Raw genomic sequence first — 143,722 nt, 5'->3', positions numbered from 1 at the left:
GCAAAGCTCTTTGCATGACTAGAAAAGTGAAAAAATTACAAGTATTTAATGCACATAAAACAAGTGTAGCATAGCAAATTCCAGTTTAATATGAAGTTGTTGACCAGTGAGCAAAGAATAAGGTGTGAAAGTACTGTATAAAACATGTATATGGGGGGGCAGGGGGAACAAAAGAGATTAGGAAAGAGAAATCAAAATCAACATGCCAAAGGAATTTAAATGCTGATGATTTATTCCCTCTGTTCTCCTCCAGCTAAGTAGAAATCATCTACCTTGGGACCCAGAGGAGCAACAGAAAGCAAGTGTAACACCAGGGAAAAGAATAGAAAGTAAGAAAAATATGTTCAACATTTTAAACTGCGTTATTATGGAGAAATTTCTCATTGTTGTATTTTTATTTTTCTTTTTCATGGTAATAATTAGACATGGATTGATAATAATTTTTAATTAGCTTATTAAGATTTCATTTATACTATTGATAAATCCTTATCTTTGTGTATAAGGTGTATTTACTTTTTTCATGTAAGATTTTGAGTGTGGCATGGTTTAGGCATGGCTCCTTAACAGAATTTCACACACTGTGTCTGCAGTTACCTCTTGATAACCTCAACTTTGTGGCAAGGAATAGCTATGTTGAGACTCCCTGTGCACTCCTGGGACTCCAGAATAAACTCCTTAGATATAGGAAGAAGATCTTTAATCTCTCGTTGGCTGACAAATGCAACTTTAAATTGCTGGCTGTGACAATAAAGGAGGTAATTTTACATATGCTCAATATTATAACAATAACCTCTTACATGACTTTTCCTGATTTCCACTATAGCTTTTTTTCCTATAAAGCATTATGAAGGAAGACTTCTTGGAACACAGAAGGTACAAATCACAGAATCATAGAATCACTAGACTGGAAGAGATCTTTCAGATCATCAAGTCCCACCCATGCCCTAACACCACAACTAAACCATGGCACCAAGTGCCATATCCAATCTTTTTTTAAACACACCCAGGGATGGTGACTCCACCACCTCCCTGGGTAGACAATTCCAGTTCTTTATCACTCTTTCAGTAAAAAGCTTCTTCCCAGCATCTAACCTAAATTTCGCTTGGTCCAGCTTGAGACTGTGTCCTCTCATTCTGTCAGTTGCTGTCTGGAGAAAAAGACCAACCCCCACCTGACTACAGCCACCTTTTAGAAAGTTGTAGAGATTGATAAGGTACCTGTATACTTCTCTTTGGTACTGGCTCTATCTCTCAGAGTTTCCTCAGTTCTCCATTTATTTGCAGTAAATTCTGAATTCTCTTTTCCAGTCCTATTTTGTGCATGCATTTTTGAAGCTCTGTGCAGGGATTTAATACTTTGATTTTCATTAATCAGTTTTGTGGCTAAAACACTAAATGAGAAATAACCCCAAAAATGAAAATGTCTTTGTCCTAAACATTCCATCTATTAATTTTTCATAAGATGTTATAAACAACTAGAAAAAGACTGAGTACCACTATTTTTTTTATATTTTAGGGTTACTAGTAATACAGAGAGGCTTTTAATTCTTATCTAGCTTAATGGAATCTGTTTCTGTGGAACATCTAGATGAAGTTTGTCTCTCTAGTATTTTCTGTCTGACACAGATCAAAAACAATAATAAAACTATTCCTACAGAACTTGTAAATAAATGTCAGTACTATTACATATATTCTCTGCATATAGGCACAATAAAGATGGCCTGTAGAGAGAACCCCATTAAATAAAACCCTCATGATGCTAGCTGCTGTATGGAATAATAAGACAGGGCCAGTCCTGTTAGACGAGATGGGTTGGATAGCAAACACATGTGTGAAGAAAGATAAGGCACTGAAGTGATATCCACAGAGCCTTTGGGTTCTTGAGACATGCGGTTTTGTGCTCTATATTTTGACTTACATGAGAGCCCCCACATTCCTAAATCTTTTCTCCTGAAACACCTGAAGTGAATGAATAAGAACTGCAGAAATGTACCTTCATGGTCCTAATTTTTGACCCATTCACATCGTTTTTTGCAACACTTCCCAGAAACAGTCTCATATTTAGATTTTCATGGTGTAAGTACTTGAAAAATCTAATATTTATTTCTCACAATAGAAAACTAAAAGCTGGATGATACAAGTAGTCTAAACTGTTCTCACAGAATATTAGTAGGCCTGCTTACTCCTGATAGACAAGGATGAACTTACTTTAATGCCCTATATATGTATAAAATCAGGACTCTGTTGTAATATCTGTTATAATGAGCAAAAATCTGTGCTAGCCAAAAATCAGGTTTTCAAGTTGTTTAAGATCTGACACATGTTTTCTTGTTGCTTAAATGCAGAAGTTCTCCAATAGAACATGTGACTCCAACAAATATGCAAATATAAATTATTTGTAAAACTAGTCAGTGTCATTCATGCCACCTGCTCCCTCACCCTCACACCCCTCCACACGGCCCCCAAGTATTGTGGAGACACTGAATAAAACTTTGAAAGATGGCAATTACCTCTGAGGGTTAAGGATGGAAAACATGCAGAAACTGAGCTCACTAGCCTATTATTTTTCACTGTTGGACTGCAAAAAACATCACCAGTTGTTCTCTAGTGCTCCCTCTGGCTGATGCTGTGAAATGTGACTTCAGGGAAGGCACATTTGTAACAGGAAGAGATGACTGAAACTTAAATGAAGTGAAGGGCAAAATGTGAAAGATAATGAAACTTCCTGAAAAGCCTAAGGTGTTACTTTCCTCTGGAAATAAATGATCCCAACGGGAGGTGACATTCAAACCTGCTGAAGTAGAATCTGGTCCAGGACTAAACTTGACTGCACCCATATGTCTTTAATGTATGATTAACCAGCCATGATAGACATACATCAGGTCAATGAGGCTGACACTAATAGATGGAACTTTTTTTAACAAAACTCCCTGAATAATTATGTGCACATGGTAAGGGCTGTAGATATTATATTTAGATAAATGCAACCAGACATGAATAGTGATAGGAATTTGCTTTAGGGGACTGACTCATTTATTCAGGAGAAGGAAATTATTATAATCTCTTCTTTTTATTTAGTATTAATGGACATTCAAAGAATTATATCTGTGTTTTGGGCAAACCTATTTATATGCTTGGGACTTGTGAAATAAGCCAAGCGTATGGTGGGACAGAAGAAAGCAAAAGCACAAATCCATGGGAATTTGTTGCTCAAAGCAGCTCTGGAATTTATGGTTAAGTGGCTCTTTTTCTGCCTACCTTGATATGTAGCTAGAGGTCCTGGCCCTGTTTTGGCATGTTTCTATGCTGGCAGCTGTAAAGGGTTATGTTGGAGAAAGGAAGGTTTCAGTGCATGCTGTAATCCCATAATGCATATACATGAAATAGAAGAGTATCAAGGGACTGTAGCAAGGGCCAAACTTCCCTTATCTTTGCTAGCAGTTACTTTGGTTTTGAATAAATTTGCTTTGTTTAGAATAAAGAGACTAACTACTCCTCTTCAGCTGTGACAGTGTAAGAGATGATTGCACTGTTCTCCCTGTTCCAACCTTCTGATTCTCGACCAGTGATTCAAATGCTTATTTAATTATAAAACCTAGCAGCAATGGCCAGATATACCCATGCAGCTCAGACTGAAGGGTATAGGGGAGTCCTTCATAGCCAAGTTGCAACAGCATGCCTTCAACCCTTGGTTGACAGGCAAAGCTTTAGGCTCTTTACACCATTCACCAGTGCGTAAAGGCACTCAGGGGAATGCTCAGATGTTTGGACTACTCTATATTGTCCTTGCACCATTTAAAGCAAGGGGGTTTGGAACTTGAAGGAGAGTGTTTGGCTGAGGTGAGAATATAGGTCAAATGACTGTGGGATGGCACATATAAATCTAGCAGGTAAAACCAGTCTCGTCCTCTTCTGGAGACAGTGTGCCACGGTTGTTTGAATTCCACTTCTCACACTGTGAGTTCAGAGTCTTTGAACTAAAGTTTAGCCTCAGTCTCAAAATAATTAAGACAATGCCTGTGACTATTGCACTCTTGAACTTCTTGAAGAAAACAGCTTCTCATTCCTAAACAAGAATCATGCAGCTGGCTGCAGGGTGCCTTCAGTCTGTGGAATCACTCTGCCCAGCAAAGCAACTGAGCTTTCTCTAAACAGTTCTCTCCACAAATCTTGTTTAGTTTTCAAAAGGCTATCCTTCTAGTTTGTTTGCAAAATCACACACTGAGAAAAAAACTCCAAAGGAAACAGCTGTTTCTTTGATTTGGTAGGTCTCTGCCTTCATCAAGATTGCTACTAGAAAATGCAGTCAGTAAATTTAGGGCTAAAATTCTGTCTGAGGTGACATAACGTGAATATTCATATTTAAAAGCCCTTCTGTTCCTACCTGGTTTGTTGCTATTGCAAAGGAGGCAGTTCAAAAGCCTTTGGCTCCTAAACCAGTTTGGGGTTTCATTATAGAGGAGAACCTTTAAGACACTCACAGCCTTTATAGGCAAATGAAAACCTACAAGCTGTTGTATCAGTAAAGTCCTGTTGGTCCTCACTCACTGCAAAACTCTTGTCAAAATTTGCTGAAAGCACTCTTAAGATGAGCATCATGACATGATACAGCTAGTACACTAGGGAGAACTACGGGAACACATCTGCCAGAGTATCTTCATATCCAGGCTGGAGAAACATATGTGCCTCTGAGGGGAAGCACAGAGTGCTTAGGAGTCTGAAGAGGCTGATAAGCTCTCTGGGAGATTTTCCATAACACTGAAATAGCTTTTAAAATTTGGCTCTTCCATCCTGGAAAATTCCTTACATTTGCATCTAACAACTAGATCATTAGTTCCAAAATGAAGCCAGTGTGTTTCAGAACCCAGCTGTCCCTTGCCCCCTCTAGCATGTATTACCTTGCAAATCAGATCCTTTTTTTGGCTGTTTAATGCTGAAAACAGGATTTTGTATTTCCCTTTTGTTTTTTTGTGACTCAGGGCGGGAAGATCTGGTTCTGCTGTGTGGTCTATTCCAGCACTCACAATAATGAAAGAGTTCTCCATAGGGGTTACTTCAGTTCAGAGATATTACACAAATGCAGCATGCTGCTTTATCGCCCAGCAGAATGAAGCCACTTCTAGGCTGAAATTGAGGAAGTTCTTTAACAGCAGAACAGCAGAAGATATGTAAGAACAGAAGATAGCTGAATTAAGAAAGAGAAATATCCTAAGTGTGCATGAGAGCTGTGTGTGCCTTGTGCAACAACAGCCTGCCAACAGTGGCTATTGCTAGAACCAGTAGAAGTTCAATGTCAATCTATTTAAAAGCAGCTAGTACCTGGGGGTTTTGCTAAGGAAAGGTGAGGAAAAGGCTAAGTCCATTCAGTAAAAGCAAGTGCTCTCAGTGCAAATGGGATTTCAGTCTTTGGGGAAGAACTTGGAAAGATCAGACGCGTAAAATGTGAGGAGTGGTTGCAGCAGAGTAGATACTTGCATGCTAGATCAATGAGAAGTGGAGCAGGTATGTGAAGGTCAAGGAACAGCAGAATTCTCAGAGTGCAGTGATCCTTTATAGAAGACATTTTGTGACTGTCTGACAGGACCTTCTGGTATAAACTGAAGATAATCTAAGAGAGCAGCTGCAGTTATGGTACAAATACTTCAGGGAAAAGGTAGAGACATGCTTCCTTGCCTTGTTTCCTGAGTAATGCTAAAGTGAGCAGGCATCTGGAAGAAGCAAAGCCAAGGCAATAGAGGCATTTTACTTAACACTGTCATCTCCTTTAGTTTGGTCACTTGCATTCCAGTCTCTTCCCTATCTAAAGCATTGTAGTATACGCCCATGTAGCTACAGTACTAGGAGCACAGTACATAAAAAAAATTAATAATAAAAGAAAAAGCAGATGCCTCCAAGAGATATTTAGTCAGTGGGTATCATAATCCCCTTCTACACTGAACTGACTTGAGATGAGATGATGTCTCAGCAAGCACAGACTGGGGATAGACTGAGGAATATGAAGTGCATGTGCTCACCAGACTCCACCTATTTGTATCAGTCAGATTTTATCTATTCATAACAAACAACAAGATGACAGTTTTACATCTCTCCAGAATGGAACTACCTTTACCTATCTTCCTTCATCAGCAGTTCACTAGGGATATGGGTTAAATCTGTCACTTAATAATGGTGAATCTGCTCCCTTGAGCTGACTAGGATGTGGTTTTGGAATCTGGTTCTCCTTCTTTAGAATTATTAAAGATAAGGAATCCATGTAAGTTCTGGATATGACAGATGACCATTAAAGAAAAGTGTTGGCCTGCTGAGCTACTGCAAACTTGTCATGATTTTGGAGATTCAGCTCTCTAAGCAAAAGGGAGCTAGGGTGAGAAAGCAGCAGTAGATGGGAAAGTTATAGCTCCCATAAGGTAAGAGGGATGTTCAATTTCATCTGCTAGTTCAATGGGGAGAAATGTTTGAAGGTTTTGCTACACTCGTATTATTACACTAGTATTGTTATACACAAGCCTGATGTGAAAGCTTAGCACCTTTCCTCATGTTTTTATATGTACAAGAGATACAGATCTGCAAGAATTTAACCAAAGCACGTGTAGCAGATGCATGACTCACCCCTCTTTTGCTACAGAATTAGTTCTGTGCCTGTCATGTGTCTGCCTGTTCTATGAAACCACTTCCTTAATTTACTTTGTCTCCATGTCACAGCTTAATCACTTGGTGTTGAAACCAATCTGGGGTTACAATAAGTCATTCACCTTATGTTTGAAAGCAGGCAGTATACTCAGAGCAAATTAGAGGCAAATTTTAGCCTAGTATCCATATGACTTCATCAAGAATAATGTGCTGTGTTGCTGAATACATTTACATTATGTAGGACAGATTTTTTAACAACTCAGCATTAAAAAGCTCCAGAGAAATGAAATTGCCAGATTTCCCATGCAGCTCAGTCCCCACTGAGCACTAGGTATCTGCATGGTTGGGGGGATATGCACCCTCTCTTCCCATAATGCAGTGAGCAGACCTCAACAGGGCGTGAGGATCTAGGCCTAAAATCACTTTTAAGTTGCCAGATGTGAAGTGAGGCCTGTACTTCATTTCCATTCTGTGACTCTTCTTTCATGCTTACCTTCCTTTCTCATGCTTTTCCAAATATTCTTCTGTGACTGCCTGACTCAGTTATCAACATAAAAGACAGGCATGTGAGTAGATCGTCCTTATGTTCCAGTGGCCTTCCAGAAGTCAAAACAGTGGGAAAAGCCACAGCAGGAAAGTTTGACAGAAGGGAAAACCAGCAGCATGACACCTGAGTAGCTGCAGTGAGGCAGGATCCATCTTAAGGTCATGAAAACAAAGCTGTGCTTTAACTAAACATACTTAATGGAGGGTCTAATTTTAATGGGAGAGGTCAGGCCAAGCTTTTGCTGTGTAACAGGGATAACAGGTCCTAACAGTAAAATTAGATTGCAACTTTACTGGTATCCAGCTTCCTAATAACTGAGATTTTCAGGAGTAAATTGGGCGAGATCAACTCCTCTCTTACTGGTTTTGGTAAAAATTTAACGACATATTCAGAGAGCAAATCAAGGTGAACACTTGGAGAAGTTTTTTGTAAATTGAATTCTGAACCAGCATTCTGAAATGAAATGCTAAAATGTCTGCCATTTATCACTTTGGAATGAATTTAACATCCCCTGCTCAAGTTTAGGGAAAATGGATTGTAAACACTTCAAGCCAGAACTTACTTTCAGATTGTTCTATGAGGTATCTAGCACTTCTGGGGGTGCTGTAAGACAGAAATGGTATGCTTTTATGAATGCCATTGTCCAAATGCCTGCACAAACAAGAAGGGTTTTGAAATAATATTCTTTCTTGAGCAATTTGAAGGTTCATACCGCCTTTATTTTTCCCCCTTTACTGAAATATACTTGCAGCTCCCTGTGCTGTCCTCTGCAGCAGCAATGTTTTGTTTCAGCATGTTCAGGGTGCAGGAGAGTACTTTGTTCTGTGAGGTTAAACACATTTATCTTCCCTAGGACTGGTATAGTACCTGGAACAATTGTTTCTGAGGCATCTGCAAAGAAGACTAGTAGACCCAGGGATGAAAAAAGCTAAGTATGCAGTGAATTTTCATTATAGAAGAAACACGGTCATGTCAGCATTTGAAACAAGTAGATGATCTCTCTACACTGAAAGCAGAAGATGGAAGGAATTTACACAGGTGTAATTGATACATAGGTTTAGAAACCTTCCCTATTGAGTAATGGCATGATGTTTTCTACATATTGTTACTGTCACCACACCTACTTAATTTAAGTCAGATAGTTAAATCAGGCAAAGGCCTAATATGCAGTCAAATGCATGTTTTGAGAAGAAATCTGCCCTGAAATCTCTTATATGTTGTGTTACAAAGGGCAGAAGTGGTGATGTAGAATGAATCTACCAAGATTTTCACTCATATAGCTTTATGTGCAGCTGTAAAGCACCTGCAGAATTCCTAGCACTGTATTTTTGTTTGGGTGTAATAATGACTATCTCCTGTCTCTTGATATATCCAAAGCTCAAAAAATATTAAACACCAGTGCCCTTTGTGGTCTGTAAACTGTAGTACCATTTGAAGCTTGAAATAGCTCAGTAAGTTATTCACACTTAGTAGGAATTAAATTCCAGAGGAGGGAGAGGAGATGAAGACAGACAGTGCGATGCTGCAAGCCTGTCTCTATTACAGCACCTGTGCTGTGCCACTATTGACATTTGCCACTCTCCTTCTAATATTTTACAAAACAAATGCCTCCTACAGCTCCGTGTGAAGAAAGAGAGCAAAAAAGCTGGAGATTTATTAGCGTCCCTGTGGGATTTTAAGTTCCTTGTGTAGCTGTTTACAGAACAGGCAGCTGCCAGCTGGAGAGCTCCGGTCCTGCCCCGGGCAAAATGCTGCATCGCTCCAGTCGCACCTCGACTGGCTGGCCCTGCCACAGCACAGCAGCTGGCCCAGGGCACTCCTCTCCCCAGAATGGTTTTTGGTCCCTAACCACACTCTACCGGGAAGATGCTTAGGACTAAGGAGTCTAGCACTTAAGATGCTGATTACACACATAATTATACCTATGCACAGTATTATATGTATACGAAAGCTGATGATTCCTTTTCACATGCTGGAAACTAACATGGAGGTCAGAGCCTGTTTGGGTTAGCAGCAGCATGAATTACCCAAAGCTCCTTAAGGGAGATCATAAACAACTAAAAAGTGAGTCTAAAGAGACGCCATTTGTCTTGTCTCTGTCACCTCAGAAATGAAAATCCGTTCAAATACCAATAATTTACTCAAGTTAGTAAATACAGTCTTACTGCTAGTAATAAAGTTCTGCAGAGAGTGGTTCATAAAGGAAAAGTAGCCGCAGCTGGTGCCAGGCTCGGCGCAGCGCGCTGCCGCCCGGAGGCTGGAGCTGGGTTTGGGTTTGAGCGGCAGCAGCACATGTGACCGAAGCACATGTGTCCGACAGGGACGTGGCAGCACCCGACTCTTCGGCAGCCCGGACTAGCGGCCGGTCTCCCGAGAGGGGGCCGCTGGTGGGAGGTCGGTGGAAGCAGAGCAGTGCTTCCTTTTGTCCCGGGGGGCTCCCTTTGCACTCCTCGCCCCCAACCGAGCAGTTAGGAGACGGCCGAGGGCAGGAAAGGACAGGCACGGGGCTCCGGCCCGCCCATCTCCTTCTCCCCGGCTAAGGCACGCACGAAACACTTTTTTTGCTATGGGCGAGGCGTTTCGGGAGGGGAGAAGGAGCAGCACAAGTCGGGGGCGCTGGCTCCTTTGTGCTACGATACCAGCAACCCCTGTTCCGTAGTCGCCCCATCCCCCGTCCCTCGCTCTGTTCTGCCCCCCCGCATTTCCTGCCCCCACCCCGGGCAGCCCCCCCGCCCCGTCCCCGCGGGCCAGGCGGGGCGGGGGAAGCGCTTCCCGCGGGCGATGACTCCGAGTTACTTTTCACCTACTTGGCGGCGGCGCTGGCGGCGGGGTTACTGCCGGTCAGGCTGCCCGGGTCCTAGGCACTCCTGCCGCCTGCTCCTCCGGCCACACATCCCGAGCCCATCTGCTGCCCCAGCGCCCCCAGGCCCTCAGCCTTTCCCCCGGGACGCCACGCAGGTGGCAGTGTCACTTCAGTAGGGGCGCCGACTCCCCCGTGCAGCAGGAGCCGGTGCGTGTTACATTCGTCAGTGCGGCTCCCGCGATCACCACCTATTTTGCAGCCGAGAGGTTATGTGTTCGCAGGACTCGCAGTGTGGATACCCCGGAGCTTGTTCATCCCAAACGCTGGCAAGGAGAGCGAGTGTTTTCGCTGCTCGCCGAGGGCGGCTGAGAGCGGGGTTACTGCCGGTCACTGCCGCAGGGCGTGCGCCGCCTGCGCCGCTCGCTTTCCACTCCTGCAGAGCGCCTCCGATCCTGTAAACCATACTTCTGCATTTCCTTCAAACGCTGCAAGCAAAATCGTAACGCAAGCCCGTCCTGCACCACAATTACCTTGCAAAGTAATTTTCAGTAGTCCCAGTGGTAACGCTGCCTGAATGTGTCTTCTGTTGGGCACAAAGCTTACAGCAATACTGGATGGATTTTAGCATGAAAGGATTACTTCTACTGAGAATTTTGATCTTGGATCAACCAAAAGTGTTCAAAAGAGACTTACAAAACCTCCAGACCAACATCAAACCATTATTTTCTGAGCTTGCATTATAAGATGGAGAAAACAGTAAAAAGAATACTTTTCTGAGGTCTTTTCTAGGAGCAAACCAAAATGTTTGCTCGCTCAGTAAGAGCTGGATATCTCTACATTGTTAAAACCACGGTGATGAGGCATGCACAAAAATTTTTAAAAGAACTAAAATAGGTACACTGTAATGTGTTTACTGAGACCAGACATGAATCCTGCAGCTGGGTTGAATTTTGTGCTTGAGGAGTTTTAAATATATGCTTCCTCTAGGTAAAATCTACCCAGTCTCAATTTGGCTTTATGTATTATTTCCATGAATTTACCCTGTAGTCATTAGCCAGGAAAATCAGGTGAGGAGTTTGTTCTATTGTATTGTACATAATTACAACACACGACCTATGTTCCTACCTATATGTCAAGGACAATGGTATAAAGAATGGTAAAGATGATAATAAGTGGCCTGTGAACTGAAGATACAAATTATCCATGGGGAGTTCTAGCTCAGTTTCAGAAGTGTTTGTAGATATTTCTGACACTGTAACCACTTTTTTTCTTTTTAACTGTCTTAACAGAAGGATAGGCTCTCAAAGCACAACACAACAATCCTCTTTGGTCTAGAAGAGATGAAATTGAAGGAAATTTAATGCAAACATTTTAAACATAATACACAAGCATGGTTTTTGTATACCACTCCATAAAGGAAATGTAAGTACAGTTTGTCATTAGACTCTTACAAAAGAAATGAAGGAACATTTTTATTCTTTCATGAGGTACAGATTGCTCCTATTTAGCTATTTAACCTAAAGTGGCATGCACTTTCAGAAACCATGATATTTGGACAGCAATGTAAAATGAAGCAGTAAAGAGGAAGAATGTCTCCTCAATCTTAGAAGCAGCTTTGTGATTTGCTATAAATGCTTTTGAAGTTTTCCCTCACTCTTGTGTTTTGTTTTGTTTTGTTTGGGTTTTTTTGGTGTGTTTTTCACTAGAATCCCACCCCTTGTCCCCTTACAGACTTTCTTCTCCCCACTTCTAGCACTGACTGGTTTCTCTCTGCCTTTCTCTCTTTCTCAGTACTCTGTTGTTATCAGGATGTTTACTGGTCATCCCTATGCTGCAAAAAGGCACAAATACAACGAGGAGAAATATTTTGATTTGCTATAGGAAGTGAAGGGAGGTGGTAGGAATGTAACCATTATATCAGCTTTACAGTCTTTGATGTTGTTTTCCCCTCCCCCTTCCCTTTCATTGCCCATGGCTGTTGATGTAGATTTTCCACCTGCATTTGTTTTCTTTCACTTCAGGGATATTTAAGGGAAACTGCACAATTGTTGTTTACTAAGTACTGAGCCGTCTGGGGGACCATTAAACACAAAAGTGAATCTTCTGACTTCCTCGTGAATAAAAAGTTTACCAAAGCTGTAATTTTTGCATCCCTAGTGGGATAATGAGAATATATGCTTTACAATTATTCATATTATTTTATTGTCTCCTGATTTTTGTGGTAGCTGTGGACTTGCATGCATACCAGTGAAGAAACAGTTTTCATACTTTAAAAGAAGTGTCAGAATGCTTGGGAGGACAGAATTACAAGCTAAAATTACGGTAGATAAAACAATCGTTTGAAGAGGACTATGCCAGAGATAGTATTGCAGTCTCTTTCAAAATACCCTGCCTGTCATGTTTTTTCTTTTGGGTCTGTGCTTATGAGTGTTTGTAATTTTTGTGCTTCCTTTTCATCTGCCCTTACTCCTTCTCCCTCCAGGTCTTTGTCCCTCCTTGTGTCACTTCAGTGGTAACTCAGACTTGTAGCTAGAAATCCCAGAATGCAGCAGTGGAAAATGTTGTGCTTCAGGCAAGTGCATTTCCTAATCTGCCTCAAAGTGTTGTGCTGAAAACCAGGTAGACACACAGCATTTTCAAACATCATTCCTCTCCTTCTGTATTTTAAGATAGTTTTACATTTCTAATTTGGACAGCTTAAAATGTAAGAGGGCTATTCTTGAGAAGGGTATCTTATACTGGGTGGTAGAAAGCTCATGCCCCTATGATTCTGACAAGACTGGACATGTCTCAACAGCTTGGAAACTAAGCCAGTTGAGCTGGAATTTTATTGTAAACGGCATTGTCTTTAAAAATAGCACAGATTTCCAATTCAGTTTCCTTGCAAGGGTAATTGGAGCCCTGTTTAATGGAATATTCATTATCTGGCTTACAAAGGCAAGAACTCCAATTATACCTCATGTAGAAGTCCTGTGCAGTAAACACAGCAGTTAGGATCTTAAGGTCTTAATTTTCAGCTTCCCTTTGAGAATTAGGAGTTAAGCATTAGGAACTAGAATGACATATTCTTATCTCAAGGTTGGGATTTTTTTGGTCAGATTTTTTTCCCCATTAGCAGGAATATTCCCATTAGCCTCTCCAGGCTGAAATTAAGACTTCAGTCATGTAAGTGGGATCTTATAAATAGATTTCTAAAATGATTTAGTGAAATATATGAGGCTGGGTATGGAGCTAAAGCAATTTAATTTTTTATAAAAGTTCACAGTCTGCAAACACAGATGTGTTTGCTTCAGGTTTGTGAAAAATTCTTATATGCTGCAATAACTGTCTTTATATTTTGGTGCTTACACAGAACATGACTACTAACTGGAAGTCTTATGCATTACTATGGTACAAGCATTAAAATGTGTTGTGGCAATTATCACATGTAATAAATGAAACGATAATAATAAATGCTTTTGCATTGGTATGGAGGTAAAATAATAAAACAAAATATCATGAAGAATGTGAAGTCAAAAAGAAGTAGAAGTTAATTGTTGTAACATAAGTTTCCTTTCAGAAAAATTGAGTTGTCTTCTTTCTTTGTTTTCAAATGGATGTCCAGCATATGATTCAACCAAGTGGTGAACATTTCTCTATACATGCAAGAAATCTGGGTACTTTTCTCAACTGAGCTCCATTTAAATGCTCAGACTGTCTGTCATGCAGTCTGCACACAGATGCTACAGATTGAGAGCCTGCAAGCACCCGGGTGTGCACTTTCATTTGATTTCAAGAGCAGAGCATTCAAAGAATGTCTTTTGGTCAAGCCCAACTCCTGTTTGGGGTTTGTTGGCACGATCATTGGCCCTGTCTGAAATAACAGGGAACTGCAGAAGCTTGGCTATGGATATGTCTTACCTCTTAAATAATTCTTCTATTAATACTATGCAGCTTTTCTTTTTTCATACACTGATGAGCACAAAGAACAAGCTAATTTCTCTGGCATTAACTGTTCCTTACAGCTTACAGATCTACACTGTATAAACAGCCTTGTGGTCTCAACAAAAGCCCTCCTATTGGAGAAGTAACTCTTTTTGACTTCAAGAACTGTGCTGAGCTCAATAATCTCTTCCTGCTCTGTGGCTGAGGAATTGAGAGGTTTAATACTGAAAGAAAAAAAAAAAAACCAAAAAAACCACCAAAACAAACTTCTCCAGCATAGGAATTTAAAAACACATGGCCGCTTCAGTAGCAAAATGAATGTGGAGACCAGCCCTGTACCTAGGGAAGCAAACACATTCATTTTTATTATTGTAAGAGAAGGATTATTGCTTTACATCATATGTTCGTTATTTAACTTTCCCTTCAGAGCCTGTAGCATGCTCTGGGCACTATGTAAATAACAATTCTTTCTGTGTAAGAAATTCTGTTCTCTTATTTTTTTGTATGGCTACCAGTTAGCAGTAACTGAAAGCTGCTGCCTGGGTTTGAGACCTAGCCTTACAACCACAGCTGGCTGAGAATTCTGGGTAGTAAACAGGCAATAAATGCATCTATCTAGGAGTTGGAAATGTGTGGGTAATTTTCCTTTTTCTGATTGCCATTAAAAAATATAAATTAGACATTTTAGTGTTGACCTGAATAAAATTCTGAATCATGTGGCTGAACCTCTGCTCTTTTAATTTATCCCACAGCCTACAATGCAATGCAGACCTTACCAAGCAGTCTCAAGCCTTCTCTTTGTTCCCCTAATTTCAGTCATCTGAAATAATTCACATCATTTCGGTGTGAAATCATCACAGCTCATCACACTTTACCAGGAATTGTATTACTTGGGCAATTCCTAAAGGAAATATTGCATAGATGAAATGAAGGTAGCATGGCCATGCCACAGAAACACCATGTAGGTTTAATGTATGCTCTTCCTTTTTCTGTTCAGTGGCCATTCAGGGGGGATACACATTATTCCTGCCTTTACATTACCTCATTATATGAATCTTAAATGTGGTGCTTGACATAGTTCAGATGCAGGACATGGGTCTTGGCTAGAATTGTCCTATGTGCTGATGTTAGTGGCATTAAAAGACAGGTGAAGTATATACATTTTTATGGACCTGATATTAATAACAAATATATGAATGCAAATAGATGCAAGAAGTCTGGGTTTTGCTGCTGAATTGCATACTGTGATCCTGTTGAATAAACAATGTAGAGGTTCTCTATTCATAAGTGATTTTTAATATTCTTCGCTTGCTACCAAAGTAGCTCTCTGAATTGGCCTCTAACATGCTAAGAAGAGTTACAGTAAAGTGCACAAGCAGCCTTTACAGCTGTGTCCCCCTTGGAGTCATCTGGAACTTTGTGGAATGTAGGGCACAATCCTCTTCCTGAAAAGAAGAGAATGGAAGGGTTTTGCAGAGATGTGCCTGCTACTTGCTTCACCTGAACATGCCTGATGGAAGAAACTGGTAAGACTTCCTTCTGAGGTGAAGAGGAGGGGCAGACACTGATCTTGTGTCTCTGGTGCCCAGCGACAGGACCTGGGGGAATGGCCTGAAATTGAGTCAGGGGAGGTTTAAGCTGGATATTGGAAAATGGTTCTTCACCCCATGGGTGGTTGGGCACTAGAACAGGCTCTCCACGGAAGTGATCACAGCACCAAGCCTGATAGAGTTCCAGCAGTGTTAGGACAATGCTCTCAGTCACAGGGTGGGACTCTAGGGGATGGTCCTGTCCAGGGCCAGGAATTGCAATGATCCTTGAGGGTCTCTTCCAACTCTACTTATTCTGTTATTTTGTGTAGATTTTTTCTCTGATTCCTGTATATAGTAAAGGATATTGACTTCTGGCTGGGAATTTTAGTAATATTGATTACAAAGGTTATCTGTCAGGATGATTCTTCACTGACAAAGGGCTATGTTTTAGTTTCAGTATTAGCCATACACTTTGTAAAGTTCTGTCTAGTTCTAGGTCATAGGGCCATGTTGAATTAAGTGATACCCAAACCTTTGATGACAGTAATGTTTTGCATTTAACAGCATTTTTTGTTCCAAACATACACCAAAAAGAAAAAAATAATTTGCTTTGCTTTGTGTGTCTTCACCCATTCTAGAAAGCATTCCACAGGCTTCCGCTCAGTCGCTGTGAGAATAACAACAAAAAAACCTGTTAAAAATAATAAAAAAGTCCCACCCAAGAACAGCAGCATTTGCAGCTTTGTCTGCTGCAGTGGAGCCTTTGTTGCCCTCTGAGTTCGGTAGTGCATCAGTACATGAATTCGGTGAGAAGGGAAGAAAGACCTACAGTTCCATACTACACCTGCACCACCTCTGCCTTCAAAAACTGCCTTGCCCAAGTGCATGTGCAGAAGCGACAAACATCCTTTCCTTTCTTCCTGTAAGTTATTTGGAACTTTCTCTTCACATTATTTTTAAATTTCCCTTTTTTAACCTGGGCAAAGTGGTGGTTTTGTTTTTTTTTTTATCTGCACTATGGCTATATGGCTAGGGCTCACCTGTACTATGGCTTTCCTGGCAGAAGAAATCAGATTATGTTAATTGTAATTTATATCGGACAGTTTCTTCTGTCTTTTTTACATCTGAATGTTTATGTAAATCCCAGAATCACAGGGGCTCAGTGTGGGTCTCTCCAAGAATTTGTAGTAGCCACAGTTTAGTGTTGGCAAGAGAGCTCAAGCTTTATCTTTTATTACTTACAGATCACTCAGAAAGGCAGCCCCATGTGCAAAGAGTTTATGAAATCTGAGTCTACATACTTTGAAGCTGTCAGATCATTGTCCTCATGATTCCAAACCTGTAACTGATACAACTGGAAGATATTCTCAGACCATGCTGCCATGTCTTGAAATTATCCACTTCCCACTGAATATATATCTTATTCTGTAATGTTTCAGGAAGGTTTAGCTGCCTGCCTTAGTCAGCGTTAAGTCAGAAAGGATGGGACATCATATTGGATAGAAAAGAGAAGAGCTCATGGGTAGAACAGTTAAGCTGAAAATAGAAGAGTTAGACCAGTCAGAAGAGTTTAGCTCACAAAGAAATCCTAATGTTAGGAAAGGAACGATAGAAGGCCAACGGATTTTGCAGCACAGCATGGAAAAGGAAATGAAGCACCAGGAAGGCTACGTTTTCCTTTTGAAAATGTAATGGTTCTGTTAACAGCTGCCTGACTAACAGCAGAATGCACTTCCTGTGTGCCTGTGTGTCTTTGATATAGGACGAGCCTTTGCCTAGGCTGCTTAGAAGCTAACTTCCAAGCAGCTAACCTGCCAGCTGTTTGGCAAACTGCAAATTACTATGGATTACTACGGATTACTATGGACTACTATAAACATAAATTTGAAGGAATCCTATGGTTTTCTTCTAGCTTTTTCCATCATTTTTGAAAAACTGGGTATTTCAGAGCGTTCAGCTGATTAGTCTTCACTCTTACAAGTCTGATCTACATTGAACTGAATAGTCTTCAGGAGTTGAATCCTGAGCAATTATTCATTTAAAGCTTGAATGTACAGTACTTTATTCCATGCACACTGCATGCGCCACAGAAGAACAGTACTCAGCAGTAAATTAACATTCTTCCTTACTAATGTTCTAAATGACCAACGAAAAAGACAGATTAATAAATGAGAAAGATTTAATTTTTGCGACCGAAAATACGGTCCTCGGAAGCTACAGCCAAAGAGACAGCGTCGAGCTCGGGACCGGCGGTGGGTGAACCTGGATCCGACCTCTATCACATCGGATCTCCCTCTGTTCACAAATGCCGTCTCCTGTGTGGCTGTTTTAGAAAGATTTTTCTGCCTGAGGCAGAGGTGCTCCTCTTTCTTTTGTTACCCTGCATATGTATGAAGTTTCTTTTTGCCCGGTAAGGTTGGACAGACGCCGTTTCTTGGTGTGGCAGGTGCTGATCAGGTCAGGAGAAGTCGTGTATTCAGATGTATGTTTTTAACGACTTCGGTTATCTTGATTGATGATACTTATTAAGCGCTGATCGTTCTTGGGTGTTCCTGGATGGTTCCGGGGGAAGTCCATCTCCGCACCAGCCACGTTCTTTTATTAGTTAACGAGGCATTCTTTCTTGCTGCCACTAGGAGTTTCGCAACTTCAGTGTGGTAATCTGTCTCTAGGTTGTCCGTGGTCAGAGGCTCGCTGGATGTTTAATGCATTTTACAATTTTTATTTTATACATTTTTTCTTAAGCATTAATTATTTTACATTACATATTACACTAAGAACTAGCTTCCTTGTGTTGACAAGCTCTAAGTCAGTGTGTGTTTAAACCAGCAGTATAACGGTCTATGGAAATGGAGGGATGTCTTGCAGTAAGTAATTAAGACATATTTGCAGCCTGTCCCAGCAATTCAGTGATTTACTGACTTAAAAAAGCAAACTCCCCAAGTACATAAGCCAGGCTTTCACACTGGTCTGGAATGATGTGATGTAGCTAAGAGCACCCTGGTTTGTCCTTTTGCAGACTCCACCTTTGTGTATTGCTATTAACTGGTGAGGGATGTTTATACAGGCTGGGCATAGGCAGAAATTGAGTTCATTTTGTAGGGAAAAAAGTAGGAGGAAAGTGCAAGGGAGGGTGAGGGCTGAGCTGGCCAAAACAATGAATCTCATTAGTTATTCTCTCTCTGTTCACATGGAAGCTTGTTGATATTTCCTTTGGTACTACATTTTTCCTCAAGATAAATATTGATTTGATGGTTTAGAAACCAGTGTTGTCAAAGAAAGAGGAGATAAAACAGGGTGCTCCAGGTAATTAGAATAGTTGCAATAACACCAACCAAAGATGAGGAGTCATCCATTTAAGGCTCATTAAACACGTGAATAATTAATTAAGCTTGTGAAAGCACAAACTTTGCTATGAGAGATTAATTTTTAATCATAGCTAATATTGTCCTGCAGCCATGGAATGCAGGATTTGGATGCCATTTTTATGTGGCAGAAGGAGCTTTTCACTTAGATTGGTTTGACAGAAAGCTTGAAAAGGTTTTTCTTTTCATACATGTATGAGAGGCCCAGGTTCTCTAATGCAGACCCATATAGTAGTGTTGGAGCTGATGAAACTGTTACTTCCTGTTAGAAGAAAATACTGTCATTTTGATGCATGAATGTATAAAAGGCTTATATGAAGTTTACCAGTGGTTTAGCAACTGAACTTGAACTTCCTTTTGTAGGAAAGATAAGGGCTGACTTTTGTCCTGTCATTTGTTTGTGTTTATACAGGGCTGAGCAAAAGTTGACTTTGCCTGTAGCTAGTCTCCACCGAAATCACAGAATCACTTCTCTTATCCAGAGCAGCAGGGAGGAACTTGACTCAGAGGTGAGCGACAGTGATTTGTGAAGTGTCAGAACTTGGGTCACTTTTGTATTGCTTTGCAGCCCCCCTCTCCTATACTGGTTGCACTCACCCTCTGTTTCATGGCCATCCACAGGTCCAAGCCGGTCAGTGCATCTTAAAGAAAGGAGAAAAGCCTGCCATTTGCTCTGTACTACTGCTGCCAAAACTCCACAGAATACAAACAGCAAGTCACAGAGCTTAACTGCCGGCAGCTTCCATCCACTTAGGGGGTACCAGGGACTGTAAGTGAAAAGATGCAAATACAAAAACTGGGTGTCTGCAAATCAGTCCTAGGAATAAAAAGCTGGAATAACCAGGGTTTTGAGATTCTCAGTAAAGTATAGGTAAAATATGTGTATGCAGGATTTTCATGCAATTGTGATAACTCAGAATGTGTAAGGGAATATGTAGTTTAGTGCAATGTATGTTACTATTGATATTTGAAGGCACAGGTTAAAAACTAGAGTTTGCTTCACAGAAAATTCTGAGCTAGAAGAGAAGGGACCCACAAAGATCATCAAGTCCAACTCTTCTAAGTAAATGGCCCATATGGGGATTGGACCCATAAATCTTTTTGTTATTACCACTGCACTAACAAAGTGAACTCATCTTAGGGTCAGTTGCTTTTTTTCATAAAAGCAGTCTTTTTCTTCACCAGCTTTCCTCAGTGAACAATTTAGGCATCCAAGATCACATGTTCTCAAATCTTAGACACATGCCAGCAAACTGGTCAGTGAGAATATTCTCTAGAATTGTAAGTGGCCAAGAACTGTGGAATTGAATTGACAAAGAGGTATGTTTAACTTCTATTACTTGCTAATACCAAATAGATTAATTCCATACATCATATTGTTTTTTTGTGCATGGCAAGACAACTATCAAAACAGGGAGAGCATCCTATGTACAGCACTGGATCATTCAAGTCTCCAGAATAAGTTCTACTTGGTGGGGGAGCCAGTAAATCCTGTACTGCTGGAAAATTTTAACCTGAAACACAGTGGCTTGCATAAAGCTTTGATAACAGTGACAGTAAGCAGTAGATTTACTCTGACATTCCCAAGGTTGTAGATACTGTGCAAAAGGAGGAGCTGACACAAAACTCCTGACTGCTGGTCCCCCTCCAAGCAGTTACAGCATAGTCAATTTTACTGTATATTTTCCTGTGAGAACAGGGCATCCAACTATGATGCCATACTTGGTTTGACACCTCCTCCAGCTCCCTTGTGGCAGTGTACACAGCTGAGTGTGATTGTGATATAGCAGTGAGCAGGTGTACTTTATAGTTATGCTCTCTTCCTTTGCAGGAATTGTAACATGGAAAGACAGGGTGGGAAGATCCTTTAAAAAGTCATTTTTTCCACCTTGTTTTTACAATGTAGGATCAACTAAACATAAACTTTTTCTAATAGAATAGTTAGCCAAATTTCCTCAGAGCACAATGGTGAAAAATTGCCATGGGTTGACTGAGGGAATTAAAGGTACACCAAAATAAAGGTAATAGTGTAAGTTAAGATGGATTTCTGCATCTTACTGTCATTCTGTGGTAGGTTGCAGTCCATTTCTCACAGTGGCAGTCTATAAGAAGGGCTATAATTCATCTGTAACCTTCAGGGACACACCTGCTCTGGGGCCAAAGTAGCTAAGCTGCTGAACGCATAGAGGATGCTCAGTTCTCTTTGAAAAATGATCCAAAGAAACCCTTGGAAAAAAAAAATCTTTTTTTTTCCTCTAGAACGAGTTTTTTCTTGGGTAGGTAGGGTCACACTGCATCCACCAATCACTACTGTTTCTGTGTCCACATGCAACAAGCTAATGAAGAACAAGCTAATTAGACAGAACTGATAAAAAACATCGGCAATTATTCTCTGAAAGCTCTGATCTGCAGCTGATAAAAAATGGAGAGTTTTGCTTCTTAATGTGTTTCCCATTTGCTGTCTCATGTTCTTTCTAGCTCTTCCTAGATTTTCTTGTTTGTTTTAAATTCCATTGAAACCATGGCAGCAAGGGCAGTGGAAGGAAAGAACAAAGAAGGTGGAGAAGATGGAGTGCTTTTATACCTGAGTTTAGGGTAAGAACTTTTTTTTTATTATTCTCTAGACAGACGATTTTTATTCTTCATTTTTTCTCACTCTTACTTTGCTGGAACACTCATCTTCCATCTTTAGATGCTAGTTTGGGGGGCAGCAAAACCTGTCCTCAGTTATTTCTGCAACTTTTGTTCTATCCATGCCTCCTGAAATTTCCCAGCTGTAATATCCCACAAATCACATGGTATATAAGGCAATAATATTTGATCTTATATACAGGAATCTATTCAGGGCACAGTATTATTATGCAGTGTTATGAGCTTTTATGTCTAAACTGTAATTGTACAGGGAAGAATATTTCATAAGCTTTCTGCTGTCAGAGAGTTATTCATAATATATACTGAAACACATATAAATATGTGTTCATTAATATGGATCATTAATATTACCTTTGAACAGAACCCTAATCATTGAGTACAGTGTGTAGAAGGCAAAAGAAGGTGAGACATTGTGGCTTCATAGCTGTAACTATAGAGTGTCTCAAAGAAATTCTAGTGATTGTTGGTACCTTCAAAGGTACTCATCTGTGAGAGGCTCATAAAATCTTTAACTGGAACTGAAAACAACACAGGGAAATGAAACTTGAATGTCCAGACTCAAACATTTCCAAAGCGGTCTTGGAGATCAAGAGTGAAATTCTGACCCTGTAACTCTGAATGGATTTTTTGAAGTGGCAAAAATTTGGACACGCACTTAATTGAGGACTAAAATCACTTGGCAGCATTTAAAATCCAGCCTTAATTTACTTTTCAGAGTTAGTGAACTGCTTTACCTTTATGTGCTAAAGGGACTGCAAAACATGCAGGCGAACAGCATAGAATCTTTCTATCCTCAGAGAAACACATTTAGCCCAATGAGTAGCAGGTTGAATCTGAAGAAGAGTCTAAACTTCTGTAGGAGAAATTTGTGGATAATAAACATTTATTGCAAATGAGAACCCCTCTGTATTGTAACAGGAATCCATATAGCTTCATGGTTTTTTATGACCAAAAAGGGGTAATGGAATGGGGAAAAGAAAATTAATAATAACCACTTGGGCCTGATTCAACATGAAAGATACTCTATGAAAAACATCTGTATCTGAAGTTAAACTACTGAAGTAACAACCATTTAATCAGAAGAGTATATGCGCTCTGTAGGGAAAAGAATCCTGCAGGAATGGAAGAGGCATTAAGTCAAGTTAATGAATTTCTAAAAGTGATTGCAACCATGTCTTAAATATGGTTAATATTTAAGTTATATTTAAAGCTATACAGAGCTATATTAACTCCATATCTCTCTAAGATTAGCACAACATATGACATAAAGTTTTAAGGGCACTAATAAAAAAGATGGTTTTACAGAAATTAGATTGTATAGGTTTCATGTATAGTTTTCTTGATCATAGCTTCTTATGAGGTAACAGTGTTAGTGGCACTTGGATTCCAAAAATTTGTCCTGGTAATATTTAATTGATTTTAATAAAGTAAATATGCCAAAAGTAAAATATGCCAAAATCTAGAATGCATGTTTATCTTATAACTAATCTTGGGAGAGCTTTATATGATACCATACAAATAAAACCTGTATTGCATCTTTCTGTACAGTGTGCATGCCCTGCTTTTAAGATTATATACCCAGTTTTCTCATTCCTTCTATTCCTTTATGTATCTCTTTTGAATACTAATAGTTTTGGGCTGATTGCTAGGAATCATTTTCACTGCAGATTTCTTCCTGGCAGGCTACACTGATTCAGTAGATTACCCCCCACTAAAGAGAAGTCCTGGAAATCTTAGACAAAAAAGTTGTCCCTGATCATAAACACTTTTAGAAAGATATAAATGTCAATACTGCTGAGCAGCTCAGGAAGCAGCCTGGACAGACATCACAGAATACAGCAATTGTAATAAAATTGTTCCCTGAATGCGCAATAAGAAAGAACAAATTTTTACAGCTATCAAGAAAAACAGACAGAAATCTCATTGCTCTGTAATTCTGATGAGGATAATGCTGAAGACATTGCTTTTCTCAAGAAAAAGAAATATTTTAATGGCTCCCTAGGAGAGCCCTGATCTAGTAGATCCTGACCTGGGGGGAAAAAAAGGATAAGATTGGGTTTTTTTCCTTTTAAGGTAGTAGAGTCAGTAAAGATAGCTAAATCTTGTACAATTATGAGTGGTATTCTGATGCTTAAGGAATGGAGGAAACAGCTGACAGGAGAAATAAGAAACCCCAGAATTATTATTCTTTGTGGAAGGTCCATCTAGTATGCCCAGGAGCATGTGCAGCAGGAGAGAATGTCTGCATAAAGACATGAGGACAGGGAAATGGAGGTTGATTGCTTTGTCCTTCTCCAAACAGGGGCAGGTGAGAATATGCTGAAGAAGAAGCACCAAAGTGAGAAGGAGGTCTTCTAAGATGGAGAGAAACAGAAAGAAGTCTTTCTTCCAAAGGAGAGGCAGGATCTGGATATTTAAGTCAGTGAGTTGGGATGCTGGACAATCACAAGGTAGTATTTAACTTCGGCACATCATGGTATAAAGAGGGAAATTGACCAAGAATATAAAGGATATAGCTTAGGCACTGGAGCCTTTGTGGAAATCCATGATAGACGGTGAGTCCATTGAATCCCCTGGAAGTTTGTTGATAACTTGACTAGTGGCTGCATAGACTCTGGCAACAACACTGGGGGCAGGTTAAGGGCAGCAAGAGCATTAGTCTCTCCAACTACCTCATGAGATGCCACACTTTTGGAGGGGGGGGTGAGAGTGCATTAGGGAAGATTAAATTCGACTTTGTACTTTTGCTGAAGATGCTAGAGCGATAGTTAACAGACACAGAAAGAGATACTTGTTCTTCATATAATGACAAAATGAGCAGAAGTAGGAACTGGCTCATTCTGAAGCCAAGAACAGGACTGTGTCTCCAGAGCAAGTTATCTACACCCAAGATCCAGCACCAGATGCCTGCAAACAACTAAAAAATGTAGAGGTCAAAAGTGCTGGAAATATTCAGAAAGTGCAGATATTTCAATGGGCCAAAATGTAACAGCTGGCAGAACTGAAAAGCTGCCTGATTTTTTATGTAGGACAACAGTGCCAAGCAAACCCCAATCTGGGCAATCAAGTTGGAAAGGCATTAAAGAGGAAAAGAAATTAGGCTCTACAGAGCAGACTGAAGGCCTCTAAGTGTGGAATTTGACTGGCAGTTCTAAGTAGCTCTGGAAAAATTTGGGTTTGAATAGAGATCCTTCATTCTGCATTATGGGTTATTCTTGATGTTTGAGGAAACTCAAGATTTGAAGTAACATTGCTAAGGTTCACTTTCTGACCACGTTTCTCCAGGTGTATAAAGAGAACAGAGGTAAAACCTCAGTCCTTTCTCTGTTAAAAGGAAGTATAAAGGAGGTGTTTCTTGCCTCCTGGAAAGCAAATCCTTGCTTGTAAGAATGGACTCAGAAAAGCTCAGTAATGCAGAGTACTCATGAGCTCAGTAGAGGCAAGGAGATGAGAGGAGGATATGGTTTTGCCAACAGCAAAAAAGGGTTATTTCTTCTTCAAAGGCACTGTAGTTTATGCTAGACAAGAGGCTTTTATCCTCCCTTCTTTTAAACACAGGCACAGGTTGTACAGAGAAGGTGCAGAGTCCTTTAGTCGAGGTATTCAGAAGTCACCGGCAGACATTTCTGAACGACAGGCTCGAGGGGACCCTGCTGGGGCAAGGGAGGTAAGACTAGATGACATCCAGTGGGGCCTTCCAACCCGACTCATTCTGCAATTGTGTGAGATGCTGTCAGAATCTCGGAAGAGTGCTGAGGCACTCTTCCAGCCCCAAGAGGGATACAGTGTGAGCTGGGGAAGCTGCTGAAGAGCCTAAAAGCACAGCTTTCCTTTTGTAGAGGCCATGAGGCTCATTGGCCTGTGTATTGCAGCAAGACTAGGTAAAAATCTTCCAGGGCCTGAGAATGGCTTGAGCTGAGTGTAACTTTTAAGACCAGAGGTGAGGCACAGCACACTTTTTCTCATGGCCTCTGGTCATGCTGGCGCTGAAGCAAGCAGTATGCTTACAGACTAGTTTCATCCTGTCTTTCATTCTGGTTCACAGGTTGGTTTTGAACACATGACGGTGCATTTTCTTCCCTACTGGAAAGTCATTATCTAGTGAAGGAGAACATCACTTCCTAAAACTTATCCCCTTGCTACTAAGATTTGCATTGAATGTTGTTGCCTGCAGCTCAAAAGCTGCGGGTAAAATAAGTTTTGTTAATCAGGGACTAATTTTATCTCCATTTAAGTCTACAGCCAGCACATGCAGTCAAAATCCCAGATGCATATCTCCACTGACTTAATTGGGCTACTCAAATCTATGCTGTTTATATAATAGGCTGAAACTTTTGTAGTAACAGACTCAGTGTGGGAGTCATTATCAGGAAAAAGTTGCATTGAGTTCCATAACAACTGATGAAGGATATTAAGCAGGCAATTTTTGAGATTTTTATAAAATGGTTTAGGTTTAAGAAACTCAAGTAATGCAGCTAATGTGGCATTACATTTGGCTGACCTCAAGGAAGTTTTGGTAATTGACCATTTAAACTTACATCTTAGGGGCTTAATTTGATGAAGTTTATATCCTGGATGACCCATGAAGATTCACCCATCAGTACCTGAACTGAGGTTGGATGAAAACATATTGCATCCTTTTATTTGGCTTTCTTTGCATTTGATCATGTTCTATATCTACTAGGCTTCATTTCTGTTTTGTGATTAATTTTTTCTTCCTTGTTCCATGCACTGGTGATTTTATTAGCATATAAATTTATAATGGGAGATAAAGTGCAGAATGTTTGAAGCATTTCACATGGAATTTTAACATTCTGCATAGCTATCCATTCAGTCCCATGGCTGGCATAGAAACCCTGCCTCACACAGGCCAGCATATCCCCATATCCCTGTCTGGCAATGCATATGTAATGCACACTGAAATATTTCCACAGGTGTCCTATTTTGGGCTAAGTTTTAGAAGATAGACAATTGCACAGAGGAAGGGTGAAACATTAAAAATACTTTCATGCTTGCATGCCATTATGACTATACACCTGGAGAATCTGAGAAGATCAGAAACTTCATATCGAATTAAAATTGCTACCTAATATAAACTTCGAGTATTTTAATTGGCAACTCTACGTATTTTCCTTGCTCCTCAAATCATCGGTTAGGTCTATGGGTGAGGAAATCAGTTTATTTCTGTCAAAGTCAAGGAATTTTTATCGTCTAAGTATTTAGCTGTATGTATATTTTACATCTAAAAAGCAGTAATTTTGTTAACAGTGAGCTTCACGGCACCCTACTTCATATAGCTAACTGCAGATATAATTTTACTCCTATTAATGTTAAGTTTTTGTGATAAATTACAAAGCAATGCTTGTAATGATGGTCTCTCTTCTTAAAGCAACATCAGTCATCTGGAAACTAACTCACATGAGAAATTGCTTTTAAATCACATTTTTAAACACAAGATAACATTAAGAAATGTTTCCAGTAACTGCTTAAACTGTGGCTTGCTCATATCTGAGCTACAATATATTTATATTTTATTTAAAGGACTTAGAACCATCTTATTAATGAATGCTGTCAGTTTGAAGCCTATGTTTATCTTGAAAGATGGAGAGGATGAACACAAGCTCTTTTGTCCCTGTCAGGCACTGGGACAGGCCTGCACTATTCTTTGATTGGGAGGCAGCAACTTCACAGATTCACTTCTTCGCATGGCACAGATAAGCACTTCAAAGCTTCCCCACTGCAGGAACAGCAAAGGATGTACTTAAACCTTCTGTTTCTTTGCAGGTGCAATAACTAAACAGCAGCTCTCTTACCTACTTTCTTCTGTAAATAGGAAGGGAAGAAAAAGTGTACGTGGAAACCAGTAAACAGCATGTTGTAGCTGCTTGTACTCACTGGGCTGTAAACCAGGCTGGAGTGACTAACACTAAATTGAAGCTAGGATGTTCAGGCATAGCCTAGGTTGCTATAAAATAATAACAATGTAATTCTTTCTAAAAGTAAGGAAGCTCTTCCCAAGAAGACCTTACAAAAGCTGTCACCATCCTGTGACTCAGACATTTCAAATCAAGGGCAAGTAAAGTAAAACAGAACAGACACTTAAAATACAGAATAATCTTCAGTGTGTGTCCCAAGATAAGAATGGGGAATCTTGAAGTTATGTTTCTGCAACAAGAATGCCAAGTTAAAAAAAGAGATGAGCAAAGTTCTTTGAAAAGTAATTGTTTAAAATGAAAGTATTGCTGATCTGCTGTCTTTTCTGCTTCTTTAATTTAGTCCAAACTAGCCCATCCAGGGCTAAAATGAACTTGGTTTTCCAGATGAAATATCTTAGGAGCTGACAACTATTAAACTGTGGCTTTCTTTATTGCTGAAACCTATCATAGAAACCTTTGGTTCATACCAAGACATTTCTTGGTGTGCTTGTCTAAGCCCACAGTCTTCTGTAGTATCTTGACATTAGGAAACATCAATCTTTCAGAGTTAACAATGTTGTGTTTTGCCTTGTAGAAGTTACAAGAACAAAGAAACAACTTCCTCCTCACTTCCTCCTGTGAGAACACAGCGTGTTTTCCTATTTTCAGTTCCACCCCTTCATTCCACTACATAATGTCTTTTCCATGAACAGCAATTTTCATGTCCTCTGACCTCTCAGTAACTGGTGCAGCTAACTTTGCCAGTTTGCAGCCCTCCCTTCCACCCAACCTTGGACCCTGCTGGGGGCTGCTTGTTCAAAGCCAATGTAATCAGAGAATGGGCTGAAGGAGAGAACTAGCTTTTGGGGAAAGACAAAGGATCAGGTCTTATCTGAAAGTGCGTGTCATGTGAACTGCATATTGGGCATAACTGGCAGGCCTTTAGTATTGGAAGCTGCAAGGGAAGAGACCATGAACTCCTCTGTGCCAGTTACAGCAGCTGTCAGCTGTTTTGGAAGGGATGAAAAAAACCCACAGCAAGCCAAAACCTCAGCTAGGTGACAGCAGCACATGGTACTCCTGCTCAAACATATTTAAAAAAAGAGCAGCCCCTAGGACAGGAGACACTGGAGAAAATATGATATCTGTGAGATGGACAAAGTGGAGGAGACACATGAAAGGAAGAGACACAGTCTTGGACAGAGCCACACCATGCCAAAGAAGGGACACCCTGTAGGGAACTGTGGCACACTGTGAAACAGTGGGATAGTAAGGCAAGAAGCAGTGGAGGAAAATGAGTAAGAAGCAAACACAGGCAGAAAGAACCATTACACATTGACCCCAACTGTCCAGCTTGCCCACTGCCTCACAGAAAGAATTGGGGCAAAGGGACTGATTGAAACACCTATTGAAAGCAAGGGATGTCAAGACCAGAAAGGGGTAGGAGAGGTGCTTAACTTGAGCTTGTGAAGGAAGGAGAAATGTCTTTCCCTAAGTCCTTATTTATGTCTGCCTTTTTCCTCTCTGTATCTGAATCAGTAGTTGAAATTTTGTGTTAGCCATCAATAAATTAAATTAAGCAGGAAGTCCCACATAAGACTGCTTTATCTGCAAAGGCCTATTATACCTTCCACAGGAGACAGAAGCCAGCATATTTGCAGTGCGTGAAAGAGTTGGGAGGTACAAGTGTCTTCAAGAAACCTATAGGAGTCACATGTGCTCATCTGCCCTGAGAGCTCAAACTACTCAAACGTAAGAATAGTTATTCTTAGAAACTATTTGCAGTGTGGCTATTGACTTTGTACAGCCTACTTATTGGATCTAACAGTGGCCCTTCCCCTGTCATCCTTCTTGTACCATTTGCCAATGCTTGTCCCCCACTGACCTCACATCACTGCCGTGCCACAAGGAGAAGCAAAACTGGGGAAATTATATCCAGTGGTGCACAAGGATTTCCCACCATCCTACAGGTATTTTAACAGAACAAAACAAATCAAATGCTCTGTTCACTTCTCATAAACAGCTGTATATTAGCTGTCTTATTGGAAAATGTTGTTCAAGTGTTTTATCTGTTGGCACCAACTCCCAGAATTTTGGGAATTCACACTTTCCTTAGAGGAACCTAGGTTTAAATAGACACCAGTAGCAGAACAATTGTCAGCTCTTCAGTATTGACAGACCTGTTTCCACTGAAGTTAAATCACTAATTCTTTAAAAAATTCCATCCAATATAACCTCTCTTTTAAACTCCTTTTTATGTGGGATGAGGCATAACACTTTGTTGATTGTAAACTAAATATGCTCTTTCTCCCTGTGTTCTGACTAACCATACAGAAATTCTTTGTTTTAGAATTTAAAATTACAATCCAGCAATGTTTGGAAATGTGTAAAATGCAAAGCTCTAGCATATGGTGAAAAACACACAGCTGCATTTATACACTAAATAAAGTCCTTGTTTTTATTTCAGTTTTAGCACCAGATGAAGGTACAAACAGAATGGATCTGTTGAAGTCAGTGACATTATGTAGCAGTTACACTGGGGAAACCATGGTCAGAATCAGGAACTTTTTTATTTTGTCCTGCCCTTAGCCAAATTGTGAGATGTTGACACACAGGTACTGAGGGAAGGAGCTAGGGTCACAGTGAAAATGAATGTGTCATTTTTATTCAGTGTAGAAGGGTCTGCATTATTAATTTGAATATTCACTGCTATCTATGATACTCCAGTGCATTATGTCAGACTACAATCTGCCTGAGCTCTCTGGAATTTGCTTTCAGGTATTTGTATTTCTGTGCCACCTAAAAAAATACCATGCTGGTACTCTGAGCATGGAAATAATAGCCAGAAAACCTGAAGATACGGTTCCCTCAGTAACCACGTGTCATCCAGATTGATCACAATAAGGCAAAGCATTAACAGCGTGAACGAAAACATCAACCACTTCACTGCAGAAAATAAATGGCAGTGCATTATGTCTGTAGAGGGAATCATAATTTAGAGTTGCCTGCATTTTGTGCATTACTTGTTTTCATTCACAGATCATTTTATGCCTTGAAAATGCACTGCTATACTTTCACAATTTGCACTGCATGATTTTACAGGGTTCCTGGTATGTAACAAGCAAAAAATTTGGAAGGGCTTGCATGATGGGTGGTTTCTACGGGAGGACTTCATGTCGGAGGACACCTTCAGCAACCAGACAATATTGCTAAGACCAGGCCATTTTTCTGGTAAACAAAACACACTATCACTATTCACAGATTTTGTATTCGGAGCAGGTCAGCTTGCCCACTGCGAACTGTTAAAAATAATTTGAGACCTGTTTTTATAAAGTTCGTGAATAGTTGTAAATTTCTCCATAAATTGACACAACTGGATTCACCCTCGTTTGTGCCTATCTATCCAAGTGTTCCCTTTCACAGTTTCTCACCTTTTTATTGCCATAAGTCACATGGAGTACAGGGCGTCTGGTCCTGTTGAAGCTGTTTATCACCGATTGATTCCTTTCAGGCCAACACTCTTGGTACACTGAGTACCTCCACAGCTGTACAGCTGAGGACGGATCTGTGTCCAGTTTGTACTGGTTTAGCTCAGGAGATGCGGGAAGCGGTGCAGGCCTGGAGACGTGGGCGGCTGGAGCACACTCACTTCACAGGTAACTTCGTGCTCGGGTTTCTGCTCTTTCTTCCCACAGACCCCGGGAAAAGACGCTCGGAGGGCCGGTGCGGGAGGCAAGGCGAGGGGCTGGGATGCTTCTCGACGCACCTGGGTGAGCGGAGTTTCACAAAAAGCAGCGAGTGCGGGCAGCCCACGGAGCCGTCCCGCTGCACGGCGCCGGGGTGGACATAGCCATGCTCGCAGTTTGTTTTTGGCCGCACTGTGCACGCCCACATGCAAATCGCCGCGCAGTCCCCCACCCTCCCAACAGCAGCCGCTGTCGAAGGAAAAGAAAAAAAAAGGGGAGAGGCCCAGAGGAAAGGAGAGAAGAAAAAGAAGAAAGAAAAGAGCAAACAGAAAAGAGAAAAGACGACGGCAAAAAGACCCCGGAGGGAGGGGAAAAGCAGTGTGCTGGGCGGCCCCGGCCGTGGAAGGGGCGGGCTGGCCCACCGGGGCAGCTCCGCGCCGCCCTATAAAAGGTCCTGCGGGGTGGGGGCGCCCGGTAGCGGCAGCGGGGCCGGCGTCGGGGCCGAGAGCGGAGCCGGAGGGGATCGCGGCGCGGAGCAGGCGGCGGCTCCCCTCGGGACCGACGGCGGCTGCCGGCCGGGGAGGTAGGCGGCGGCGGCGGCGGCGGCGGGGAGGGGGGGACGACGTATCCCGGGCAGCTGTCGGGGAGGCTTCCCACTTGTACCCGCTCCGCCTGGAACGGGCGGCACAAAGCTAGAGAGTGAAAGCGCAAATGTGTGTGTGTGTGTGCTTTGTTATTGTTTTGGGGAGTTGTCTGTTTATTTTCTTACTGCTTTGGGGTCTTTGTCTTCCGACGTGGTGCCACTCTTTGCGCCGAGCCTGTCGGCAGCGCGGCTCGGAGGATGGTTTACGGCGTAGCGGTGCATCGGAGAGGGGCTGATAGTGTGTGTGTGTGTGTGTGTGTGTGTGTGTGAGGGGCGTGGTTGTGTGTGCTTATTTTTTAAAAACCAGTTAATTTATTTTAGCTTATCCTGAGCGGGGCGACTCTGACTTGGCAGCGCTCACGGAGGGTGGCTCACCTTACCGCTGCCTCTCCTGGCCCCGGTGGGTGCTAGATGATAACGGGAGGGTTTTCATCCCCTTCACTCCTACGTGAATCCTGTAAAGTCGCGGGGGTGGGATAAGGGGAGGGCCTTGGGATGGGGGGGAGTGTAAAAATAAAAAATCGATGTGGCTGCCTTTGTGATGGGCAGGAGGCTGAGTTGTATGCAACAAATCGTGCTGCTGCGTGCCAGACTGTTGTGAAGTCTGGAGTGCAACACTGCAACCTATCATCAGGCTGTTGTTACAAAACACGAGCTGCACAGCAGCCCAGATGCTTAAAACATGTCTGGAAAGCTACTCGGATTCTAAATTAAAAGTCATTATTAAACCCTACTTTTTCCTAGTTTTAGCCAGAAGTGTCCCCTTTCCCCCAGGCTGTTGGCCTGGGAGATTTTAAAGGCTGTACAAAAACATACTTAAAGGATCAAAGTTGATTTCAAGTGTGTTGGAATAGACCTCGGAGAAGCCAGAGGGGTGTAAACATATTGAAGCCTAAAATGAGTTGAACGTTTTTGAAAATTACTGCCATGGATTAATGCATTAAAAATTATTTTCACCTTGGTAAATGAGTTGGTCCTTGTATTGCAGAGAAGAGCTGTGTCTTGGGGATGTTCCATTAACAACAGATGGTCAAGCCTGCTGTCGAAGGGCTATTGTAATGGAGCAGTCTTGCTCAGTTTTGAAAGGGGGTCATGGTAGTAAACATTCAGTGCAAATGCTTTTTGTGCTTGGTGCTTGTGGCACAGCTTGACTCCCTTACAAGTGAGAATAGCAACATATGCTGACTACTTTCCTGTCACTCAAATCAGTGCACCATTCTTTGATGACGCAGTAGGATTTTAAGCTAAATGGGTAGTACCTGGGACTCTGCAGTGTTTTACTGATGTAACAGGTAAAAAATATGTTGCTGGGTCTTCATTGTGCACATTTGAATTTTAATTTATGTAAGAGTGAGTAGTGTGACATAGTCTATATATCTGGTATGGGCAGGAGCTTAATGCCTTTACTCATGATATATGAAGCACATTGTTTCTCATAATCATAATTTAGTAGGGCTGATTATGGTAAAAACTAGAAGTTAACCCTTAACAAAAAAGATGGGGCTATAAGTTCGGCAGCATGGAACACTAGTGTTGCCTAGTAGAATTTAAGTTGACCCTCTTGAGAATATTTGGCATTAAATAAAAAAATATGTTTTTTAGCTTATTGTAGGTATTCTGAAGGGGTTACTAGCTGGTCTCTGGGCTACAAGAAATCACAATTTGCTATAATTTGTCATTAGAATGTAATAATCCAGCAGCTAGCCCAAAACTATTTACCGTAACTTTCCCCCAGTAAGTTGCTGCTGAAGGACGTGTTGCCATGTGAAAGTTACATGACATAAACACCTTGGGTGCAGCTATATGTAAGATTTTAGTGTTTCTAGGAGTCATGGTAATTTTTTGGATATTAGTTCCAAATTTCCTCTGAATAGAGCTGCAAGCAAGTATGTTGGAAGTTTTGTAATGGTCTCTTCAAGCACAGAGGCTGAGGCACATTTATAAATCAGTGTGCCACAGGCAGCTGTTAGCAAACATTTCTTGTAATGCTAAATTTTTTTCAAACTCAAACATCACTCAGTGATGGTGTGGTGGTATTGGTGTGAGCAGAGACTTCTTGATATGGTACCAGATATATCATTCAGGAATAAGCCTCAGTGACTTAAAGTGACAGCAGATCTTCTATGCAGATTCTGTGTTGAAGCATTCCCACCTGTTAATCAAGTGTAATACACACATTTCAGGAAGGAATTCTTCCCTTGCCTGCATTTCTGCAAGGCTGTTTCTCACCATTGAGTTAATCTGGCAGAGTCAGACTCACAAAGACAGAGCAGAAGGAGGATTGGTACTGAACTCATCCATCTGTAGCCAAATACAATCGCCTCTGCTAGTGTTTATTATGTGCATTGCACCATGCTGGCACAGTATTTCTTAGGGTGTGGTTTCTCCAGAACTTTAATCCAGAGTAATTGAAGGTTGCTAGTGAGCTAGTAATGGACCTGCTTCATTTCCCCTGGTCTACCTATTCTTTTCTCTCTGTCTGTTTCATCCTTTGTGCAGGCACTAGAGTTCACCTGCCCAGGGTGAGTAATTGAAAAAAACTCTCCTCTTTTTGCATGGTGGTTTTTTTTGTTTTGTTTTGTTTTTTTTACCCCAGCATCCTGTGTTCAGAGTCTTCTCATGGCTTTGTGAGCACTTGTGCCAGCGCAAAGATGATGACAGAAGGGAGCAGAGAGGGACCCAAACTACCACTTTGTTTGAGTAACCTTGAAGCAGGCATCCTCAGTGTTTATATAGGTCTTCTAGGCTGGGCAACACACCAAATCCTGAAATAAGTCCAGAGGCCATGGCTGATCAAACATCATCATGCTTCTCTTCTGCTGGTTATTCTTGATGACTCCTGTGAGAGGAGCTAGAGTCAGGGTTTACTATGTTTAGTAAAACACATTTTATGTATAAGATGGATTTTCCTTGATCATCTGAGACTGCTAGGGACTCTGCCTGCTTTCTTCAGGTCTGGCTTGGAAGAAATTCACTCTCTCTAAGATTGTTTAATATTTATGCCAGCTAAGGATTTGAATTCTGAATGCTAGAAACTTTTTTTGGTGTAGTTGATGAGCATGCACATCTGCAGTTGCTGATACTGAGAGTATAGATAAAAAATACCATGGTAAGACTCTCCTTCTAGTGTTTAAAAGATGATCACCACAGAAAAACCCAAAAGTTAAAATGTCTCATTCTGTAGCTGCATGTCTTGCTTGAGTTGATTACACAAAAGTAATACAGATAATTCAGAAGAAATACTATGACTAAAACTACCTAATGGAGTACCAAAAGTACCCTGTTCCCTTTCTTTAAAATACTTGGCAGCAAAGCTAGTCATGTCTTTTTAGCATTTTTGATGAGGAGAAAAAGTGTTTTTGCTTGCTTCAATGACCAAGAGGGAGACAGAGTAGGATGGAAAACTGTTGATGCAGCTTTTCTGACACAACAGTCTAACACTGTAGGGAAAATGGGAGCATTCAGATCTTTATTTGTGGGTTATTAGCAAAAAAGCTTGATCATAGGTAATAAAAATGCATGTCAGTTTGAATGCCATAAGTATCCACACACAAGCTGACCTTTTTCCTCTGCTGTTATTTTTCTGGAGGAGTGTTGCTTAGCAGAGCTCTGCCTCATGCAATGGGATTGGTTTGCGTGGTACTGACTTTGTTAGAGAACAATTGGAGTTGGAGAAAAAGGAGAGCAAAGAGCCCCTTTCTAAGATTATTCTGGCTTGAGCTAGATAGCAAGGCTGTTCTCTGTGAAAGAACAAACTTTGAGCCTTTTACCACACAGTTCAGAGATCATTCTGGGGATCTGGTTTCCTTTTTAGCTAATAGCAGGCAGGATTGTGTGGAGGTGGCCAAAACCTGTAAGCACTCTACTCACTTGACTCTGAAACAACTTGCAGTTTACTGGTCTGTTTCCAAATGGGTGGTTGCTCCTGGGAGCAAGCAAGCCATGCAGCTAATATTCATTAGCACTTGTTAAATTGATAAAGCTCAAAATTAAGCCACGTGGACGGTCTCAGAGCAGCAGTTTTGGTGATGGAAGTGACAAGAGCAAGGTTAGGGACCAGGAAAACTTGGATCCCAGCGCCTCTGCCCTTCTTGTGATGGCTTGACTGTTTCCTCTTATCTACTTTCACTTATGTTCTAGTAATAGCATTACCAAAGTTTATACTCTTTATGGTAGAAGTCAAAGAGTGTTTTTTCTCACATTCAGCAGGTAACACATCTTTTTTTGAAGATGTCAGGCTCTGTTGCTAGTTCCAGGATGCTGGGTTTAAGTCCAGTGTTTTTAGAGATATGCCTGTTTTTACAGTTGAATTTTTGTGCCTTAAAAAGAAACAAGCATAAATGTTCTTCAAGAGCTGTATTAATGAGGATTATTTTGATATTCTGGGGATATATTGGTGGGGTTTTTTTCTGTTCCTGTTATTTTAGTTATGTTCCTGCAACAGGAGTTTGGCTATGACTACCAATAAAAACAGTTAGGACCAAACTTGAATGGTTTAAAAAACCCCAGAACTCTCCTTATCCAAACAACAAAGCAGCACTGAGCTTTTCTGAATGCAGATCCATGGATATTTATTTGTGGCACTAGTACAGGAGACAAAGTTCAAAATCTATTCTTCCTCTGAATGTGATGTTCTTATTTAAGAAACCTAATTGAATGGATCTTGCATTTGTATTTTTATTCTGCCAATAGGAAAAATGCTTTTTATTAAATGTATTTGTTTTAAAGTAATTTAGATATTTTAATTATTCTTTCCCCTATTAAATCAGAGTAGCAGTTCTTACTGCTTTGCTTCCCATCTCTCTCAAACCTATGTTTAAATATTCATGCTAAAGTAAGCAATAAGAGATTTTCTACTGTGTTTGGAGAGATATGGACTCAGTCCTTTCTTTTAGCAAACTAATACAATCACCTGTCCGCCATCAGTTTCGTATTTCTACAGATTTTATTTTTCCCAGATAATTTTTGTCATTCTTCTGATTGCCAGCCATGTCTCCCAGAGCTGCATTCCATGTTCTTGTGACATACTGTTAATATTTGTCTCTACATCTATCCTCCCAATTATATTCATATATATAAAACCCGATATAATTGCAAAATGGGGCTGTCTGTTGCAGTGTGCTTTGGCTCCAGTGGAACTTTCTCAACACCGTTAAGGATATTCTGAACTTAATGTAAAAAATGTATGTTTTGAATCCTATATCCATAAAAAACCTGCAAAATTTATTTTTGCTCACCTTCCTCTCTTGTAAGCTTATTGATTTTTCCATTTCATTCTACTTCTGCACTTACCTGCTGTTTGGAGTAATTTGGTTGAAATTTAGTTGACGACAGGTCTTCAGCTGTGTTTAGTCCCTTGAAGCTTTAGGACCAAACTAATGGAGCTCCATCCTGAAAATATTTCTGAATTGTGAAGTGGAGCTTAGGACTTGCACAGATTCTGCCATCCTTCCTTCCTGGATATGTCTGTGCATGATGTTGAATCAGGTGTATATTAGCCTGCTTTGCATGGCTTTTACTGCCGTGCTCACCCTAAGGATTGAAACTTCAGTGGTGGGGAGTGCAGCTGGAGCTGAAGAATAAAGTGTGAGTAACGACTCTTTGCTCTGTGGATCAGGCAAAATGGGAAGTTTGTCACACGCTTTCTGGCAGTGCTCCGAGCTAACTGCCCTGTGCCACACCTGACTCAGCAAGTGTGTGGGCTGCCCTATCATGTGTGCCAGCTATTTTCTTATTCTTCTATGAATAACTTTAGAGATAAGTGGTTATTGAAGTCTGTATGGGTTGCCAAGGTTGATCATAAATTCATTGCTCTTCATAGATTCTTCTGACACTCACTGATTTCAGAAGTACTTAGGCATCTCTTTATCACTTTAGTGGATTACAATCTCCCATATCAGCACAGCTGGATGGTAGCTATGTGGGAGCTGAGGTCTTCTTGTAGGCTTTACAGACTCCAACTCTGCTCAAGCTGACAATGGCTGCTAAATACTGACTTTGCCAGTTTATTGTTTTCTTTCATCAATGTCATTTCCTTTCATTGTGCTAGAGACTTTTTCTTGGCTGATGTTTTTTGCGTATTTCAGGGATATTTTTGTTTTGTTTGCTGTTACTTATAGCTGTGCCACAGATATTGCAATTGTGTAGATATCAAATTTAACTGACATCTTATTATTTTTGCCTCTGAATCTCAGAGGCACCACTGTGATGTTCTCTACACTATAAGCCATGTTGTGTTCTGCTCTGTTACTGAGAACATGCACTGGTTTATGGCATGATGTTCCCAAGTGGCAAAGATGGAGAGGAAAATAACACTACAGTTTCTTTTGATGTTACGGGGTAGGCATATGCTCAAACGACAGTTTAATCTTGTGCTGAACACTGTTGGTGTCCTTGTCTTGTTCCAAAAGCAAGATGTAGGAGAAGTCATTCCTTTCCAAAAAAGTCTTTATGAATGTGATGAAAAAGGCCACAAAGCTTCATAACTTTGCTTAGCAGAAGATAGAAATATGCCAGATGTTTCAGTGACTCTGCAGTAGGATCATGGAGTGCCTGTCAGTGTTGTACTTTTTAAAACCAGGTATCTGTCTGATTAGTGTAAGTGATTCAGTGACCAGAATGTTCTGTGGGAGGGGTGGTGGTTGAAAACATTTCTGTCCAAACATTGTTTTAGCATGTTTGGACAGAAAAGCTGCTTTCTTGGGGAGGTTGTGTCTTCCTTCTCCCCTTTGTGATTGCTGCCAAGTAGAAAGGTACCTTTTGCAGTGTGGAATTCTTTACCCCTTTTTCCTAGTTGCAGTTATATTGTCCTTCAACAGGATATGTCAAAAGCTGAGAAAAGGGACTGGGGCTGTGTAGTACAGCTTTTTGCAAACTGTATGCTGATGATACTATACTCACTCAGAGATCAAAGCTTAATGACATGAATTGAGCTCAAATGTTGCAATTATTATTTTAGCAGGATGTTCTATTATTTCTACATTCCACTAGAAAAGAGCCATTCTATGAGAGCCAAAAAAAAAATCATCTGCTAATATGGACTATGGAGTTTTGGACATTGGCCGTGATAAAGCAAATCACATTTTGTGTTTGTTTTTGCCAAAGAATGGACTAGGTTCTTGCCTTTTTTTTCTTCCACAGGCAAAGTAGGGGACACTCAGTGTAATGTTGGAAGTTGAAATGCTTCACGTATTTCACAACCTTCTAGTGGAAGCTGGTTTTTTTTTTTGTAAAATAGATGACTGCATTTCATCTTGCGTATTATACTTGACACTTAAGCAATCCTCTTGCCTAAGTGCATACCACAGTTCCTTGCGTGTGCATTCCTTAGGGTAAGTCCAGCTATGGTGCATGCAAATTTGATACCTTCCATTGCATTGGAGTTGTGCTTGTTTTCATCAATGAGCCCTCTATAAGCATGCTAGAAGTAATGAGAACCAGTTGTTGTGGTCATTATGGTAGGCAGATATTGCTGACCTGTGACAGGTTTTTCAAAATTACTTGGCATGTTGTGTCACAAGGGAAGCGTTGTAAAGCAGCAGTCATTTTTGAAAATGTGCATGTGCATAAATGTTTTAAGGATGCACTGAGGACTCTGAAAAATGTAGTCCAGTCTTTATTATGGAGCAGTTTGTAAGCTAGTGTTTTCCTCTGTGATGAAGTGTCCCATTTGATTTTTTTTCAGATTGGTAAGGATAGGCTCACCAGTGTCTCAGAAATATATCCTAGGAGTTTAGCTTTGATGGGAGAGGCAAGTTAGATACTCTGAACAGTTTAGGACCACGAATGTCAGTGCTCATTGTATTAATTTTGGGCCAGGTATTTCAAAATTATCATCTGCTCATCTGTTCATAGTGGAGCATTCAGAACTCAGCACATAATATACTGACTTATGAAATATCTATTTGCTCAGTTCTCACGCCAAGGCTAAATAACTTTAGAAGCCCATTGCCATTTTGTCTAAAGAGTTGGGAAGTCAGATTTCTGCTCCTGACATGACATTGTGTTGACCTTGAGTCATTTCAGAGCAGGATCCAAGCTTGCTTCTCTGTGTAGTACCTAGTGCAGCAAGTAGAACCTAATACTGGGCTTGGGTTCTGTCTAATTGTTTTCATAGCAGCAGTTCAAGCAGGTTGTGAATAAGTATTTTATTGTTGGCCTATGCTGAAAGGAGTCCTTTTCCACTGATTGTCATCAATATTCTGTAAGGTTGGAGCCCTCTTAAGTAACAATGTGAAATTATTTATTTGGTGTTTTGTGGTGGTGTGCATGCTTCCGTAAGGGTTCTGTAGATAAGTGGGGGGCTCTGTGTTTTCAAACCAGAGGTGGCAGGTTGCTAGAGGTAATCCATGAGCCTGCTTCATCAGCTTTCTGATATTTTGGCATTAGCCTTTAGAAGTTGGTTTTACCAAATTTTACGTGCTCCTCAAGGAGGGGAAACGAATTCAACTGGATGGCCATGTTGAAAGTCATTTACCAGTTGCCTTCAGTATTAGTAAGCACTGGAGAACAAGACTGTTTACTACCTAACTCAAGGCCAGGTAGTCAGTGTGGGAAGTAAACCAGTAGAGGATCTTGCCAAGAACTGCCACTAAAATACTGTTGTTCGTCACCCTAATCAAATTCTTTTCAGCTGACCCAGGAGCTCTCCAATCACATTGCTAGGAACGAGGAGTTGGTGTAAACTCTGTGACATGACCTGGGTGATTTTGAAGAGGAAAGCACTCCTCACTGAAGAGCTCTTTAGATGGAATAGAAAACTTTGTGTCTCTTATGCATTTGGCAAAAGGGAAAGAAATGTCCTCTGTGGGGAGATTATGAAAGACCAGCTTTTAGTGTCTGTGTGCCTCCAGTGATAACGATCCTGTGTCCCAGGCAAGAGCCGGTCGGTCCAAAGCTCACACCTCCACTGCTGATCCTGCACTGGTTGTGTCTGCTACAGACTCCAACAGTGCTTAAGCCAGGAGACAGACGTGTGGGATCTGATGGTTTCATTCTAATCTCTGCTTTTGCTTGCTTGTGGCCTTAGGTGAGTTGATTGAACTCTGTGCTGCTAATGCTTTTTATGGCACCTTTTTGCAATCTATTTCAGGTTCTTTGGGTTAAAAGATTACTTTAAAAGACTGGCACTGTTATTTGTATAAAATTGTCATTGTTCAGGTGGCAGTTTCACCTCTTTCCTAGAGCTCCAGTAGATGTCATAAGTTTTTTGACTGCTTGGAAGTTTTAGCGATGGGAATGCCAGCTTTGTTCCTTTGTGTTTTGCAAGCTTAGTGTGACTTTAGGTCACAGAACGGACATTACTTTTGGTTCTTTATTCACTGTTTCCACTGCCTGCTGGGGATTTTATGTCCAATTAGATCTCTAGCAGCAGGACAAAAATTGCTCACACTTGTCCACAGCTACTCTTTATCTAGCCTAATCTTAACATAATTGATATCAATACTGTTTTTCTCCTACTAGTTACAGCTACTGTGCTGGAAGAAGGGAAATCCTGGTGTTTGGCAGAGAAGTGGCCAAGGCGCTAGATCTTGATTTGGGAGATTTGGGGACTTAGTTCTGGACTCTAGACTTAATTGCTCCTCTGCTACACTAGTGCCCATCCAGGCCACTAGTCCTCTGGTGGTTTGTCTTGTGTAGATCAGTGCAGTGGTTTTGGTTCACCAATTTAAGATTTCCTGGCCAATGCACCAGTTAATGTGGTGAGTTCAGTGCTGGCCAAATGTTAGTGCACTCACTAGAATATACTTAATAATTTCTTGCTGTGAGATAGGATTAGGAGGAAGGCAAAACAGGCTCAAAACTTTAAAAGGGTATAAAGAAAACTTTGTTAACAGTAACTAAAAGAAAGAATAATAGGAATCAGAATAAAACCTTTAGAACACTTCTTCCCCCCCCCCCCTCCTTTGTCACTTACAGTGTAAAGAGACAAAACTTGGGACTTTTAAGTCAGTTCTGTTCTAGAACTACTTCTAGAATAGTCTTTCTCCAGTTCACTTAGGGAGAGGAGTTTCTTTTGCCATGCCATGGAAACTTCTCTACAAAAACAGTTCTCTTGTAGCTTTTAATTTCCACAAATAGCAGCTGCCCAGGAATCTACAATCATGAAATCCCTCCCATCTTCACAGCTTTCCCACAGCTGCATTTATAGGCCAACTTACGGGGTACTATTTTAAAGATGAGCTGTTCAAGAACAAAGGTTCTCTTTATTTGTCTCTGAGATCATCATCATCTCTGGGAACAGAGGTCTTCTTCTTTTTCCCTGGGGGCAGAGGGTCTTCATCACTCTTCTCTCTCTCTGTTTAAACTTCTCATGGGATCACAGCTACTTTACAATCTGCTTGCTTTAGCATAGATGCCTTTGCTTATATATTCAAACGTTTCATCTCCCCATACTTTTCAATGAGTTATAGGGAAAGAGTCTGATGTATCAATTACATTCTTCTCCATAGCTTTACAAGAGGATTTCAGCCTGAACTTAAGGCATCTCATCATTCTCCTTCCATCTGGGACTTGACTCTTTCTTCATTGATCTTGGTGTCTTCATGTTGTTCCTCTACGTGTCTTGACTCTGTCCTTTTCTCTCACTCGAGGGAGGATTGATGGTCTGCAAGTCTCATTTATGCATTAAAAGAGTTAGTATCTCGCTCAGGGCCTGCTGATGGTCACACGATCCCTGCGGGGCCGTGGATGAAGCAGTCGTGGTGATGGATTTTCAGGCCACACTGGGGCTATGTCAGGGTCGTGCGCATAGCTGGTGTCCAGCCCCTGCTGCGCTCAATTCCAGCCACAGGGCTGCCTCAGGCACATGCTGTCCCCACTGCAGGGACAGGGGACAAGATGTTATTAGTGTGGCATGGCCCTGCCCTGGCCGGCCCCACAGCCTCCCCTCCCCTGCCTGGCCAGTGGGCTGCGAGGGGGCAAGATCTCTCTCCAGAAGACAGAAGAGAGCTTTTTCCTGGGCTTTGTTCGTCTTTAATGTGTGTGCTCACAGAGGCAGAGGCGTGTTTAGCTTTCTAGTGGTTTAACGAAGTGTCTGTAGTCAAAACTAGCTACTGATTGGTTTTGTCGGGCACAGAGGAAACGATTAGCAGCTTCTCTTACAAAATTACTCCCATGACTGGCTTCTTCCCTCCTCCCCAAATATCAATTAATGCAAAACCAGCACAATCAGAATTTCAGTTCATGAGTGAGACCCTTCTGACCTGCCTTCATATCCACGATCCTGAGAGGGATCGGCTCTCTAGTGATGGCATACAGATCAGTGGGGGACTCTAGATCTGGGATTTGCAGAATTTACATGGCTCATGATATTGTTTCCTTCACAAAATGCAGCTTTATACTACCTAAAAGAAATGAATGTCAGGGGATTTCGATGTTCAAAAAGAGCACTGTATTTCTGCAGAAATCCAATGTTTATCTTTTAGTTGCTTCTTTTCTTCCAAAATTAGTCTCATTTGACTTTATACTTGTATAGACAAAATCTGTTGGAGTTAAGCAGATGTACAAATTTTTTGTCTGGGCCAGGAAGCAGAAGTGCTAGATCATATCTGCTTGTGAGAAAGTGCTGGCTCCTGTAGCTCACTAGGGCATCATGTGTAGCTGTTAGATTTGTACTCTCCATGGCCACTTGTTCTGTGGAAAGTTGCCAGTGGTGGTAACTTCTGTGATAAGGAAAATGTGACTTAAAGGATGAGGGCTGCTAGCTTATTTCATGAAGTCCACTGAGCCTTCCATCAACTGGTGAAAGCTTTTTAGAGCTGCTGACAAGGACTTAGTAATAGTTTAAATTGTCTGTAGTGTCTTGCCAGAGCCCTGAAATGTTCCAGTCTTGTAAGGTTTTGTAAGTTCAGTTTGTTCCCTCTTGAAATAGTGATTTAATTTTTTTTTTCTCTAGGGGAAAGGTTTTTTTTGCCTCCCCAAAGAAAGCAAACAGCTGCATTGTTTGCAGAAAGCTGCTTTTGAAGGCTATTTTATGTTTACTTAGTACAGACACCAGGCAAGGGGGTGGAGAACTGATTTTCTGCCACTTGAGCTTTTTACTTCCTAAATCTACAGCTGTAAAAATACATTTATTTAAGAGGGATGAGGTTTGGAGACTGTTGGTATACCAGCTAATGGATTTTTCAACAACCATTCTACTTCAAAATAGCGGCTAGCACCCTTTCTAGAAAGAAAGGGCTGGCCAAAGGATGTATTTCATTGCCATCAATTTCAGAGGTTGCCCTGTAGTCTAACTTTCTCTTGAGTAATTTTCTGAATTGCAGAAAATGAGATGAAATTGCAGCTGTGTAGGTCTGGAGGCTGTTCAGGGTTTCTGCAGCGGGGCAAAATGTCATGTGGAGGGAGTCTTCTGCAAAGGTGGACCATGGAACAAGTGCATGTAATCTCTGCTTTTAATTGTGTGGGTGGGTATTGGGCTGTGGTACTTCATATCACAGGAAAACTAATGCTATGGGGATAGATTCCTGCACCTTTTCGTACTCTAGACAGAAAGCAGTATTTCTGCTTCAGGGAGTTCTGGGTGAGTGTGAGGAGTGATCACTGATAGCTGCTGTTGGCTCAAAATTTTACACAGATGAGACATAAAAGCAATCACTGGAAACTAACAGAGTTTTGGCACTGCAGCATTAAATGGCAAGTTGTATTTCCCAGCTGTGGTCAACTTACCAGACTGATCTGAAGTGGAGATAAAGTAGGACTTCACTTTTAGCCAAGTTGGAAGTATTGGGTTGATGAGTTCTCTGCATCTCTGGCTTACACAGTTCTTGCCTATTGTGAGCTGGAAGAACATCCGAAAGGATGCTCAGCCATTTTTCTCTGGTATTAGTTTGCTGAGTGCTTTCTGATGGGTTAGTTATTCAAGTGAACCTTTTGTCAGCAGTATACCATGTCAGCCTCTGGATGAAAATCAGTGGTGACTACTAACAAACCTGTTCCTTGGTGTGTAACAGATACTGACTGGGGCATACAGTGTCACTGCAGCTGTCACCTGGCATGGCTGGAAGAACTGGATATGCTTCAGGCTCAGGTGTTGTGCTCTTGGTGATTAATCTACTGTTAGGCTCCATGCCCTACTTTAATGCAGGGATTTAGCTGGTATGCCTGCATCTGGATGGTCCTTAAAAGTCAGTATTTTTATGTCATTTAAAACTTTTGTCCAGGCAGAACAGGCCAGAGCATTTGCTTTATAAAGTTCTGCTTAACCCCAGAGAGCTGAAGTTCAAGCAGGTTGCACAGCTGAGACTTCCTGGCTGTGCATGCTTCTGGCTGGTCAGCTGTGATGAGTTAGATGATAAAATATGTGCCCTTAGCTCACTACAGTTTGCTAATGTGAAGGTGAATGTTACAGCCTCTATAAAGCAGTATTTCCATGTTCTGGATCCTGTGGACTGCAGTTGCAAGGGATGAGTATCTGAATTTTCACTGATGCACATTAAACCAGCTACCCTTTGATTTGCTCATTCCACAGACTGGTTGAACTTCTTTTTTGCCTCTGTGCAGAGTATTAAGGTGCAGGAGTAGGGTCTAATTCCATTGATGAGAACAGCAAAAGTCCCTTTGACTCTCCATGGGATACCTTTTGTACTCTTCCTGCGGCACTTTATTCTTATGGGTTTTGGTGTTTAGCTTTAATTTCTGGAAAACATTGGAAATTAGGGGTTTTTTCAGAGATATAATGGTATTGGGGGGCCTGAGAATGAAGAATTGAGTGAGTACTCGGAACACCCTTCTGAAGATAAAAAAAAGCTGTTGCATAGCTACCCGTAACTACCCATTAGAAGGCTGTGTAGTCCCTCCCATACTTCTGTATGCCAAACTTGTGCAGTGGCTGGAGGATTAGGCTCAAGCAGCAAAGACTGTTTTGTGGCTTGGTGGAGAGTGCAAAAAACCAAATGGAGGTCTGTGACCCACAGACCAGCACTGGTATCCTTGTGGAAAAATGCATGAAAAGAGCAATTATCTTAGTAGAAATATTCTTATGACATGTTCTTAAAAATATTTTGGTACCACATTATTGCTCAGGAAGTACCTGTGTACTATGTGAGAAGTAATCTAGGTTTCTCTTTAGAGTGAGTAAAAGTGTTGCCAAATCCCATAAATACTATTCATGAACTTAAGAGTGGAGGTAGCACAAAGGAGAGGTAATAATATTCCCTACTTAGTTGTGTTGCTAGGTTGATTGCAGCTTTAGATATGTAATATTGGCATCAAGAGGAGGTGCTTCAAAGACCTCCCCCCCATATCCAAGGCTGTGAGCAGAGGGGTGCTTTGGGTCCATGAGTATGGGCGCAGTCATCAGCCAGGATTTGTCCTCTGAGATTTTCCTCAAAGGGCAGGCTTTTTCCCTGCTGTGGATGTGCCAGTAGCCTGACAAGTGCCTTTCTCCAAGTATGCCTGGGAATTCATGGGCTACCAGCCAGATGTGCATGCATCTGCAATGTGTTAGTGTCGGGGTGATCCAGCCAGCAGGATGCACTGGGTAGGGAAGGATGGCTGTCCTGCTTGAGTTGTTGGGCATCCCTCTGTGAAGGAGTGTCTGTGGAGGTCCTGTCAGTGAGTTAGAGCAGCACCTGGCAGAGGTTAACGAGCCCTTGCTGACTGTATGCTCCATTGCTGGTGTGCTGGTATGAGGTTCAGTTTGTAAGGTTTTGTAGGCATCTATTATTGCGCCATGGTTCTCTGTACTGGTGTGAAGAAGCACTGTTGACCTGTTGTGATGCTACAGTGTAAACATCTACGGAACTCAATGTGACAGGTTTATTTTTATTAGTCATGTTAGAGAATTTTTTTTGTAACACAGACCTACATTATTAAGAGACAAGTTTTTAATCTGCAAGTCATTGTAGTAATGGAATTTACTTTTGGATAAGACTTAAAGATGACAATTGTTCATCATCTCAAAGCTCACATCCTTAATTTTTCATCTAATCTTACTCCAGTGTAGGACTGGCCAGAGAATTTCCGGAGGAGGTCTTGTGTTCCTAACACATTTACGTTTGATGTTATGTTCCTAACACATTTAGTTTTCAATGCTGTTTGCAATCAGCCATGCAACTCTGAATCTTAGGGCTAGGATACTGTTATGTGGGACACCAGAATCAAAAGCATGTGTGTTCCCAATTTAACAGGTGTTGGAAAGAGTGGTTTTCGTGGTGTGTGTTTGAATCAATTGCTAGTTGTCCTCTTAATGCTGATTCTGTCAACTGAGTGTATTCAGGTACATAAATCAGAATTAATTTAATGTGGATTAACTAAGCTCCTGTGCAGACACTTGCTCAGGATTCAACTGCTCTTAATTTGAAGTGGCCTTAAAATTCAGAAGTAAATTAAGATATGCTGAATTAATTCTGGAAAAAAGGTGTAATGACATTTAACTAATATAGTGAAAGCTCACCTTAGAGCTTTAAGATTGAGCCTTGCTGGAAAGGTATGTGTACCAAGCTCTATACTATGCTTTTATTTATTGCCACCAAAGAGAATAATTTTTAAAAATAATAAATTTTTTTTAATCCCATATGCTCTTGTACTGTAGCAAGACAGGCACTTAATGCACAACAATTTTCCATTTACTTAATCTAAATGTTAACAACCCTAGCATCTTTCTTAGTCATTTACCTTCAAGGGAATGGGCATTTCTCCCTTGCCTGTTAAATGCACAACAGTTTTGCCTACAGGCAGTTTTGACTGGACTTCAAAACAAAGATTTTCCTAATTTGGCAGACAGCTTTTCACCATTATAAAAGTGTATATGGAAAGAGGCTTTAAGGAAAAGTATTGAATTGTATGGTTCAGTGTTATTTGGAGGAATCTTTAAATCATTTTTCAAAGCCTCTTACTTATTCTCATTCCGGGCTCTCTTTGCTCTTGGAATTTCTGGGGCAGAAAATAAGAGAATTGTATCGCAAACCTCTTTTTGTGCTTTGGAGTTCTGAGATAAGAAACAGTGAGTCTAAATCTGAGCTTACTGAGACCCATGAGACTTGGCTGGAGAGCATGGGGTAAGAAAGAAGGCAGTGGGGTGTTCCCTGAAGGGGCTGCAAGGTCACAGAGTGCAGCCTCTTGTCTTTCCCAATCTTGTTGCTTTTTCTGTTTTGAATGACAAAACTTTCGCCTTCCAACTTTTTTCCTGTTTTTCTTTTTTTTCACTAGTTAATGCCTGGCCGCAACATCTGTGCTGTGTACTGCTGCTGCTACACAAAGGGAGCTTCTAGGCTTTGCTGAAGGAAGATGGCTTTCTGGACGCAGCTGGGATTGCTGCTATGGAAGAACTTTACCTACAGAAGAAGACAGACTGTAAGTATTAGCCCAAGGGTGTTTTGAGATCTTAAGTTACAGTCTTGCAGCTTGCATGACTATACAGCTTTTCAAGAAAAATAGGGAAACATCCTGTGTCTTTCTTAATGTTCATCCTGTAGTGATCCCTGGTTGAACAGCTGGTCTGGCTTTGGAAAGACCGTATTCAAACTGGAGAGAGTGGTGGGTGGACAGAAACCAGAGGGCTTGAAGGTGCTCAAGACTTCTGTCCTGAATTCCAGTGTTGAGAGAGTGTTGGAATACTGAAACACTGGTGTCAGATCAGGCAAAGAGGGTGCATGATTGCTGTGTGCAGCAAAATAGATGTGAAATGGAAACCCATGCTGAAACCTGCTCCACTCTGTGGATGAGGCATTGCCAAGCTGCAGTGATGTGCCTGTGAGTCTAAAACCTTTTGAATGCTGCAAGCTGCAACAATGGCAACAAAGTACTGCCACTTCCTAATGGTAGAAGTGGCAGAGGCAATAACAGACATCTCCAGTCACTTTAATAATTGGGAGTATCCCAAACCTGCAATGTAACTTTACAACAGAAGTTATAGATTAGGTGGATGGCATGAAGCATGCTCTTGCATTGGCATGAGGGTAAACCCAGGTAACTGATGTTCTTCTGCCAAGGTGTGTTCTGAGTGGCTGAAATGCTGTCCTCACCATCTGTTAACAGTGTGGAAATTTACCTGTTAAGAATAGACAATATATAAGAATAATTACTCCTTGGGATAAAAAGGGCACAGGAGTGTGGATCCAGTATGGTGTTCTTAAAATTCTTTTGCCTTAAGATGGAGACCTCATAGGATGCTATACCTCTTGCAAGCAGCTAAAAGTCTGAGAAAGCATGGGGGTTTAGGAAATAGGAAATACCTTTGTTGGACAAGGGCATGATTTGTGCAACGGGTATGTTCAGAGGATCTGCCTGTTAGATCTGACCTTGAGGAGGTGTCAGTAGGGAATGTGAAAGGAACACGAGTTACTGAAGTGGTGAGTGGAAAGTGGTCTCTGATAAGCTTGTGGTCTCTGAACCCTTCAAATGTCAGTCTGCTTGCCAGCAGGTTAGGTTGGGTTGTTTTAGAAACTCAGTGTCACAAGGGTGGAAAGGCTATCATATTTACCACTGGCAATGGTGACAGTCCCAGAAGTCTTCACTCAGGTGTCTGAGGCTTGTTTTTACAGGACTTGGGTTCAGTGAATTCAGAGCTGGAATTAGTCCGTTGTTAAATAAAACAGACAAAAGGGGCTCACTACCTCTTTATCTTTTCTTGTATATAAACAGAGCTGCCAGTGATGACAAAGTTTTTGTTTTGTGTGTTTTTGCCTTTCATGGGGCTTGATCTCCCAGGATAGGACTGCCCACCAGAGAGGTCATGGACTGTGTCAACTGCAAGGAGTGAACCTGTCAGCTCTCTGAATGTGGGTCACATCCTGGTCTTGTGAACAGTCTCATAGTTTAGTTACAAATGAAGCTGGGGGAGTAGTCTCAAAACTGGCTGTGCTCCTTAAGGTTGGATCTTCTCAGCAATTGCCCATGTAACCTAGGTCCTAAGAGCTAAAAATACTCTTTCTATCTTGCTACTGGAGGTCTAAATTTTGCCTGTTACCAGACTGCCTTTTGAAAGTATAGGAATTCTAGAATGTTGTGGGATTTTCTGGAGTGATGTTTAAATTAGGTAAGCCAGGAGGCTATTTTAGAAGAGCTGAATTTTACAGTGGGAATGATGGCTTGGTATATTTTTGCCAAGATCTTCTGAAAATAATAGAATCATAGAGACATTAAGTTTGGAAATGACCTCCAAGATCATCAAATCCAGCCTTTGTCTGAGGAAAAGCCCACTTAACAGGAAATGGCAGAGAAGGAGCAGAACATCTCTTAACCATGCTGTTATCACAGCTGCACAGCTCTTTCTCTTTACTTTCCTGTTAGGAGACCATTGTCCTTGAGTTGTGTTGTGTTAATGAAGGCGCTCTCCCATTTGTACTTACGGGAGGTGTAGCTTAGAAATAGTTTGATCCTTACCCTTCTCATGAAAAATGTGGGCTAGCCTTGGTTTCCCACTCACCCCCACCGTTGGCTGCTGTGAGTTTGGGCTGCATTGCGAAACCTGGGTTCAAAGCTCACCCTAATGTGTGCAGTTCAAGTGTTACTTTGTACTGGATAGCTTCCAACAACACTGAAGTGAGAGGAATGAGCTCACATAGGGAGAGAGGAAAGAAAAATCATGTTCAGGGGTCACTGTGTAAAAACCTTTCTCTCCCTGCTTTCTTGCAAATGAGGAGACACCTCAAACTTGCATGGGGAGACTGGTCAGCTTCTGGTAGCCCCTTGCATTGAAATGGGACCATAAAGGTGAGAAGGGGAGTTGACAGTGGGATGGGGTGATAGTGTACTTAGTTCTTGCTCAACAGATTTCCTGTTGACACAATGTGGAGTTCAGTGTTTAATGGCATCCTGAATCAGGCAACTTGTATAAATTTGGCATGCTTTAGGGATTAACCTTGGTAAAATTAGGACAAATTTGTTCCTAGCTGAATTCACCTGCTGTGTGCAAATGGGATGTTCCTTCTTCAACTCCAGATGGAGCTGGGATAGATGAGGTGTTGGGTTCTTGAAGATTCATTTCATTATTTATGAGGCTGGTCATTGCAGCACAAAAGTGGCAGAAGAGACTTGATTTTTCAGTATCTACTTAGAATGAATCTCAGTGAGACATGTTCCCTTTTGGTATCTTTGTGTCCTTGTCTGGAAATGCCAGACTGGTTGAAAAGTGCTGTCGCAGCAGGGTCAGGAAGCAGTAGGGGAGGGAACCTACTGACCTTTAAGAGCAAAGAAAGATAACTCAGTTTTTTGTTGAGCAGGACAAGAGACTTGCTGAGGAATCTCTACTGACGTGCTCCTGACACACTGATCTTGTCCCTGTGCAAACCTCTGGTGCAGCAGTTGCCAGCTGTCTCTCGCAGTGTAGCATTTTGGGGGCTGCTGTGATGCCTTCCTTCAGCTATAAAGGTGCAACTTGGTCAGTTTGAGCTGCTCCTTTCTCTATCCTCCCCGGGCCTGTTGATGTGCCAAGTGAGGTGTGTTGTGCATGCAACCCACATATGGTTACCTTTGTGACTGTGTAACCAGGTGTGCAGGAGAGGAACTGTATGTGTGGATGGCCTGTTCCCCCTGCAGCAACAGGGCTTCTTGGGCACTGCTGTCCACCCCAGTGTGATGTGACTGGGGCTGATATTCTCTGAACAAGCCAGGGCTTGAGCTCAAGGGCAGCATTTCTCATTGGCTCTGTAGCAGTTGCAGGGCTGTGAGAGACTACCTGTCCACACTGGTCACTGCAGGAGGCCCCCACCAGCCCAGCTGACACTGTTCTTCCCCAAACAGTGTAGCAGTAGTTGCTTGGGGTGCATGCTGCTTGCCTACAGCCAGGGTAGCAGAGGGCTGTGACATGTGCTAAAGCATGACCTTTGATGCTGGAAGACAGAATGGAGTTGTCCTGGTTTCATAGTCACTTTTCTGTTAAGTGCAGGAAAAGTCCTGCTATGCCATCCTGGCAGCTGCTATAAGAGCATCTTGAAAACAGGAGTAGACAAGTTGTCAGTGTCCTAGGTCTAAACATTGATCTCTGGAAGCCAGAGCACTGTTTAATGCAGATGGAAGCAGGCTGTCAATGTTAATGGCTGAGTGTGTATTGCCACTGCATCATTTATTGTAATAAGAGATTAGAGATACTGAGGCATCTTCCTGGTACCTCTGTTAGTGTGATCTCAGTGGGGCTTCTTACCCAGCAGTTGTACAGCGTGTGCATGACAATAACAGATGACAGAATATTCTGAGGTGGAAGGCACCCACAAACATCATCAAGCCCAGCTCCTAAGTGAATGGCCCATGTGGGGATTATGTCGGCAACCTTGGAGTTATATGCACCATGCTCTAACCAGCTGAGCTACTATCAGGATCCAATGGGTAACAGTATCCCAGAATTATCTTGCAGAGACTGGCACTGTTACTGGGAAGACTGATGCTCAATTTTTATACCTTTTAGATAGGGGTGCTGTTTGCTGTTTGATGTCAGCTATGAAGGGTATCTATGAAAAGCCATCCTACATAATTTCCTCTGCTGGATCAAGTGACCTTTGTTTTAATGCCCTGTTTATTAGAGTGTGTGCTTATTTTGTGGTACAGTAGTTACCTAGAAGTCTCTCACCTCAAAGTTTGCATGGAGTGCCTTGTGCTGAGTGTTGAGTCCAGTTTTAGCTGTTAATGAGGGAACATGTTAAAACATGTTAGTGGGTGGGATACTGCCTCCCACGAGGTTGCAGGTCTTACACTCTGGCTTTTAAGGAGGATGATGTCAACCTCTTATTAGAAAAGACTGAGTTTTTCAGGAAAAAAGTGGAAAATATTTTTCTTCATTTGACAAGAAAACCCTGTTCTGCTGCTAGTAATAGATGAGAAATGTACAGAATATCAGCATAAAAAGCTTTCAGATTTTCTTTGTTTCATAGCTTACTGAAAATACAAGTTTATGCAGTCTTTCTTGAGTGGGAAGGTAGGGATGTGGCTTCTGAAACTCAGGTCTGGGAAACTTCAGCTTGAGTCTCAGAAGCTCTGGGCTGGAGGCTTGCTTTTGTCCACATGCTTTTGTGGGATGTGACACATCTCTGAATTTTTCTGCACTTCAATTCAATTTGTCTAAGAAATGTTGTATATTTAATAGCAGGCTTTTTCTTCTTGTTGTCTTGTTCCTCTAAATAACTGAGTTCTTTATTTATTTACCTGATATTCACTGCCTTTCTGTAGATTACTTGCACCAGTGGGTGCTGCCTACCTTCATGAAAAAAAACATAAATTAGAGCAAAACAGACTAGATATGAGCCTAATCTTAGTAGCTCTGCTTTCTAGATACCAATACATGTCTGCAGTACTGAAAGACTTGGTGTAGCATGCATCAGCAGAGTTTCCATGCCTGATGTGTTAGGCTAGAAGCTTAATGGTCTGCTGTGAGAATGGGATACAAGTACCCCAGTGCCTCAAAATATGGGGTAAAAAAATTCAGCTCATTTCTAGAAAGATTAGTTGGGAGGTTTCTTTCAGGTAGGGGACAGAAAAATATAAAAATAAGGCAAAAATAGCCCTTAAGTACATCCATTTTAGTTGAATAAGTGGCACATATCAATGAGAAAAAAATTGTAATTCTTTGCAGATTATCTTCTGTAGCTGGAGGAACAGACTTCTTGATCCTGGCATGTGTAGGCAGAGCAAAGTGAGACAGTGCTTACAAAACTGTTTTGGCTTACAAGTGGATTGTCCTAGAACTTCTGTTCTGACCTTTATTTTCAGTATGATGTCTTAATACTTTGCCTTTATTGTTTCCAGTTCCAGCTGCTGATCGAAGTTGCCTGGCCTCTGTTTATCTTCTTCATCCTGATCTCTGTAAGACTTTCATATCCGCCCTATGAGCAGCATGAATGTAAGTAGCAAACACAGCAGCTGCGCCCAGAATGCTTGTTGTTTCATGTTTAGAATGCAATAATGCAGCTGGCAAGATGGAAAGAGCAGTGGTTCCCCACTTCAGTCAGAAATATGCAAGAGGGCTTAATAACTTCTTTGCTTCCACCTTGGAAACTGCAGTTAACTGATAATGTTGCTCCAGGACTGTAGGTTGCTGCTCTTTTTCTTGCTGTTTCTCATTTTGTATTACCTGAGAATTTGCTGTACAACTCTGCAATATCTGTAAAACCTGCACAGAACCTCAGTCTTATTTTTCTTTTTTGATCTGTGTGTGACTTGGCATAAAAGAATGCAGTGTTCTGATCTCTAAGACAGCAATATTGTTTCCAGGTAGTAAAGTGCATTAATGTATCACATTAAAGCGTGCAAGAGCGATTCCATTCCTTCGAACTATTACAGTATCAGCTCTGCATTTAGTAGATTCAGCAGTCATACATTGCTGACAAAAAAACAATTCTACTTTTCTTTTTGCACCCTAAATGGGCACATTACTGCTTTTCTTTCAAAGGAAGCTTGTTTTTCATAAATGACTATGTATAGGCCTCTTTGGTTGTCATTTGATTTAGGAAGCATGACTTGTTTATTAGGAACATGGTGTTGTTTTACTGTGTTTGGTGACAGCTTCATACTGCAATTAAGTGATTGTGGAATAGCTCTTTGTTTATCTTTCCTTAGCCTGATTACTTCAAGGTAAGGTTTAAGGGTCAGCAAAACATGTTTCTGAAGGGCCTTCTGAAATGTTTCTTTCTTGAAATAAGGAAAGAACTCTCTTTTACAACACTTATCCTGTCTTTGCAGTGTCTGGGGCATTTTGTGCTGTTTGCTAGGTGTTCAAAATGGTATCTTTTTAAATCAGAGGTGTTAGTGTTTGCAGTTTCCTCATTACACTTTGGACTCTGCTGATCCCATGTACTGCCTAACTCACTTTTTTCAGCACTCAACAGCATAGTTAAAACTTCCCTAAGTTAAATCTCATACTTTACATGGAATTTGAACTGCCTCTTCTGACTGAATGTTACAGTGACATTAGGAGAGATACCTGTGATATAGACATGAAGCTGAAGAGAAGCAATTAGCACTCTACTCAGCTTTTATAAATAACTAGCAACCTCATTGGTAATTAATTTCAGGTATGGCAGGGCTGTATATAAATTGAAACCTAGTAAGAACTGTGATTTTGTAGAACTACTTGGCTTGGTCTTGCTAGTCAATAGCCTTCATGTAAAACATTTGCTCTGGCATCATGGTGTCATGAGCGTAGTTTTGAGTCTTTCACCTGCAATCCTTTTCCCTTCCCAATTATATTGACTATTATTGCTTTGTCTGCCTTCTTACATTGTTCTGAGCAGTTATAGAGTAAAGGGCATCTGGTAACTTTTAATTCACTTCTGTGGCTAATTTCTCTTCATTTTTTGAAGACTTTCTTTGAATAGGTTTCTAAATTGTGTTTTCTGGATTGGTTTCACTGAACGTTCACTTATGCTGACAAACGTGGATGTGTTGTGAAGTGAAGCAGCTTTGGCTGGACTGTGAGCAGACATAGAAAGAAGGCTTTTGGGTTGATGGTGAACTCTTTGGCAACCCTGTGGATGCCTTAAGGGGAAGTAGGATTGTTATCTGTAGTGGCAGTATTGGATGCTGTTATGAAATCACTTGTAGGTGATAGCAGTAATGCCTGGTGATAGCAGTAACAGAGCTGTGTGCAAGTGCTTTGTAGCCTCCACATAACCTCAGTATTTTAATAGTAGTCATATTCAACAAACCAGTAAAATTTTCAGTTTTCTCTCCCTGATTGAGAAGAACCGAGGATTGAACTGTTGTCAGGATTTCTTGTTTCTAACAGGCTGGCTTAGTGTGAGGAAGTTTTCTCTTAAAATGGGAAGGAACAATTAACTTTGAAGTGATAGCTATGTGACTTTCACCAGACCAGTGAGAAGACAGATTGCTATTGGGCCAGAGTGCTTGTGCTGTCTTGTGTCGTGTAGAACTTTCTTTTCTGTTCCTGTGATCCTTCAAAGTATTCAAAATGCACTTTTTTGGCAGTGGGAGGGAGAGAAGCTGACAAGACATGCCTAATCTCTTCTGAAAAGCTAGATGTTTGCGGCAATGTAATTGAAAATTATGTGCTGTTGCACTGTTTTCTGTGTATCTTATCTGATTTAAAACCAAGAGATTCCTGCTATACTCTTGGAGAAACTGGTGTTAAATACATCACTGTGTCTAAATGGTTACCATAAACTCTTGTGTGCCATGCCTCTTTTGACATTGCTCTGAACATTTTCTTGGAGTTACTAACAGTGTAAAGTGAAAGGGATGGAGAACAGAGAAGATGATTCTCTGGGAAGTTTTACAAGGTGAATCTGAAAGTCTTAGCATTTTTCCTCTTTCTCCCTCCCCCTCCTTCACTGCAAGCCCCTCAGCCAAGAACAAAAACGGCAAAATGAAACAAAATTCAAGTCAGGTAAATAGCTCTTCTATTTTAAACAGAGAACTAGGAGCAAGAGTTCCCTGGGTACTGGAATCAATAAGCTTAGTTTCCTTAACCCTTCTCCTGCACAGAGTCCTTGCCTTTCTCCAGGGAGGGCTGATATGATTCCCATCTTCCTTCAGCCACCAACAATAATCAGCCTTGCTGTAATTTAACAGCTTTGATACTACTTCTTTCTTGGGCTTTGATACTTCTGCTGGGGTTGTGGAGGTAGGGGGCCAGCCCCCTGAGTGAATGCAGGCATGCTGGGAGGATGAGGTGGGCATCAGAGGGGAGGGGGTGGGCATCTGATCCTCAGAGTCTTGAGCTTTGAGATACTGAGGAAGGGTCATAATCTTCCTCCCAAGATCCTGTCCGTAGTGTGAAGGTGAGGAAGCAAGCTTGTTGCAAAAATCAACCTGACAGTTTATGTAAGGTCCAGGATTATACAAGGGAGGCCTTTCTTCCCTGGTCATTGTGGGGGTATGGGATTCACAAGTATACAAGTGGCATACTGGTGGAGATCTGCCATGAGTAATTTGTTACTGCTTTGTTCTTATACAGGATGTAAACTCTGGTCTATGACTTCACTAGTTCTTTAGTGGAAAGGTTTAGACTTCAGCAAGATGATTTGAAAGAGCAGTGTGGAGAGTCTAGTGCAAGCTCAGTCCTTCTTAGGACTGGCTAGTCTGCTCTTTCATAGGCATTTTGGAGCAATAACCAGTGCAGGGTTAGCACTGTTCTTCAAATACAATGCTGTATAGTAGAGGATTGTATCATGTGTTTGTCTCCTAACTCCCATCTTTCTATTCTAGGTCACTTTCCAAATAAAGCTATGCCTTCGGCAGGAACCTTGCCATGGATACAGGGGATCATCTGCAATGCCAACAACCCATGTTTCCGCTACCCAACTCCTGGGGAATCCCCTGGTATTGTTGGAAACTTCAATGCCTCCATGTGAGTCTGTCTCCTTTTGCATCATCTCTGTTCTTGGAGAAACATGGGGGAAAGGGGTATTTGGAAGTCGCCTATCAGTTGTGAGCTCTTACACTGGGTGAGGGTACTGCAGTTTCTACCACCTCTGAAGTACCAGATTCATCAGTTACCAAGTTCATAGGGGCTAGCAGACAGCTGGTAGGCATGCAGAATTCCCAAGTTCAAGTACCTGAAGCTCTTGGTGAATGAAAAGCTTTGCATGGATAAGGACTGAGCCCATTCTCTTACCTGGGGTCAGAATTTCACCTCAAAAAAGTAAGGCTTTTTAAGATGCTCCTTTTTTCAGAGCATCTTTTTTCCTGCTTAATGAACCTCTGAACAGTGTAGAGTGAGAGGCAGTTGAACAGGTTTAGGGAATACTTCCTGATGTTTATTACTTATTGCTGGCTGACATGATGCAGGAAGTACAATTTTTGGCCAGCTTTCTTATACCTTGCTGTACTTGCTACATTCATGGTCTCAGAAAGGACAGGCTTAATGTAGAGCATAATGCATCTGGAGAAGCATTTGAAAGGAGAAAGGATATTGTTAAATTATTGTGCTTCTGAGAAGCAGCAGTTTATAGGCAGCAGGAACCCCTCTCCATCTCTGTCATAAAACTGCTTTCAAATGCGTGATGTTCAGTGTAACTTATTGATTGATCTTGCATTAGCAGACATCTTTTATTAGGCTCCTTGGGTTGTCAAAGGGTAGTCATTGAGGAAAGTTTTTTGTGCTGGCATGACATAATTAGAGGGGATTAAAGTTTGGGATTGGTATGTAAAACTATATCTGTGGATGGTGGCTCATGGAGCTGATGACTGCTGGTTATTTTTCTATTTTCCTGCAGTATTTCCCGCCTGTTCTCGGATGCCAGGAGGTTACTGTTGTACAGCCAACAGGACACGAGTATAAAGGATGTCCAGAAGGTCCTGGGAAAACTACGCAAGCTGGGAAATTCCTCTGGCTTAGGTAACAGCCTGATAGAGTCAATATCTGATATTTCTGACCTGGTTAATTCTGTGTGCGGGTAAATTTCAGGAATATGCCATAATGTGAATGTGCACTATTATAACTTACAGCTTATCGAACCTTTTCCAATCCTGCTGAAGTACCTTAAACCTTTCCTGTGTCAGAGCTTTGTATGCTCTTTAATTTATTTGGTGGAAGAAGAAAGGCATGGTGTGTAATGCCAAGAACAGCAGCTGTTTTGGATGTGAATCCTGAGCACACTGAAGTTAGTTAAAGTGCTTGTTTTCTCAAAGGAGCTGAAGTAGTGTGTCTTTTTGGAAAAACACTAGTTATTTTGATATTTTGTGAAGCAGTGAACACAATGTAGCTACAATTTAGTGTTCTACCCTCTGAGCTCCAGAGGGAAGTGTGCTGGAAGAACACAGATGGGGAAAAACTGATGTTGGCCTCCCAGTTTACAAACCCAAAGCTAGATATTATCTGACAATGAAATATGCATTTCCCTTTTGTGTTTTGTTTTGGAGGGGGGTTTTTTTGTCCCTATATGACTTTGGTGTTGTATACTCTCTGATATTGTCTGGCAGGATTTTGAACAGCAGGGTACAAAAGAAAACTGTCTAGTTTCACTGCCCTATTTCCTGTGAAAATTAGAATCCTCCCATTTTTAGCTTGTGTGAGGAGATGGTGTGCCTTCCTGTCCTGTGCAGATGAATGAGTGACTAGTGCGAGATCACATGGGAAGCTTGCAGCGGAGCTGGGATGTGAAAGAGCTCTGTCCAGTCTCAGGAAATGTGGCAGATCCTTGCTATTGCTGCATCTCTCTGATGTGGCACCTGAAAGTTTTTTGGCATATTCTTCCCTGAAAGATTATCTGCCTTGGCTGCTGTGTTAGTGTGGTGTGTGGCTAGTGGAAGTGATGGAAGTCTTCACCTATAGCCTTTATGCAGCATGTAGAGCTCTTTGAACATAGGTAGTAGTTTGGTGTTTTGTGAAAATTGCCCTTGGTTTCACAGCAATAGTTCTTCTTAGCTCTCATCATTTGAGCCTCAAGCAGGCTGCAGGGAGAAAAATATCTGACCTGGTATGATGTGAATAGTGTCACATAGTCTGATGTGTACTCAGTATACCTAAAGCAGAGATGGTGTTTTTACATTCTTTTGTCTTGCTCAGTACATTGCAGGTCACCTTGGAATAACCTGTACTGTTAGTGACAGGTTGGCAGGTATGTGCTGAATGTATGTACAGACATGGACAGTGCAAGGTATTTGTGTTGGGTATTTAACCCGCCTCTCTCCCCTTCAGAGTTGTGCAGAATTCTGATGTGATCACATCTGCATATAATACCCTAGTCTACTGACTCTGATCATTAGTTCATAGTTGTGTATAAAGGACATGCCTGCTTGCTAAGGAGCTCAGTATCCGTACCACTTTTTACTCACAGAACTGGTGAGTGGGATCCTCACTTTTATGTAAATCTGGAGCAGCTTCAGAAGGGAGAGGATACAGAGCGAACCCTTTGTGCAGAGATGGACACATAATGAACACAGCCAAAATGAGTTAAGATGACTACTTCCCAAAGAAGTTTGGTGTTGTTTTCATAGATGTCTTCAATTGTTTGGTTTGGTTTGCTGGGAACAAGCTTTCCCCATCAGAATGACAGATATTGTTGTCACTGGTTTTACACTTCTAGCAGTAGTATTTTACTCTTTAGTGTTACTTCTTTTACACTTGCATTGACAAGTTAACTGTTCCAAAGAGAGTAGATCCTGGTGTGGTGTTTTGTATTGAGATGTGCAGTGAATGTCAGACATGGACATTTACAAGAACACTATTAAAGCCATAAACTGAAGGTCTTGCTGCTGGGAAGGTCTGAGGGGGAGGAGTGATTCCAAGAAGAGGTTTTTTTTGCAAATGGAGTACTTTACAAGTCGAAAGTCAGAAGCTCATGTTTCTTTCTGCTGTAAAGACTAGTGGACTGACTGTAAAAACAAGCCTCAGACCCAGTCATCACAGACTATATTTCTATAATAAAATATTTCAAATATGTAATCAAAAAATCAAGCCTCTGTGTCATTAGAATGACAGAATGTCCATTGTTGGTAAGACCTTTGGAGAACAAAGCCTGTTTGTCTTTCTCATGCTAATTTACAAAGCCATCCAGCTTGGTGGATCCTGCTGTCCACTTGCTGGTTGTGTGATTCATTCTTTGACAGCATGCATGAAACAGCATCCTCTAATCTTAGAAGCACTCATGTATTTATACTTAGCAGTGCTTAGATTCCTGTTCAAGGGAGGTCAACTCTCAGTTGCTGTTGATGATGAGGTGTGAGAGGTGCAAATCCTCTTCACTCTGGGCCATTTCTTCCAGTGACTCTGGGAGCCTAAAGAGACAGTAGGAGTGGGTGTCAGGTGTAAGTGCACCACCCAGCCTGAAAGCGCTGTCTCTATACATGTGTTTCCTCCAGTAGCAGGAGGGCTCATTATCGATAAGCTAATAATTGAAAATGTAATATCCTGTGTGTTTTAACTCTGGCCTGGACCTGAAGCCATTTGAATTGGTGGTGAAGACAGGTGGAACTTTCCAACTTCCCCAGTGGGTTGGACTGTGTGCTCCTTGGTGTGTGACATAGACTCTGTTGGAGTTTCTGCAGCTCCTTTCTCCCCTCAAACACTCTTCCCACTACTGCCAGATGATTTTGAAACCGGCTTCCAGGAGCTGATCTCTGCTAGCATGCAAATTGGAGCTAATGCTAGTCATGCAGAGCATTCATGTCTATATATCTGGCTTCTGATATCTGAATCTGTTCAGAGGGCATTTACCAGAGTCCTTTCTCTTGAACCTTCTTTAAAACAACCCTCACAAACTAAAGTTGAAGGTGTGATTCTTAGTCATCTGATCTGAAGTTAGGCATGAGCTGAACCTTGGGAATGAGAGACCTACTTAAGATGGCTCATGTTGCTTGCACAGGTATGAGCATGTCCGTGTCTTCGTTAAAAACAAAGTAGGATATAAAGGTTTTGTTCAGGACATGCTATCCGCTCATTCCAACAGGTTTTGTATCTTAGGCACTTCTTGATAAGGTGGGAGATAATTCCTCATAACGGGGCTGTTTGTGCAGGAGTTGGAGGAGGGACAGCAGAGAAGATCTCTCTGTTGGAGAGGAAGATGTTATTAGTAGGGAACAGTTCAGTGTGGCTTCATGTAGCACATTTTTTGGCCAGGATGCCAGGATAAAGTGCTAAGTGGTGGTGTGAAGGAGTTCAGCACATGCAGCTGTTGTGCTCTATGGCCACTGCTGTTGTGTGGCTGCTTCCAGCAAACCCCGAGCAGTGAAATCTACGTGCAGGCACACACATACCATAACATAATCAATTTTGCAGGCAGGTGCCAGGTGCCCTCTCTGTTCCACTTGTTACATGTCTGTTCAGCAATGTCACCAAGGTCTTTAACACTCATGATAAGGCAGAGTGCAAATGAGTACAGAGAGTCAAAGACCTTGGTGACGGCACTTTCAAGAGCATGACAAGGCTGCTGGGATTGCCAGCTGCAGTAGGTTTGGATCGCCGGTTGCAAGCACTGAATTTGCAGCTGGCCTCAGTGCCATTTTGTCTGGTTAACTGTTTGCAAGAAATAAGCTTTTCTTCTGTTTTGAAAGGTGGAGATACAGCTTGCTCTTGACTCTGAGGCACACTTTCTTTATGTGTTCCTTCTGTCTACAAGACTCTAAAATACTTTGTTCTGCAATGCCACAGGATAATAAATTAGCAGGTATAGTTAAAGCCATCTTCTTTGGTTGCTGCTAAAAGTTGCAGATATAAGCCAGCCTGGCTAGTATTTACTGTGTTGCTTTTAATTTTCAGTGATCCCAAAGGGCATGTTTCTATTTTTCTTGAAGCCAACCCAACTAAACAAAAATGGAGCAATGAAATAGGCAGAGGGAAACAAACATCGCCTAAGAAATTGCGTCAGATCTTGGGCTATTATTCCACATGTGCCCTGCCTGTCCCAGTTGTTTGCTGGATTAATATTGCTTGTGGCAGAAGAGATGAACATCAGCTGGGTGGCATTCTTTGCTGGTGTTGCACTCTGCTGCGCACAGAGATGTTGACACTGAAGGAGTTTGCAGCCTGTCTGGTCAATGTTATTAGTGCTTTTTTTATTTAACAGGTAAAGGATGGTAGAGGGCTTGGGCTAAAGAGCCTTTGGAGAGGTTTTCTGGTGGCTTGTGTGTTACTGTATGATTACAGGGTGCTCAGGGAAACAGGATGTCATACATTATCTGCTAGGTGACATTAAGGTGGTGGCTAACTCCCTCCTCAGTGTCTTGTCCCTACACAAAATTGAACCCACGCCCTCAAGCTAAACACTCAGATTGGTTCTTATACCTGCCTATGCCTGCCTAATTAGACTGGTTTCCCCCCTGACTTCCTTTGGGAAGAATCCTAGCAAAAACCAGCCGGGCTAGAATGAAGACTAGCAAACCATATGTCCAGGTGGTCTTCATGCCCAGAAACACCTCCAAACACCAACCGTGGCAGGGTGGCATTCCTGTTGCAGCACATAAATACGCACCTGGGTTCTCTGATAGTGTGCTCCACAGTGACATTCAGATCCTTGCCTTTCCTTTAGGCCAGGGGAAAAGTGCTCCCCAAAAATGCTGCCATGTGGTATCAGTAGAGAGATCTTGATTTATTGGGGTAGGTAGGAAGGCTACTTTACCTTTGTGTATTCAGAAGCAGTTACCTTGCACTAGCCTTCAGCTGAACTCCCTTGGGCATTCCTGGCTGCTACTTTGTTCCCAGTCCAAAGCATCCCTCCAGGAAGGGGAGTCTGGGACTGCGTGGGAACCACTGTGATTTCTGCTGTGGTCAGATGCAGCCTGTCACAATGAGCAAGTGGAAGAAGCAGTCAATACTGGGTACTTGGGTTGCACAAAAATTGTAGTTGTTGATTGGGTAGGAGATTCAGGTACACATGGCAGTTTCCTCACATTTGCTTAATTAATTTTTTCTTCAAATCTCTGTGCTACTAAGCAGGCATATACATGAATGTTCTTCGAGTTTATTTTTTTAAGTAAATGGAAATTGTTTAGGCAACTGCAGATCTTCTGGAAAAACATTTCCAAAACATTATTGGAAGGGCACTTTAAGTCCCTTACTACAGGCTGTGGGCAAAGTCTCTCTGTGAATCCAATTGGTGTGTTATTTTTTCTGTCCTCAGCTGAAACTGGGAGGCTGACAGTCAAGAGATAAGCAAAAGTGGAAAAGACTTCTTACGGCAGCACTAGTCCCAGGTTTTTTAATTGGGCAATTAGGTATATAGCTTTAATTAGTTAGGTGACATGATATTTGCGTAATTCAGAAAATAGCATCCTGTAACTACAATATAACGAGATATGGAATTATCATTTTCAATAGAGCCTGCTTTCCTTATTATTTGGAAGCTAAGGATGTGATTAAACTAATAAAATTATCTTGATAGAGGTCAAAGTACAAAGGTCTGCTGTACTTTAAAATCTGTTTCCAAGAGAATCATACTTGTTATCCATGGGACTGTTCATTAACAGTTGTTACTATGTGACTTTGCTTAGAGGTTGAGATGGGTAAACACATCTTAGCATAATGTGCTGTATTCTGATTCTGTAGAACTGGGCTCTAATGCTTTTTTTTTGTTCTGAACTTCCTTCATACAGACATACTTCTGAAGATAGTGGTTTAGAATTATGCCAGCTTGGATTCTAGGTAGATATGTATGGATGTGATAGAGCAAGGATGAAATCTCTTTGAATGGGGAATTGAAAAAACATATTCAGTGCTACTCTAAATCTGGCCTTGCTGTATGTCTGAACTATACTAGGTGACAGGAGCTTGAGAAAAATGTTTCTGAGAATCCTGTTGCAGGAGATTGTGTGAAACCTGTTAAAAAAAACATAAGGAAAACTGCAAGCTTCTTGACATAAGGCTGCACTGGCAGTATGGTTACTTTAGACCCAGCTAACCTGGTGCCAGTTAATGGCACTGCGTGGAGGGGAGTTAACAGCACCCATAACTACAATTAGCAACAGAGCTATTCCAGTAGATGCCAAATTGCAATTTCTTAATTTCATTCACCTTTATCTTAACTTGTCTAGATAAAGACACAATGATAAAGAAAGCAAGAATTGCTTACTGTTCTTATCAGTAATTAGTATTGGTATGTGCTGCAGAGGTAGTACCATCTTTAAAAGTTCTGCGTGTTCTCTTTAGTCTTTAGCCTTGTCTGTCAATGCTGACTTTTATTTTAAACCAGCAAATAAAGTAGGAAGTGTTAAGTGAACAGTTAAACTTCTCACACTTGCCAGTTCATCTTGTTAATGTCAGGACTATGTTGACCAAACTTATGTTGTTTTAGCCTCAATTTGTATTTATTTTCTGTTTTCCACTCTGGCAAATTCTGCATTTCTTTTCACTGACTTCTAATCTCAGAATCTTAAGAAATGCCTGATTTGTGGAAGATTGCATTGCGTTTATTTAAGCTGCATTCTGAGGTTGGTTGAGACAGCAGGATAGAGCCTTTCCACATTGAGCTTAGTGTTAGTACTCCCCTAGGAAATATGTAACACTGTTATCTGATGAAAAGTTCAGCTTTCTCAGGGGATTTCCATGGGCCTAAGCTCTCATGAGAGTGGAGATTATGAAATTGCCCCATTTGGAAAAAGCCCTCTACACTTCTGTGTTTGGTTGGTACTGAGGCCAGAGTGCCTAATTTAGGACTGACCTCCCATATCTCTCAAGTTAATATTCAGCTTTGGAGCCATCTCTAGTAATAATACATTTTATCTTCAGCGTGTATTACAAACACTTATTACCTAATTTTTACAGCATTCCTGTGAGCTAAATAAATAAACAGCTGCCCTCATTCTCAAACACAGTAGGATGTGGCAGTTTTCAATGCAGTCAGGATGCAATAAAAGCTGATGGCTTTTAGAAAATGTTGATGGTAAATCAAGTTCTTTTTTGCACAGGCAAGAGGACAGGGCACTGTGTGCCTGATTTTTTTGAAAATCCATGACAATTCAATTTTTGGGCAATCTTGCTTGTTCCATTTAATATTTTTGGTCATCAAATAAGTGATTTTTAATAGCAGGATCCTGACTAAATGAAGCAAAATATTCTGCCACCTGTGACTGAATTTCTTTGCAGCTTTATTAAAATGCGACACTCTCCACTTTCAACCCTAGATATTTTTGCTGATGCTGTGTTTTATTGAGTAGTAGTTGTGAATTCGTTGAAATAAATTTTAAATTCATTTTATGGGTTTTATGTTTATACTTTCATATGTTTTGTTTTCAAATGCAACAGCTGCAGAATTAAAAAAACAGGCATATGCTTATGTATTTACTGTGTGTCAATAATCAATAGCGTTTGTTAAAACCTTGTATTGCTTAGGCCTGTGTATCAGGGATTTTCAGCTGATAAAAAATTGGTGTACCTTTGAAAATTCAGTGGAATGTCGCTCATCTATTAGCTGAAGATCTTGCTCAAGCTTTTTTTTTTGCTGACCTGGCAGCACTCTGTGTGCTATATGTGGGGGAGATTCGTGCTGTTCTGTGACACACATCCTCAGTAAACAGTCAGTTTCCTTCCCTTTCTAATTTAGCTTTAGTTTTAAGAACGGTGCAATAAAAGGCCCTTTAAAATAAAGACCATTTCCTGTGAGTTTTGGTGTTTTGTGGTGGTTTTTTTCTCTTTGAACGTACCTGTTCATGTAAACGTATTTTTAGAGGAACATACTACCTGAGGTAGCTAGATGTGTTTTTCTTGACTTTTGTCAGAAGGTTTACGTAACCACAGACAGTCAGAACTTCATAAGCATTAACTATTATATCTTTGGAGGTCTTTTCCTTATAGTTCTCTATCTATTCTGAAAAGTGCAGCTGAAACATAGTTGGAGCATATCTGAAGCTGACTGAGCATAGATATGTGCCAGAAGGAGATTTACTGGTGGGGCAAAGACAGCTTACTGCAAAGATAGCAATATCTGAAGTCTGAATGCCTGTTCTGGACTGTGCCAACCATCTCCTTAGGAAAGCAGCACTGCTGCCTACCCAGCAAAAAGCTGCTTCAGAACAGTAGGGAGAAAAATAAAAAAGTGGATTTGACACTTAAGACCCGATGTGGACGTGGAAGTCCATGGTCCCGACAATTTTCATTGTAGCAAAGGTGCAACCATGTGACAACATGGTCAGCAGCCATCACCTATGGTTTTACGCTGCTCTGTTCACATGCTTCCTGCTTAGCAGGTGAGGAACAGTGTGCTGTAAAGCCAGAGAACACAAAGACAATGAAGTAGCCCTTTAAGACCCCAAGTGTCTTCACCTACCTGGTCTTTTTCCTTCTGTTTCATGTTATCTCTACTGCTACCTTAAAGTGCAAGGAATTTTACTAGTGTATCCGTAGAAATAAGGTGTAAGACCTCTCTGGCAGTACATACTCCATTTTCTTCAGATAATTGCAGTGCTTTCTGACACTGGTACACAGAAGCAGGTTCCTAAAGTAACAGGAGGCACCGCTCTTCTCTGTACCTAGAAGTAATCCAGTCCTCTGTGTAAAGCAGAGTGACACAAATGTTCCAGGGTGTATTTTCAGCCAGCAAGTTATGCCAGTACCAAAGGGAAGGACTGGTTAGTATATTGACAGGTCAGTAGAAAACCAGCTGGAAGGATGAGCTCCTGAAACTACCAAGGCAGGGTCTGTTTGGGACCATCCTGATGTAATGTAGTGTAGTGTCACACTTGAAATGTGAGAGACATGATTTCCAGCTAAAGCTTTGAGTGAATTTGGGCAGTCTTTATTTTTACAGATGCTATTTACTAAGCATCTGTTTTTCAGTCTTTCCTTAAGATTGAGAAAGTTGTTCAATTATTTTGAAGTGCTGTTGTTCAACAGTCTGATTTCTAGTAGTGAAGGGCTTGAATAGTTGCAAAGGTTGCCCTAAGCTAGGCACAGAAAACATAATCTTTTCTTTGGTGCTGAAGTTTGAGGGTTTTATTCCCTTCTGTTGGACTTGAGACTCAAAAGCAAACCCAAACAACTATCCGTAACGGTAACTTTGCAGTGACCAACCAAATTGAAATGTAGGAATCAATCATGGGAGGTTGAAATAATTTGGATGTAGATGTATTTTCAGTGGAAGTAGACAATGTTTCTGGTTAAACTAAGTGCAGTGTAATGATTGGCCTATTGTTGTTAATCTTCAGCATTTTTTGATTTGTTTTACTCTTTGTTCTGAAGGTGGCTTATGCTGCAGTGTGCTGGAATAAGGAGCATTAGGACTTGGCACTACATTCAGAAGTGTAGATCTTCCTTAACATAGGAAAAGTAAGAGCTACTATGATCTGCTGACTGCAGACTTGGTATCTTGCTAAACTTCAGAATCAGTCAGATGTCAGTCAGGTTCCCTGAATTTGTGACAAGTTAGAGGAACAGATAACTGGCAGGATGAGCCTTCACACCCAAGGGAGGGGTAGTTTTTTCTCTTCTCATCAGCCTTTCTGTGTAAGGAGGAACAAATACAAGTGCAGGACAGTCAGGGTGCTTTGATCCTGGAAAGCTCTGCCTGCTGTTTTGCTTAAGGTTCATCATTAGCCATGCCAGTTTAATGGGAGAAGCTCTTCAAAGTGGATAGGTGGTGCTGTGATAATTTTCAAGTAGGAAAATACTGCTGGATACGTTCTGCCTGCTTGTTTTGGCGAGAGAATGATTCTCATATAAATATCTTCTGGTTGCATTTGAACTAGCAGTCTCACTGATACATGCTTACATAGCCAGCTTATGAAACGACTTCTGCTATTAGTAATGCTCATTTGATGTCCAGCCCTGCCTTTTCCAGTGATTTGAATTTCTACTAAATTTACAGTGACTTTCTCAAGTAGAAGGAATTCTAGACAGAGTCCTCCTTGGTCACAGCTTACTCTTTCAACTTCTGCTTGGGTCCATGCATTTTTAATAGCATATTGCCATTGCCATTCCTTGTGTGCTTAGGTTTGCCATTAGAATTGTGGTGGCATGTGGTATGTGACTGGATGTGACCTAGGCATTTGGTTTTGTCTCTCTACTGCTTGGGGTTTTTAAATAGATTTTACTTGATGAGTTCATGTTTTGAAACATCTAAAACCTGCATATTATCCAGGGCATAATATTCCCAGTGCTGTGAAAATCCAGTCTTAACATCAAAGAATTACTTCCTGACCCTGTAGGAGAACCCACCCATCTTGCCCTGAGCTGGGTTTGACCTTCGGAGGGCCTTCTCTGTAGTTTATACCATCCCTGAATTTATTTGGTTTACCACTCCTGAAAATAATTTTGTTGTAATAATGAAGTATTTTTATATCGTCACATCTGTGCTCCATCATCTCTGTAACTGACAAGCCACTTCAGAGCCTTAGAAATTTGTCCTTATTTTGTGAACATTAGCAGTTATAATGCCATGCAATTTGAAGTTCGGCTCAGAATTTACTTCTTAAAGTAATACAATGACTATTCTTAGGGTGTTTCCTTTAAGTCTATTTAATTTTTTTGCACTGTTGGAAGTCTGCATAATTTCTTTCTCCTTTTTTTGTTGGCAAACTCTATTTCATGGTTGTCTGTGCAGATAACAGAATTTGCCTTGCAACAGGGAAAGTCTCGAGAATATCTGTTCTGAGGCACAATGTGGGGCTTAGGGAGGTGGTTGGGTGTGCCCCTCCTTAGGCAGGAGCTCTGCAGGCTGTGTTTGCTGGCAGGGCTGTGGCGACCAGCCTGAGGATTTTTCCTCTGTGCCTTGTGTCTTGGCTTTCTGGTGCAGAGTCTTTCTCTTGTCAAATGTGTCATACAGGAAGAGGGCCTGATGGCCTTTGTACAAAACAATTGCACGAAGGGATGTATTAGCCTTGTGTTTGATGCTGGCTCCCCACACAGGGTAGAGGTGGGATCTTGGCTTAATGGGCTCTGCATGCCTGAAGTAAGTGTACTCCCAGTGAAGACTAGCTGAGGACTGGTTTGTGTATGTGTGTTAGTACATGCTGAGAGCTGTGCTTTCTGCCAGAGTAATTGTTCTGGACTATATTTAAAGCTCTTCCAAGCAAAAATCATAACTTAGAGAGGAATGGAGCTGGTCCTGATGTCACAAGATGAGAGGGAAGATCTGGACCTGTTGCGCAGCATTTCCCTTTCTCTGAGGAGAGATGCTAGCTGGTGGAGACAGATGGCAAGCTACCTCCTCTTTACTCACATCACCATTTGGCATGGCAGATACACGAAGATGATGGACCCTGGGGTGTTCACTTTGGTATTATCTAGTGTCTGCAGAGGCAGCACTGTTTGATGTGTGATGGCTTTCAGGGCTGAGAGCTGTAGCCTGCTGTAAAACAGGTCAGGCCATGGCTACAGAAGGAACAGCACTTTGACTGTGAGCAGATTAGGCGTGTATTTTCACACTAGTTGATCCTGCACAACAGGCCTGCTGAGCTGCTTGATTTCTTGTAAGCAAATTCAGAGTATCGCTGTCCAACTTTTTCAGAAGACAGTTTAGCTCTTGCCAGCATTAATAGGTACACAGGTAGCTCTGAGAGCTATTCTCGCCTCACAGGGGGAAAGCTGCCCCAGACTAAAAGAATAATTAAAACCTAGTGAGTGCTAAAAAAGCCAAGAACCTTAAAAAATATTCCTTTATCATGCTTCTTGGATGTGTTGTCCAAGGTTAGGAGTATTATGAAGTCAGGTGAAAATTTGTTGCCTTGCCCAGCACTGCGAGAAGTTTTGCTTTTCACATTGTCAGTCAGGGTTATTGGCCTGGTAGGGTACAGTGAAGTAGCATGGTTCACCATTAGGAGATTGCTGTTTCCTCTGGATGGTTGTCAGTTTACTCTGGCTGATCATATAGTTACAAATCATTCAGTCTTTGGTTCTGCTGTTGAAATTATTTGAGAGCCCATTTTTATTTTTGTGGAAAGTAGCTTCAAACATCGTTTGTCAATAAATCACAGTGATAGGTAAGGAGTGTGAAAATCAGCCCAGGTGTTCAAGTGCACCTGTCACCTATTCAAGAGGAATACTTCCCAGATAATGAAAAATTAGTACAGACTTCCAGTGTACAAGGTCATTCTGTGGCAGCATTTGGTTTGCCTGCCCTGGTCATCTCACCATGTGAGGGTTTCCTGGAAGACACGTGTCTAGCTAGGATTTTTGTAGTGTTCATGTGTGCTACCAGTAAATGCTCTCACTGCTGGAGCTGGAGGTTCTGCTTGTTGTCTCAGCTTCACCATCTCCATGGGCTTGTGTTGTCCAAATCTCCTGTTTCCAGAAGTATGATCAGTGAAGAAGCAGTGCCCTTGGTGAAGTGGGCCTGTTTGACTAGGGTGCCTTGTGGCCTTGTTCTCCAGTCACACCTCGGCACAGTTTTGCACAGACGTGACAGCCAGCTTTGCAGTCTGACTGGGCCTTCCCTTCCTGTAGAAGTGCAGTTTTACCTGAATGGGGAGCTGTGAATATGGAGTCTTTGAACAGGGACAAGAAAGTACGTTCTTTGCTTGCTTGATATTCTTCCTTGCTTTGCTCCTTCTATTAATTGGTGGAGACAGATGCTGAACTGGGAACCCAATTCTCTTTTTTTGTCTCCTTTGGGCCCTTGTGAAACCTTGCTGATTCTAAAGAGTGAAGCTGAAGTGTCTCATGCCTCATCTTATCTTACTATTTCATCTTGCTGTGACATCTTAGTTGCTGTTACAAAAATTATTGGGTTGCCTTATGAACAGTCTCTGGCAAGAAATAAGGGTCAGAATTTCACACCAGCTTCTGTGTTGTGTTGATATTTGGCTATGATGAATACAGCCTTAGCCAGAGGCTAGCAAGTCGCCCCAACTGCAATGGATATAAATGAAGTAACGTAATTGTTTTCAGTCTTGCATGTTTAATCAGTAGAGAGGAGTCTTCTGATGACAAAAAGCCATGTCTACAGATCAGACATATTGCCCTGCTTTCCTCATAGCTGCTGAATTAACTTAAGGCATGAAGCTGCTTCTCCCCTTCCCTTCATTAGTTTTTTATAGGGAGTTAAGGTATGTGAAACTGGGAAGTAGATCTGGCTGTCACAGTGTTTTCAATGACCTTGTTAGCTTTAAAGTGGCTGAAAACCTGATATATTTTAGATGATGGGCACAAACGCTTTGGGCAGAAACCCCACAAATTAACATGAGGCCTGGTGAGCTTCTTACTCTACAGTGGATTGAGATAACATTGAATTCCATTTGCATGCCTTTTATTTTTAGAACACAGTGTTCAGGATATGAAAAACATAGCTACAGTTTCTGTAGGGTTCTGTTTTCCCACCCTGCTGTTTAATTTTAAAGGACACAGCACCATTAAGTTTCTGGAGGAGGTATCTGTCTTCACAGTGAAAGAAGAAAGAATGGTAGAGAAGTTTGATAGAAGAGTCTTGTCCTGTAACTTGCCCCTAAAAGCTTTTCTTCTTTTCACTTGTCTGTGGATCTTCCCAGTACTGTTGAAAATTTACTGCTTACTATGGGACCTGTTATGATCATACTTGTAGTAGGATCAGCAAATTAAAACTGATACCCAGCCATGGCTTTTCTTGCGCTTTGACCCACCTTTTGAGCTTGGGAAAGTAACTGGGGATGTGTTACTGGAATGAGAAAAATAAAACCCTGTGGCTTTTGGACCACAGATACTTCCTTCACTGCACAATCATGTTCAGCTATGGTCTGTATGGAACTGGAGAGCTGATTTGCTATTTTTTTAATAATGCATATTTTTATTTTGATGTTAATTTTAGTAAGTAATATAGCAAGCACAGAGATTGTTGTTCTTCGCTAATTCATGTGATTGTCTTGAGCTCTTTGAATACATTTTGGGTTTGGGTTTTTTTTGTCACAAAGATTTGATTCTTAAGCAAGGGCTGACTGGCCTACCACTGTGCCCAGGCATAAAGGTTCTGGAAAAGGTTGTCAGTAAAATGTAAATCTTAGGATGTAATAAAGTGTTACAGTAGGAGATGCTCTGCAGTATGAAAATCTGAGAGTTTCTGGTTTTGATGCCTGGAAGGCAGCCCCCAAGGTTCGTTTGAACTGTGTGGAAATGAAGGACAGCTGTGCCTTTTATGAAAACAATATCCATGAAATGCTGCCATGTGTGATTGTCTAATCCTGACTGGTGACTTCAGAGAGCAAGGGACATTTTGTGGTTTAGGCATAAGACCTCCAGGTCTGGGAGTTCTCAATTGTGCTGGAAGCTTCCTTAGTTGACCATATGAAGGATCTTTCTCCCTGTCCCACATGGGATATGGACATCTCTTCTGCTTGTTTCATGTGCAGGGGATGGTCTCCTGTTGCATTGCCATTCTATGTCCAAATTGGAGCTAATTACAGCAAAGGCATTTCAGCCCTTTGCTGTTGGTTTTGGGGGTTATTTGCATGATTTATAAGCAAAAGTCTCTGTTCTCTGCTATTGCTCCCTTGATGTCCGGACTGAAACTGTAAAAGCTGTTTGCCATGGGGAAAAGTTGTCTCAGTATTATTTCTGCTGACTATACCACCACTGAGTCAGCAAGATGGTTCACATCAGTTTTGACAGTCTTTTGAGTGTGTTTGCTCAGTGTGACCTCAAGTTTATCTCCCCATTTGTGCCTAGGGCTTGGCTTTCGTGCTTGGGCTTATGGTTTCAATCAGGAGGACGAACCCTGTGCTGGGGGTGAGGGAGCCTGCAGGAGTGCAGCTCCCTTGGTTTCCTGTTGAAGATAAAGGTGAGGGGCAAGGAAAGGCTGCATGTCCATGTCAAAGTATGTGGAGAGATTGGTCTCCAGTGCATTGTTCTGTGCCTACCAGCTTGCAGTGGCTGACTGTAATGATGCTCTTGGCCACTCTCAAGCAAGAGAGGAGACACGCAAGTTGTATCATGTTTGACCTGACATTTTGTTTTGTATATTTGAGTAACTTGATAATATGTCTAAATTTTTATGGCAGAATAATATTGCAGTAGTAGGCTCGTGGTTGTAAAATGTGTTCTTCCATCCACTCCAGGTGTTTGGATTATTAAGTAACCTTGGTGGTAGCCTTAAGAAGACGTACCTGTTTCTTTTGCTTTCTTTTTTGGAGGGCTTTTTTCCTAAGTAGTGCTCTTTTGTTTCCTTAGGCCCTAGTGGGCAAGCAGTCAGCTTGGATGGGAGTAGCTGTTTTCAAGAGGAAACTTGTGTTAAACCTTGACTTTTTAAGGTTTCCAGAGGGAGAATATAGATGCATTGCAGTGTTCGGTGCTTTCTGTTGTTTCATATGCAAGCTGTTATGGATGCCTCCATAACTGAGAGGGGTTACATAAGACACTGACCCACAAGTCGTGGAAGTAGGACCAGATGAGGTGGGGGAGAAAATGCATGGTACAAAAGGCTGGCTGTGTGCTTAAGACACTGCAGCCAGGACTGTGGTGTTGGGATTTGGTCCCTTGGTCTCACAGAGCTTTCACGTGTGGTCTTGGATAGTGATCATGGCTTCACGGTCAGCTGTCTGGAAGCCAAACACTGCCCCATTGTTCTGGTAACCTTGTTCTGTTTCCTTCATGGTTTACTCCAAATGATGGTGAAAACTCGTTCAGGTGTTCGTAGGAGTTCCTTGGAAGGCTGCACTGATTTTCAGCAAATTCTAGTGCTAAGTGAGTCTGAAAATGCTTGGCGTGACAAAAAAGGCAAGGGATGAATGCTCTGCTAATGCTGGGCTGGTTAATTACAGCTGTGAAAGATGGTGACTCTTTGTTACTCCCCCTCATGATTACAGGCAGGTCAGCAGGAATCTCAGTGTAGTTCAGATTGTATTCCTGCAATTGCCTATAGAATATGTCCCTGACCAAGAAAATCATGCCTCCATGTGGGAAAAAACCTCAAAGCCAAACTCAGATAAAACAGACTAGCCAAACCAAAATGCAATACATCACTGAGGAAACAGAAAAGTGCTTGGCTACTATTTTTTTTCTTTCCATATGGCATGTGGTCCTTTAAGAGAAGCCTGAAAAATATCTTAAGTAGGGGCAGATTCAATGAAAAAGCTTGCAAACATCTGATCTCTGCATGCCATTATGCCTTCAGTCAGTCCCCCCTTTGTCCATCTGACTTTCTGAATAGTTGATGATCTCACCAAAAAATAAATAAGCTGCAGAAGTGTTTAGGGATTTTGGCACATGTAGAAAGTAACCAAGGAATCGGGGTGGGGGAAGTTTTTTCTCCACTTGCAGTGAAGCAGGGTGCTTTAGCCTCTTCTGGAAAGAGAAGGACTGTTTCATGTTATTGCAGGAGCCAGATATTTCCCCAGCCTTTTCCTAGGCAGGGAGTGGAGGTGATGGTAGATTTTGCTAGTGGGGTTCAAGTGGGGCGTTTGCACAGCATGCTCAAAACCAGCATATTCATGAGTGGTCCTGGTGCGTGGGAGAGAGGAAGGGGAGGGAGACACTTTTGCCCCAGAGTAACCTCCGCCTTGCCTCAGCTGAGGCGGGTGATTTACTTTTTCGTGTGGAACAAAAAGGCAACGGGGAATTTGTAACTGGATATGTAGATGAAGGAGCAATGACCGTCAGTAACCCCGTGCTGCAGGAGCAGAGCACGTGGTTCCTCCCCTTGCCGGCTCCTCCGCAGGATCAGCCTGGGAGGCAGAAGTGGCACCCGAACCGCAGAGTCTCCCTGTCACCTCCAGTGGCACCCTGAGTGCACACCATTCTTCTTCATGTTGGGGCCCATTAGTGGCAGTATCACCTGCCCAAGCTAAACCAAAGCCAACCAACAAAAAAAACCCCAAAAAAGCAAAAAAAACCAAAACACAAACCCCCCCCAACAAACAAACAAAAACAGAAAAAAAACCAACCCCAAAAACAAACAAGCAAAATCGCAACCAAAACACAAAATAACCAAGCGAAATCATAAAACCCCTCCTGTATAGGAGGTGGGGGAAAAGGTTGTTACAGCTGTCCCCTATAGGAGGATAAAGGTACAAGCCCCTGATTCCTCCATATCATTACTTTCTCTTTAGGGGTCATTGTTTTCAACTATTTGCTCTGGGTTGCAGCATCCTGTCTTCCTAAAGTAGAAAATACAGCATGACACCTAGCTAGTTGTACCTCAGTCTGGAAATCTTCGCTCTGGTAAATTCTGTAGGACTTGGTCTCTCACCTCTTCCTGGCGTAGGTGTTTTGCTCATCACTTCTTGTTTAAGCATTATGGAGATAGAATTGTCCTCTCTCTCTCTTAAAGAAAACAGCAACAAAAACCAAACCAAATCTACTAAACACTGCTCTCTGTCCCGCCCCCCCCCCCAAAAAAACCCCAACCAAACCACAAAACAAAGAAACCAAAAACAAAAAACCAAAACAACTACCAAATAAAAAAAAAAGCCACAAAAAACCAAACCCACACACAAAATTCAAGAAAACAACCCAAAACAGTGTCAGCTCTGAGCATCAGCTTCTAAAAGATCCAGTTTTGGTCGACTTTAGGTGGATTATTATTTCCAGATGGTTTCCCTTTGCTGTGATGTAGGTACAAATTTGTTTCAAAGTCAAGAGCTGAAACACTGATGGCTTGAGAAGGTGAAGCACTTGGGAAAGAAAATGGAAATAATGCTACAAATGTATTTTTTAATTCCAAGTAGCTAAGATTGTTTCCTAGATCTGTGATTCAGTATCATACCTGTGTGTCTGCATATGTCAGACTTTGAAATTAATGATAGAGTACATCAGCTGTTAAAATAATTAACTCAAGGCTAGTAAATCCCTTAGTGGTCCATGCACCAGCTCAGTCCCATGTTCAGTAACAACACAGGGATTAAGTGCTAATGCTGTAGTAGGTTTCAGATCAAGGGAGCAACTTGGTATGCCTTGCTTCTATGTATGTATGAGCAAATTGACCTGAAGTAATGATGCTAATGAGAGTTGGTTTTGAAGGTTGATTGCTTTTTTTGTTGTTGATTTGGGGTTTTATTTGAGACCAGGACATCATGGGTTGATATTTGTGAAGCCTGCCAAGTTTCAGAGCCCTTTACCAGCAGCTCCTCTTTCTTTTGCGCTATGGTTTGTGTAATTCCCTCTCCCCTATTTATCAGCTTGACTTTTCCTGTTCAGTGCTCTCACATGAGTTTCCTTTTGGCTTTGCCGTGACCAGAATTTTGCTTGTTTTGTCATTTTCCAGACTTGAAACTTCGGGATTTCCTGATTGAGAATGAGACATTCTCTGACTTCCTCCATCATAATGTGTCCATGCCATCATCTGCCGTAGAGGGGCTACTGGATGCAGGGGTCAACCTCCAGCAGGTAAAGAGTACTTTCAGCTCCTAACATAATGCTTATCTATTGTTTGTTTAGCTGCAGTGCCAAGATCCACAGTGCTGGACCCCTCTGCTATGTGCTGCAGAAACAGAGGAAAATGTATTCCCTGCTTGTGTCTTCCTTCTTGACCTCAATTTACTGTCTTATTTGATTTTAAGCTGTAAAAGGACACTGGGAACATAAGTAAATGTTTTGACCTGCATAAGAGAATAGTACCCTCAGGCTAAACTGAATTTCTTCCTTCCTCTTTTTTTAAAAAAATGGAAGTAAAGCATTAATTAAGCTGCTAGCCATGCCCTGACTGTTTTCAGCCACTCAGCCTGGACTGGAGCAGGGTTTCTAGGTCTTGCTCTGCCTTACATTCCTGTGCAGCAGAAGGAGCTCTACTTTTAGGTTTGTGGCCAATGCATTAAGACAGATATATTGTAAATTACATAGCACAAGAGTCCTGCTATCCTGGGTGCTCCATGATTGCAGTCACAAACATAGCGAGTGGTGACAGTGGGCTCGAGCCCCTTCATGAGATGGCTGTCATTGTCAAGCTTGTAACATGTTTTTTGCTAGGCTAGATGAATTGAGCCACCAGTATCCTTTCTAATGCAGAAGTCAGAACAGACTTCAAAGGAAGACCCAGCGTTCTCTTGAAAGAATAAAAAAGTTGGTATGCAAAAGGAGGAGGAAATCTGTTTTGATCGTCAATTCCATATCGGATCTCTTATTGAAGTGGAATGGATTAATTGTCCTTTTAGTCTTTGTTTTCCTGTAGTTACAGATGCTGTCCCTCTTTGCACACATTGTCTTGTTCTTCAGTGAATTCTTTTAAGCCATTTGTTTTAGTGCGGTTTGATAAGTTATCCTACAAGTTAAGGATACATTCTAATAAAAAAAAAGTAAAGCAGAGAAAAAATTCTTACCCATTTTAGGCTTCAAGCTTTGTTTTACTTGAAAATAATTAGATTAAGACAGAATCACCCTACAGATGGTCCTGGGAGGGTAACTGGCAGACTGCAGCAACAGCATTCTTATCATTCTCCCTAAGTTAGTGGAGAGGCAAAAAGATTTTTCAGACAGGCAAAAACCGCAAAAAACCTCACTGTGCATTGTGCGACTGCCATTCTGTATTGGTTGTATAGGGAAGTGGAAGGAGGAAAAAAGCTTAGCTTTTATCTAAATAATGTGTCTGAAGGGTGGTGAAAGACTGGTCAGTAACCTTATTCTTCCTTGAATGCTTCAGGCTGTGCTCTTGTGTAATTCTTGAGCAGATTCTGCTAAGGCGCTGAGAGTGATGCTACTAAGTCATAACAGCATTCTGTGCTTAGGGACAGCAAGAAGAGCTAATCTTAGCACCAGGATGTTAAACTGCAGAGCAGAGCAGTGGCCCACAAAATTTTCTATGAGCAATTTTCTAATACAGATGGTAACTAGAGATGCAGACCTCTCCCTTACTGCAGAAGGACTTTATCTGACTCACAAAATGGACATCTTTGATTTCACTGGAGATCTGGTTTGGAGATCTGACCTCACTGCTGAGCTGCTTAGTGACTTCAGTATTAATAGGCAGTATTTTTTAGGTCTCTGAATGAGTGGGTCGCAACTTCATTCAGAAGTCATGTGGTAAAAGGGCCTATCCAGAGTATGCCAACCTTTTGCAGCAAATACAGCCTGCTTCTGCTGTCTGTTGGTGCCTGGGGTTGTTCAGTAAGGCCAGAAGTTATGCTACACAATCAAGTAAGGAACTGGAGTCTCCAAGGAGATGGGGACTGTTCACTGCTGTTACTGTAATGACAGCACTCCCGTATGTCCAGCAGGGTTGTGTATCTGGCATACTGAAATTAGTGCAAAGAGATCAAAGCGACCAAAGCCTTGTCTTGATGGACATGTTACTTCCTGGGGCTGAGTGGCTTGGCCTTGTGTTTTTCCAGTTGTGGTAGGTGTGCTCAGAAGGGTGTGGGATTTGGAAGATGCTTGGGTCAGCAGTGGGCAGGCAGCTGTGTAATCAAGCCTGGTATGCTGCAGTTGTCCAGGTGTGGCGAGACAGTTCTTGTGTGGGAGGTGGGAATAGGTCCTGTCCCTCTGAAAAGTTGAAGGCGCAGCGAGGTCCTGGGCCAGTGCTGCAGCATGATGCATTGCCTATCAGTGAAGAGTAAATAGTAATGGCCAGTGCATATTCTGCTTGGAACAAATCTCTGTTTCATGAAGCAGGAAAAGTCCCAAGGAGAGAATTATATGACATGTAAGGACAGAACAATTACCTATGACTACTTTCAGGTGTGAGCCTGGCATTTTGAGAGTCCTTAGGGGACTAAACCTGTCATTTAAGATGTATTTTGCCTGCTGAAGACACCATGGGTTCAGATGACTGCAAATGGTTAGAGAACTTGCTGACTTGGGGAGACTAGGTACTTTAGGATGGATAGATAGGATGTTTTTTGTAAGGTCTCATGCTCTGGATGTCAGTGCTTGAAAAGGGCAGCTTCTCACCAAAAGAGCCTAAACTCTGTGTGAAAAAGGTGGACATTTTCAGAGTGGTGGAAGGTTGATCATCTTCACTCACTTTTTGTGAGTGAACACTGAGGCACTGGGAGTCGCTGTTTTTTCTATATGGTCCAACCTGGAAAGCTTGTTCTGGGAGTGTTATTTCAGTGCCCCACAAATATCTCCTTTTCAGCATGACTATAACATTAGTAGTAGTATCTCTACTGGCAAGAAAAAAAGCACTCCAAATTTTAAAAAGGCAAATCTTCTGATGTCAGAGCTGTGTGGCATTGAAAGATCTGATTTTTGGCATATGGATACGGGCCAAAGTTAAAGGTTTGTTATGAGTATGGCATTAAAAATCCCTTCTCTCTCCTGTCAGTTCAATTTGCTTGTTTCCTGAATGTAATGCAGTTTTCCCCCCTGATTGTGCATACCCCTTTGGTTTTGACAGATGAAAAGTTTCAGACTTACTAGCCTGGTTCAGGAGCTGCTAACTCTTCTGGAATGTAGATCAATCCTCTTTAGTTGTTGTAAGTTGGGCAATGCACTTATGAAATGACAGAAAGAAGAAATTAAGTATACAGTTGTTGTTACCTGTGCATTTACAGTAAAATGGTTCCATCTGTCTAGCCCCGAGGCAAACCAAAGTTTCTTTTCAATAGTAGACTCTGGATTTTTCCTTGTTTATCACCTTTGAGAAGTATGCAGCTTTTTGGCATGGACTCCATTGTTCAGCAAAGATGAAGCTGGTAACTGACCTTATTAAAAGAATTTGTTTATCAGGTCTGAAACAGTCTGGTGATAACTCAGAGGGATTTTATCAATTTCGTTAATAAGGTGATTGCATGTGGATTAGGAAACATTATTGACAAGGAAACCATTACCTTAAGAAAAATATGCCTAGACTCTAGGATCTTATCTCATTTGTTGCAGCCAGTAAGATAACTTTTTTTTTTGCTGATACATTGTCTGCTCAAAAACACTGTAAAACGTTTGTCTCAGCAGTTAGTGAGTACATACTTCAGAGTTAAGGGAGATGATTTTGACTCATTTCTGCATAGAAAATGTGGCTGGCAGATATGTCTAAGTAGTTTGGGACATAGGTCTTTTGCCCTTCACGTAGATTTGCCAGACTTGTATCTGGTCACAAGCCTTGTTTTTTTCAATGTGGCTCATTTCCCAGAAAACTGAACGTTAGGCAATGCATGTACCCTTGGTTGGAGGAAATGGCTGCTGTGAAGGACAGGATCGCAGCTGCTTTGTGCATATTTGCAGGAGAGTGAAGAGGGACCTGCCTCCCCCAGGGCTTCTCTCCCATGTTCTCGGCTGGGAAGGATTTTTCTTGGAACTGAGTTGCATATGAATAACGGCTGCTCAGCCTGTAGGGAAGAATGCCACCTCACCTTTATCTGGAAATGTTATGAATGGCTTGCTTTGTTGAGCAATAACCAATTTTTTTGTTGAAGTTTTACATGAAGGCATGCTTTTCCCACTTTCATAGGTCATTGTGTCTGGTTATCGAATGCGACTGAGAGATCTCTGCAATAGCTCAACATCATCTGAATTTCTAATGATCCAAAATCAGACGGCAACCATAGATTCTGAAGCCTTCATTTGCACCTTGTCAAAGGAAAAACTCCATGCAGCTGAGCAAGTCTTCCGTGCTAACCTGAATCCTTTGAAGCCTCTTCAGGTGAGTTCACTGGCTGCACCAGTGAGTGTCTGTCGTTGACACAGTGACATTTTCCATGTCTTTCATTCTAGGAACTCATCCCTGCATTTCCAGAACTGCTTAGAGGCAATTAGAAATGAGAAGGATGGTTACTCTTCATCATGGGAGCATGAACAACATGCTTCTTCCTGTCATTGTTATCCTTCCTGTTCAGTCTGCTACTTGCACAGCACAAGTGTGTGGGGTCTGTAGTTCAGTTTGTCAAGAGGAAAGTCTTTATGCTCCAGAGTAACAGTCTCTTGGTTGTCCTTGTGTTTTAGTCAAATGTTGTATCTTGGCTGGAATGAGTCCAACTATAAGCCTGACTTTGCTGAGTGCTAAAACTACTGCTCTCTGCCCTTAGCACGGGGCCACTGAGTACAGAAGTTTCTAGCCACTGACGGGCCACAACCTTTAAGCAAGTTTAAATCATATGAAGCAGAGTCAAGTTTTAAAGTCCTGTTTCAAAAATCAACCAATGGAATGGGTATTGGGGAAAGAATTCATTGAACTTCAAGAAAATATATTATTTACAGAGTAACTGGAGACTAGAGTAGACTTGGATCTAGACTTGGATCTAGGAAAATCCAATAGTGTTTTGCTACAGATCTGCAATATCTGTTAAAATATGGAAGTTTGAGGAATTCAGTGCTAGAAATGACAGTAGAGTGAAGAAGGGACCACAGAACCAACTCTGTTCCCCACTAAAACAAATATTCTTTTGTCTGCTGTGTGAGATTTCAGATTTGGTGAGTCTTTCAGTACTCAAAGTCATGTACCACTTGCTTGGCTTTGTCCCCAGTCAAAGAGGGTCATTATCAAGCACTGGAATCATATTTCTCTCCTGCACACTGTGTCTCAGTCAGTGACTTCTTCTCTCCACAGCTCATCATCTGCTTTCCACGTGTCCTCCATCTGCACTTTGTCTTTGCTGCTGGAAGAGCAAGACAACCCATAAGCAATAAGAGATGGGGTGACAGCACTAAAATCATAACAGAGATGGGCTGTTTGGAGAGGACTCACTATAACTTCTCTACTTGTCTTCAGTTGTATATGTATATGCACATATATACATAATTTACATTAAACCATTCAGAGGTGCTAGAATTCTGGGATCTGAGGGGGCTGAAAATAGCCAGCTATTGTACCACTCAGAATTGGTTTTTTGGGCCCTGTGGAGACTGTCTTGCTTTTCTTATTTATGGAAGCTTCTGCAGCTTAGCTGACAGAAGCAGATATTGAGTGTCTGTGTTTTAGGTCTATATTGTTTGTGGGTGAAAGGAAACACTCAGAAGCCACTTTGTGCCTCTTGGCAACAGCAGTATAGATTTAAGACATTATGTGCAGCTTTGGGGGGCTTCTGAGAAGCTGGCTCACGATCTTGTCGTTAAGGGGAAAAAAAGCAGGAGTGCGGAAGCCAGCAGTTCTAAACCTGCTGTTGTTTGGTAAAGGTCCGCAGTTTTCCTCAGAAGTGTGTCACAGTGTATCTGGTAGTTAAGTTGCTGTAATGCATCAGTGAGTGAAACAAAAACTAACTGGTTTCAATGTGGCCAGACAAAATGGATAAATTAACTGTAGGATCACAAGCAACACATTTGAAACTTAGTGTCTTTAGAGGCTAAAAAGTGCCCTGACCTGCAGTAACATCCTTGAACAAAGACGGAACTTTCTCCTCGTGAACAAAGGAGGCTTTTGACGCAGCTTATTGAAGGCATCATGTGTCAAATCTTGGACATGCACACTGAATATAGCATGCTCTGTATCTACTACAGAGTCTGTAAACCAATGCCAGCAATTTGTCAAGTTTTTGGGGGTTTTTTTGTTTTTGTTTTGGTTTTTTGGTTTTTTTTTTTTTTGTTTTTGTTTTTTGTCTGAATCCCTTTGATGTACTTCACAGCAAGGCATTTCAGTAAACAAAGTAAGGGCCAAGTCAAATGCAGGTGCAACAGTAATTTGGAGACAGGTTTTTCGCTTATGTGATTGGACATGGGCTTCACTGATTGCGCTGTTTTGTGATTTATGGGGAGGCAGCATCTTAGTACAAGGAGGTTAATACAAGGGCTTGCAACTGTGTGCAAGAACTCTGTAAATTCAACACCAAGGGCTTGAATTGTAAACTGGAAATTTGTGCCTTTCTGATATCTGGACAGTTAAGTGGCTACAGTTTCTTGAAATGTCTTAATACATATGACTTAGCCTGACATCCACCTGCTTGTTTTTTTCCCCACTTCATTCCTGTTTGTTATTCCCTCTGCAAGATGATGCAGTAAATTTCATCATGGAATTGATCCGGATTAAAAATGGCTGACCTGATTGTATGTTTACACAAATATTTATGCTAAAACATGAGGAGGAGTGTGCAAGATTTAGAGCCCTATGATCAGGGAGTGAGTGTGTGGGCTGAGACCCTGATGATAACACTCAGTTCTGCTGGCTTAAATGTGTGTGCATTTGCAGCTTCAGGGAAATGCTAAGTGTTCTAAGTAGCTCTCAAAAATGTAGTAATTACTAGTAAATTATGGACAGATCAGGGTTTTAAAACATAAAGCGCATGCATGATGAAATGCATGACCTCTAAATGTCGCAGCACTGTTTTTATAAAAAGAAAGACAAGGAATAAACATTTTACGTACATGCTCCTCAGTTCTATCCAGTATGCATTGAGTGTTGCCCGAAGGACAGTGATACAGTTAAAACAAGAATTTCTAAATAAAATTTCACACTAGGATTCTAGTTCTGTCTCTGATCTTTTGTATTGCATGGATTTAGCCTGTTCTGTAGGATGCAAAAACAGAGCCAAGCACATGGAAGTATGGTAGGGAGGTTAAAGTCTGTGTCCTTACTCTTTTTCTTGTAAGAACCTACTTGAGGCAGGCTGTTCAAATCAAAACTCAGCAGAAAGTCTGGATGTGATCATGGGGCACCAAGGTGGAGGATCAACTTTCCTTCTGAGTGTTCACTCCATGAGATGGAAAAAGTGTTTCAAAAAGTCCCTACTCCATGGCCCATGTCTTAATCGGCATCCATTCTCTGAAGGCTTTTGACCAACAATACTATAGGACATAGCTTATTGTACAAGCCCCTTGTGGACACATAATCTCTTCTTGAGGCTTGCCTTGCACTGACTGAGCGAGACTGAGGCAGGAGAAGCTGGTTTGAGAACAGCAGTGAAGCATATGACTGCATATTATATATGATTTCATGCATGCAAATTTCCTTCCTGGCTTTCTCCTCGTGGTTGGCCAGCAATTGTCCCCTAGCGGAACTATGCAGTTTGGGAAAGGCTAACAAGAGCAATGGCAATAAGTTCCCAGCCATTACCACACAGTGGAGTGGGACATTTCTGTCTGTCTTATATCATAGAAGTACCTGTTTTTATATCCTTCTGCAAATCTCCCCAGTTTTGAATGTAATTTGGTGGGCAAAGGTTAAATGATAATTCAGATTGCGCCTGTGGGATTTCATCTCTCAGACAGCACTGCCTAATAAGGGCTTTGCACTACTCACTTCCAGTGGTATGGATCTGTAATAAGCCATAAATATGCTGTGGCTTGTCTACTACAGTGGTCCTTGAAAGACTGTGGGTGAGCACATGAAAATCCAATTGTTTCTTTTTCCCTCTGTAATATGGGTGGTATTTTGTCAAATGGCTAGCATGAATTAAGCATTAGATAATAAATGCATTGCAGTTGAAAAATGGTTTTTAGAAAAGATCTCCTGATGTAAATATATGCTACAACTGAATTCATAGCTTTCCTTCGTCTTTTGAGAGTGTTTTCAGTCAAGTACAATGATATCGTCCTTTTAAACAGTGGAGGTTTGAGGCTTCCACTCTCAGGAAACAAGAGCAGAAGCTTAAAGCATGTGATTTTTCTGCAGAGGCCAGTGGAAAGTTTCTGGTAAGACCAGTATAAAGCTGTAATAACTATTTCAAAACAAATGTGGCAGAGTTATCTTCATTAAGGAGAAACAGTCAGCTGTATGATGCAGACTGAATTTTGGCTGAATGCTTTGACTTCCCAACACTTGAAGCCCATGCATTCTCATGTTTGTTAAATCAGATTTGTCCATCTCCCATAAGTGTCATTTGAATTTATTCAAGGCTTGTCCTTCAACTCTAGCCATCTCAGGTATTTGTCACTAGAGCAAATCTTGCAGCCTGCCCATACAAGCACACAGAGTCCCCCCCAGTGCACTCAGTACTTCAAGAGTATTATGATATTGGCTGCCCCAAAAGACAAATTTAGTGACTTTCTAGCCACTACCACAGTAATTGTAGAGGGCAGTTGTGTTCAAAACCTGCCAGATGTTTGTCTTTCCACAGTGTGCCTAGAACAGACAGGTGATGTTTTTGCAGCACATTGCCAGTAAATGAGTCATTGCCCTTCCCAGCCCCTAGATGTTGTGTGAGTATCTGATAAAGACAGTCCTACAGTAGGAACAGTCTTCCTGGATATACTCTGGATCTAGAGGTTTCTTATTAATGGAATTAACTACTTAGTGAGTCACTACAAAGATGTATATTACAGGGAAATTAATGACATGTTCATCTGTTCAAAGACTGGCCCTTGTGACTGATCTTTTGTTATTGTCTCTGGTCGTGACTTATGAGAGGCTTCCTGAGTGGGCTTTGAGGTTGAAGAAGGGGTAGAGAGAGTAAAGCTTCCTCCATATAAATGGTACTATTGCAAGTTCTGGTGAGAAATGATCTTCAAATAATACGAGTTTGTTAGGGAGGAAAGGTCAGGGTGCTGTGGTATGAAAGGATAGATGGATACTCCTCACATTTCAGAGTAAGGTTTGCAAGCTCCTTGAATCGCCTAAGATGTACAAGGCAAAAGTCCTGTTAGGCTCAGTGTCCTTGACTTATAATCCATCAGTGGCCCTGAATGGAGGCATGTGAAAGGATGCAGCCACTGGGCAAGCACATAACATTTCTTCAGTGTAATGTGCTGTTCTTCAGTAGCTTGCAACCCAGACTTTCTCATGTGCTGATGGAATCTTGTTGTTTATTAGCATTTGGTAAGATTGTTATGTTCAATTTGTTCTTTTGAGTCTTTCTCAAACTCACAATACTTTCAGCATTGTGTAGAGTCTACTGATTTTTTTTTTCTGTTTTGACTAAGTTGCATATGCAGAAGCTCCTTTAGTTTTGTTTTAAACTGATCATTTCACTGGAAGTTTTCTAGCTCTGTATGACGAGGCACAGAAGGCAGTCATCCCACTACCATTCCTCATCTCACTTGTAAGTCTACAGACCTTTGTCATAACCTCTGTTTGTCCTTACTCATCCAATTGTAAGAACTGGGGTCTATTGTTCTTCCTTCAAAAACCATTCTTACCTTGAATCATGGCCTTTGTCTGTACCTGAGCTCCTTCAGAGATGGAGAACCCAAAACTGCACATACTGCTTGAGAACCAGGATTGCATTGTGTATTTATGTCAATACTGATCTGGTTTATGACTGTATTTCTAAGATCTCTCTTTCTGAGTGGAATTAGCTAATTCAGAACCATACAAGGGGTATCTTAAGGTGGAACTGTCTTTTCCCTATGTACTTTACTTTGCAGTGCTGAATTTTGTCTGGCACTTTGTAACAGTGTGTCAGTAGGAGGATGTTCACTAATCCTTTGCAATTGGATTTTGACTTTTCACTGTTCTGAACCAATTAGTATCTTCAGAAAACTCTTCCTCATCCACTCTGTCCCCGAATCACCTCTGAATGCAGTGAACACAAATCTGTGTAGAGATTGATGAATATATATAAATATGGAGCTGAACAAACACTTCTCTTGTTATGCATGAACCTGGAACTTTATACGTCATCTTAACTGCTAAAGTTATAGTGGTAGAGCAGATAAGTAGCTTTGATATTTGCTGGCTAAATTTCTTTAACTATATCTTGAAGATCTAAGCTGTGGGATATTTAATTGCTTTTCTCCTAGATGATATGTTTTTATTTATCCAAACCGTAAGGACTGCATTTAGTAGAGATCCATAGAGGTTAGAGAATCCTCCCTGAATTTGCAGCTGGCTTTGGAACAAAAACTAACTGTGCATTCAGGAAAGTTTTAAACATCCCAGCAGATCAGCAGAACAGTGCCCATTTACAACAGCTGGCACTGACCAGGTCTTACCCTTCTGCAGCAGATCAAGCAGAACAAATTAAAACTTCCAGACTTTGTTTCCAGAAATTGCCCCAGGAAAGATGTGAAAAGGAAGAGATTCAGCTCAAAAGATATGTGCTGAAATCAAGGGCCTTGGCTGTTCATCTGTGTGTTGCAGTGATATAACTTTAGTGTGCTTTCAAATTCTGCAACGAGCTACTAATATGAAATCTTAGGAGTTTGTTTTAATCTTCATTCCTTTGAAACAAGGGTTGTGCCCAAATGTTTTTCATGCAAGACAATCCAGATATGTGAATGAAAGGGAAAAAGAACCCCACAAACCAAACTCCAGGCCACCAGTTACATGTAGAGGAGTTGGAAACAAGGAGTTGTCTTCAATGTAACTTCCTGCTAGAGAAAATTGTTTCCTGAAAGCTATGCCTTCCACTTCTGGAAGCCTATCAGTCTTGCTCTTTGGTGACAGTACATGCCAGCTATTTCCTGGAAGCTGTTGGTTTTAAAATACACCCTTGGCTTGGATAAAGGATATCAAGACCTAATAGGAGGACTTTAGTGATAATGTACACTGCAGCAGGGAGTCCTTTGTATCTGAGTATCTTTGTATCTGTGTAGTCTCACTGAAAACTTGTACCCACCAAATTGTCTTTTTCTCCACTGTACTGACTTTGCATCCCCTTCTTAGCACTGGCTTGTGGAATTTCACGTGCTGTCCTGTAGACTGTGCTTGTTTTGTGACCTGGAATGTGAGTAATCCTTTGCGTTGTAAGGGTATGTGCATGCATTTAACATTTTGTTGGTATGGTTCTGATTATGGCATCTGTGTAGAAGAGAAAGGGGTGATCCTATCACATTGCAGAGTGCAGAAGCCCATGGTATTTTAAGTTCAATGTTACACAGAAAGCCAGCTCCGTCTTCCCCACCAGTGTAAACAGTCCTAACTGCTCTATGCAAGAATGCTTACAAAAGTTTAATCTCTTCATTTGTGCTTTGCAGTAACTTCTAGTTTCCTTTTCTCTCTTCCTGCAGAGACAACTTTCTTTCAATTCCTCCTTGTGGGATCTGTCAGAAACTGTGGAAACTTTGAGAGAGAGCATTGGGAAGCTTGTTAAAGAGGTAAGAAGAGCCTTTTGTGTAAGGAGAACACATCACTGTGGTTGCTATCTTAGCCTGTGATCAAGTACAAGAAGCAGCTTATAGTCAAATCCCTGGCTTGTTTTGAAACTTTTCCCCATCCTACAGCTGTTTTCCCTGTGTGCAGGCAGCATGCACTTTGCAACCTCTTGGCACTTCAAGTTATAAATACCATAACAGGAATTAGGACATTTTCTGTAGTGTTTTGTCTTCTCAGCAGTAGCACAACAGTTGGGCTTGCAGTACATCTGCTGCTATGTAGTGCCTTGCAAACAACATATTGAGGCTTTCTTTTTATTTTTTCTCATCTAGTCGCCAACCCACATCAGGGTTATTAATTGGTTGTATCTCCTGGGTTTCTTGTGCAGTGAGGGTATGGCATGTGGAAAAGGTGCTGTGGCTGTTATAGTTTAAATTAGTAATGGTAGGTTACTGTTTCCTCTTTATCTATCTTACTTTTTGGGCCAGAGATTGTTTTCCAGTCTTGTGGGGCACTCAGCACAGTGACATCACAACACTAAAAAAACCAGTGATTTGCACAGTTAAATTGACATTCTAGAGACTGCAAGTATTTGTTTTTGCAGGTGAAATGATGGATTAAGAAAAAAAGCCCTGCATACCTAAGTTTGAATCAGAAGTCCAAATCTGGGGGAGTAGAGGGTGGGTGTTGAGCCAGAAACTTATCCTAGTTTTTTTTGTCCGGCTTTGACTTTGAAATGCTGCTGTTAGTCAAAAACATTCTCTCCCTGGAGCAGAAATCACAACCATCTAAGCTAAACAGTGCCGCCGCCTCCATCTAAGCTAAACAATGCCGCCGCCTCCTCCTCCCTTCGCTAGTCTTCCGCCTTTGCATCAGAGCGAGAGAGCTCTGCGCCGTGAACGACAGTAACCTCTGGGAGCATGCACAAGAGTGGGTCACTCCAGGTTAGCCTGCGCCTCTCTCCCACGGAGGGGCAGCTGCTGGGAACCTGTGCCATGCCAGCCAACAATTCCTGGCATGCACCGCTCCCTGAGTCCTACGACCTGCTGCGCAGTTCCCTTCACATTGAAATTAATATGATTCCAGGATCAGCTTCAGTTAGGACCATGGAAGAGCTTTTGCTGCTAGCAGGGAGGCTGCCCTTCAGAGTTTGACTACAGCTGTTTCCTGTTACGTCATTTAAGCTTGGCTTTTCTTCTTGTCTGGGATAAAAATAATTGAAACCACGTGATACTCAGTTTGCTGATGTGGCCGAAAACGTCCCAGGGTAACGTGCCTTTTGCTTGGCAGCTGTTTTGGGCACAACTACCTTTTATTCTGCCCTGCTGTGCAAACAAAGGCAGCATTTTGCTCTGTGTACAGCATGAGCTGCTCCAGATGGCTTGACCTGAAGTTACTTCTTATTGTCTGTCAGGAGGATTTTTGTGTGAAAAGGAGGGACTTGCTCCCTTGTTTCAAAGGGCAGCAGCTTGAGGGGGTGGAGAGAACTATTGTTTGTGCCATGTCTAGGAGCCTTTCTAGCAGGGAATTTTAATTAGAAAATGGTCTGAACAAAATATTTGTCTTGGAGTATGGGGATTGATTGGATCTGTGTCTTTGGACTCTTTAAATCAACTTTTTGGAAGGCAGATTAAACACCAAGAGCAAGGATAACTATTTAGATATACTTATGGAGCCAGGTCTGATATCTGGAAGAAGAAAGTGCTTAGTAACCCTTCACATTTGACATATTTGCTTGCAGAGGTGTAAAAAGATCAGCTCTGCATGTAAATCGTGGAGATGCTGGTACCAAAGATGAAACAGAGTTCCTTGCTCAAGCTGTTCCAAATAATTTGTAGAAATGTGTTTGTAAATGCAATCCCTCTTTAAGATGGTTAGTATTTCATATGTTCATGGGAATCATCTGCACTTCCTATTTAAGTACCTTTGCTTATCATGTTAGGGAGTTTATGGTGCTTTACCTGAAGCAGCTGCCTTTTTGCTGAGCAAAAATGAGCTCTTTTAGCTAAGATACCAAAAACGCCCTGAGGCATCCCTTTGAATTGCACACTCAAATTATCACACCTGAAATGCAGCCTTGGCCTTTTGGGTGAGGAATCATCAAATCCAAACATCTGCATGAACATATGTAACAAACAAAACCAATTTTGTGACAGTTTTCATTCATGTTACATGATGCTAGTGTCCTGTAGATCACCCTGAACCTGGAGCCAGGTTGAGTGGTGCCAGGCTGCAGGCAAAGGCACCAGTGAGTAGCAAAGAAGTGAAAGTACACTGGAATCAGTCAATCTGGATATTTGTACTCAGACTTCTGCTGTTCTCACAGCTGTCTTGCATTGTATCAGTGTGTCATGTGCTCTTAGGCATCTGAAAATAGAGGCTCCTTGTGCAGGTAGCTGTTGTTTAGCATGAAGAATTTTTCTCCAGATGTTGACACATCTAAAACATGCGCAGATGGGTCAGGTTTACCTCCCAGTGTAAGGCCAAAGAGTCTTGAGTGTGCTTTCCTTGGGTGAACTTGGATTGGTTGTTCCAGCACACTGCTGCTTTCAGCATTGTTGCTGGCTGGCTTTAGCAGCTGGCTTTAACAGCTGTCTTAGACTTTGATTATCTGCATTTATTTAAACAGTGGTGGTACACCAATGCACTGTGAGCAAAAGTGGCAGATGGTCTTTGACTCTCTTATTGTTTCTGAAAAAACAGCAGTTGGAACACAGCATTTGAAGTTGCTTCTGAGATGCAGTTGACGAGCAGTTACAAATAGGTGTCTCAGCAGCTCTGCTAACCCTGTTAAGTGAATGTGCCTGTTCTGGACAGTGCAGTAAGAACCTCCAAGTTAATGTCATCTGATATTTCAGCAGGAGTCAAGAAATCAGATAAAATTCTAGAAAACACTTAAAAAGGGATAGAGAACCAGCTGTAGCATTTTACCACTTTGATAGGTTCTTGTTCTCTGAAAAGGGATAGCATAACTGGAATGAAGTTCAGAGAAGGCCAGTTAGGACATTTAGAAGTATAATGGCTTTCACCAAAGGAATAAGGGAATAGGTTGAGACTGTTCAGCTTGCAGAAGAGAAGACTTGGGGATAGGACAAGACCTATAGAGTTGAGTGGCACATGAAGAAGAGATAGGGATTGAATGCTCACTGTTTCTTGCAGTAAAAGCAAAAAACAAAACCACATGACACCAAATGGAGCTAACCACAGCCAGATAAGGAGAGAGAAGAGGTTCTTTCCTGTGATATTGGATGTTAAATACTTGTGGTTGTTCTAAATTCTAGGAGTTTACCATGGGAGAAAGTCATTGAGGGTTAGGAAGTAGAAGTTCCCTGAGCTGCAAATAAATGGAAGCTAGAAGCTTACTTAGAGGAGTTATCCTAGATTCTTGCCTTTGTCTTATTGCTTCTTAGCATCCATTTATTGTCACCATCAAAGAGGTGATGTTCTGACATCTCAAGATAGGGGGTCTGAAAGCAACACTCCAGTGTAGCATGAAACAAGTGCTCATGCAGGTGGGTTACTTTTTGTGTTGTGGTGAGCTTGGCCATGCCCGAGTATGGCAGCATTAATGCAGTGAGTATTTCAGGCTGAGGGCAGGGTGTTTTTGTTCATGACACATTACAGGCATGTTGTCTGGCTTATGCCACTCAAATGAGTCTGGAGGTACTAATCGTTCTGGCTGGTTGAATGTTGTCACCTCAGGCCTGGTGTGAGGTCAGCTGGCCAGCAGAATGCTCCTTGCAGTGACTGGCTGTGTGCAAAGCTTATTCAGGGTCCTGGGTGCAACAGGGCTTGTTTTCAGGGATATTCTGGGAATGCTGTTGACAATGGGGCAAAGAGTTTCTGGGGGGCAGGAATAAGTGATGCCAATCTGGGAGATCAGACTGGCTGCCTGGTGTAAATCAGTGGAGGTTGGGTGGAGTTGTGCCAGGTGACGCTGGTGTGGCCTGTGGTTCATCCAGTTTGTGACCCACGAGTCACTTGGTGTTGTTCCTTTAATTCCTATTCTGAGTCTATGTACCCCACCCCACCTGTCCTTGTGAGGGTACTCCACTGGAATGTAAGCCATTGTGCAACCAGGAGGACAAAGAGCTTCCATGTTAGAGGGCAGGGAGGCCAGGAACCACCCACAGCACTGGAGCAGAAAACTCAGTAGTAAAGAACTTGGCAAGGATATATTCCAAGTGCTTGCACAGAAGAGACTTCCATTGTGGTGGTGGGGAATTGTTTTCCCTGTTCTTCCCCTTGTTATCATGTTCAGGGGGATTCTCATCTGTTGAAAAATCTGCTCTGTAGTTTGAAGGTGCATGGAGAAAACTTCTCCTTTTACTAATCCTGTTCAATACTTGCTTCCATTCTTTTCTCTGTCCTTCCCCTCCAGCTGCTGAGCATGAAGAGCTGGAGTGACATGAGGCAAGAGGTGACGTTCCTGAACAATGTGAATGCCTCAAACTCCTCTACGCAGATCTATCAGGCTGTGTCACGCATCGTGTGTGGCCATCCTGAAGGTGGAGGGCTCAAAATTAAATCCCTCAACTGGTATGAGGATAACAATTACAAAGCACTGTTTGGAGGCAACAGCACTGAAGATGATGTGATTAACTTCTATGATAACTCCACAAGTAAGTGTAACAATGGCATGGTCTGAGGTCCTATCTACTTCATGGTTGTCACTGCTAGTGTTTTCCAAACTTCCACAGATGAAGGTAGGTAGTCCTGAGGGACATATTCACTGCTGTTTCAGAAAGGCATATTGTCCTGCGTATACCCATAAGGACATATTGTCCTGCATATGCGCTTAAGGCCAAGAAGTTATCATCTTGCAGAGTCTCCCCAAGGACCTGCTACCTACCTACTGTGTAGAATACACAGAAAGCTGTGCAGTGGATCTGCGTTAGTAAGAGAGGGAGCACAGTCACATGCAGCCTCTGGAAATCTGACCTTTTCCAGACAAATTTTGTTTGTACCATGCAATGGGGTTGTGGTAGTGTTGCAGAACTAGTACTGTGGCTCTTAGTGTTGGAGGCTACCTGGTTGCTCCTTGTTCACTGGGCAGACTGTGCAGGCTTGGGCTAAAAGGGGCTTTTTTTGGAGCTTTGCAGTAAAGGAAGGGGGTTGTGTCTGAAAAATGCTTTGCTTTCAGCTTTGATTGTCCTTGAAGCTCTATGCCTTCTGCAGTTGTTACTGTGCTGTTCAGCCACTCACCTTTGTGCTCTTCTTCAGCACCCTACTGCAATGAGCTAATGAAGAACCTGGAATCCAGCCCGCTTTCCAGGATTATCTGGAGGGCTTTGAAGCCCTTGCTGATTGGGAAGATCTTGTACACTCCAGATACACCAGCTGTAAGGAAGGTCATGTCTGAGGTAACTCTAGCCCTGTCGTCTGATGATGTAGCATTAGCTGTGTCCTCTGGCTGTGCAGCCGATCCTCTCTAGTTAAATTGGACCCAAACACAAGCCTAGGAAGGATTGCCTGCAAAAGCACAGCCTCCCTAATCTCTCACCTCCCATGCACCTACTGTTGAAGGCTCAATACACCCTCTCAACCCATGATGGTCTCTGCCAGCTTTTGGAAATAACCTTCTTCTCCGCTTTGTAACAGGTGAACAGGACATTCCAGGAGCTGGGTGTGTTTCGTGACCTCGGGGGAATGTGGGAGGAGATAAGCCCAAAGATTTGGACATTTATGGAAAGTAGTCAGGAAATGGATCTCATTCGGGTCAGTATGCTGTCCTTGCCGGAACCACTGCTGTTGTTTTTTGCGATAAATGATGAAATATTTATTTTAAATGGTGCTTCAGCACTGAATTGGTCAGATAAATACTATGGATGGGACCTCTTCTTGAAAGAGATCTTGAGTACTGATCTTGCATTATGCTTGGCATTCCTTCCTTCACCTAACAGTCTCCTGCAAACAGCACATTTAACACCCAGTTCTAATCTGCCTCTGTTGGAAAATGTACTGTTTTTTTCTGCAGTGTTGCCGTAATGTGTCATGAGCATGTCACCATGGTTCCTTGGGTGCAGCTATGAGAGGTGGATCTTTGCACCCCGTGTCGATATCTTTGGAAGTACAGTGATGTAAAACTAACATCAAGAAACAGAGGGACCACTGTAGAGTAGTTTTTCCAGCTGTCTCTGCAGCATGGTTGGGTATCACAGTGCACCATCTTGTGTACAGAGACCTCCCCAAGTTGTATAAACCTTGAAATTAATTCATTTTTTACCCCAGTAATGTTGTGTTGAATAATCATGTGACCTGGCATGTTGTACTTCTCCATCAACGTGACATACTAGAGCACCAGAGACAGTTGAACAGATTGCTACAAAGCTCAGGCAGAAAGTTGAGGTCCAAAACATTGCAAAACATTGATTTGCAGTGATGTCCTCTGAAAAGTGAATGTTGCTTCTATTTTTTTTTTTTTTTTAATTTTACTGAGCCCTGGGCTTTTGCGGTTTTATATTTTATGTCGCTTGTTAACACAATTGCCTCTGGTAGTTAATTATTGATCTTCCCAGCAATCTGGTCTTTTCTGTACCAGTGTAGTAAAACAGTCTCTTTGTTGTCACCTGTTGACATTCACACAAGCAGGAGTACTTCATTGTTAGTGCCTTGGCAGCTCCCAGCGAGCATCTCCTTCAGTTGCCATGTTTCTGGGTTGGCTGACCATCACCTCTCAACTTTCTGGGTCGTACAATCTGTTTGGCATATTTCTTCCTGCTGAGGGAGAGGAAAGTGCTTTGTTTTCCCATCCATGCCCCTTCTAGCTTGATGCTGATGTGCCTGTGAACTTCAGGAAGGGCAACAAGTGCCCCTAGGGTTAAGGAGCTTTAATGTTGGACTTAAACAAGATGAGATTGAGCCATTTCCCTGCACGTGTGGCAGCAGAAGTTAACCATGGAGACCAAATGAGAAGGGAGCACAGCACATCCGATTCCTGTGTGCTTGGATTTCCTTTTTGTATGTTTTCCTTTGGTAGCTTGGTCTGTTCTGTTTTTCCAGTTTGCAAAGTTGTTTTTGTAACTGTGTGACCCACTACTTTCTGGTTTGCTGGTAACAGCAGAGTATGGGAAAGCTCTTTACGTCTCTTTCATTTTTGTTGTGGCAAAAAGTCCACTTCCTGTTCTTAATCATAAGGATTTTTGCAGTTTTCTCTCTTGTGCAGGTTTTTCTTTTTATCTCCCTGACTTCAGTTCAACTATGTAATTTACAACTACTGTTCCTTTCCTACCTGGCCTTAAATTTTCTGCCCAGTGGACTAATTTCTGCTTCAGTGCATTTGTGCCAGGCATTGTGCATACAGTAGCCTGTCCTCAGAAAGCTAGCAGTTAAACCAGGTGAAGAAAGCACTGTCTCAGACAAGAGGACAAAGGCAGGACATCATGGCTGTACAGGACGGCTTCAGCCAGCCCTGGTGGCACAAAAGCAAAATACAAAAATCACCTGGCCTCTGGTGCTGGTATTTCTGCTCAGCACAGTGACTGTTGAGCCTTCAGCTGTCCCTCAATTGCTCTCCATCCAAGCCAGGAGGTGAGATTTTTCTGAGAGAAGTGAGCAGAGCTAGGCACCAAGTATTGGGCAAATGCATTTCTGCTGAGCTAGCATCTCCCTTTTCCCTGGTTTGCCTGTGTGGGGTGCAGAGCTGTACATGGCTCTCTGCTGCCCTCTCCTTGGGAGAGGGGTTGGCAGGACATGGAGGCAGGCAGCCAGCCTGCAAAGCACACCAATATGGTGTAGCTGTACTGAGGGAGGCATATCCCTCTTAAAGGGAAGGTAAGGGGAAGGACACCACTGTATTGATCCTCTCAGGATGATAGAGGGCCTCTACCTGCACCTTCTTAGCAGCTGTTTTCCTTGTAGTGCTTGACTTCATTATGAGAGAGGAATCTAATGTTATTTCTCACAACTATTTCTTCTTTGAAAACAAAACACTTGCAGACATTGCTGAAAGGCAAAGCCCTCTGGGACCTGCACTTGCCAGCTTCCAACTGGACAGTAGAGGATGTTGCCCGTTTCCTGTCAAACAGTCCAGAGGACTTTGAGACAGAAAATGGCTCTGTGTACACCTGGGTGGATGCCTTCAATGAGACAGACCGGGCTATCCAGACCATCTCCCGCTTCATGGAGGTGAGATACTGTTAGTGTGGGCAAGGTGCTGGGGGAGGGCAGCAGCTTGATCTCCACTCATGCAGTTGGGTGTTCTGAAAAGGGAAGATAGATATTCCTCCATCCATTTTCTGGATACAACCAGGATGTAGGAATCTAACTGTAGGCCTTGTTCTTGAAGTTTTTGCTTCCGTCACTGCGCGTGGTTTCCTGCCCTTCTGTTACTTACTGAAAGCTGCTGCTGTCTACAGCAGTATAGCAGTTCATACTTCAGTTTGGGGTTTAGCTGGGGGCTGTGGTAAAGCTAGCAGCTGCTTCAAATTGAGGGAACAAAATTAGTTCTACTTTTTGCCTCATCAGCTTGGGAGATGAGTTCAAACAGAAACAGGCCATGGCCTGTTAAGGGCCTGATCCAAAACTTTCAGGTCTCTCCACTGATGTTTAGAGGCTTTGAATCAGATTTGATTTATTGGTAACAGATGAAATAAGACTATTTATGGAAGCTGATACTTGGATGAAATCCTGTAGGTAATACTGCAGTGCTACCTAACGTCTTGTACAGAAAATGCCTTTGCTGGGGTATTTCTCAGTGATATATGTTGGATTGGTAGGTGACTGTCAAGCAGGAAGCAATGACAACTCTTGCAACTTGCTGGGCTACAACTGAGCAAACCATAGTCTGATGCTGTTGTCTTTTTTCTTGGGCATGACGTTACCATTGGAGTGTTCTCTTCTTTCCCTCCACCCCACAACTAAACAAAGTACATTCGAATTTGGCAGTGTATCCCATAAATGCTTCCAATTCTGTCCCTGTCTAGTGTGTCAACCTGGACAAACTGGAGCCTGTGCCCACAGAAGTCCGGCTCATTAACAAGTCCTTGGAACTTCTGGATGAAAGGAGGTTCTGGGCTGGCATAGTCTTCACTGAAATAGCTCCTGACAGCACAGACCTTCCTCAACATGTGAAATACAAGATACGCATGGACATTGATAATGTGGAAAGGACTAACAAGATCAAGGATGGGTGAGCCCTGTCATCCTGCCTTGTGATCAGTTTCTTACAAAGGATGGGGTGAGGAGGATTTCTAATGGAAAGGTCTTGTTCCCTTGGTGCAGGTACTGGGATCCTGGTCCCCGTGCTGACCCCTTTGAGGACATGCGCTATGTCTGGGGAGGCTTTGTCTACCTGCAGGATGTGATAGAACAGGCCATCATCAGGGTTCAGACAGGCACAGAGAAGAAGACAGGAGTTTATGTGCAGCAGATGCCCTACCCATGTTACGTGGATGACATGTATGTATACAGGCTGCTTCAAAAGCTCCCAGGAGGAGGAGCTTGGGAGGCATGGGTTTTTGTCAATCCTCAGGCATGGTTTTTGTCCCATTATCAGTGAGGAGGCAATCTCCATAGTGTTCCTAATCCCTAGAATTAGGGCACCCACATGGAAGATTTAGAATATGTAATGACTTGCAGAGTCCTGCCCAGGAGAGTCCTGGAGTTGAACATACACAGTACCTTCCTGAGGTGTGACCATATCCCCACACCTGATGCAAGTGAAAATAGCACTGGGGGAAAAGCAGACAGATGGACACAGGAGAGGGGAAAGAGGGGCAATTGAGAGCAATTCCCAGACAAGGCAGCTCTTTGCATCCACTCTTTCGCTGAGTGACAGTTGCAGCTCCAGCTCCCACTCCTAACTGGCGATGTGCTCTAAACCTACCCACCTCGCCTCATGGTGAGGCAAGGATCCTGTGCCAGACTTTGCACATCAGCTGCTTTGTGCAGGGAAGCCTTAGCTGTCACCATGCTCTGATAGCCCTTGAAGTGGTATCTGAATTTGCAGTAATGTTTCTCACTCGGATCTCCTGGCCCCTTTCTTTCATTTTCTCAGATTTCTGCGTGTCATGAGCCGCTCCATGCCTCTGTTCATGACACTAGCTTGGATCTACTCAGTGGCTGTGATAATTAAGGGCATTGTGTATGAAAAGGAAGCCCGGCTGAAAGAAACAATGAGGATTATGGGACTTGACAATGGCATCCTTTGGTTAAGCTGGTTCATTAGCAGCCTTGTCCCTCTTCTGATGAGTGCAGGACTGTTGGTGCTGATCCTGAAGGTGAGTTGCCTGGTTTGGCCTGTGGCACCAGACTCTAGAGCCTTCAGAGCCTGCTAAGCAGTGGTCTGCACTGACACACTGGGGAGGAGTTTGTGGGTGTGTGTTGACCAGTCACTTTTTGGAACAGAATTTTGGAACAGCAGGACTGTGTGGCTGAAAACAGCAGGAGATTCAGTTCTGTTGAAAAGATGCCTCTGGTACTGCCTCACTTCTGGAAAGGCTGTTGTGCAAATTGCAGAAAACCCTGCCTCCACTGAGCAGCAGGTCTGCAGAGCTGCCTATAACAGAGGTACCTTGGAGAGCCCTTTCAAAACCTCATGCACTTATTGTTCTCCTGCCAGATGGGGAAGCTGCTGCCTTACAGTGATCCTAGTGTGGTGTTCATTTTCCTCTCCATCTTCGGCGTTGTGACCATCCTCCAGTGCTTCCTCATCAGCACTGTGTTCTCCAGGGCCAACCTGGCAGCTGCCTGTGGGGGCATTGTCTACTTCACACTGTACCTGCCTTATGTGCTGTGTGTTGCCTGGCAGGACCACATCAGCTTCTCAATCAAGATTTTTGCGGTGAGTCTTGATGAAACTTTCCTGGGCACTGGGGTGCCACCAGTATGGCACTCAGCAGCTGGACACTCTTACAAGGAGGGAAGTGGCAGTGGAGGTTAATTTTCAGTGTAAAAGTCTTCAGGGATGGGCTTGATAAAGAGGTTTACTGGACCTGGTAGAAGCTGCTGGGAGGGTTTTGTTGGCTTTGGTAGTAGAAGTAATGCAACTGGACTAATCTGCCTTGATCTCTGTATGCTGTCATTCTGTATAACCAGACATGCAGGCTGAAGGAACCACCTGCGCTTTTCCTCTGCACAGCATTTCTTACCTGTCTGGAGAGGGTGACTGTTAGCAACCTGTTCCCTTGCAGGAAAATCCAAAGAGTAAGGGAAAGATGATAGGGAAGCAAACAATTCTGGGTGGAGGTCCAGTAGCGATTTCAGGCCTCTTGGAACCTAGACCAAGTATGCCACTCCATATCTGCAAATACAGTGATGGTCTGTGGAACTTGGACTTTACATGTGGACAATGTCCCTCATTCTTGTGCTACAACTGAGATGACTAATTGGAGAGTAGATGTAAAAAAACTCAGTGCTTGTTCACACCTCCCATTTTCAGAGCCTGCTGTCTCCAGTAGCCTTTGGTTTTGGTTGCGAGTACTTTGCGCTCTTTGAGGAGCAGGGAGTTGGTGTTCAGTGGGACAACTTCTTTGAGAGCCCATTGGAAGAAGATGGCTTTAGCATCACCACATCAGCTGTCATGATGCTGTTTGATACCTTCCTCTATGGAGTCATGACCTGGTACATTGAATCTGTCTTCCCAGGTGAGGTCTACTTCTGAGAGATAATCATGTCTTAAGGCTCTTAAATAAATCCTTTCACCCTTTTCACTTGCTAAGGTGCAAATTTGTCCCATTTTTAAGCAGAGCTATTCAAAGGTCATGGAGCAAAACCAGCAAGGTTGTTGCTGCTAGCAGTTAGCGTTGCCCAGCACAGAAGCATGACCTCATTCTGGCCATGGCTGATCTAGCCCCAGAAGCTCTGCTGTACTTGACTTGTTCCCTCCTCTAAAGTTCACAGACTGTGCTGCAAGAGAGGAGTTGAGTATCAGTACCACATGTGCTACTAAGCACCTTTCAGCATAGGGTTTTTAACCCTAAAGTGAAGTTAGATGTCTCTTACCCAGAGTCTGTCAGTGTCTTCATACAGAAAGATTTCTCCTTAGTGCCTCATCTGGAGACTTACTGTGGGTGGAGTACTTCCCTTCTTGTCCTGAAAGCTAATTAAAGAAAAGTGACAGATGCGCTCAGGCTCATGTAATGCTTTTGGTTTTAGGCCAGTATGGGATTCCCAGACCCTGGTACTTTCCTTTCACAAAGTCATATTGGTTTGGAGAAGAACCACAGGACAGGCAGCACCCCCATCCTGACCAGAAGGGGTCTTCAGAAGGTAAGTGCTGGACACAGCCTTTTGAAAGTAGAGTGTTAGGGTCTGCCTTTTTCTGAAATGATAGTCCAAGGACAGCAGGAGCAGTACTGGCATGGATAGGTGAAATTGGTCACCCTTTTGTTATCACTCTTTGGGTATGCTGATCAAGTGGGTGCATCCAGACAAACTCAAGGTACTTTGCCCACCTGACTGCAGCTGGGTACTCCAGGCTCATGGAATTGAGAAGGCCTTTTATTTTTGGTGACCCTGGTAAAACTGGAGATTTCCAGCTCCCAAATTAGCCCAGGAGAGAGACAATAGCTAAATGACAACTTCCATGGAAGATTCCTCTCTCTGAGGAAGAAAGAGGTCAGTTCTTCATATAGCTCATTCCTTCACAGGCTTAGGGGAATGTGATGTCTATTAAAACTCCCACGCAATTTCTGTTAAAACCTATCAGATCTCTCTACTTTGTGTTTTCTTTCAGTCTGCAAGGAAGAAGAGCCAGTGCATCTGAGTCTTGGTGTTTCCATCCAGAACCTGGTCAAGGTTTACCGTGATGGCAAGAAAGTTGCTGTAGATGGTCTCACACTCAACTTCTATGAAGGACAAATCACCTCCTTTCTGGGACATAATGGAGCAGGGAAAACCACTACCATGTAAGAACAAAATAATGATTTCAGACAGTAGGAAAGTGACTGAATACTGTAACTCCAATCCATATAGTAGAGGTAGGCATAGAACTGGAGTGTGCAAGCTGGTGCAGAATAGAATGCCTCTGCTGATTTAGTCTAGTTGTGCTGCTGCCTTACAGATACAGGGAGCTGGAACCACAGGGGGTTCAGGTTGAGACTGGGTCAAATGAATCTGTAGGTGGCATTTTGTAGTAATACCATTTGTGATTCTGACTTACCAGTGAAAGAAAGCAAGTTGGTACTGGAAGAACAAGAAGCTTTTAGAGGAAGAAAATCTTTCCTTCAAGCAGCTATGTGGGTGTTCTTTGATCACCACTGGAGCTGATTTGTGGTTTGATTTATTTAAAATCCATTAGTGAGATGTTTTTCAGGCTACTTTCTAGATATGGCATTCCCCAGGGTTTCCACCTACTCTTAATTCAGCCTTCCACTGTTTCCTAGTGGCGGAACCTGCTGATCTGTTCTATTTTTCTTTCAGGTCCATTTTGACTGGCTTGTTTCCCCCAACTTCGGGTACAGCCTTCATCCTGGGCAAAGATATCCGCTCTGAGCTTAGCACCATCAGGCAGAACCTAGGTGTATGTCCACAACACAATGTGCTGTTTGACTTGTGAGTATCATCTGGGATATGTAGGACTGATGCTATCTAACCGATGTTTGGGTTCTCTAGGATACAGCAGTGTGCTTTTGGCTTTGACAGTCCTTTTTCTGTGTGCACATGGTGTGAGACAGTGGAGTGGTGTGGGATTGGTACAGGAACGTTCTGTTTATTAGCACATTCCTAAGTGCCTGGGAATGACCAGCAAGAGCTTACACTTTCATCTTTCATGTCTGTTAATAATGTACTCCACTCAGCTAGGCCAAGTGTATCCCTGGTGCCTAGTGATTTAGGTTGTTTGTGGTGCTGTCAAGCACCCTTAAAAAAGGATTATTTACGTGGCCGCTGAATAGAGCCACACCCTGAAGTCAGGCCCAAACTGAGTGCACCCAGTCTGTGGCTCCTTCCTGAAACCTCAGCCTTAAAAGATGTTTTCCTGAGGAAACAGAAATGCCTACAGTAATGCTAATAAAAGGGACGAATCCCAGTATGGTGCTTTCAACTCTTCCCTGAGGCTACATTTGTTCTCTAGGCTGACTGTGGAGGAGCACATCTGGTTCTATGCTCGGCTCAAAGGGCTGCCAGAAAAGAAGGTGAAAGAGGAGATGGAGCAGATGGCAACAGATGTTGGTTTGCCTCACAAACTGAAAGCTAGGACAAGCAAACTCTCTGGTAGGTTCAGATCTTTTACATTTCTCAGCCTCAGAAACACTACACCGGCTTTTGCAGAGGCTGTGTTATGGACCCTGATGGAATCCTGCAATTATATATAGACTACTATAAAATTAAGCATTTAAGGAAGTGAGTCGTTTATTTAGTACCTAATCAGTCTATCTTAGTAAACATCACAATCTCGCACAGTCTCAAGCTATCCAATCGCCATAACAAGTCTCTCGCTTCTCTGTGTATTGTGTATTTTTTCCATCATGACATAGTTCAGCTGCATTTGCTGTGTGTTGTCCAAAGCTTACTCATATCTTTGGGGTTTATGAGTTTACGTGAGGGTGGCTTTTACCATAGTCTACAAGTCTCTTGTGTTTGTGAATCCTACATGCATTCCTTACACTGACTTCTGCCCCTTCAGTTGGTGACCTGGAGTGCCCTTCTCATTTGTTCAGTAGGTGCAGAATTCCTGTGTCAGTCTGTACCAGATACTAGAGGGACTGACATGCCTTTGTCTTACTCAAGTATCAGTACAGACTGCACATTTGACTTTGGGGAGGGAGAACAGATGACCATGGTTGACTTTAGTATTGAGGAATGCAATATAATTCCTTGTTTTTGTCTCTGGAACGCTTTCATGGAAGGGGAGTCTCATGGGGACTTATTTCTGCAGCTCAGGCTCTGGAGACCTGTGTTCCAGATCCCCAAATATGCTTAGGCTTCCAAGCTGGCAATTTGCTACCCCTGGTGCTGAGACAGTATAGTTCACTGTGGGCATGCAAGGTGTGGTTCCCTGCAGTAGGAGAGTTAGACTCCACTGAGGAGTGACTATCCAGATGAATTATCCACTGTCCAGAAAGTGGTGGGACCCTGAATGCCTGAAACAGCAGCAGTACTTGTTCTCCTCAGTCTGCTTTCTTTCAGAGAGCTCATTATCCATCATACCACAAGTATTGCTGTTCACCTCATCTCTACATCAGCCTGAACACTTCTTTCTTCTTGTACCTGACAGGTGGCATGCAGAGGAAGCTCTCTGTTGCCTTAGCTTTTGTCGGTGGCTCCAAGGTTGTCATTCTGGATGAGCCTACAGCTGGGGTGGATCCTTATTCTCGCAGAGGAATATGGGAACTGCTTCTGAAGTATCGGCAAGGTATGTCATCTTTACTCTTAATAAATGTATTGTAGGAGGCAAAAGAAAATCAATCTGATTCTTGACTGTTCTCAAAATAGCAATGTGCCTTTGTAAATCTATTGTTGCCTGCACCAAGGAATGAACAGAGACCATGCAGGACAAGGATGCTCAGACCTCTCATTTATATATCTTTCTCCTCCTACTCATGTCAGAGTTCATGAACAAACTTTTTTACTGGGTTATGACTGAGGGCAGGTAAAGTCAGAAAATTAACCTTGCTGTTCAGCAATGTCCTGGTCTGCTCCATGCAACCAGCCTTGCAGACATGAAATTAAACCTGCCTTTGCTGAGCATGACAAAAGCCAGCAGAGAGTGGAGAGAATAAACCCATGACAGCAGTTGTGAATCTTCTCCATACTCTTGATCTTGTTCAAAGGGCCCAAAATTGTGGCATCAACCTCCCATCCAACTTCATGGCAAGATGCAAGTGATTGTGGCTTTGGTGTGGCTGCAAACAAACAAACAGGTTTGACTTAGCAGCCATGTCTTCCTTGCTCTCTTCCAGGTCGCACTATCATTCTCTCCACGCACCACATGGATGAGGCAGACATTCTGGGGGACCGGATTGCTATCATTTCTCATGGCAAGCTCTGCTGTGTTGGCTCTTCTCTCTTCCTGAAGAACCAGCTGGGAACAGGCTATTATTTGACCCTGGTCAAAAAGGATGTAGACTCCTCTCTGAGCTCCTGTCGAAACAGCAGCAGCACAGTTTCCTATTTGAAAAAGGTACAGCTGGCCTTTTCTGCCTATGTTTATTCTTTCTTCATGAAATCTTAGGCTTTTTGGAAGCAGCAGTAGAATGTCGCAAAGGAAAATCCCTTGTTCTTTGGAAGAAGTGTTACTTGTCCGGTGGGTACTGTGCCAGACCATATCTAATTAAACATTTGTGTGGGACATACATCCCCATTATAGTTTCTTTCAGTGACAGTGGTCTCAAGCTGATCAGAGAGATACAAAATAAGTGAAGTATACTTTTGTAACACTCACTTCTATACCCATCATCTTACTTCTGTTTTAGCCTTTGCAGTGCTGCGTCACCATCTGCAGCATCTGGTTGGACTTACTTAGTATGTAGCATAGGGTAGGCCCCATTTTGTATAAACAGCAGGAAATAATGTTTGTCTTCTCTTTTGTGACCAGGATGACAGTGTCTCCCAGAGCAGCTCTGATGCTGGCCTTGGCAGTGACCATGAAAGTGACACATTGACAATAGGTGAGGCTTGGAAAAAAATTTAAGATTGAATTCCAGTTGACATTGCTCTGTGGCTCGCCTTGGACAGCTGCCTTAACCTTGTTGGTCCAAGGTAGCTACAGTCTTGGGAAAATTATTAAATTCACAGTGATGGTATTTTAAATATTGGAATGCATTTCTTGAGTGAGCCATTTTGAATTCAAGCTGTCCTGAGATATAATAAGCAAATATTATGTAGTTGTGTGGCCTGTTGGCAGTATATAATGTTGATGAGCTGTACATCAGTGATTTATTTGCAGATCTTCCAGTAGCATGTACAAGCTCTCCCAAGTTCTGTGCATAAGAAGTATAGCCAAGCTTTGGTCCAGGCTTTTATCCAGTCTTGTGTTAAATTACAAAGAAATTACACTTCATGGAAATTAGCTTCTTTCCAGAGATGTCCTATTTGTCCTCCTTTTCTGGCAGGATTTTTAAGGCTGAGCTCTTTTTTTCCACATTATGAGTGGTAACCAGAACAGAACTATCTTTTACATTTGTTTTTCCTAGATGTGTCTGCAATTTCAAATCTCATTACAAAACATGTTCCTGAGGCAAGACTGGTGGAGGACATAGGTCATGAATTAACCTATGTCTTGCCATACAAAGCTGCTAAAGAGGGAGCTTTCGTGGAACTGTTCCATGAAATTGATGACCGTCTTTCTGATCTTGGCATTTCCAGCTATGGCATCTCGGAAACTACTCTGGAGGAGGTTAGTGAGCTGCTGATTCCTGTTTGTCTTGAATTAGGCAGAAGGAATCAAGACAGAATTAATAATGAGATGAAGCCTTATTGCTTCGTGTAAAAATTGACAGAACAGCTTTGTGTTCCTCTCCAAAATGGATTGTCTTCTGCCCTGTGTAAGAGTGTGCTCACAGAGGCGTGCATTAAAAACTGAAATGTGGTACAGACAAGCAAGGACAGGTCCTGTGTGCTCATCTGCACTTTGCTGAGATATGTGTAGGTTGGCCCCTGATTTGGCTTCTAATATCTGTGTTATTTTTAGGCATGCTTTGTGTTGCATTTAACTGAAAACATACATTTCAGTACTGTATACATACATTATGTAAACAATTTAAACATATGCCCTTGTCAGGGATTTTTCGTGGTTTCAGGGTTTGTTCCATGTGACTGTTCCAGCTGCCAAGTCTCTCTTTTTTATCACAGAAATATCATGCACATTATCTCTTTGTAGGATCTTTATTTGTTTATTTTTAAAGAATGATAAAACACTGAAACAGTGGTTTTGTCACTTACTGAGGTTGCCCTCTAGGTCCTTCACAGCTGTGAAGACCTTGGTTGTTATCTGCAATTTGAAAAAGGGTTATTTCTGGTTTAGGAGAGTCCGTGGGTCAAGCTCCATGAAGGTGCCTATTCAAGCAAGAGCTGTTAGACATGGGGAAATATGAGATTCACCAAATTTAGTTACTAGGTCTGTTTCTGAGACACAGGAAAGAGCTCATGTTTGAGATGGCCTGTGAACTCATATTGGAAAAGGGGAACAGCTGGTAGCAGTTTGGCTCCCGGAAACTGGACAGAAGCCACAAAGTCAATGTCACCATCATGCAGAGGATAAACTCAGTATCCTCAGTTCTCTCATTGCACCTGCCAGTCTCACATGGCATCTTCTGAAGCAGTACCCACAATATCTTTCCTCTTTTGATTTTCATTGACAGTTATCATTCCTTTTCAGATCTTCCTGAAAGTGGCTGATGATAGCGGTGTGGATGCAGAAACCTCAGGTAGGTGTAGTTGTCCCCTACAGAAGAGACACATACCAAGGTGTGACAGAGCCTGATTGAGACTGAGCTGAAGCTCTTCTGTCCTAGTATTTTTAATGACCTGAAGTAGCTGGGTTTAGTGTATTTAATGCATGTCTTTATGTGCTGTAAATGTCAATTGACTCGGTAGTATATTTATTTTGTGATAGTGAAGAGTTTCTGTTGTTTGAATATATTGCAAATTACTTGACTGACACTGTTGTCTGCTCTGAAGAACTCCTGATGCATCAGACCAGAGTAACGTCCAAATTACTTTCCCTTTCTGAGAACAGATCACTGCACTGAGTGCTTATAACAGCAAATTGCACTTGCAGTGACATGACTATGTATGACTCTCATGTGGAAAGTGAGAGTTTTCTTGTGATGAGAGCAGCCTGCTCTCCTGGGAGAAAAACAAAAAAGGTGCCAAGTGCACTAGAAGAAGTTTCTGGGACATCACAGAAAGTATGGTGCATAAAACATGACCCATTGCAGAATGACAGTCTTGGTTTTGTTCTACCTGCACTGGAGTCACTCCAGATCAACTCTTCAGTTTGTAAATGGAAGACGTGCAAAATGAAAATTATATTGCTTTGTTTTTTCTGGGGCTAGCTGGAGATTAACTGAAGCAGTTCAGGTAACCATAACTGCATTATTTTCAGATGGTACATTGCCAGCCAGAAGGAACAGGCGTGTGTTTGGAGACAGACAGAGCTGCCTTCGTCCATTTACAGAAGATGATGCATTTGATCCTAATGACTCTGACATAGATCCAGGTATTGCTAGAGTTCAAGCCTGTTTTCTTTCTGTGGATGCTCTTTCATATTATAGGTGCGCCGGCAGTTTATATACAAGCACGAACGGGACGGGACTACTGTGGATGTGTCGGAACCGTTTATTTCCCAGAATCTTTATAATACATAGTTTTGCCTATGCAAAGATCCTGACAGTTCGCATCCAGGCAGCAAGCCAAAGAAACTTACTTGTTACAAGTCACCAAATACTCATCCTAGCCAATTACACAGAGAGAAAGCATATTGACAGTGATTCTATCCAATCAACATAAACACATGTAGCTGGGGTTAAAACAATACTTGCTTGTTCATTTATAAGAAGACAAAGCATAAAACCCTATTCATAATTTCAACCTTGCTATAGAAACTTTTTGCAACTTAGAAAGTTATTCGAATCGCTAATACATAGCTCTATTGTTCTATTCCTCACGTCTTTGCTACAGCTTAACAAGATGCATCAGCAATATCCATAGCTCTGCTGCACTGAGGCCTGTCTGTTTTCCCACAAACCTGAAACCCTCTAACTTTATGGATTCCTACATTTCCCCCTCTCTCTTGACCTAAAAAGAAACCTTTAAAACCTTGTCGCTTACTACTTGCCTTTCATAGCCATACTATTTTTGCTTACTATCTGCTTAAGACCTGTTCTTGTTGCTTCTAAGCAATGCTATATTACAACACAGCAAATTAATGCTGTGAAGGCCCAATCAGTGTAAAAGATAAAAATCACATCTGGCAATAGTTATAAGTCATTGTTCAAAAAACTCTTGTCGATTCCAGGGTCTTAATTCAAATCCCTCTTCCATTTCTATACCTTCATCTACATTCTCAGTGAGATTTCGAACACTTTCTGTGATTCTACTTCCTAATTCTCTTTCCTGTATAACAAAAATTTCTCTGACCGTTTTGTTCATCATTCGACGCACACAATGAAGTATGCAGGGGATCACTATTAAAATCACAACCAGAACACCCAATACATAGAGACCTATCTTGCAGAGTTGCCTTAGCCAAGGTGCAACACCCCATCCTTGAAACAAGTCATCTATCCAGGACCCGCCATCTTCTTTAATTTGGGCTGTTAAGTCTTTCAATTTTTGTATACTTTTGTGAATGGATTCAGAATGATCTGACAAATTCATGCAACACAATCCTTCAAATTCCTCACAACCGTGTCCTTGTGCCAGTAAAAGAAAATCGATTGCTGCTCTATTTTGAAGAGTAGCATGTCTAACACTATCAACATCGGTTAACATATCACTAATTGCAGAGGACGTGGCATTTGTTTGTTTACTCAGCCAACATCCAACCCGATCTAATTGTTTCAGTGCCACTGCTGAAGTCCATTGGGGTAGAAATATACTTGCAGAAACCCTTCTTGTTGCTTTCCAAGGCATGAAATCACTTCTACAGTTCTCATCATAATGACGAACAGATCTTGTTCTCCTTTGTTTCTTTCTCATGACCTCTTTGGCTGTGGGCGCAATTACAGTGAGCATTCCAATGCTACATGGGCCACCTTCAAGGTGAGCTGGAATGCCTTGCCACGCCCTATCTCCACAAATGAACCAATATCCCTTGGGCAATTGCCTTGGATATTGGTCAGCCTCGGAACGCACATTCCAACTGTTTGAAGAATTACACCAAAAACTTAAATTTCTATATGCAAAATAATAAGGAGTAACATTGTATTTTGGAGGGTCACCTTTTCGCCAACTACTAGAGGTAAAGGTAAAGCAAAAATCCATGGTTAAAGAACCAAGGATTTCCAATTCTTGGGGTTCAGATGCAGCTCTGGAAAGCTTTTTGGCCCAAACGTTCCAATTCAGTGTGGGATCATTCCCATTGTCAATTTGACCTGGCTTACCATTGGATTGCTTTTTGACCAAAGGCAACTCTTTTACTGGCACACCAACCAGACAGGTTGAGAAAGGTTTTTCTGGTTCCGAATTAGACAAACATATAGTATCCGAGCCGGCTGCCTTGGCTAAGGTCACCCATACATTCGTTTTTGGTTGTTCCACAGGAAAATCTGCACGACAAAAAACAATTAAAACACACCAAAACCAACATACAACATGCATTTGCTCCATTCTGCTCATGAGCTAAATTTTGGCAAAATCCTCACATATATACCAATTTTTGACAACCTTGATCGTAGCCTTAAAAAATATTTTCCCTTGAGAATCCAATAAAGAATCTATATCTTAACAAAAGCAAAAAACCCACAATTTTACCAAAAGTCAGCTCTACTAAACAATAATCTCACATACAACTAACACAATTATAAATAACATTCGTTGACACAAAAATCAAAGTTTGCAGATTCCACCGATGCACAAGGAACGTCAGGCGTGACCCGGGATCCTTCCACTCGGCTCACGTCTGCGTACTTGCTTCCTCGGTTCTGGACTCGTCAACACGTTCTGGGGTGCGATATGGTTTGACGTTTTTGGCAGGAACCCACTTAATTCCAGCACCTGTAGAGACAGAAGCATACCCTTTGCCCCAGGTGATTAATCGGAAAGGACCTTCAATTTGACCAGATTCAGGGTTTCTAATTAAGACAGGAGGATTTTCTTTCAGTTTTGCCTGAGAGCTATTTGAAAAATGCCTAAAAATTGGTGGGTCTGGTTCTGCAACCGAACTGTTTAAAAAATTAAAAACATACAAAGCTTTGTTCAGTCTCATCTGTGGTGTGACCTCTACTCCCCCTCTCTGTTGATCTAGAATGCGTTTTAATGTTTGATGTGTCCTCTCAATGATTGCTTGGCTTGTGGGAGAGTGAGGAATACCAAAGATGTGACGAACACCCCATTCTTTTAAAAATGTGGCCAATTTTTGAGATATATATGCGGGACCATTGTCAGTTTTTACTTCTTGGGGCACACCCAATGAAGCAAAAGCTTGCAAAAAATGATGGCAGGCATGATTGCCTGTTTCACCTGTGTGAAGAGAAGCAAAAATTGCACCAGAGAACGTGTCCACTGAAACATGAATATTTTTGAATTTGCCAAAAGAAGGGTATTTTGTGACATCTGTTTGCCATAACTGCAGACTTTGCAAACCTCGTGGGTTGACCGCTCCTGTAGAAACAGGAGGCTGCACAAGCTGACAGTCAGGGCAAGCACTGATGATTGCCTTAGCTTGATTTTTGGAAATTTGAAACATTCGCACAAGTGCCTGTGCGTTTTGGTGAAAAAAGGCATGACTCAATTTTGCTTGTTCAAAAATGTTTGGCAAAGTGTTTGAAATAACCATTGTCAGTTTGTCCGCTCTCGCGTTTCCTTCCACTAAAAATCCAGGAAGCGAAGAATGAGCCCTGATGTGAGAAACAAAATATAGGTTAGTTCTATATTGCAAAGTTGTATAAAGACATGAAAGCCAACGGTATAAAGTATCATTACTAACATCCTTCAAAACTGAGCCCTCTATTCTCTTAACTACATTAGCAACATAAGCAGAATCAGTGATTAAATTGAAAGGTTGTGGAAAGAGCTGAAAAGCACGAACCACAGCAGCAAGTTCAACAATTTGAGGAGATCCCTCTATCAATTGAATGTCTGATTCCCAAGCATTAGTTTCTTGATTTAACCAAGTTACAACTGATTTATGACTTTTGCCAGAACCATCAGTGAAGAGGGTTATGGCATTTAAAGGTTCTTCACTCAATTTAGGTTTCTCTCTAAAACTCAATTTAGATTGTAGTAATTTGTGAGCTGGGTAATGAATAGAACACACACCTGGGAAGTTCAACAATGCATACTGCAAATCATCAGAATTTTGCATTGCCCAATCAAGGTAATCTTTTTTCAATGGCAAATAGATAACTGCAAATTCCTGGCCGACTAAAGTTAAAAGTCTGGCTCTGGCCTTAATTACAATTTGTGCAATCATTTCTAAAACTGTGAAAATTGTCTTTGGAAACCTGTAGGGAAGAAAAATCCATTCTATTATCAACAAAGGATCTGTTTCAGAAGGGTCCCACTGGAAAATGAGGCCACAAAGTTGCATCTTTTCTCCTAAAATTGCAAAAAAGAAAGGCTTGTCCGGAACACAGCGATGAGCTTGTCTTCTTTGAAGAGTTGATGTCACAGCCTTGGGTTTTTTTGTAGAAATGTCAAGTCTAGCATCTTGGATTTCAGTCACAATACCAGTACAGGTTGGCTCCATCTCTGTCTTCGGAGGAGCTGCGATGAGGAAGTCATCCATGTAGTGTAGAATCTTGAATCCTGGAAAATTCTGTCGAACTGAAGAAAAGACTTGTACAACAAGACATTAGCAAATCATATACATTGTGACACTCAGATAGAAAGTTGTCTTAGTTGGAATGTTTTCACATGACAATTCCTTTTTAAAAGTGACTTGGTTTAACATAAGCAAAGTAACAAGTTTGTTCATCAGAATCTAACAGCACAGTGCAAACAGAGTTTTTTTCCTTTGCAATTCCCATAAAAGATACTGTGAATTGGTTAAAATCAGGGAAGCCACATTTCGACAATCTGCAGGAACCAAATCAAATGAATTAAAAACACATTTCAACACATTATCAAAATAAGGAGAAGAAAACCTGCTTTCTTTTAAAGCTTGACGTAATTCTTTTATATCATGATAAGTGAGACTTTCATATCTGGGGTTAGCATTGTGACGACCATATCTTACTGGTAAAGCAAGAAGTGGCCTCTGAAAATCAAAATCTTTTTCTAAATTTTGATTAATATTGGACCAGTCAGGTAAAATCAATGGTGGCTCTGAGATCCTTTTCTTCCCTGCCTTTTCTGGCTTGGAAGAACAGACAGTTTCAGTGAAAGTTTTCGTTCTGGGACTTTTGCCAACTTTAGAGCTCTTGGCAGAGGTGTTGTTATAACAACCAACTTTTCCAGGATCTCCGCCAGTTGGGGCGGGAGCAAATGACTCTGATATCTGGGCCGGGCTACCACCGGAGGGACAAGCCCCCTCAGGATCCCTGCCAAGAGAGACAGAGGAGTCGCTGGCCCTCTGCCCCAAGGGCTTTGGCAGCGAGCCCGGATCTGAGTCATTTTCTTCACTGTCACTGGAATAAGTATTATTAAATTTAGACAAATTAGACTGTTTTTGAGTTTTAGATCTCGATTTGGTTTTTGTGACACCTTCTAAAGCATTTTTACAAGTTACACATCGCATTTCTGACTGGGGAGACTCAGTTGGAAAATTGCCAGCATTAAGCTGTGAGCCCAAAAGGCCAATTTTTCCCTCAGTAAAAACAGAATTAGGTTTTAAGATTCCAGAATCATCAGTTTGTGTTGATACAGAAGCCTTTTTACATTCTCTTGCCTTAATCGCAACTCTCTTTCTGGACCGAGCAATTTTAGTTTCACCAGCCTCAGGACCAACGCCCAACACCTCAGTGTTTCTCCCTGCCCTGCCATCAGGAAAAGAATCTCTATTCACAACAAAAGACTCTGTATCTGAGCATTCAACAAACCCAGGGAGATTAGGACAATTTACCAAAAAAGGATTCTTAGAATTGCAAAGCAACCTGTCCTCTTGAACCACAGTCGAGGACGTATCTCTTGAAGGAAGGGAAGCAGAGGCAAGTTCACCCCCAGCCCCCCGAACAGACAAATCAGATCCTAAACTCCTTTCAACTGTTTCTGCTTGTGCACCTTCAGAATCCATAATTTTCTTATCACAAAACCTCTGCAAACTCCCATTTCCCCCGCTAGCACAGTTTACACACTCCCCTGAACACATTTCAGCATTAATCACATTCCCGGAACGCAACGAAAACTCCGAGCACCTTTCCCAACATGGCAAAAGTTCATTTTTCCGTGGAGGAACTTGTGGGAGCCGGACAGAAGAAACAGGGACGCAGGGAAACCCGGAAGGAACAGAAGGCACAACCTGAGCTGAAAGCTGATCTGGTTCACAGCTTCCAGGAGACACGACACTTTCAGTTTTATCTGGAGAGATACCGAACTCACTGGAAGAAAACCGACCCCCCGGAGAACCCGAAATTCCCACAGAAGGTGACGCTGTTTCGGTATTGCTTGGATTTAAAGGCTCTGAGCAAGATGTTTTGTTTTGTTGTCCGGAAAATCCTGTGTTACAGTCATTTTGTTTAAAGCAGTCTAATATAGCTCGAGAAACAGGAATTAGCTTATATAATGTCTCTTCCTTTTTAAGAGAAAACAAATTATATATCTTCCAATTTATTTGATCCCAAAATTCAAAGGTAAAAGCAGTCTGCAAGTCAATATTTTGAGTGTTCGCTTTTACCCAGACTAATAAGTCTTTCAGTTCAGTTTTTGAGATATCAGAACGTCCCTTTTCTTGTAAAATTGTGTCAAGCCGGTAAAAAACGTCCCATTCTGATTTAGACAAGTGATTTCCCATAGTCACCCAAGGGCCCCTAATAAAAAGTTACTTACAAAGACAAGCTGCAGCAGTAGACGAAGGGGATGAACTAACTCCTTGTTTAACACCTTGGGTCTCCGACGCCGAACCGTTGCAGAATTTTCTTTTTTATTTCTAGTCTAACCCTTTGTCCTCACACGAGGAGCACCATTTGCGCCGGCAGTTTATATACAAGCACGAACGGGACGGGACTACTGTGGATGTGTCGGAACCGTTTATTTCCCAGAATCTTTATAATACATAGTTTTGTCTATGCAAAGATCCTGACAGTTCGCATCCAGGCAGCAAGCCAAAGAAACTTACTTGTTACAAGTCACCAAATACTCATCCTAGCCAATTACACAGAGAGAAAGCATATTGACAGTGATTCTATCCAATCAACATAAACACATGTAGCTGGGGTTAAAACAATACTTGCTTGTTCATTTATAAGAAGACAAAGCATAAAACCCTATTCATAATTTCAACCTTGCTATAGAAACTTTTTGCAACTTAGAAAGTTATTCCGAATCGCTAATACATAGCTCTATTGTTCTATTCCTCACATCTTTGCTACAGCTTAACAAGATGCATCAGCAATATCCATAGCTCTGCTGCACTGAGGCCTGTCTGTTTTCCCACAAACCTGAAACCCTCTAACTTTATGGATTCCTACATTAGGTACTGTGGATCTTAAGGCTGAGTCTGCCAGAGAAGTGGTGATGTATTTGCCTTTAGAAATAGTGGACAGTGCAGGATGCACAGCCTGCTCAGTTCTCCCATTCAAAGCTCAGAGAGAAGGGAGAAAACACATTCTCCTGATTGTGCTTTTTTTTTTTTTTGGTGAGTGCGAGTGGCTGCTCCAGCCATCACCTTGTGTCTCCAGCACAGAGAGCATCTCTGAACTTTTAATGAGGGTAATTTCTTCTTGCTAGCAGAATCTAGAGAGACAGACCTTCTCAGTGGCATGGATGGGAAAGGCTCCTACCAAATGAAGGGCTGGAAGCTCACTCAGCAGCAGTTCATGGCTCTGTTGTGGAAGAGGATGCTCATTGCCAAGAGAAGCCGGAAGGGCTTTTTTGCACAGGTGAGAGCCTCCAACATGAGCAAAAGTCCCTCATCAGGGACAGCTCTGGACTGTGTGTTGTAGTCTGAGTTGATGGTGGGCGAAAAACCTCAAGGGAATGCAGATAACCAAAATTAGCCTTCACTGCACATGGGGGCAGAAGTGAAGCACTTGTCTGTGCAAGTGAAAGGAGTTGCATGATAGACCAATGTGATTACAGTATTCTTGCACAGCAAATGTAATTTTGCACTTGGGAACAGCATTTGCAGCTAAATCCTCTGCAGCTGAAGTGAATTCCCTGATTGAATGCCAAGATAGATCTTGCAGTGGTGTCTAGCACTGTTGTGGTGTAAATAGCAAAGGTATTCCTGGGAAACTTTGAAAATGTTTTGATCCAATAAGTGAATCATATGTACCTCCTGATGCCTCTGGAAACATTTGCTTATAAAAAGGATGTGTTTTTTCCTTACAATTTCAGATTGTGCTGCCAGCTGTCTTTGTGTGTATTGCTCTCATGTTCAGCCTGATTGTTCCTCCTTTTGGGAAGTACCCCAGCCTGGAATTACAACCCTGGATGTATGATGAGCAGTACACTTTTATTAGGTATGTTTTCTGTGGCCTATAAATTATATTCTTCGTAAACTTGAGTTACTGAGTTCTTTTGGGTTTTGTGCTTATCTCAGAAACACCTTGTAAAAGAGAATTGTGGTATTTTCTTCTTTGACCTTTAAATGCCAGCTCTAAGAACAGGCAAGGCCATATCCATTTCTGAATGGTGCTATGACTCTCCTAATAATACCGTATACCAAGACTTGGAATGTGTGTGTGCTAAGTCTTAGGCCAAGCATTCTTCAAGGGCAAATCCCTGCCCACATCCTTTCACTCTGCTCTTGGCCTTGCTCTGTTGCTTCTTTTGCTGTGTGCTGGTTACCACACTGACTGATAGTGTTTTTCTGCTGTTCCCATAGCAACGATGCTCCAGAAGATGCAGGCACTCACAAGCTTTTGGATGCCCTTCTTGATAAGCCAGGGTTTGGGACACGCTGTATGCAGGGACATTCCATCCCGTAAGTAGAACTCTGGTCTGGGAACAGGAAGCACATCCCTGGTAACTCTAGCTGACTTTTGGAAATTATAGTAATGCGTGGACAGAGCAGAATTTAAGCCAAAAGAGTTGTAATTACATTCAGCTTTTCTGCTTAGAACCTTTTTAAAAGTTGCCAGCCCTCAGTCTGGTGAGGAAGTTGAGGTTTGAGTGCAAGTCCTTGCTGATAGAGATGAAAAGGAGAGAGCAAATGACTCAGGTTACTGTTTGGTCCTGAACATGGTAGAGGACCTATTTATGTTGATGTATGTTGTTGACTGTAGCTATTACCACTACAAATCCTTTGTTTCCAGCTACATTAGAAACCTGAGTTAGCATCCCACAAACACCAGCAGAAGGAGTGGGGAGCCAGACAGCATTTGTTGTTTCCTAACTCTGCCACCTGACTTGGTGCACAGCCTTGAGCAAGTCGCTGAAGATCTAGTCTGTGAACGTAGAAGATGTACACATTCTGAGAGTCCAGGATGGTGTGTCCAGAAGACCTGCAGCTCATGTTCACAGGATGATGGGGAGGGAGACAAGGTGTCTGATATAATGGCCAGTGGTGGAAAGTAAGCTGCATCCTTCATAACAGGCATGAAAGCCGAGCTATTCCACCAATGGGCCATGGGGAAAAAGCTGCCCACTGCTACTTTGGGAAAGAGCAGTGTTTTCATGCCCCAAAGGCAGAAATATATCCAAGGAGTCATCCAAGAAGATTGTCTACTGTGATCTTAAAATCACAGGATATCTCAAGTTGGAAGAGACCCATGAAAATCATTGAGTCAAACTATCTGTTCTTCGGAGGACTACTTTTAACTAAACCATGTGACTAAGCACATTCTCCAGATGCTCCCTGAACTCTGGACAGTGTGCCTGCCAGGACTGATTGAAAGAAAGCATTTAATTATAATGCAAAGAGGGGGGAGTGTCTGGCCCTACAGTGTTGGCCTGCCCCAGTTTCTTTGGCAGTGGGATCTGTTAAAATCTGCAGAGTCTGATCTGTTGCTCTGAGCTGTTTGTCTCTGTGAGGTCAAGCTCATTTGAGAAACACACTGACTCTGCTGGGGACTGTGGAGTTTGATCTTTAAATCTCTTGTAAGCAAAGACCATCATATTTATCTTAAAAACTGCTTTTTTCTTGCCTTTTTCTAAACACAGGGACACTCCTTGCACTGTGGGGCAGAAGGAATGGACCACTGCTTCAGTCCCAGAGTCAGTGCTGGATATCTTCCTGAAAGGCAACTGGAGCATGGAGAATCCTTCCCCATCTTGCGAGTGTAGCAGTGAGAAGATCAAGAAGATGCTGCCTGTGTGCCCTCCTGGTGCAGGTGGCCTGCCACCCCCACAGGTAGGAGGGGCTCAGTGGTACTGCAGGGAGGAATGCTCATGAGGAGCAGAGTGGCTAGGTGTGATTCTTGCATGCAGCATTGTATGAGATTTATTTCACTGAGCACCTGTGTTTTCTGATGAGCATTTATCTGTGTTTTCACTGGTGACACCAGCGTGAGCAAGACACAGCTGACATCCTCCAGAATCTGACAGGCCGCAATATATCAGACTACCTAGTGAAGACCTACGCACAGATCATTGGGAAAAGGTAGCTGTTGAACACTCCCCCTTCCCTCCCCGACAAACACTGCTTGCTCTACAGGTGATGCACAGATCAGGCAAATAAACCTGGGCAGCCCAAATTCTTCAGTAGTGAGCCAAATCCCCTCAGGTCCTCAGATAGCCCTGATCCTCAGGTCAAGTGATGTTTCTCCTTTGTGAGTTGTTCTGTGTGCTGACTCTCATAGGCAGATTATGGAGGAAGCCTAGGAATTACCCTGAAGAGGAATGGTGGGAGCTATATCAGATGAGAGAGGCTGTTGCACTCTTTTCCCTGGCCATGTGCCTGCAGCTTTTTTAGGTCTGTCTCTCCTCTGGTTCCATGTATTATATATCAACTCTTTTCTCTCTGCAGCTTAAAGAATAAAATCTGGGTGAATGAGTTCAGGTGAGTTACTGCATTTTCCTTAGCTTGTATATGCCCACTAAACCTTGAACATAGTATTTAGCAGGACATCCACCCTGCTTTGCAGTTTGTGTTATAGGACACTTAACTGCCAGATATTGGAGGAAGGTGTTTAAGGATAAACTGGGACAAGCCCAGAGCACTGGATAGCATGTCTGCCTTATGCAGAGAGCAGTCTTTAAAAGATTTGCATGACCAGTGTGCTGGTAGTCTATTCTGTGAGGTGCTATGCTTCCAAGCAAGGGCAGCAGGGAGACATCCTGCTTTGCCTGCAGCAGAGAATAGCTGCCTTTGGACAGCATGCTGAGCACTCGTGATATGAGTGTTTAACCCCAGAAAAAAAGAGTAGAAGACGTCATGGCTAAGCAGCCATAGGAGAATAAAAATCATCCCTTCATGTAAGAGTAGAGATGATCGTTTTGGGTGTACTGCAGGAAGAGGAGACATGGACATGGAGAGGGAAAAGGAGTAGCATTTTGTGGAGGTCTGTCTTAGCATCATGTCATGTCATAGCATCACTTTCTATCTGAACTTTCAGGTATGGTGGCTTTTCCTTGGGAGCCAGCAGTTCCCTTGTGCTTCCTCCAAGTCATGAAGTCACTGATGCCATTAAACAGGTGAAGAAAATTTTGGAGCTGGCACAGGTGAGCAGTTGTCCCCCATAAGCCCAGCATGCACTAAATACTGTCTTGTTACTTGGGAGATGACTTGGAAGCCATAAAATGAGGAGCATGTGTATGTTAGCTGTGTCCACTGACTTCCCCCACTACCTCTGAGCTGGGATCTCCCAGGCTGTTGTCGGGGAGTAGCAAAAGTCTTGGAGACACATTCAGTTAAAGCTTGCCCAGCCCATGTTGCTGATGTGGGTTCTGCCCAGCACCAGTTGCAATCCAGTGGGGATTGCAGACATCTGAATGTTTTGTGGCAGGACAGGGTGGGCTGTCTTGTGGAATTAAGAAGTGGTTGCTGCCATCTTCAAAACCTCAGCTGAACCTTCCTGTGCTGAATCTGCCCTAGCTCAGAAGAAATTTGGGCCACTGTTATCCTCTGAGACTGCCAGCCTGCAGGCTGCAATGTCTCTGAAGGTTGCGTGCAACTTTGGTTAATAAGTTTTGCTGGGAAAAAAACAGGCGTAAGATGACCCTTCTTACCAGTGAGACTACAGAAAGGAAAGGATGAAGGGAAACCACAGTTACTCAACCTTCTTACCACCTCCAGTTTGGTGGGTAGAGGCTGTTGAATTGGCAGAAAGCTGTCAGAGCTGTGAAAAACATTGTGTAGTCTCTGCTAGACCCCAGGGCATGAATAAAGATATTCTTAGAGGGGAAGTAACTCTCTCTTTGCTGTTTACAGGGGAGTTCTGGGGATCGATTTCTCAACAGTTTATCAAGTTTCATGAAAGGCCTGGATACAAAGAACAATGTGAAGGTAAATTAGCCTATCCTCATTTCTGTGTCTTCTGTTTGAAGCTCTGGTAACTTGGAGTCACAGCAGTTTGTCTTGGAAAACTTTGTAGACCAGAGTTCTCTTTATTTGCTAGTGGAGTAAATGTAGCCTGTAGTTTTATGTGGACTTCCTCAAAATCTGTTTCTCCTGTGGAGTCTAGGCCTAAATGCCAAAAAGAGTTCAGTGCTGAATCAGTGATAGCTTCCAGGAGCCTCTTGTGTTTATTGATTAAACTGTGTGTTTTGCCCCTGAACACACAGGTTAATATGGAAAGAAATACGCCCTCAACAGAGGAAGGGGTGTTCTGAAGGGCTTAGGAAGCTTTTGGGTAGCTGATGTACCTGATGCCTTTCTGATGCTGATGTGGTGTCTTGTAGGTGTGGTTTAACAACAAGGGCTGGCATGCCATTGCATCCTTCCTGAATGTGATCAACAATGCGATCCTTCGGGCCAACCTCCAGCAGGGTGAAAATCCCAGTGCTTATGGGATCACTGCCTTCAATCACCCACTGAACCTCACCAAGCAGCAGCTGTCTGAAGTAGCTCTGTAAGTTGTGACGTGACTATGGATGGTTTGGACTCATTGTTGATGACTGAAAACAGGCAACGTGTGAGATTTTGGACCTACTGGTGGGCAGTCAGTGGCCTCTGCCATTTAGGCTGTTAACACACAGGCCTTATTTTCACTAGTCTGGGGAGGTGGCAACCTGTGCTGCTGAGAACTTGCTGTTGAACAGCACTTCTGTACAAACTTTCTCTGTCCTTGAGTCCCTGGAAGCTGCAGTTTTTAAGAACCAGTCCTTTTCAGGAATCAGACCTTCTGCAACTCTAGAAAATCCCTCTCAGCCACCTTCAGAAAGGTGTCTCACCATAAATATGGTCATTCTTTCATCCTCACCATTTGACTAGGAACCCGTAATAGGTCCTGTTGAGTCTTGCCCACTGTCTCGAGCTGGGGGGCACACAGTAATGCACAGGGTTAATTTCACTGAGGCACTGACTAGTCCACTCGCTACGATCAGAGTCAGAACTCATAATCTGTGTGCATATATATTCTTCAATCCATAAAACAGTGGCAGATAATGGGCAGATACTTGTCAGCTTTGGAACAACACCAAAAAAGAGACAAACCCCAACAACCCCAGGAAATGGATTATGTGGGAAACAAAGTGGTGGTAATAAGGAAAGCAGAGAGCAGTCTATTATGCTGAAGTTATTAACCAGTCTGCAGGTTGTGATGCTGTGCTTGAGATGCCAACAGGCTGTATATGTTCCCTCTGTTATATGGCTGGAGAAGAGCTGTGCAGTTAAGAGAATCTTGCATGGTAATTCATTACTCAGTATTCTGAGTTTAAGGACAGACTATTGACAGCAGAAGAAATAGTTTCTGCCCTGCCCTGCATGAGCTGCCTCATTTAATCTCAAAGGAACCAGTACCAACATACAAACAATTTGCTTTCTTCCTTTTTTTATCCAGGATGACCACCTCTGTGGATGTTCTTGTGTCCATCTGTGTGATCTTTGCCATGTCCTTTGTTCCTGCCAGCTTTGTGGTTTTCCTTATTCAGGAGCGTGTCAGCAAGGCTAAACACTTGCAGTTCATCAGTGGTGTGAAGCCTGTTATCTACTGGCTGGCCAACTTTGTGTGGGATATGGTAAGGACTTAGGCTGGGCTAAACTATCCTCCGTTCTGTTTTTCCAGGGTGTCTTGAAGTGCACAGTGCAGTTTGTTCCAGCAGGCACTGCGTTATTTCAGTGAATAGCAGCTGTGACTATGACTTTTGTGTTTTCTCTCATGGGGCAGTGCTTCATCTCACTGGATCAAGGAGTAAAACAGAGGATGGAAGGACAACCATAAGCTCAATCATTAGCATTTATTATGTCACTCTAAAATACTTGCCCAAAAATGTTTGTTTGTGTAGCGCCTTGTTCTGTTCTGTCCAAAGCAGATTTTCTCAACCTGTGGTGCCTGAAACCTCTGAGAGTCTACTGACTACTTCTAGAGGGACCAAGAAATGTAAATTAATGTGTACTGTATTATGGTTCACACATGTGACACTTTTAAGAGTCTCTCATTGAAAACAGCTTTGGGAACACTGAAGAGTTTTGAAAACTATTGGATTAGAGCAGAAAAAAATCTCTCCTTTTTTTATGTCATCTGGAAAGAAATCTAAAGTCACGTTTTCCACCTTCTAGTGCAACTACATTGTTCCGGCCACACTAGTTGTCATCATCTTCATCTGCTTCCAACAGAAGTCCTATGTATCCTCCTCCAACTTGCCTGTGCTGGCTCTCCTCCTGTTTCTCTATGGGTAAGGGATTTTTTATCAGAGGATGACTGGGATGGCTCTTAGACTTGGAAGGTTCTTACCTGATGTTGCGGCCTTTTCTCTTGCCAGGTGGTCCATCACCCCTCTCATGTATCCAGCCTCCTTTGTGTTCAAAATCCCTAGCACAGCATATGTTGTGCTGACCAGTGTGAATCTCTTCATCGGCATCAATGGGAGTGTGGCCACCTTTGTCCTGGAGCTCTTCACCAACGATGTATGTTTTTTCAGAGGCTCCTCAACTGTCTTGTGCTGCTACAATCTAGTTCCATGTTGGTTCCATGGTGCCTTTAGCAGCCAGATCTCCAGAAAAACTAGGCCCTGTATGCATTAGCTTCAGCAGCAGTTTAAACACAGGTTCTGGTGGAAATGGGTTAAAGCCCCCTTTAGAAAAGCTCACAGAGTAGCTAAGAGGTGGGGAAGGAGCTCCTGAGATTGTCTAGTCCAACCTCTGAGGAGGATTCAGCTACAGCAGTGTATTGGGTTTGCATGGCCTGGTTTTTTGTAGTGGGGTGGCAAGGTCAAACTGCTAAGAGCAAGTTGCTCTGAGCCATTGGACTTTAAAATTTCCAGGAAGAGACTCCACACTCTCTCCAGACAACTTTTTCCACTTTTCAGTCATTTTTAATGTGAAAAAAAATTAGAATTTTCTTATGTTCAAATGGAATTTCTTTTATCTTCTTAATAAGGGGCATTTTCCATCTACAAAGGCCATTTAATCACCCAACTATTTAGCTGCCCTAAATTTTGCCTCCTGTCGTAGATACCTCTCTAGCTATGGGAGCTTACGCACTTCACTTCAGTTTTTCAACACCAGATGCCTCCTGGGGAAGGTAACAAGTTCCTCTCATGCTTGTAGACAACACAAGATGTCTTAGCAAGCACTATTTGACCCACAGTGGTGTGAAGTGTTCCTTGTGGGAGGAGGCTCAGGAGACACCGTGGGAGTGACTTGTTGATTTTACCTCTTCCTGGGGGCATATGGGCGCAGTCCTTGACGATGGTTCCTTTTGTTACAAGGCCTGTTCTAGCTCAGTAACAATGAGTACATGCTCAGAGACAAGTACCTGGCAGAACAGGAACTCAGGGTGCTATCAGTTCAATCCATGGACTAAGCCAGCTGTGAGACAACAAAGGAAAAGTATTAGAGTTTCCAATATGGGACAGGGAGGAACTCCCTTCAGCCACTGACATAACCAGTCTGTTCAAGTTAAACTTCCCTGTGTCCTCAGCCAGTAGCCTTTTTGCATATCATTGTTTGCAGACACTGCCTTTTAGACTGTGAGTGTTTGGAAAAACATTTTATTGCAGTTTGCTTGTGTTAATAGCATTGTGAGCAACACAACAACACTGACTGTCCAGAGAAGCGGTGGCCCTGGCTCCCTGGGTCTTGGGAGAACATTTCTAATCCTTGGATTTTTGTGGGGTTGCAGTGTTGGGAAAGAGAAGGAGGGGTCAGTGACAACATGGGTCACTCCTGGGAGGTGGTGGCTACTTTTTGCTCAGCTGGCTCACTGGCACTTGAATTTTTTATTAACAGAAGCTGAAGGACATCAATGACATCCTGAAGTCTGTCTTCCTCATCTTCCCTCACTTCTGCCTGGGCCGGGGACTCATTGACATGGTGAAAAACCAGGCTATGGCTGATGCTCTGGAGAGATTTGGTAAGTGAAATTGTGTTTCACATTGTCTTGGTTTGGGAAGACAGGAGTCTGCTAAGGAAGGCAGGAGCCTCCCCTGAAATTGAGAATGTAAACCCTCCCCACCGCTCCGAATTGCTATAATTTTAAATTAAGGGGCTCTCAGGCAAAGATATGGGAGCAGGAAATAACAGTTCTTTAATAGGGAAGAAATAAAAAGAATAAAATAAACAATGCAGTCCACTGGAACAACACTGGCAGAGTCAGAACCCAACCTGACACCCTGTGGGTCAGGGTGTTGGTGGCAGTCCGATGAAAATGTGGCTGCAGTCCTCTGAAGTATCAGGTGTGGTTCTGTTGGAGCAAGGGGGTTCTGTAGAGAAGGATGTAGTCTTCCTCTGAAGATCCAGGAGGAAAAGGCAGCTGCTGTTCCTCTGGGGAGTCTCGTGGAGAAAAACTGAGTTGCAATTTCAAAATCTCAGAGTAAATCGGGGTAGCAGTGCTTGGCTCCTCCCTCTGGGCGGAGCATCTCACAATGGGATGTTATAGTTCTTATCAGTCATGCACTGATATTCAACAGTCTGTTATCAGCAGAGGTCCCCTCCCGAGGAAGGTGTGAATGTGGTCATTCAAAGAGAGAGATAAGGCAAACTGCTCACTTGACAAGGTAATCAACCATACAGATGGTAATGGCAAACATCTTACATGCAATCTTCAACACACACAGACAATGGACTGAAAGGAACAGACAAATCTAGAGTCTGCTCCAGACAAGCTCCTCTAACTTTTCAGGAACTGAAAGTGCTCAATTTGCAGCACAGACCTGGTCAAAGATGGCAAGTCATCATAGCTGTCCCCTCTTACTTAACTTGTTAAGAGAAATTGGTAGATAGATCTAAAGATTTTTGAGTTAAGAGCATTAAATAAAAATGCATAAAGATAATTGTATGGATGTCATTAGGTGTAGTGTAAGGAGTGGCTGACGTTCTGGAAAGCTGGATGGATTTTTTTCTGGCATGTAGATGTCAGGTCTGAGTCATAGTCTTTCTGTGCTTCACTAACCTTTTGGACAGGTGGGCTAGCTCTTTGGCAGACTGAATTCTCTGGGCCTGAGTCCCAACTTTGCTACAGCAAAAAATGGCTTGCAGCCACAGTGGGCCCCTTGTGTGGTCTAACCTTTCCCTCCTGTTACTGGCTGATCACCAGTTGTCCCAGTGCCCAACTTGGTGAGCTCTGCTGGAAGAAATGCTAGCCTGTTCCCCTTGCTCTGGAAAAGTGATTGTGCTTTTAATCTCATTTTGGCAGGAGAGAATCGGTTTGTGTCCCCTCTGTCATGGGACCTGGTGGGAAGGAACCTCTTTGCCATGGCAGTAGAAGGTGTGGTGTTTTTTCTCATCACAGTGCTCATCCAGTACAGGTTCTTCATCAAACCCAGGTAATTTGTCCTCTCTACTGTGCCACTACAGGCAGGTGAAGTTTTCATTGGTGTCACCTATGAAATGGGGAGAATACTACCTATGAAAGCCCTGTCATTTTCTGCTAAGGCTTTATCATGTTGCTTTCTTCAGGCCTGTCTATGCCAAGCTGCCTCCTGTGAATGATGAAGACGAGGATGTAACCAGAGAGAGGCAGAGGATAATTAGTGGAGGAGGACAGAGTGACATTTTGGAAATCAAGGAGCTAACCAAGGTGACAGAACTTCTGAATTTGTACTCATTGACACAAAACTGTGCAGTTCACTGTGCCTTATCAGAGGAATTTAGTGGGATCAAAACTGGATTGAGTTGGGAGTACTGCAGATGTACAGCTCTGATTAGAATTCTTTGATGTTGTCCTTCTCATTCTTTTCCTTATGGTTTTAGATTTACAGAATGAAGAGAAAGCCAGCAGTTGATAGGATCTGTGTTGGAATCCCCCCTGGAGAGGTAAGCTTGTTCGTTAAATGGATTGTTTTGCTATTACTGCAGTATTTAAGAGCCACAAGACAGGACAGGGTAGAGTAAGATCAAAACCTGATGAATGTTCAAATTGCTCCAAAGGAAAGTAGAAGCTGAAGCAGTTTCTGGTTCTGTGTGTCTCTGCCTTTGAAGAAGGTATGAACTCTCAGTGTCTGGGACCAGAACCCAAGCTCCAGTATGCAAGATTTGGCACAGATCAACTGCAGTGACAGGGTATCAAGATGACATCAGTTTGTTCATCTTCCCAGCCTAAAGGTTTATACTTAAAATAAAAACCCAGAAGTTTTTGGGGTTTTTTTTCCCTGAAAATGGACTTCAGAGCCCCTCTAGCTGTACTGAGGGTCAAGTTTGCTTTCTCCCATCTTGTCAGTGCTGCAAATGATCAGTTGGATCCTGTTCTCAAATACGCTGTGCTCATTTATATCCCCAGTGCTTTGGACTCCTGGGAGTAAATGGTGCTGGCAAGTCATCCACTTTTAAGATGCTAACTGGTGATACAGATGTCACAGGAGGAGAAGCTTTCCTCAAAGGAAACAGGTGAAAGACAATGTATATTTTCTCTGCTTTCTCCTCTAGTTTTAACAGCTTTTTTTCAAAAGTTTGAAAACATCAAAACTCCCTTCCACTTTTCCTGTTTACAACTCCTGGCATCTGTTTCAGCCCTTGTTTGAGTCTGGTAAAGTACGTCCGTGGCTTAGGAAAGTTGATGTAGTCTGGTAGTCATTTCTATGTAACAGCTCTTCCAAGTTTAAATGTCTTTAAAAAAAAAAAAAGGAGGAGAAAAGGGAGAGAGAGAAAAAGTGGCTTGATCAAAATGGACTTCTATGATTCTGTATTTTTGTTAGTTCAATAATTCCAGGAACACTGTTTCATGCTGTTTTAACATCTAAATTAGCAGCACATGATCATGAAATCCTAACAAAGTATTTTTTCTTTTACAGTATCTTGTCCAACATCCAAGAAGTCCATCAGAACATGGGCTACTGCCCACAGTTTGATGCTGTTAATGAACTGCTGACAGGGCGAGAGCACTTGGAGTTCTTTGCACTCCTGAGAGGTGTTCCAGAGAAAGAAGTCTGCAAGGTAAATGAAACACCACAGGACCCACCCCACTGACCAAGTTGCAAGTTCTTGCTTGCATGCATACTTCCTGCAACTCACGTAATGCCATGATGTGAAGCTGTTGAAGATATTGTATGGTGAAATCTGCCCCCCTTTCCTTCAGGGAAACCCAAGAATTCCCCTGTTTTTTTCAGTGTTGGCTGGAAAACTGTACAAAATGGAAGGGCAAATAATTTGGGTCCTATGTTCTCATAGTGAATACTCTTTTCCACTGAAAAACTTTCTTCCTTTAAGAATTTAAGGGCTGTGGAGCTGCAGGTCATGCAGGACCTCACTCACTGTAAAGTCTTAATTCTTTAAAGTCCCTGGAAACAAACACACTATAGCTTAGCAGGAGCATTGTGCTGAGTTTTAAAAGCTTTCCATTTGATCATGGTGCATCATTAAAGTGCTGCTATTTCAGCATTCAGAGATGAGGTTACAGTAACAGTCTTTAGGCAGTTGATGATAGCTGCCAGTACCATGCAGCGCCCTTCTCAGTTCTGTTTCCTGGAATTGACAGTTTTTACTGTATGAGACCTGAGTGCCCTAGGCAGATGATATCTAGGTTAATGTCCAAGGAGTTTGAATCCTTCTGTGAGGGTAGATGGGATGGGTGGAAACTGCAATCTCCTTCTAAGTTTGCTGCCAAGTTCTTCCATGTGATGTTCTTACCAGCTCCTTATAAAAAGGGACCCAGTTCTGGGTGTGATTCAAGTAGTAGCTGCATCTCTTCCCCATAGCACACTGCAGGGCAGCAATGCTTGCCTGTTGGCACCATTAGGGATGCTGCTGAACAACAAACCAAATTCCATCTATCCAAAGGGCTAAGGTGCACCGTGGTGTGACGGCTGTGGGTCAGTAGCGTCCAGGTCCCTGCTGTAAGCCCACAGTAATAGGAAAGCTCACTGAAGCTGGTGCTGCTAAAAGCACTAGACTGCTGGTTAATGTGGCTCAGCTGATGCTGAGCTCATGCCCACCAGCTGATAAGCTGCAGCCATTTGATTTTTCAGGCCTCCTGGGGACAGGGTTAGATATAGCCTGATCCAGGGGTGCACAGGGTGTTTCAAAATCTGTATCCATGCCACATTAGATTCCTTAGATGAATGGCCCTTCTGAAAGCTGCTTTTGAAGCCAAAGCTTGTATGAAAAATCTCGTTGTGCAGGTGTTGCTATGCTTGATTGAAGGTGGTATTGTGCTGTGTGTCATAGGTTGGCGAGTGGGCAATTCGGAAACTGGGCCTTGTGAAATATGGAGAAAAATACGCTGGGAATTACAGTGGGGGGAACAGACGCAAGCTTTCCACGGCCATTGCCCTCATTGGAGGGCCACCTGTGGTGTTCCTGGTGAGTCCACAACCTTTGGTCATCAATATTTTTCTTGAAAAAATAGAAAAGCATGTTGAAATGAAGACTAATTAAAAATCCAGTATATAAATTACTTTGTCATTTTAGGAAATAAATCAAACTTGCTTATTTTCAATGTTTCCGTAATCAGGAATGGACAGGTCATTTCAAAGATGAGGTATTTTTCATCAGAATGTAGCAGCATAATCTGTTTTTTGTATACCTCTTGTAGGATGAGCCAACAACAGGGATGGATCCCAAAGCACGTCGTTTCTTGTGGAACTGTGCTCTGAGTGTAATCAAGGAGGGGAGATCAGTGGTGCTCACATCTCACAGGTCAGTAGCAGCCCACTTGTGTCATACCTTGGCTTTTACATCTGCCAGGGCTGGATGCTAAGCTCAGCCTTTCTGCTCTGCCCTTCAGTGCTGTTTGCAGCACTAATTAAGTTATTTCTGCTTGCAGCATGGAAGAATGTGAAGCCCTGTGCACTCGAATGGCAATAATGGTCAATGGGCGATTCAGGTGTCTAGGCAGTGTCCAGCACCTAAAAAACAGGTAGGTGGGGTGGCTTTTGGCTAACACCACAGAGTTTGCATTTTTAGGGAGATACAGTTAAGCTTAGTTCCTCATGCAGCATTTCCATTGCTATTCTGACTGTAGGAAATGCTGCTGGATTTTTAGCAACACTTGTATTTCAGAAGGACTTAACTCTTGTACTGACGTTTTTGTTTGCAGATTTGGAGATGGTTACACCATAGTGGTGAGAATTGCAGGGGCAAATCCAGACCTGAAGCCTGTTGAGGAGTTCTTTGGGCATGCCTTCCCTGGAAGTGTCCTAAAGGAAAAACATCGGAATATGCTGCAGTACCAACTTCCCTCTTCACCATCCTCCCTGGCCAAAATATTCAGTATTCTCTCCCAGAACAAGAAGAGACTCCACATAGAAGACTACTCTGTTTCTCAGACCACACTTGACCAAGTAAGTTTTTAGTATCCTGGATGCCAAAATCTTCTTTTGCAGAGGTAGGAGTACATCTTTCAATTTAATTGACCTATCTTATAAGGGCATTTAAATGAAGTAGAGTACTGAATCGCAGGACTATTTCAGGATATCCAGTGCTTAAAATGCCATGAATTACTATGGTGGTGTTTGACATGGTCTTTTTTTCTTGTAGGTTTTTGTAAATTTTGCTAAGGACCAAAGTGATGACGACCATACTAAGGACCTGTCATTGCACAAAAACCAGACTGTGGTAGACATTGCAATCCTTAACTCCTTCCTGCAAGATGAGAAGGTAAAAGAAAGTTGTGTGTGAGCCAATTTCATCAAAGAGATGATGAGCAGAATGCAAACTTCCTTTTCCTGGGATAGGATACTCCCAAAGAAGCTAGAGGAAAAGCAACTGAACACTCTACTGATAACCATTTAATGCAATGCAATTCAATGCAATGAAAAAAATTCCTTTACAGGGGCAGTGCCTCATGGAGTCGTCTTGTACTGTTCTCCAGTGAAAGACTTGAACCTAGCTCATTACAGTATAACTCTGAAGCTGTGGTAAAGCACCCACGAGATGCTGTGGGCTTTCAAGTATACTGTATCTTGTTCTGTACAGTATGTTTTTATTAGGGTTGCTAAAATAATTCATTGAGAAATCATGGCCAGTGGTTATTTACAGATATTTAGGACGTGCATGTTTTAGTCTTTAGAACATTCATGTCAGGAGTGGGAATGTGCTGGTGCTATATCCATTGCTGGCAATGAATGCACCAAAACAGTCCATGGCAAGAAAAGTCACCACCAGTGTTGTAGCCCTAGGTTGTAAAAACTTACCTGTAAAAACTTGCAAGCTGGCTTTCTCTAGGCTGGTGTAGGTCAGTGGTGACAAAGCTGAGGCCACAAAGCAGTACTGTGCAGGTGGGGTGGCAAGAGACAGGCCATCATAACCATACATCTTCATCAGCAAGTGGCGATACGCAGAACTGTGAACCCTCCAAATGCATGATTGTCCCACCAGCATCACAATCAACAACATACTCTGACTAGGTGTTTGTGCAGTTAAGTACTTTCCTGCTCCTCTGAGGTACTGTGGCAGCTGCATGAGCGTCTAGTAAAAAAAAGTGGGTGAGAAGCAGACATAGGGTTTGGACCACAGCAGCAAACTCAGTAGTTGTACAAGCTGCTAATGCCAAGAGCAAATTCTAAATCATGAGCTGTCACTCAGATTTGTAATATCTGCTCTTTAACCCCTGCTTTGCACCAGAAAGGTACTCAACATCTGGAATTACGCTTAGCACAAGCATGTTGCTGTTTCTGGCTTTGCCAGATAAGATTAGAAATGAGATGTAGATTTTTTTAACAGTATTATTTATGACTTTAAATAGGTAGGTAGCATAATTAGGGATTGGAAATGCTTTCAGTTGATCTTTGTAGCCACAGTATTTCTTTACATTATGCCTGTAATGCTATGCTCTCTTTCTGTCCATGTGGTGGATAGCTGCATTCATGATCTGACCATGTTCCAGATTCTAGCAATCAGCTGCTATCTGCAAACAACTGCAAGTTGTTCACCTAAAATTTTCCTGTTTGGAAACTGGTATAACATTAATGTGTAAGTTTCTGCTTCTGTTGTGCAGTGCAGTTTCAGTCATTAGGTGATCCCTAACTGAAGTATTATACATCCTTATTATACATGTGACAAAAAACTGTTTCAGTAAAAAATCCCTCTGAAAAACAAGAGAGTCCAAGATAATAGTGCTACAGTTCATCGGTCAAGTTTTTTGAGTTTTACAAAGTCAGACTAATATTAGAGGGGAAATTATATTGTAAGAACAACCAATTCTTGTTCACGTTGTGCAACGGTCATGGGAGAGTATGCTTTTTAGGCCCCTCTGTGTTGCATTTACATTTGAAAATTGGTTCAGTAATGTGGTTTGAACACAAGTGCAGTTCCTGAGCTGTTCCTGTATCCCATACCTCTGCCTTAAAAACCCACAGAGGTTCTGCACGTGTTTTGATGCTACTCCATGCATCAGTCATGGACCATTTTCTTCTGTGAATGACCATAGCAGCCCAGCAAATACTGAAAAGGCTGGCATGAGCCTGAAGAAGATTAATTACATATTTCCAAATATACTTGGTAACACTGACCAACTCAACATTTTAAAAACACAGTTAAACTAAGTTCCTTGTCCCTCTGTGTCCTGCCTTGGGGTAAAGTAAGAGCTTAGTACAGGCTCTGCTGAAGTGCCTTTTCATACTTTTTTTTAAATCTGTATAATTCATTGCTAAGGGGATTGAGAAAAGGAGTGTAAAGGGGATTGGTATACCTCACTGAAAATGTACTTTGTTATTACCTTTATGACATCGTCACTCTATGGGGATGAGTTACAGGGTGATGAATACACCAGACTTCCAGGTGCAGAAACAGCAGAGCTACAGCCATGACTACTCTAGAGCAGGCTGCAAGTATGTTGCCGCATCATTTAAACAAGTAGCATGCCCTGGAGGCTTGCCACTGCTAAAAGTCGCTATTACAAATCAGCATTACATCACTGAAGTGAAGGGCTAACGTTTTGCACTGCACCAAACTAGTGCATATAGAGCTGGAACGAGTTCTAGGAGGATTCAGATTTGGTCCTGAAAGGGCTGTGGTTTGCTCTTGTTAACTGCTCATTTAAATTATTCATTTATCAGGAAACAACAGTTACATGGTAATACACTTACCTTAGCCCACCAAAAAGATTCTTGATTTGTTTTGTCCCATGACTGTCATGCTTACAGGGTCTGCTATCTGTGACAAAATATTGCAGTAAATGTGGATATTAACCAAACTAGTTCACAGCTCTGATCTGCATTGTTTATACTGAACAGACAGCATAATGCAACACTGGCATGAAGATTGGTCATGGAATATGTTCAGACAGCCACTAATTTTCACTTAAAAATGTGTTGGGGAAAAATCACTCTAGAGTCATACACATTATGTGAACCACTTTTGATAATGAAACTACCCTGAGGTGTTAACTTATTTTAAACTTCAGTACTATTGTCATGTTGCATCCCTCTTTGTAGGACATTTGTATTTCAATAAGGAGTTGTATTTTCCCCATGGTTAAACAACCACTGTTGTGCTTATCTTTCCCTCCTGAATTATAGTTGGTCCTTCGTTCCAAGCACTTTATGCTATCTGTAATGGGATCTATTTTTGCACTGGAATATCTGATAACTTTGCAAAAATCTAGAGAGATTTCACAACTGAAATTTCTAAGTTAAATCCTTAAATGGACATTTTCATTAAAAGCAAAAAAAAAGTATATATATTTGTATTTGCTAATATCTGTTATGTGAAGTATTAAAAGGCACTCTAATTGCCTTGTATTAAGTAAAAAATAAAGCTGTTATAGCACCATTGGTCTTCACAAGTGTAATTTTTGCATTTGCTATTTCAAGGAGCACTGCTAGAAGCCTTTAGTTTTGCCTGGTTTTTTGTTCTTAACTTTGATGCATGAGATTTCAGTAGCCCTAGAAATAAGTATGGAGTAGATATACTATTTTCAGGTAAATGAAGAGATGCAAGATATAAAGGTAAGTGCTACATTAAACTTAAAGTTAGTAAATGAAAAGGTCTCTAGCAAGTGATTGGTTGACTGTCAAATCCAACTACAAAGCATAACAAACTTCTCTTTATGTTTAAATCCCAGCTCAAGTACCTGCCTCTGAATTTTTATTACAGATATGCGAGTTGGTGATTGCCCCTCCTTGCTAAAAACACCCTATATACTCACTTGATTTTGAACAGCAGTTTACAAATGAAAGCAGAATAATGGTGTGATTGCTCAAGGATAAACTGATACTAAAATGTTGTCTGCCACTGCCTATAGTATCACCGTCAACCAAGTTCCAGTATCTAACCAATTCCTGAAGTTACACTCATCAGGAAAATTCTTCCTGATTATAAGAAGTTAATTAGAATTTCACAGAATCACAGAATATGTTGAGTTGGAAGAGACCCTAAAGGATCACCAGTTCCCATTCCTGTCCCTACACATCATAATCCACAAGAATCACATCATAATCCACAAGAATCACACCATGTGCTTAAGAGCATTGTCCAGACACTTCCTCATCTCTGTCAGGCTTGGTGCTGTGATCTCTTCTGTGGAGACCCTGTTACAGTGCCCAGCCACCCCCTGGGTGAAGAATCCTTTTCAAATACCCAGCCTGAACCTCCCCTAACACAACTTCAGGCCATTCCCTGAGGTCCTGTCACTGGGTGACAGAGAGACAAAATCAGTGTCTGCCCCTCCTCTTCCCCTCAGGAGGAAGTTGTAACTGCAATGGGGTCTCCCCTCAGTCTGCTCCAGGCTGAACCAACACAGAAACCTCAAATGCTTCTCATTCAGCTTTCCCTCAGGCAGGGCAGCCTCACATTGAGTGCTGGGGGCAGGCTTGGGTGCCACTGATGCCTTTTGGCATCAGTGTTTGACCTAGAAACAGAGGCCAGACAAAAACAGGGAGAACAAAAAGCAGTTATGCTTATTGAAGGACCTTCAAGATACATTTCAAGCAGATGAAGCTGCCCTCCCCTGTCCTCAGGGGCTACACCCAGAAATGGACAATGGGTCATGGGCTTTCATGCTTTTGTAAGTTTGGTGCATTTGCAGATTGGGGCTTAATCTTCCAATTACAGCTCTAGGTAATGAAGTAATTTACCCCAAGTTTGCTCCCCACAACTCACTTTTGTTTACATTTCTTAGGGCCTGAGAAAGTAAGGTGACCTTGATTCCTCAGCCTGGAGAGGAATTGTTTTGTCTGACCAAAATGGGAAAACAGTAGCTAATACTAATAGTGGAGTTTATACACTAAAGAATTGCGGGATTACAGATACAGGATTTTAGTTTTTTATTTTTCATAAAAAGATATTAAGATATTTAGCCATTAGAGAGGGGCAACAAACATAATGGCCCAGAGCTTGCTTTAGTGCTTTCTATGAGATCTTAATGAACTTTAAAGCAGCAAAAATCATTAGGCAAACTGCACTAAGATACTTCAATTCTCAATTGCTCACTGCAGATCCATGATTAACATGTAGAAAATCCTCCCAAGTGCTCTGCAATTTATAGTCAATACCTATAAATTGCAGAAGAGGGTGCTCTGTACCACTATATACAAAATAGAAGTTTGACTTCTTAGCCCATGTGCCCTCTGCCCTACTGTTATTCACTCTTACCAGCTTACTGGTTCTAAAGCAATTTGTTGTTGGCCAAAAGAGAAGACCTTCAAAATGAATACTGTACTTGGAGAATGAGATTTTTCATTTAATAGTTAAAAAGAGTAAGAGCTTCAGCCATAAACACTAAGAATTAATGCTTCATGCTCATTTATTTAGCTTTCAACAGTCTGACAAAAAGTATTTCAAAGAATGACAGTACATGTAAGTCAGTTGAGTCTGATGACACAATTGAACAAGAAGGGCTAATCACCTATAGCACCCTAAACAAATATTAAAATATCCAAGCCAAAGCTTGTGTGGATAACTCACAGTTTTGAGGCAGTGTTTGATGAACAAAAAAAGAAAAGACTGAAATGAGCCATAACAAGTTATTATGTAAAAGGTCTCATGGCAGAACTCATTAAGATACACTACCTAATCAGCCCCACTGTTGCATTTAAGTGCAATTCCGACAACACTGATGTTGTACATTGCCAGAATTAATAGAAAGTACGCCAGTGAGAAGTCTGATTAAAACATAATTGGGTAGATACATGTGGGAGCTTTCCTTCTTAAAACTGTATGGAATAACTAAGATATGATAATTATAAGAGGCATCAAAATATGTTATAAAAATTATACCATCCCTGGCTGGAATGCTGGACAAGAGCACTTAACTTTTTCAGTTTGGTAAGTGATCTAGCTATGCAGAAAATCATGAAGAACTTAAGGATTAGAATAGAAGGTTGGTGACGCATGGTTTATGTCATGATATGGCTCAAGTTGTTTGCCCTGGAGAGGTAGGAACATCAGCATAAACTTCTGTTTAACAGTTGGTGTCAGAGTGCTGATTTACATTGCCAGTGGATCAGCATTTTGCATCCATTTTTTGTCAACTGAAGAATAGCTCAGCTCATGAGGGTATGGGGGTCCATGTCACTTGCTGACAGCACTTCCATCTTGTGCCATCAGTTACATCCTTTAGAAGAAGGTTACTTCAGCGGTGAGCATTGCAGAGGAATCAGAAGCACATTTTGCTGGGACTCCAAAAATCTGACACTGTCGCGCACTAAAATTAAATACACATTTTATTAAGACAATATTCCAATGAAAGGTCATACTTTTCTCAGCATGCATGCAGGTAACACAAGTGAGTTCTCTAGATTCATCATGTCTTACCAGCTGCCACAACCCTGGCATCTTCATGGGCGCTGTGTCTTCCTGCTGCCCGCTGATCTGGGCTCTCATTCCACCATAGCACATGGACTGAGAAAGTACAAATAAACTCAGCTGAGCACTATTATGCTGCAATACAACACATACCCTAAGTCCTAGCAATCTGCCTTCATCTGTTACAGGCCTTGCAGCTATCAGGAACAACTCTCCAGGCATGCCAGTGGTGGGATGATCTTTCACTGAGCCATTGCATGGTTTGACTTTTAATATCAGAGAGTCTTTTAATATCTGAGAGTATTTTAAGATTGGGGCAACTGGCTTAAGTCTATAACCCAATACACAAAGCTGGGTTCAAGGACTATTTACAGGACTTCAGTGATCCACACCAACATTTTCAGCAAGCTGGCCAATCCTGATCCAGGATGGTGGCTTGCCCCTCTCCTCTACCCCTTCCTATGCCAAAGTTTGTATCAGAAATTGATGAATACCTGTGTTAAGTAATCCATATTCTGTGTGGAAAACACCGATCAGCTTGGTATATCCTGTGTTGATGTGAGCATTTATTGCAGCACGAAATGCTTCACCCCACAAAGCTGGCCCACCAGGCTTCATCTGGAAAGTAACCCATTCATACACACCTAGGAGAAAAGGTAAACACTACCACAAGGAAGGAAATACAAATTAATACACCAGATCTTGAACCATGTCTCATGGCCACGGTGTATTTGCTGTCAGACCAGTATAACGTTTCCTGATCATTTGGGGACAGCAGGAAACTGCCCCTTCCTCCCAACATGCGCAAGAACTCACACCTTCCAGAGGCTCACAAGAGCTCAAGCTCACTAACAGCAGTTAGTTCAAGTGTCAGTCTAAGTACCAGGGCCCTGAAGAACAGAAGGCTTCCCACAAAGCCCAACTGTGCAATTTTCAATGCTGCATGGAGACTTTGGGATAGTCGACTACTTTGCAGATACCACAAGTGCTCATACTTGTTAGAGAGATTTGGGTGTCTGCTTGAGCAATACCGGGTGTCTTTTCTAAGACTGGAGATGTTTTCTGGCATTGAAGTGGTTTATGACATTACAAACTTTGACTTCTGGCAGTTGGTCACAGTAAGATCTGACAGCATAAACAAAAGAGCAGGACTAGTTTAGCACCTCTGCTGTGCCAAGCATCTCCTTTCTTTGTAGAGAAATGGCATAATTCACCAAAAAACCTCCAGTCCTGCCAAAAGTTACTTGTCTTCTTTCTGTTCAAGCAGTTACTTCAGATCATAATTGTTGACACAGTAATAGAAAGCCAGACACTTGCTACTTGGCAGTGTCTGGTGTCACTCTCCAGCAACAGGCTGGAGATAAACTATTACAGTGTTTCAAGTTGTCTCTCCAGATTTTAAAGAAAACTGTTTCATATTCAACAGCAGCAGCAGCTTAAAATTCCAAATGCTGAATAAAGGAAATAAAGAACAAAGATTACTGAAGTTATACATGTGCTGAGGGCTGAAGCAAGGTCTGCTCCCTGTCACTTCATGCAAGAAAGCCTGCTAATATTCATAAACTGGGGAACAGGCAATAGTACTAACATCAAATTTGCTACAGAGAGAATTAAAGTACAAAGAGACATGACTTCTACACCTAACCTATGATTGTTACAAAAAAGGGCATAAGGAAGAACTGCAGAACCATGGCTCAGTCAGTCTAACCTCTGTACCTGGCAAGATCAAGGAGCAGATCCTTATGTTTGACTTTCATGTATCTTTCAAAAAGTAGGGAATTTTTAAAACTTATGTGAAAGAAGCAGTAACATCAAAGCAAATTGATAAGAGGAAAATCTCTGTGAAAGAGAACAACAGTTATGCAGGAAATGCCCTCTCACTGATGGACAGACAAAGGAAGTCTGGAATGGCTGCTCTGACCACTACTATGGCACTGCCATTTTGCATATTCATTTAGCAAGTCAGCATCCTGATCAGTCAGCATCAAGGTTAACAACCTTGATGATCAGTGCTCTAGCCAGCTATTGATGTATGTTAGTGTAAAATCCTTCCAAAAAACTATCCCCCATTGTGTTATGTCACCTTTTCCACATGGGCACACATACATGCATTTGTTACATAAAGGGTCATAAAACTGTGCAATACCTGGTTTAAACTTTAAGCCATTTTTTGTTAGTGTTGGTAGCTTTAATCAGCAAAAGAAAAGATAAGCTCACCCCCTTCCTTTGAAGGCTTCCCGAGCTGACACCAGGGCACCAGATAAGCAACCTCATTGTGCTGCTTCTCTACCAAGGGGAGAGCTGCAGAGATGAATTTTCCCTGCCAGTCTTTGTCATTTGCTAGTGCATGCCGGACTGCTGTTCTGTGGGCAAAATTATCTGTAAGGAAGGAAAAAGAAAACATGAAAAAATGCATATGATATCACATCAGACTCAATCAAAATGTATAATTGCAAAAAGGGAAACTACACTTAACTAATTTTGAAACTGGTGTTTTTATACATCATATTAGCTCAAAGCAGATGTGGTAAGTTTCCTTTAAATTCTGCAAAACTTCCTTTAAAATCTGCTCAGATTAAAATGGATTCAAGCCAAATGGAATTTTCCAAGAAAGTTTACAGAAGAGTTGAAGTAAGTTAAGCAATTTTACTGTTTAAAAAGATTTACACATAGCGATTGCAGGGACTACTGGATGTGGCAACAGTTACCAAGGATAAGATTTGGAGAAAGCACAGTGGATATGGAAATGAAGTGGAAAAAAATCAAGAGAAGTAATAGTCTATCAAGAAAAAAATTAGTAAATGTGCTTTGGCTTACATAAAGTGACATTTAAAGTATAGAATTAATGTCTGTGTGTTCAGTTACATAAAAAGATGTTAAATGCCCAAAAGCTAAACCATTTCTTCCTTTTTTTTTTCTTAATGGAAAACAAATCCACTTAATTAAGAGTGTGAATTTCAACTGCTCAGTGGCATCTTAAGCAATATATTTATGCAAACAGCCCCCAATATTACAAAAGAAAAATTCAGCATATGAGGATGGGAAGAACTTTGAGAAATATCAGTATCTTGGGACTAAGAGGTAAATATAGAAATTATGAAAGCCGGGATCTGATGAATCAAGGAGGAAGGATGTTGTAAACTTTGTTCATATCTCAGATCATAGTGTGGTCTCGGGGTGGGGGGAGGAACCACCACAATTAGACTGTAAAACACTGTTAGGAAACAGAAGGTATAGCTTTTCTCTTAGTTTTGCATTTTAAAGGTTTCCCATAGATTTTTTTTTAAATTTAAAGATAGTCACATTAGCCAAGAATAAAATGTTCTGAGAAGCAGGACAATTTATAAATGCAAGTGAACTCAAAATATTGACAAATGAATGGTCCTCTCTTGAAGGAAAAGAAAGACATGGCTGTCCAGGTCATGAAAAACGTTAAGGTACTCAATGTTCTTTTTTGCCTTGGTCTGCACTAGCAAGTGCTCCAGCCAGACCATGCAAGTCACAGAAGGCAAAGGCAAGGGCTGTGAGAACGAAGAACCACGTGCTGTAGGAAAAATCCAGGTCTGGGACTATCCCAGGAACATGAAGGTGCACAAATCAACGGGACTCAATGAGATACATTCATGGGTCCTGAGGAAACTGTCAAGAGGAAGTGGCTAAGCCACAATTCATTGTATTAACAAGTTATGGCAGCCCATTTTTAAAGAGGAACATAAGAAGAACTGCAGAACTACAGCTTGGTCAGTCTCACCTCTGTGCCTGGCAAGATCAAGGCGCAGATCCTTATGGAAACTATGCCAAGGCTCATGGAAGGCCATGAGGTGTTTGGTGACAGCCAACATGGCTTCACTAAGGGCAAATTGTGCCTGACTCATTTTGGTCTTCTGTCATGGAGTTACAGCTTTGGTGGATGAGGGAAGAATGACTGACATCAGAGGAGGTGACAAAGATGATCCAAGTGCTCAAGCACCTCTCCTGTGAAGAAAGGCTGGAAGAGTTTGGGCTATTCAGCCTGAAGAAGAGAAGGCTCCAGAAAGACCTTACAGCAGCATTCCAGCACCTAAAGGGACCCTATAAGAGAGCTGGAGAGGCACTTTTTATGTAGTGACAGGACAGGAGGGAATGGCTTTAAACTGACAAAGGGTAGACTTAAAATCACAGGATGGTTTGGATTGGATGGAAGCTCTAAACATCACCTAGTTTCAAGCCCCTAGCCACATGAGGGGACACCAGCCACACAGAGCTCGATCCAGCTGGGCCTTAAATACCTTCTGGGATGGAGCAAGGTTTAGATTAGATACAATGAATAAATTCCTTACTGGGAGAATGCTGAGGCACTGGAGCAGATTGCTCAGAGAAGCTGCGGATGCCCTATCCCTGGAAGTGTTAGAGGTCAGGCTGGATGTGGCCCTGAGCAACATGGCTGAGAGGAACCAAACAATTCTCTGATTCCAGGATTCATCCCTCCAAAACAAAAGGGGTGATCCTTCAATCTAAACAGGTACTGTGACCACACTGGACTTCAATGAGCACATTGTATCAATGTGTAGATACAACTGGACTGAAGCAGGTGCTCAAGGGAAATTATACACAAGTATCACTTGTGTACTTGGGAAATTAACACAAGTATCACTTCCCTTGGGCTCCACAAAAAGCACAGCCAGCACACCTAGTTTTTAGCATAATAGTAGCTTTTTTAGCTTACCTGCATCTTCCATGTCAGCACCAACTCCAACAAGATAAAAAGTTCATCATACTGTAAAAACCGTATTGCTAGCAAGGTTAAAGTTGCAACAAAAATACTCTGCATGCCTGAGACGTCAGACCCGGAGGAGCGGCTTCCTACCTCAGAACAGGCCCACTACACAAGGAGTTTAAGCATGCAAACTGAATGCTCATTTTTTTATGGGAGTGACTGGTACTCTGACCTAAAATACAAGAACTATTATACATGCATATAGACACACACAGACTGCATATGCGTGCGTATTTCCTTTTCTCCATTAGCTTTGAAAGTTTCAAGACATTTGTGGAGCTGATCCTAAGTTAAAAATATTTACCATGAATGAAACACTCTGCCACAGTTCCTCTATTAGACCTGTTTTGAACAGAAACTGCTGTTCAAGAACATTTGTAACTTTCTCATTCCAGCACATCAAAGTTGTCTTGACAAGCTCTGACATGTTCCTGTCACTAGTCAGTACAGGGGAAATGTTTTGGGGGCACCTGCTTACAATGAGAGCAACAAAGAAAAGGCAGGTAAGCATTCCCCTCACCTTCTTGCCGAGGAGACAGGGGACACAGAGGGAGCAGAGCAGCGCAAAGGGATGCTGACCGTACCGTACTTCCAAATGTGCAGCACCTTGTTCATGGCTCCCAGCTCCGAGTACCAGAACCCCACCAGCTCTGAGTGGGCAGTGCGAAAGTGAAAGTACTTGTTGACCATTTCCAAAAACTCCTTCACCTTTGCTGGCTTAATATCATATGTGCGAATTTCGTAGAAAATGCCATTATTCTGTCTGGGCCCTGTAGCAAGGCGTACCTGAAAGAAAATAGTAAGAAAAAAATTGTAAAAATAATTCTCAAGCCAGAAAGTTGTATTCTGTCTAAGTTTTTTTTAATTAGCGCAATATTCCAGAAGGATCTGTTAGTGCAGGTTGGGAGAGGGGTGCTTACTTCATGACATCCACTACAAAAGAAGTACCTTTTCAGACTTTGGAAGTAGCTGCAATGTGCATTATTTGCTGCCACTCCTTTTGGCAATGCAACAGACTGTAATGTGGCTTTCTTTTGATGCACTCAACTGTTTAATTATTAGCTGTCTTGGTTTGGGAAGACAGGAGTCTGCTAAGGAAGGCAGGAGCCTCCCCTGAAATTGAGAATGTAAACCCTCCCCACCGCTCCGAATTGCTATAATTTTAAATTAAGGGGCTCTCAGGCAAAGATATGGGAGCAGGAAATAACAGTTCTTTAATAGGGAAGAAATAAAAAGAATAAAATAAACAATGCAGTCCACTGGAACAACACTGGCAGAGTCAGAACCCAACCTGACACCCTGTGGGTCAGGGTGTTGGTGGCAGTCCGAGTGAAAATGTGGCTGCAGTCCTCTGAAGTATCAGGTGTGGTTCTGTTGGAGCAAGGGGGTTCTGTAGAGAAGGATGTAGTCTTCCTCTGAAGATCCAGGAAGAAAAGGCAGCTGCTGTTCCTCTGGGGAATCTCGTGGAGAAAAACTGAGTTGCAATTTCAAAATCTCAGAGTAAATCGGGGTAGCAGTGCTTGGCTCCTCCCTCTGGGCGGAGCATCTCACAATGGGATGTTATAGTTCTTATCAGTCATGCACTGATATTCAATAGTCTGTTATCAGCAGAGGTCCCCTCCCGAGGAAGGTGTGAATGTGGTCATTCAAAGAGAGAGATAAGGCAAACTGCTCACTTGACAAGGTAATCAACCATACAGATGGTAATGGAAAACATCTTACATGCAATCTTCAACATTAGGTCATAACAAAGTAGAATTCTCCTTTTCTCAACCTCTTCCTCAGCAAGTCAGCAGCAAGATGCATTTGGCTAAACACATTATTCAAAAGGAAGGCTGCTGAGATGCCACCAAAGAGCAACACCAACATCTGTCTGTGGTGCACTTACCCAACCAACTCACACTACTGCATCGTGCTTTTCCACTGTCAACCACACACCAGTACTAGCAAATAACATATTATTGGCAAAAGAAAGAAGAAGATACCAACATTTAAAAAGAAGTGACTCGTTCCAACAAAAGATTGCCTAAGTTCACATCCTAGCCTTTTATTGGCTGCTTCCCAAGGGCTGATCAAGAACAGTTTTTGTGTTCATATTAGATAAAACCCTTTGGGAGTCCCAGACTAAGTGTACTATTGCAGTTGCCTCAATAACCTGGAAGATGCTACTCACCTCTCAAATAAAACATGAAAAATTAGGGTCAAAACACAGCTTTGGCCTTAGCCCATGTTTGCACAGAGGCAGCTACAGGATGGATTTTGGACATGTCCTATTTCATGTGAATCTGCAGGCACGAGGACCACGCAACTCAAGCCACAGAACAGAATTGTTTATGTCTAGAAATGACTTTAAGATCATCCTATCCACTGTGAATCCAGATGTGCCACATCCACCACTAAACCATATCTTCAAGTGACAAATCTACCTGTTTTCAAACGCTTCCAGGGCTGCTGACTCCACCACTCCCCTGTTTCAGTGTTTTACAACCCTTTCAGTGAATAAATTTCTCCTAATATCCAATCCACACCTCTCCTGATTTAGGCAATTTGAGGCTGTTTCCTCTAATTCTGTTACTTGTTACCTGGGAGAAGAGCCTGACCCCCCAGCTGCCTGCTTCCTACCCCCCGACTTCCAGGTCGCTGAATACGGAAGGTGAAAAAGAAGTCTTTGTTCCTCAATGGCCCTTTACAGCATGACACATCCAGTACTGGCTCCCATGAGTCACAGCTCCTTGGGGCTGACATAAAGCCTTGCAGGATCCTGACTGAGTATGGAGCCTGCAGGAGCGACCCACTCCACACTGGATCTCTGTGGGAAACCCTGAAGGTTTCTCCTGCTTAGACAGACACTGGGACACTGCAGGACCGCTTCTGTACCAGAGAAGGGCAATGGAGCTGGTGAAGGGTCTGGAGTACAAGTCCTATGAGGAGGAGCTGAGGGAACCGGGGGTGTTTAGCCTGGTGAAAAGAGGCTCAGGGGTGACCTTATCACTCTCTACAACTCTCTGAAAGGTGGCTATAACCAGGTGGGGGTCGGCATCTTCTTGCAGGCCGAGGACAGTGACAAGGTAAGAGGGCATAGTCTCAAGTGACAGCGGGAAAGGTTCAGATTGGGCATCAGGAAGAAATTCTTCACAGACGGGGTGATGTGACATCGGAATGGCCTGCCAAGGGACGTGGTGGAGTCGCCGTCCCCCGAGGTGTTTAAGGAAAGGCTGGACGTGACACTTGGTGCCACGGTCTGCTTCACAGGGCGGTGCTGCTCGAGCAGAGCACTGTGGGCTGGACTCGCTGATCTCAGCAGCCTTTTCCCACCGAATCGATCCCGTCACCCGGGGATGGATCCCAAAGAACCCCACGCGACAGCGGCAGGTCCCGCGCGGAGGGAACGGCCCCGCCCGCCCCCGCCGCTACCTGAGGGCCGGCGCGCGGCAGGGCCTGGCGGGCGGCGGCGACGAGCGGGCGGCGGAGCAGCGCCGGCGGCAGCATGGCGGGCACGGCCCGGACACGGACACGGGCATACACAGACACAGGCACAGACACCGCCTGCCGTGGGGGCGGTACGGGGGGGCGGCACAGCCGCTGGGACCGCCCCTGCCGCCCGCCCCGCCGCCCGGCCCTCCGCCTGCGCACCGAGGCGGCGGTGGGCGGGCTGGGGGCGGACGGAGGGGATGTGGAAGGCATAGCTGTGGTGGTTTTCAGCTCAGCTGGATATGAAGCGGGTCGCTGCTCAGTTTCCCCCTGCCCCTCCTTTCCCACATTGGTGGAATGCGGAGGAGAATCGAATTTAAACTTGTGTGTTGACATAAGAAGAGGTTAACAATTGAAATAACAACAACAAGCGCGCCAGCGCAGTTGCTCACTCCCCACTGACTCAGCCACACCCCCCTGACCGAAAGCAGATGATCCGCCCTCGCAGGTTACTGCCCCCAGCTCCAATAGCCGGCATGACGTTCTGTGTGTGGGACATCCCTTTGGTCAGTTCAGGTCACCTGCCCCGGCCATGCTCCCTCCCACTGCCGTCTGCGTGCCGCCTCCTTGGCCGAGCATGAGAGAGGGGGGGAAAAAAAAGTCCTTGACGTAGGATAAACACGACTTGGCAAAATACCAAGCCATCAGTATGTTATCAATAGCATTCTTATTCCAAATCCAAAACACAGCCCTGTAATAGCTACTGAGGAAAAATTAACTCTACCTTAGCTGTAACTAGGGGCAACAGCTGAGAATTGCTCGTTTAAATTATCCGGCATGGGTGCCCGAAATGTGGTACCTGTGCGTCTGCCCATGCACCTGAATACAATAAAAAGTATCCTAGCTGCTTGAGGAGACCTGTTCCTCACAGGCTGCCCTGGGGCAAATCACTCAGTAAAATCACCCACACCCCAGTTTGACCAAACTTCAAACTGATCACACT

General features: G+C 42.3%; 2 protein-coding genes across 4 annotated transcripts; one reads left to right on the top strand and one right to left on the bottom strand.

Annotated features, from left to right (window-relative positions):
* Positions 1-31,516: 31,516 nt before the first annotated feature.
* On the top strand, positions 31,517-131,949 carry ABCA1 (ATP binding cassette subfamily A member 1). Of its 3 annotated transcripts, none has more exons than XM_030969410.1 (50): positions 31,517-31,637; positions 47,850-47,993; positions 53,379-53,472; positions 56,796-56,937; positions 57,806-57,927; positions 76,124-76,245; positions 80,240-80,431; positions 87,604-87,690; positions 92,070-92,310; positions 92,912-93,051; positions 93,290-93,406; positions 95,627-95,815; positions 96,613-96,818; positions 96,911-97,087; positions 97,686-97,908; positions 98,250-98,471; positions 99,069-99,273; positions 99,785-99,898; positions 100,365-100,536; positions 101,051-101,182; positions 101,703-101,842; positions 102,846-102,983; positions 103,531-103,751; positions 104,166-104,238; positions 104,764-104,966; positions 105,948-105,996; positions 106,677-106,790; positions 114,122-114,270; positions 114,728-114,852; positions 115,218-115,316; positions 116,495-116,684; positions 116,839-116,933; positions 117,300-117,332; positions 117,889-117,994; positions 118,704-118,778; positions 119,174-119,343; positions 120,274-120,451; positions 120,993-121,108; positions 121,196-121,340; positions 122,664-122,787; positions 124,069-124,198; positions 124,332-124,452; positions 124,626-124,688; positions 125,152-125,258; positions 125,663-125,804; positions 127,035-127,169; positions 127,402-127,505; positions 127,633-127,725; positions 127,906-128,149; positions 128,346-131,949. In XM_030969410.1, exons 2-50 carry the CDS (start codon positions 47,928-47,930, stop codon positions 128,484-128,486), a joined length of 6,786 nt encoding a protein of 2,261 aa, XP_030825270.1. In that variant the 5' UTR covers positions 31,517-31,637; positions 47,850-47,927; the 3' UTR covers positions 128,487-131,949. The 3 variants fall into 3 exon arrangements, with proteins under 3 accessions (XP_030825270.1, XP_030825269.1, XP_030825271.1); XM_030969409.1 differs by having other exon boundaries at positions 114,119-114,270; XM_030969411.1 differs by lacking the exon at positions 87,604-87,690 and having other exon boundaries at positions 114,119-114,270.
* Positions 131,950-133,533: 1,584 nt separating this feature from the next.
* Positions 133,534-142,812, bottom strand: LOC115915674 (protein NipSnap homolog 3A-like). The gene is made up of 6 exons (XM_030969249.1): positions 142,723-142,812; positions 139,893-140,094; positions 136,770-136,931; positions 135,047-135,196; positions 134,562-134,648; positions 133,534-134,451 (listed from the first exon to the last, which is right to left on the bottom strand). The coding sequence occupies exons 1-6, from the start codon at positions 142,795-142,797 to the stop codon at positions 134,375-134,377; spliced, it is 753 nt and encodes a 250-aa protein (XP_030825109.1). The 5' UTR covers positions 142,798-142,812; the 3' UTR covers positions 133,534-134,374.
* Positions 142,813-143,722: the final 910 nt, after the last annotated feature.

The sequence above is a fragment of the Camarhynchus parvulus genome, chromosome Z (genome assembly GCF_901933205.1).
Source record: "Camarhynchus parvulus chromosome Z, STF_HiC, whole genome shotgun sequence".
Lineage (NCBI taxonomy): Eukaryota > Metazoa > Chordata > Aves > Passeriformes > Thraupidae > Camarhynchus > Camarhynchus parvulus.
The sequence above is the reverse complement of the archived record's forward strand: the minus strand, read 5'-3'. Positions and strand labels throughout refer to the sequence as shown.

Excerpts from the sequence above, each read along its gene's own strand:
- ABCA1 (XM_030969409.1), top strand. The coding sequence starts at position 47,928 with ATGGCTTTCTGGACGCAGCTGGGATTGCTGCTATGGAAGAACTTTACC. Across the intron at positions 53,473-56,795 it reads GCCCTATGAGCAGCATGAAT|GTCACTTTCCAAATAAAGCT; the intron begins GTAAGTAGCAAA and ends TTTCTATTCTAG. Across the intron at positions 117,333-117,888 it reads ATCTGGGTGAATGAGTTCAG|GTATGGTGGCTTTTCCTTGG; the intron begins GTGAGTTACTGC and ends CTGAACTTTCAG.
- LOC115915674 (XM_030969249.1), bottom strand. The coding sequence starts at position 142,797 with ATGCTGCCGCCGGCGCTGCTCCGCCGCCCGCTCGTCGCCGCCGCCCGC. Across the intron at positions 140,095-142,722 it reads TGCCGCGCGCCGGCCCTCAG|GTACGCCTTGCTACAGGGCC; the intron begins GTAGCGGCGGGG and ends ATTTTCTTTCAG. Across the intron at positions 134,452-134,561 it reads TGCCAGGGTTGTGGCAGCTG|TGCGCGACAGTGTCAGATTT; the intron begins GTAAGACATGAT and ends ATTTAATTTTAG.